This window comes from Phoxinus phoxinus, assembly GCF_949152265.1.
Source record: "Phoxinus phoxinus genome assembly, chromosome: 1".
Lineage (NCBI taxonomy): Eukaryota > Metazoa > Chordata > Actinopteri > Cypriniformes > Leuciscidae > Phoxinus > Phoxinus phoxinus.
Window position 1 is genome coordinate 33,723,448 of NC_136876.1, and position 115,290 is coordinate 33,838,737.

At 38.1% G+C, this 115,290-nt stretch overlaps 4 protein-coding genes across 5 annotated transcripts; 1 reads left to right on the forward strand and 3 right to left on the reverse strand.

Annotated features, from left to right (window-relative positions):
• The first annotated feature begins 13,562 nt into the window (after positions 1-13,562).
• On the forward strand, positions 13,563-20,822 carry fscn1a (fascin actin-bundling protein 1a). Its single transcript, XM_079618705.1, has 5 exons — positions 13,563-14,516; positions 17,216-17,372; positions 18,452-18,573; positions 18,756-18,923; positions 19,012-20,822. The coding sequence occupies exons 1-5, from the start codon at positions 13,694-13,696 to the stop codon at positions 19,215-19,217; spliced, it is 1,476 nt and encodes a 491-aa protein (XP_079474831.1). The 5' UTR covers positions 13,563-13,693; the 3' UTR covers positions 19,218-20,822.
• A 4,162-nt stretch (positions 20,823-24,984) lies between these two features.
• rnf216 (ring finger protein 216) lies at positions 24,985-57,452 on the reverse strand. Its single transcript, XM_079625759.1, has 17 exons — positions 57,179-57,452; positions 55,896-56,036; positions 55,672-55,808; positions 52,095-52,685; positions 51,928-52,004; positions 51,732-51,834; positions 51,442-51,603; positions 49,964-50,078; positions 49,753-49,889; positions 49,561-49,611; positions 44,791-44,928; positions 43,829-43,977; positions 43,476-43,554; positions 33,508-33,605; positions 31,541-31,763; positions 26,537-26,612; positions 24,985-26,453 (listed from the first exon to the last, which is right to left on the reverse strand). The coding sequence occupies exons 2-17, from the start codon at positions 55,960-55,962 to the stop codon at positions 26,158-26,160; spliced, it is 2,499 nt and encodes an 832-aa protein (XP_079481885.1). The 5' UTR covers positions 55,963-56,036; positions 57,179-57,452; the 3' UTR covers positions 24,985-26,157.
• Positions 57,453-62,086: 4,634 nt separating this feature from the next.
• uts2r5 (urotensin-2 receptor 5) lies at positions 62,087-63,503 on the reverse strand. The gene has a single exon (XM_079613988.1). The coding sequence runs from the start codon at positions 63,220-63,222 to the stop codon at positions 62,110-62,112; it is 1,113 nt and encodes a 370-aa protein (XP_079470114.1). The 5' UTR covers positions 63,223-63,503; the 3' UTR covers positions 62,087-62,109.
• A 7,133-nt stretch (positions 63,504-70,636) lies between these two features.
• On the reverse strand, positions 70,637-110,530 carry smurf1 (SMAD specific E3 ubiquitin protein ligase 1). 2 transcript variants are annotated; one of them, XM_079613048.1, is made up of 18 exons: positions 110,185-110,530; positions 85,869-85,907; positions 83,802-83,910; positions 83,506-83,639; positions 83,290-83,355; positions 82,806-82,881; positions 82,265-82,503; positions 81,859-81,943; positions 80,287-80,433; positions 79,769-79,970; positions 78,091-78,194; positions 77,688-77,802; positions 77,323-77,501; positions 76,614-76,751; positions 76,140-76,260; positions 73,739-73,940; positions 73,275-73,350; positions 70,637-72,959 (listed from the first exon to the last, which is right to left on the reverse strand). In XM_079613048.1, exons 1-18 carry the CDS (start codon positions 110,237-110,239, stop codon positions 72,860-72,862), a joined length of 2,187 nt encoding a protein of 728 aa, XP_079469174.1. In that variant the 5' UTR covers positions 110,240-110,530; the 3' UTR covers positions 70,637-72,859. The 2 variants fall into 2 exon arrangements, with proteins under 2 accessions (XP_079469174.1, XP_079469173.1); XM_079613047.1 differs by having other exon boundaries at positions 70,638-72,959; positions 73,275-73,359; positions 110,185-110,521.
• Positions 110,531-115,290: the final 4,760 nt, after the last annotated feature.

Sequence of the window (115,290 nt, forward strand, 5' to 3'; positions counted from 1 at the left end):
ACATTCAAATTTGACAAATATTTCATAAACCATCAGTGTATGCAAGGAGACTGGCCGTGCTCTTCTTCTTTCCCCCCCCCAAGTACTCGGATCTTCCCTTTGACCAATAGTGTTTCTCTGATGGGATATGATGATAATACATATGGACTGGAGCCAGGTAGATGTGTGCCACGGAAAGCAGATTGCGGTTTGACTAATGAATGAGCGAATGTGTGTTTTTGGGAGCTGGACAGATGGGCATTGGTTAGCCAGGATCTCAGATCACAAAGACTTGGCTCAGCGTGAGATGAGAGGGTGGTGCCTGCAGGCCACTTTCCTTCACCAGCTTCAACCTACAGGCCTACAGCTGGCCGCTGGTCACCCCCACTACTCTCTCATACATGCGGAAAGCATGGGTGGGTGCATGAGGGCATGGTGGGCTGGTTAATAGCTTTAGGACATCGTATAGGCTTCTATTTTAACGTTTTGTTCATGTTTTCATGCATGTTTTTTATCATTTAAAAATAAATATATATATATTTTTGAATTTTAGAGAACTTTTCGAAGACAACCCTAATATAGAGAAAGGGATTTTGGCACAGTTTCACAGTAAACAATCAGCATCCAAAAGAGTGTCTGCCAAAAAGAGACAATGGACATGAACCTTGCAGATTGTTGTCTGATATCAGTATGTGTTTGGCCATCTGTGCCAGATGTTAATGAAACATCACTCTGAACAGATGGTTTATGTCCCCACATATAAAGGATATGACACTTGATAAGAGACTCTGACTGGCATCAGTGTCAATGATAATATAATTTTTATTCATGATAGAGAATTAAAACATTATATGTTGAGAAGACAGCTTCAATAATTGAGGCAGTTTTAAACACCATCTTCTTGGCATCTTTAGAGCTGCTATAATCTGGTCCTTAAATATTTAGTTTAATTTCATTTCTAACAACTGGCCCAATATGTGTGGAGAAAGAGAGCAAACAGCTGGTTGTGAATGATCTAAAGAATCAGCCCCCACGTGAGAGCAGAAGCTCTTTGTTGGACCAGAGCATATCATTAGCATATAAAATACCTTATTTACCCCGTGGAGACAGAGATCTGAGTGAGGACAGAGGGGGAGGGAAGCCAGCGGGAATCTTCAGACAAGCACATGATATGAAGGCTTTGGTTACACCTCAAAAAGTAGATATGTCATTCATTATATCCTCATTCACAGCATGAATGGCAGGTAATGTTATAGGGCTCGCTTGATATTATCAAATTAAGATGCAGCGAAACTGACTGGATGCATGCATACACTGTATATTTAGATGTTATGCACAATATTTTATTAAAATTATATAACAAAATAGTTTTTAAACAATTTACATACAACTACCTCAATCAGCACCACAGTTTAAACGTATAAATGGTGTTGCATTAGATAATAATGCATCAAATCAAATGGCATCTGGCACAAATGGCTTTCCTTTGTACTATTTTTACTTTTCTATACAAAGTAACGTAATCAACTTGTCTCGATGGGATTTTAGTAAATGTATGAAGTTATTTCCCATCGGGTTTACACAGATGTCCTATAGCAGAGTAATAACATTGTTGCATTTTTGTGTGTGTGTGTGACTTAAGTGTCCAAATACTTCTTGGGTCCTTCAGACATGTGCCCTAGCAGTAATTATAAGGGATGCAGTTGCACTAAAGGGTCGGTAGAGGGCACAGCAGAGCCCCAGTCAGCCACAAAATCCACATGACGCTGCACCCAAATGGAAACCATGTCAGTGTGACAACTGGTTCAGTCAGACATTGTGTAGTTTATCGTCAATAATGGAGCTTAGCCTAATGGTTATTTATAATTTCTTCTTAATAATAAGACATCACGCATCAACAACTTAAAGGTTATTGTCTGTGCTTTACTGCCACCCTGACCTTGAGCTCTATCATCTCTATATCAGCAGCTTCGAGGACATGCATTCCAGCTCCTCGGATCCTGTTCTTCATCCCTCTGACACACTCTGCACATGAAGATCAATGGAGCCAAGGGCAGCGTGTAAGGGGATAGGAGAGCAAGAGTTGTGTTTTATTTGTTCTGTGGTGCAGCCCCAGTTTGATTTGACCCTCTCCGGTTTCATTCATCCGGAAAATCTGCTGTGCGTGAGTGAAAACTGAGGGAGTGGGTCTCACTTGATACTCGGATGTAATAATAAGGAACTGCCAGTCATGTTAAGGGGATAATCCACCCTGAATTTAAAATTCTGCCATCACTCACCCTCATGTTGTTCCAGACGTTCTTTCTTCTGTTGAACATAAAAGAAGATATTTTGAGAAAAGTTTTAGTATTTTGCCCATACAATGGAAGTCAGTAATTATTTGATAGTCACCATAGTTACTTGCATTCTTCAACATAGCTTTATTTTATTCTCTGCAGAAGAAATAAATTCTTAAATGATATGATGGTGAGTAAATGATGAACCAATTTCATTTTGGGTTGAACTTTATCCATAAAAAAAAGCAGTTTTAGAAATGTATAGTTGAATTTTTTTTAAATAGGCAACGATATATAAAAATATAAAAATTATATCCTGCAGTGATAGAAAAGTGTCATTTTACAGTTAATTTTTTTTTATATTGGTATCTTTTTAAAGGTGATGTGTATCAATTTTCTGATCTCAATTTCACATGCATACACTTGAACATAGTTTCGCAGAAATTGCGCTGACATCTCACACTATAGACAACAGAAAACATAGGATGCAACAAGAAAAATAGTTTGGATTGGGGTCGCTGAGTGCATTGTAGTGCATTGCTTGTGTTTAGACATGACAGAGATATGACTTTAATCCAGTCTTTTGTAATTAACCTCCGGGCTTTCCTGTGTGCTCCTAATTACTCCGCATAAACAATGTGGGATCAGTGCTAATCTGAAAGAGCCCATTCAGAGGCTTTCATGTGGGGCATCTCACGGGCTCTGCAGGCGGGGGAGTGCAGGCTGATCTGGAGGAGGGGGTTCACAGGAGGGAACCATTGACATATCACCCACACTGGATACCAGGGCTGAGGACATGAACTCAACCTGGTTTCCACTCAGAAGCCATAACCACTAAACCCACACCACAAATGCAGCTTCTGCCAGTCTTGATGCACGCTTACCGCTTAAGTAAACTGATCGTGTGACTCTCTGTACTGACGGTCAGATGTTCTTCATTGAAAGATTGAAGCTCTTCCAATTTATCCCAAATCATGCTGGAGAACATCATCTTCAGATTTCACACAAACTCACAGAGTTCATGCAGAGCAAGTACTGCTGTCATCGAGAGGGAAGACAAAGAGGGACATTCCAAATAATGAGACATTCATTTGTTCGTATATTTTGTAATAGAAAAAAAAAGTAATTAAATGATAACGATGCAAAATGGAAGCATGGAATGGAATGTAAATGGAAGTGGTCCCAGACGTTTGGATCCCGCATCTTTGAATTGTGTGATTAATACTGTAGACATGTCATTGTTATCCTATTCTCTTTTGATAATGATTCACTGCCAACAGTTTTCTCAGTATGTTTATTTGGACACAGAATGATCACCTTATCTCTCACAGCATGGTATCTACTTTATCTTTCTATTAGGAGTATGCAATCAGCAAGTTTCAAAGACAGCTGTGATGATAAGAAAACCATTCATTAAACCATAAGTGGATTTATTTGTTTACTAAATCCACATAGTCACAACAACCTGGATTAGGAATGTAATTTGGCAAACGATATCCTTCCTGAATGAACTTAAGAACGGTTATAGTATAATATGTGAGAATGTACTAAAAAATTGTTTAAACAAACTTCCTTTTTAAGAAATTGTCATATAAACCGCAGAAAAACAATAAATGTACTTCAGTTTAATAATGTCTGATATTTTCCATCTGCCGAATCAGACATCACAGTCTCAGGCTCCTTGTATAGCTTTATTTGATCTGGTGATGTCAACGCTGTAATCCAACGGCCCTTTTTGTGTGTCATGAAATTCAATTTACTGAAGTGGAGCAGGGTCGGTAAAGGCGATTATGATGCCCGACATCATCATGAAATGCCTGTGTGCTGCTGACTGCTGAGTCTTGATATTGAGGAAGATTTGCATGTGCAGGCACAGAAGCCACCTTCCGACGGGCTCGCGCATTTACTAGTTCATGCGGTCAGTGGCGCACACTGCAGTCCCCCCTCCCCTCACTCTCTCCTCATCTCTGCAGCACGACGCCTCTCCTCGGGTCTGACTGACCTATATCTGCCTGCTCGGAGCGTAATCTCTAGCGCTGTCTGAGACTCGCTCACGCCACACTCAGGAGCCCCTGCTGCAGATGTAGGGCAGCCCCGTCAGTTATTCAGCACTTCGCAGTACTGCAGTCTGGGTGGAGGGGCTAACCAACCGCTGCTGGAGCGATGAATTAAACAGGACACTCACTCCCCGCCTCTCCCCTTGGAGAAGCTTTGCGTTTTTTTCTTCTTCTGCCGGCTTTGCTGCTTTTGGCTCAGGCAGAGCAACCGTTTTCCTGCCGGCATGACAATGGCAGGAGGGAAAGAGGAGGCAAGTGCTCTAGCAGACTTGGGGCCTCCACAAAAACAAGCCTGTGACCTTTCACCCCAGCCGCTGGAGGGGTGGAGAGCTCCCCAGTGGTTTCGGGTATGCCCTTTTGTTGAGCAGTGGAGGCCGTGATGAAGGAGCTGCAGTTGGGAAGCAGCGCTGGTCCTCAGAACTAAACAAAACGAACCATTCTTCACTTTTGAATACCATTCTGATTAGGTGCCATTGTTTTTGACTGGTATTGTAGATTGTTTGCGACTTGGCACGTTTAATTAGATAAAGCTGATACATTAGGGGTGTCATGCAGCTGTTTTTGTGGGTGCTCCAGTTGTAGCCATGACTCACTTGATTCCCTAGGCAAGAAGATAAAACATAATAAGCAATTATGTGTGTCAGATGTTATGTAGTCATACTGCTGATATTCAGTGTGCAAGGACATCCAGACAGGAAGTCAAATCCCAACCAAACATACACTACTGTTCAATAGATTAAAGCCAGTAACATTTTTAATGCTTTTGAAAAAGTATCTTATATGCTCACCAATGCTGCATGGGTTTGATCAGAAAAACAATAGAAACACTAATATTGTTAAATATTGTTACAGTATAAAACAATGTTTTCCATTTATATATTTTCAAAGTGTAATTTCTTCCTGTGATGTCAAAGCTGAATTTTCAGCATCATTACTCCAGTCTTCAGTGTCACATGATGCTTTAAAATCTATATGATAATTTGATGCTCAGACATTTCTTATAATCAATGTTTAAAACAGTTGAGCTACTTCATATTTTTGTGGAAACTATGACACTTTTTTTTTTAAATTCTTTAATGCATAGAAAGTTCAAAAGAAAAGCATTTATTTGAAATAGAAATATTTTTTTTACTGTCAACTTACTTTTACTTTTGATACATTTATTTCATCCTTGCTAAATAAGTTTATTTTATTTTATTTTTATTATATAACTGAACCCAAACTTTTGACTAGTAGTGTTATGTAAAACAAATACACTAATTCAAATTGCATCAAAAGACAAAGACGACTCTGACATTGTGTTAACTTGTTTATCTTCCAGGAGAATAATAATGTTTTATAATGAATTACAGTTTTTTACAATCGCTATGACAGTTTTTTCAATACATTTAACAAGTTTCCTAAACTCTTAACACGGTTAGCACAACATCCGTCTTTGTAGGCTATACAAGTAACACATTTATTGTTGCTTTGACACAAAATGCATATAGTTAACACAAATTTAAAATGCTTGAACTTCTTTTACACACAAGCTCAACCAATACCAAAACAATGTAATTTTACTGCCAAATTTACAAATGCTTTCACACTGTATGTCAGAACAGATAACATCATGTTCTAAACATAACTTATAGCCTAAAGTCAAAGTGAACAGCTGTTCATATTGTGAATTGAAACACAAATATATTCCCTGTATTTTATTCCATTGCTGAGGAACAGCTTATTGAAGTTATGCAAATATATAAATTACAGCTGATATCCAAGGAATTACACTCAGGTGTTGAGTTTATTTCAATCGCATGACCATATGTTATAATGTAAAAGCGGACTCTTTGGGCTGATCTTGTGTGGAAGAGGAACAATATCAACAGAAAAAAAGAAAGAAAGAAAGAAAGAAAGAAAGAAAGAAAGAAAGAAAGAAAGAAAGAAAGAAAGAAAGAAAGAAAGAAAGAAAGAAAGAAAGAAAGAAAGAAAGAAAGAAAAATGCCTACACGGGGGGAGAGGAAGACGAGTACCAGGACAAGGGAGAGGAGTGGGGCAAGGACCAGGACAAGGGAGAGGAATATCTTGCAGTAATGTTCTTTTGCAAATAAAGTCTTTACTGCAGCAATTCTGTCTCTGTCTTTTTTTTTCATAAACTGTACATAAAGCTACTCTGAGATGGTCATTATTTTTTTGTATTGAATTTCTGCAGAAAAGGAAAAGAAATGTATGCATTTACTAAACTCAACAAAACAAAAATGTAGAGAAAATGTTATATTCAATACAATAAACTGTCTATTGTATAAGGGCAGACCTGACACATAACATAATGCAGTTTCTGTAATTTCAGCTGATGTTAGTGTTCTGTTTGTCATTGTGTTATGATTGACTAAATATTCCTGTTGGAAGAGAACATGTGTTAGTGTTTTGAATAATTACAGTTTTTTACAATCGCTATGACAGTTTTTTCAATACATTTAACAAGTTTCCTAAACTCTTAACACAGTTAGCACAACATCTGTCTTTGTAAGCTATACAATTAACACATTTCTTGTTGCTTTGACACAAAATGCATATAGTTAACACAAATTTAAAATGCTTGAACTTCTTTTACACACAAGCTCAACCAAGACCAAAACTATGTAATTTTACAGTCAAATTTACAAATGCTTTCACACTGTATGTCAGAACAGATAACATCATGTTCTAAACATAACTTATAGGCTAAAGTCAAAGTGAAAAGCTGATCATATTGTGAATTGAAACACAAATATATGCCCTGTATTGTATTCCATTGCTACTGAGAAACAGCTTATTGAAGTTATGCAAATATATAAATTACAGCTGATTCCAAAGCACACTCAGGTGTTGAGGTTCTTTCAATCGCATGATCATATGTTATAAAAGAGGACTCTTTGGGCTGATCGTGTGTGGAAAAGGAACAATATAGAGCAACACAAAGAAAGAAAGAAAGAAAGAAAGAAAGAAAGAAAGAAAGAAAGAAAGAAAGAAAGAAAGAAAGAAAGAAAGAAAGAAAGAAAGAAAGAAAGAAAGAAAGAAAGAAAGAAAGAAAGAAATGCCTGCACGGGGGGAGAGGAAGACGAGTACCAGGACAAGGGAGAGGAGTGGGGCAAGTACCAGGACAAGGGAGAGGTCTTGCGGTAATGTCCTTTTGCAAATAAAGTCTTTACTGCAGGAATTCTGTCTCTGTGTCTTTTTCTTTTTTTCTTTTTTTTCATAAACTGTACATAAAGTTACTCTGAGATGGTCATTCATTTTTTTGTATTGAATTTCTGCAGCAAAGGAAACAAAATGCATGCATTTACTAAACTCAACAAAACAAAAATGTAGAGAGGCTTCAAAAGAAACTACAGTGCAAAACACAAATATATGATCAATACAATATACTGTCTATTATATAAGGGCAGACCTGACACACAGCATAATGCAGTTTCTGTAATGTCAGCTGATGTTAGTGTTTTTTTTGTCATTGTGTTATGATTGACTAAATGTTCCTGTTGGAAGAGAACATGTGTTAGTGTTTTGAATAATTATTTGATTTTGAAACATGTTTGCAGTGTTTTGTTAGACATAGTGTATTGTGTTAGTGTATTATTGTATTTTGAAAATTAGTTTTGGAGTTTAGTTTACAATGTGTGATTTTGAGCATGAAATTAACCGTTTTGCCAATTGTGTGTTTTAGGTGTGTTGGTGCGTTAAGAGTTTAGGAAAATTGTTAAATGTATTGAAAAAACTGTCATAGCGATCGTAAAAAACTGTATTTGATTTTGAAACATGTTTTCAGTGTTTTGTTAGACATAGTGTATTGTGTTAGTGTATTATTGTATTTTGAAAATTAGTTTTGGAGTTTAGTTTACAATGTGTGATTTTGAGCATGAAATTAACCGTTTTGCCAATTGTGTGTTTTAGGTGTGTTGGTGTGTTAAGAGTTTAGGAAAATTGTTAAATGTATTGAAAAAACTGTCATAGCGATTGTAAAAAACTGTAAAGTAGATTGAGTGGGGGGCAGTGAAGGTTACCCTTGTTCTCTCTTCCTGCTCCCCTCACCCCATCCCTGGACTCCCTCTGCTTCTTTTGGTGCCCAAATGCCATTCCACAGTCTCCAGCATGTGGAATAGTCATCAGAAAATCTGCCTCGTTGCCTCGTCTGGCAATGAGGTCTGCCTCGTTATTATTAATATTAATTTGAGCATAGTACAAATCTGGGCCTCTTATAAAACCCTTTCACACTTAATGGTGAGTAGAAACATGGGTTTAGTACAAATAGTAAAACCATAGCTCTAGCTTAATGTAATCTATTTGCCTTTGGCAGATCATCATGTTATATAGGTGTGAGCCAACTGCTTTCAATAACCCACAAAGAGCATCTCGCTGTGCTGTATGTATGTAGGTCAGTCAGTCAGTGCAAACTTTCCACAGCTCAGATCTGTGGGAAACCGGGCAGTCAGTGTTCAGTCAGCTGAGAGGAGGAGACCAGGAGTTGTGAGAGCTGAGAGGAAAAAGTGCTCTTAAGCACTGCATTTGGGTCAGTGACCTTCTGATGTGTTTCTGTCTGATTTGCCTTGCTAAGTCACCTAACCTGAGTTGAGAGGAAGTGTGGCAGAAACACACGCCCATGCAGGAAACATCTCTCAACATCCTCTTAGATTCTTCCACTGTGGTTTGGTGTCCAGAAATGAGGGCTATTGAGCCGGAGGCTGACGTGCAACAAAGATCCACAGTACACGTCGTGTTTCAGGATGCCTTTCAGTGTGTGTGCTAGTCTGATAAGTGACTGGCTATTCAATGAGCCCAGCCATATTTGGACAGATTTAGGAACCATTTCAAAATGTATGAATGGGATTGCATTACAAAATGTCAAAGCAAGTGGTATTTAAACCCTTGTGAAAAAGAAATACACTAAAAATTATGGAAATAATATAATATAAATGAGTATACGCAAGTGCAAACTTAATGTAATGTTTTCGGTAATTGCAATTAAATGGAAATGTATTATAATATAAATTTATATTAAATGCAAATAGCTGACCTTTGAGTGATGAGAGTGATTGTTCCCCAAAATTTAGGAAACTTTATATGTACTTTCTTAATTACTTAAGCATTTATGGTAAACTAAAATATACTTTGATGTTAATTTTTCCATAGAAACTTAAATATATTTGTAAGTACACGCTTGTAATGATAAGGTTGCAGTTTAGTACATTTAAAATATATTAACTTTAAATTTAATATAAAATAACACTACAATTAAAGTTAATCTAATATTTTACATGTGGGTTAGTATGTTAGTCAACACTTCAAAATAAATGTACTTCTTTAATCATGGCAAAAGACTATTATAATGATTTAAAATGTACAAGATTTAACTTTAAAAAGGTGTGCTTAAGTGTGTTAAGAAACAGTCATGAATACTCTCTTTTTAAGTACACTCAAGTGACCTTTATTTCATTAATAATACATTTTCTGCAATACATTTTTTTCATTTCATTCAATACAATTAAGTGCACTTCTTTTTCATAGGGAAAGAGAACGCAAACACACTTTCCAAGCAAGGTTTTAGATTATAAAATATTTTCTATATTGCAGATGTAATTTACTGTTCAAAATTAGGACAAAAATGTATGCAACTGTTTTTAATGGTCAAACTTTGTGGAATATGTCCTAATAGTTCACGTGTTGAACCACACCTTAATCCACGTGTCCAAATGTTTTTGGCGACCATTGTAAATCATCTTAAAATATTTGACTATTGTTTCATGTTTTGTTGTAAAGGAACATTTAAACAACATATGAGTTCATGTGCATATGTTGTGTTTATTGTTACACAATCACTATTGTTAGAGCACATGCAAAGACAGAAGTGCACAGTAACAACTGTTTTGCTTACTTTGTCAACTTGTGAAGGCTCTAGTGCCCGAAAGCTAAAAGTACTGCTGAAAATAGAAATCACTCATCATGGTGAACACAAAGAAGCTCTGTAATGCAGACTCTGATGCATGGTTTCACTTAGAGGGAGGGGCTACATGAGGCTGTGTCTGATTGGCTGGGCTCCAGAGGGGTGTGAGTGTCAAGGATGTGAGTCTGCATCTGCTCAGGTCGCATACTGATGCATACTGCAGCGTGGCATCAAAACGCCGGGCACTGCACCTCTTCCTAGTCTTCTTCAAGTGAGACAGAGGTAATGCCAAATGTTTCAAAAGATTTCCATGTGCACATCTGCTGTTTGGAGAGAGAGAGTGGGTTGAATGTGAGTTTGTGTGCTGTTGCCATGCCGCGTGGCTTCAGGCATCTGCAAAGTCAGCCTCACATCAGCAGTCATGCCCACCCCGCTCTGCCGCTCTCAGCACACAAAAGACTCTGTCTGGATCACACAGAACATTATGCACAGCTGGGCCACAGTCAGTGCTTAGTTGCTCCGCTTACTTAATATTGGCCTATTTGTTTTTCTCAGTGAGGCTCTATTGAGGCTTTCATTAAGGTTTAAAAATCCCTCCTTAAATGTTAATTGCAGGATGATATGAGGATGATGGGGTTTATGATATGAACCCCCATTTAAAACACATTGGCATGTCTTCACAGACAGGGCTTAGATTAAGCCTTAGTTCAATTAATTTAAGTAGCTTTTATAAAAGCATTTTAGTCTGGGACTAGCTTAAGCCTGACTCAAGGGTAAATGTTGGTACAAGAACCATTTCTGGTAAGATGTTTTGTATGCCATTGCATTCTACAGATTCAGTGTCTGAAAGTCCTGTTGTGTTGCTTTGCTGTGATCAGCTTTCAGTGTGCTAACGCTGCAGACCTTGGTTTATTTTAGCACAGCACATTGGAGCATTGTCTCCATGGCAACTGCTCTGGCTTCACACTGTTCACAAAGATAGCCTTCACTTAGAAATGCAGATAGATTCCCATTCATTCTGAATCCAACAGCTTTTGGAAGGATTCAGGTGAAATTCGTAGACGTGATGTGATTTGCACTTAATCTGTTTAGGTAAACATCACCCTAGACAAATGCCACAACTGTCCGCCATTATGCATGAGGATCTAAAAGGAGATGGCTTTGCTAAATGGGCACTTCCTTTGACATTTGTGTGAAGTTGACGGCTATTCTCAGCTCGTTAATCACACCAAGTAATGGAAATTGCAGTTGACTGGAAGTGGTAGATTTCATCTCTCTTTCTTGCTCCTTATGTCTTTATGGAAATAATTGTTTTTTTACACACAATATAACAATATTACCAAAGCACCATACAAAAAATGTGGAAAAAAGAAAATGCTACTTACATGAATACGAATAACAAAAAAATAACAAAACAGTATGGAATAAAACATGATTTTAAGAATATTATATTGTACGGAGATATGTGTACAACAGTGAATATGGTGATCAAAGCGGTCTTTGGTTGCTAAAGGGAGCACAATTTGATGTTTTGCCGCAACAAACTGGGCAGCATCCTTTTTATTTCCCCAGCTAAATCTGAAACTGTGTTCTTTCACTCACACAATTATAATTCAATGTTAGGCTGCATAGTTTAGAACAGCCGGGACCGGGAACACTTCCCGTAAATCCTGATGTACTTGGTACATCATAAGAAGGATGGCGTCTACGCTAATATTAGTCTCTCTGTCTATCCCGAGGTTTACCGCTGTGCACCGGAACCAGGCCGTATCCAGATCTGATGAAGGACCAGCGCCAGGACACGACGACACCGCTGACCTGAAGTGTCAACCAGTCTCTCTTCCTCTCCACTCCGACTTCAACCCGACCGGAACTGGACAAATACTCTGATTCATTCTGAACTTCATACACTGTTCACTCATTGGCCAGAGGAGAACTGGCCCCTGACTGAGCCTGGGTTCTCCCAAGGTTTTTTTCTCCATTCTGTCCCTGATGGAGTTTTGGTTCCTTGCCGCTGTTGCCTTACCTTCTGGCTTGCTTAGTTGGGGGCATTTAATATTCAACAATATTATAGATCTGCCTTAAAGGTGGACGATGATGAAATTGTTTTTTGTGTTATTTTCATGTAATCACTGTGAAGGTGCTTTGATGCAATCTGTATTGTATAAAGCGCTATATAAATAAAGGTGACTTGACTTGACTTGACATTCACACGTTTTTTTCCCCCTTATCTACCTCGTAATTATACACCAGAATCCCCTACTTTACTTTTCAGAGATATTTGAACTGCTCCAAAGCTGAATAAATACTGTTTTGGGAAGTCAACACCATTATTCACATTTTAACAGATGTCTGATAAATATCTAATCTGACATGCAAATAAAACAGGTGACTCATTGTCTGATCCAGTTTCATATGCTCTCCTTTGCATGTATTTCATTAAATAATCTTATAATAATAGTTTTTATAGAGATAGGGTGAATTCAGTTTGATTGGGACACTTTTTCCAAGTCATTTCAAAGGCAAAAGTGACCCAATCACCCTGAATTCACCCCTACCCTACATGTAGAGGATTTTTCAAACAAATAAATGTATGCCAGTAAAGCATTTCTTTAGGTATATGCCATTGATGATGAATCACATGAAAGAAGAAACTACAAAGACACTGTGGAATGTATGTCCTGCATCATTTTCTCATGCCTGTGTGCTGCTGTTGAAACTGTGCCAGTGGTATTTGGATGAAGTTGCTGTTTATTTGACTAGACCTTCCTGAACCCACTGACCAACATGTGCAGCCTATGAATATATCTTTGTGCAGAATAAACACTGCATTGTTTTTCCTCATCCTCTCACTGGCCAGTGAAGTGGCATTCCTCCTGCAGTAAAACAATATGCTGAGAGATATCATTGGAGCATGAGCATTATGTAAATCCACCAAGATCTGTTATGTGATTTGCCGTTTAAAACAAATGAAATTTGTACATGCTTAGCCTACTGCCCTGCATTATTTACTCAGCAGCATATCTGACTTCTGCGTATACCCCCCCCCCCCCCCCGATGTGGTTTGAAAAGGGTTTTTAAAGACATGATGGTGAAAACTTTTTGAGAATTTTCATTTTTAAGTGCACGCGATCAGAGTTCGATGTCTCCGAGGATGCTCGCGCGTCTGTTTTGCGCATTAGCACCACGCCTGTATTTCGAAAAGTAGTAGTAGCCTATATTGAACGGCTCCACTAGTGATCATATTATCCAAATCTGTGTTTCCCAACTTAATTTGGGATGTGTGAGTGTGCTGAATGGAGGCGGGACGGCGCGCGTGACATCACTCATGTGTATAAAAGCCACAGCTGTGTCTGTGCGCTCGCGCTGTGAGGCTGCAAAGACAGAGGCGCGCGCACGCTCGCTGCTTTAAAACAAAGAGACCCATCAACATCATCCTCAGTGCACCAGCAGAACCCATTCCAGCAAGGCCAACAGGAAACATGACTGAAAACGGAACCAGCGACATGCTTAAAATCCAATTCGGATTGATCAATTGTGGGAACAAGTATCTCACGGCTGAAACGTTCGGCTTCAAGATCAATGCATCAGCCACCAGCATGAAGAAGAAACAGATCTGGACCTTGGAGCAGGACGGCGATGACTCAAACATGTTCTACCTGAAGAGCCATCTGGGGAGGTACATCGCAGCTGACAAAGACGGCAACGTCACGGGTGAAAACGAGACCCCGAGCGAGGATTGTCGGTTCGTAATCACTGCACATGATGATGGGCGCTGGTCACTGCAGTCTGAGCCTCACAAGCGTTACCTGGGCGGCACCGAGGACAGAATTACCTGCTTCGCCCAGACCATCTCCATCGCAGAGAAATGGAGCGTGCACATTGCCATGCACCCGCAGGTCAACATCTTCAGCGTCACCAGGAAAAGATACGCGCACCTGAGCTCCGAGCAGAACGAGATCGCCATTGACCGAGATGTTCCCTGGGGCGTTGATTCGCTCATCACCTTGGTCTTCCAGGACCAGAGGTACCACCTACAGACCTCCGACAACCGCTTCCTGAAGAACGACGGAAGCCTGTCCCAGAAGCCCGACAAGACCACGGGATACACTCTGGAGTTCAGGTCCGGGAAGGTTGTCTTCAGAGATTGCACTGGGAAGTACCTGGCTCCCTCTGGCCCCAGTGGAACCATGAAGTCCGGCAAGAGTTTGAAGGTTGGCAAAGACGAGCTTTTTGTTCTGGAGCAGAGCCACCCTCAAGTGGTCCTCACCGCTGGCAACGACAGGAATGTGTCCACCAGGCAAGGTACATGATGCTGTTTTATTCATACTTAATGATGAGTTAATCTATGCAAGAGATATGCTATTCCATTTTATGTGGGCATCATCAGTCAGGGTTGGGTTCCTGTAAATCCTCCATAATTATCCACAGCTCATTCCTAATTATAGGTATGCAACTCTTTTCCCTCTCTTGTGGTTCCTGTGTGGATACAGGCAGAGCCCAGGGGTGGATCAGTGCAAATGCGGGAAAAAGTCTGAAAAAAAAAATCCATATGCTTCACTTTGCTGCAGTTTAGTCCACTCACAAATGTTTCCTTAACATTATTTTAATGGTTAATCTGGTTGTGCATTCAAGTGAGGTTCCATTTTGCTTCCATTTTTCTGTCTGATGGCTCCCAGTGGGTTACAGTACTCTGGTTATTGCCACAATAGAAATGTTAGCTGAGAATGAAATCCATACTCAAGCCCTTGTCTGCAGTTTTGCACAAGCATTCTTCCGTTAATTCTATAACGCTGTATTTTGGAGAGTCCAGCATACTGTAATTAAGTTGAGAGTGGAGGCAATCATTACTGTAAACACCCCGGAGGAATTGACCTGAGACTGCCAGACTGAAATAATGGATCAAATTATATAGTGCTGGACTGGTGAAATATTGCAATTTTCAGTGTCACCATAACAGCTCCACTACCATATTACTGCTGAAAATGAAATGAGATGTTCTGCTATGTTTTAATAGCTGCTCAATTGGAAAAAATGGCATCATTTAGAGGATGTGTTGGATTTATTTGGCAATCCCAGCTCTGGTTTATCAGTATTGCTGGATGGGGCAGGACAGTGCCAGTGTGTTGGGCCTGTGCCAGGAAGCACTTGGTCTCTGCAGGTCATGATAGACTCTTCTATATGTCCTTTGTTTCATAAATTTTGCCTCTGTTACGTGTGTGATTTTGTTTAGCCTTGTGGTAGTGCAAGATTTCTATCTTTATAGCGGTTCATGCCAATTGCACACAGCAATCTGGACTTAATTTTGATCTACAACATCCAAATCACATCTTTCTACACTGAGACCCCACCAGTCCTCTCTATTCACGCTGTCCTAAATCAAATATTTGCCTTCAGGGATACAATCCCAAGGTTCAATGTTTGTGGCATGTTCCTTTGAGCCCTTCCTCAGAAAATTTGCGAGGGGGTCGAGATTTCAGGCGTGTGCTGAGGGTAGAAGGAGAACAAAGACAGCGTGCTCTGGGCCCCAGCTCACCATGCAGCCCAGCTGCTGAGAGTCTTTTAGGCAGCCCAGCACGCAGAACAATAGAGCCTCGCTATGCACAAGTTTAGCCATTTCAGCATGCACAAAAAACACTCGTTTAAATGCATCGGTCTTAAAAGATTCGGAGTCTCCCTACTCGCTTGCCTGCTTTTCCTTCCTTTGTGGCAAGAACATCGGATGTCTGTCATTCCATAAATGCTTAAATGATTTCCCAACCGTGTCTTGCGTTATATTTTGTGTTCATTTGAGAATTGTTTGTCCTTGCTGCTATATGATGGCAGCTGCTTGACCGATGAGCTCATTTTAAGTGTTCGGCAATTACTGTAATTGTGAAATAAACCTAAACAATCCTAAATATGTCTATACAATATTTTGCTGCCAAGGTTAAAGGCTTTTCACTGGGGGAATAGACTCCCTCCAGTTGTCGTGTGGCTGAATCGCGCGATGGGGGTTGGGGGTGTGTCTGCTGGTGGCTTAAGATCCTCCCAAACCATTTAAATGCCGGTTGAGGATACGTACCTCCCTTAGAATGATTGAGGGAATTTTCTACCCCCTTGTCCTGCCCAAGACTGATTTAGAGCAAGTCTCCGGGTGTCTTAGTCATTCTCCTGTGCAGATCTTCCAGTTGCTGCCATGTGTTTCTCATCTTGGTCATTTATTTTCCTTGCTCATTCAGGCACGCATATTTCTGTGGAAACTCAATCCGCCTTCCTGAGGCCCGGCCACGGCGGTGGTAATGTGCAATTTCATGTAGATGTATTAGGAGCTTGGTGAAATGGGAACATGAAAGCAATCATGGTGAATCGCAGATTAGAAGTATGTGTATGACATGTATATTTGAAGAATAAAACAGTGTTTTTAAAAGTTTTTTTTGATTTATCCAACCAACATTTTTTGGAGGATCTATTCTTAGAGTAGAGATTAATAAAAAATGATGGCTCTTACATGTCCTTTCATATGTTTACCTTAATGTATCTAATATTTCCTTCCAAAAACGTTTTCCTCTTTAAAGAGGTTTAGACCATAAATGCAAGCTTTATCTGATGAACGTCTGTCTAAATGCATACAATGGAGTTTAATTACATTTCCTGCAAGAGGACTGGTGGTCTGGTCTTTCAACAAGCTTCATGAATCTAAAATACAAACCGGATGCATTGACCTATTGTTGTCCTGAAGCCTCCCACTAAGCATCCTGGCATATATGACAGTCCAAAATTCCTAAGGAGATTATCTCTGTATGTGAGAGAGTGTGTGTGTGGGGGCCAAAGCAATTGCCAGAGTGATAGTCCCTGACATTCAACACTCTTTAGTCAAGTAATCAAGTAAAGATCATCATCCCTAAACTGCCGTTAACTCTGTCTCTGCTCACTCAGCGTGCCTGATCCTGATCAAAGATGCGTGGTGAGTCAGGGGTTTGGTGGTTTTTATGAGTTTCACAGTATGATTTTGTGTTTCTCAGGCATGGACCTCTCTGCCAACCAGGATGAAGAAGGTGACCAGGAGACCTTCCAGATGGAAATCAGTAAGGACACGCAGAAGTGTGCCTTCAGGACCTGCACTGGCAAATACTGGACCCTCACAGCTAACGGTGGCCTCCAGTGCACTGCCTCGACTAAGTGAGTGTGAATCACAGAAACATACCACACTGCAGAGGATCATTTGAGTATCGTATTGTAAATGTTTTCATCTTGCATCCAGTGTGTTGTGGGTCAATCACTAACATATATCAGACAGAAAATCAGCTAAAATCTATAAGCGATGTTCTCATTTCCTCTCCAATTTTCTTCAACATCAGAAATAACCATAATTAAAATAATAAATTAGTATTTATAGACCCTTTAAAAAAAATGTAAGCGAGACCACATTCAGTTTAGGAGTTTGTGATTAGACATGTACACCGTTGAAAATTATGGGGTTGGCAAGATACTTTTTAGTGTTTTTGAGTGTCCCATGTTCACAGAGGCTGCATTAATTCAATCAAATATACAGTAACATTTAAAAAAATTGTGAAATATTGCAATTAGAATTTGCCTTCTGCTTTCTATTTTAATAATTACTTTAATGTCATTTATTCATGTGATGTCAAATCTGAATTTTCAGCATCATTACTCCAGTCTTCAGTGTCACGTGATCCTTCAGAAATCAGTCTAATATGATGATTTGCTGCTCAAGAAACATTTCTAATTATCAATGTTGAAGATTTCTGTGGAAACGTGATGCTTTTTTTCAGGATTGTTTGAATGGGAAGTTCAAAAGAACAGCATTTATTTGAAATATTAAAGCCATTAATAATGTTACAAATGTGTCACTTTTTATACATTAATTATTGCGTTATGAGCTTCTTTCTTTCTTTCACACTGAACCCAAACTTTTGAGCAGTATTTAGGTTTTAATTATATAGTAATGTTTTACCCTGCTCCCAGTTTGGAAGCTGGCATGCCATTAAGATTCCACAAAGAATCAAAATTATTTAATTCTGTTAATGTAATATAATAAGAGCACTTTAGAATATTATTCCTTCACAAACCCATTCTGTGTTGCAGTAACCCATCTACATGCAACAATTTTTCATAGGTCTTTTTTTTTTTTAAATAATTAGTTTTTCTGTTTTGATCATTATGATGACGATGTATGAATGTGGAGTATCATTTCCAGATTTATATTTCATAGTTTCATGCATAATCTCTTCACCCAGGTCTGCTAACTGCTATTTTGACATTGAGTGGCGTGGGAAGAAGATAACCCTGCGTGCCACCAATGGAAAATATGTGGCCGCCAAAAAGAATGGACAGCTGGCTGCCACTGTTGACTCAGCAGGTGGGGTGGAGTGTTGTACACCATTTTCAACCTTTTGTTTGGCAACACTGCAGTGATTTAGTAGACCGTATGTTGATGGATTGCCACTCAATCCGTGGCAATGTTAAATGCAGCACATCAATGGCACAAACACTTGCTGCTTGACTATTGTGAGCCTTGATTTTGAGAAATGTCTTTTACAGGTGAGAGCGAGGAGTTCCTGATGAAGCTCATCAATAGGCCGCTCATCGTGCTGAGAGGGGAGCATGGCTTCATTGGATGCAGGAAGGTGACTGGCACCCTGGACTCCAACCGTTCCTCGTATGATGTCTTTGGGTTGGAGTTTATAGATGGAGCCTACAGCTTACAAGGTTTGTTTGCACTTTAAAAATGTTTCAATTTTGAATTGTCTAGTTGAAGGTTTTAACACTTTCCTTGACCCCTTGAATCTCTTCTCAGACTCCACAGGGAAGTACTGGATGGTGGCCAGTGATTCGAGCGTGATCAGCAGTAGCGACACCCCGGTGGACTTCTTCCTCGAGTTTTGCGACTACAACAAAGTGGCCATCAAGACAACTGAGGGGAAATATCTCAAGGGCGATCACGCAGGTGTTCTGAAGGCCAACGCCGATGATCTGGACGGCTCCACTATGTGGGAGTACTAAAAGCACTTAAGTAACCACTGTGGCTTTTTCTTTCCAGTTTTTTTTCCTTTCTGTTATGCATTTTGAATATGTTTTTTGAATATGAGCGAGCACAGGGGCCAATAGCAGAGAAAAACCTAAAGGTGAAGGGGAATACTTTAGTCACGTATACTCGATTATGTCTAAATACTCCAGCGTTTGTGTGCCACAACATTACCACAATGTTGGGCGGTTTTCATTGACGACGAGTGGCCACAACTGGGACTTCTGGGACTTAACTGGCATCCAAATTTGTGTTGTGTGGTTAAAGCACACCTTGTGTCATCTCTTAATCTCTCTGTCCTAATATTTGACTGGCATTCAAATCGGTCCACTCTCTGGAAGATCGACTATGCGGGCGGGCGCCACACGTCGAGCCACAGGATTTTGATGTACCAGATTGTAGTGTGATCCCTCTCCCTTGTCTTTGCACAGTCCTGTATGTGCCTCACACTCTTAATATTAACACATAGCGAAATATGTCAAGAACCTTGTGACTGTGAGCTATTGATATGTAATGCCTCCCACTGTATTGCCAGTCATAAGTACCTACCCTCATGATCCAAGGACAAAGGCAATATTTACAGGTAAATGTATGAATGTTTCTGTTTTTCGCTCTCGTTCTATACACTTGACAGAGTTATGAAGGAAGCTCTTGGACCACTGAAATGGCCATGAGCTACACTGTTTTGTTTTTCGTATTTGGAGTACGGCAGTGATGGAACTGCCTCACTATCTGTGCCATTAGAAATAATTTTAATGTTTAAAAAGAGGAAAAACCAAGAGAACTGGATTGGTACCGTACAGTCCCTCATCTCATAAGGGATGTGCCTGGAATTGTAAATGGGCGGGGGGGAAATAATAGTTATTAAAATTTGAAATGTTTTCTGCAACTCAAAAGTGATGTCATCAGTAATTTGTGTGCCGTGCAGCTGTGGGTGTGTGATACCGATGTGAGGCATGTTGTTGCAGGTTCAACACAGTATTTATGGTAAATTTAAACCGCTTTTCCACTTGATCCTGACAAATCCCAAAGGTCTGTGTTGACTGGACTCGTGTAGTGGTCTGATCTGGAAAAGTCACTGGAAATGTCACCTTACACTTTGCTGCTGTTTTTGAAAAGGCACAGACATTATCATAAACCTTGTTCCATTATACACACACATTACAGTGCATTAAGACCTCAGTGAAAACGCCAAAAGGAAGACATTAACACCACACACAAGATTGACTCATTTAATATTTAAACTGGTGCTTAATTAGATTTTCAGGTGTACATCAAACTAACACATCCACTTTGAGCATAACTTCTCATAATTTAAGAATGGTTTATACTACAGCTTGAATATTGATCTTGCATTGCTAAGGGAATGATAATGACTGTGCTTTAGAAGGCTATTATGGGGGGAAAGACATTCCACATCTATACTTTGTAAAGTACAAGACTTTGTAAAGTCTTTACAAATGTCTTTTTATATTGTTTTGATATTATGGTTATGTTCCCTTATGTACCATGGGTACAAATGAAATCCGGAAATAAATATGGTTTGAATATGAAACCCTGTCAGTGAATTTGTTTTTAATTCTAAAAAATAAACATTCAAAAATATTGATTCTCTTTAAGTGGCCAAAATACCATAAAGATTGTGATATGGCTTTATCTAGCTAATTGTTTCAAGGGTTGACAGAAGAATTTGCTGAAATATGACTGCAGCTCCCAGAGTTTGTTTTGAAAACATACCTGGCTGCAGAAGAACTCAAAATGAGAGGAATTGGTTTTCTCTTGAGACAAACTTTTTTTTTTTTTTTTTTTGCTGGCGGCCACTTCATCAATGAGGCTTTTGTTTGTGTTATTGCTGGAGCAGCAGTTTGCAAAATGATTTTGATCCCATCTGCAGAGTTATTGAAGAAACAAAAATATAATTTATAGAAGATCAAGTAGTCTAAAATGGTGAGTGGAGGCTGTAGCCTACAGCCAGCACACAATGAAGATAGAAACACAAATTCAAAGCACGTGATCCAAAGCATGTTAACTGTAAGTAATTGCCACATTTCAGTAAGATAATAAAAGCAGCAAAGGAATATGAATGAGGAAAATGAGATGCCCAGATCACGTATATAGGCCTACCCAGCAATTGTTGGTTCCTAGTCCCAGAACATTTTTTTTAGGTTAGGTTTTGGCTAGCCAGATACGTTTTCTTAACTGAAAAATAATTGTATTCTAACGTTCCAATAATGTTATTCTTCTAACCCTCCACTGAGCCAGTATTCTTAACGGAAATAGAACGTTAATTTTTGTTTTGTAGAACGTTACGGTCCCATAACCTTATTCTAATGTTCACAATGTTCTTTTTTTTAAGGTTTGTTTTTTGGTTAACCAGGAAAGTTTTCTTGACGGAAATAGAACTGAAAATAGCCAGGTGTAATTGTAGGTGTTACTGCATGTAGGCCTATTTGAAAATCTAAGCCATTCTTGCCGTTCTCAAGTATTAGGACGTTGTTTGCTGCTCTTTTATGTGTTAATAAGGGGCATTTACAAGGCGGAGATCTGAAACCATTCAGCTGCGCTGCCGGGGTGCTGCCTGCGCACAATTTCAAGATCATTTGCGATTCATAAATATCACTTCTGGAAGAGAGGCGTAGGCCTATGCATTTTTTTCTTCTGAATCGCACGTACGCATAATTATGTGAGAAATAGCCTAATAGGTAGTTATTTATACGACAGTTTTTCAAATGTACGAGGTTCTACGCAACAATTCACAAATGACCAGTGTCTTTCAAATGTTTATTGTGGAATAGCATAGCCTAAGGTAGCTGCTCAGCCATTTGTGAGTTTAATAAATAAACATACACCAAATTGATTGGTATAGGCTACTAATTAATCTTCATGAATGTTACTAACATTTGGGTACCAAAATACGGGAGAAATCCAGGGGAAAACGGGAGTGTTGACAGTATCCGTGCTATGTAGGCCTAAAAAAAAAACCTTAAAGGGTTAAATGATCTAGTCTGGCTGACACGAGAACCAATGTTTCCATAGCAACTCAGACCATGAAAAATTAAGGGGGCTCTGTTGTGGGGGTTGATGGTGGGTCTGGAGCTGCAGTTTTTCAGATGGGCAAGCAGAGATTTTCTAGACATAATTTTCATCGACGTATGTGGCGGTCGAGATCAGAAGCTGAATTCAGAATCCAGACGTCACGGGTATTTGAATGAACGCATCAGAGCAGCACAACAGCTTTTGCACAGATGTAACGGTCTGTGTAAAGAGAGAACAATGTTTGCACTGTGCAAAATGTAATGACGTTTCTTTAATTATGCGTGTGGTTTCTGTTTCCATTCATTTGCATTTTTGGGGATATTTAAAGCTATTTTTATAAGAGCGGCCGGAGTGGAATGTAATTCTACTGCACCTACTCGTGTCACACTTGACACATCCTCCATTTCAAACTGTTACTGTACTTGTCACATGACCTCGACTGACTTGCAACATTTTACCTATTTAGCATTTTCAGGTTTTCAATATTTATTAGACATATTTAGTTTTGTGTAAAAATGTGAACATTGGGCTGCCAATTTTTCTTAATCAAAATTCTAGTGTCACATGATCCTCCAGAAATCATTCAAATATGCCAATGTGCTCCTCAAGAAACATTTCTTATCAATGTTAAAAACAGTTATGCTGCTTAATATTTTTTTTAGCTTACCACATTTTTTTTTGGTCTGAAGATTAAAAGAACAGCATTTATTTGATATAAATCTTTTGTAACAACATTGTCCAAAGGGGACAGTAAATACCTTTTAGCCTATTTAATGTGACCTTGCTGAATAGAAGTAAATCTTACAGACTAAAATACTGAATTCTGCAAATTATATCCAAACTAATTCAGCTTGCTACATTAGGTTCAGTTACTAAACAAGCTTTACTGATCGGCTGAATGCAAAAGAAACACACTCAATGCATACAGAAAATGATCACAGGCACACTCCAAAAATGGTGTACTGAATTACAAAGACGATGGCGTGTCTGTGAAGAAAAGAGCTGAAAAAACACAACGACTGTTTTCCAAATGCCTGACAGTTTTTTAAGAAGCTTAGTTATTGTATAAGAATAAGATTGCAACAAAAGGCAGATTACATTTTTGGGTGTACCAATAAAGGAATAAGAATAGTTTCCTTGTTCATGCTTCCTAACAAATAATCTAGTCTCTGGGAGTTTGATATCATAAGACATGGACAGCAGCTCCAGCAGTCACATGACCATTGCTGATCCCGGGAAATCGTGTTTGACCACCGCCTTTGGGCATCACAACGGGGGATGATGACACTCGTGACTGCGAATCCAGCCCGTCACGCCAGGGGTTGAGTAACACAAAAGAAGGAAAACTTAACATGAGCAGTTATAACATACACTGACCATCCCTTTGTAGATCATCTGAACATTATCATATGTTCATAATATCTTGAAGAAAGGACGAGGAGCATTAATCTATCTTCAGGCAGACTTACATTGACTTGACTTGTGACAGTGACTTCATGAAACATAAGGCAGAAGATTCAGGGGAACAGATCCAGTTTCAGGAAGCTCTTAAGCTGTGGGCGCGTTGAGCACAAGCTGCCAGGGTCGACCCCTTCACACCTGTAGGCCTACAGATCTCCCATCTGCTGGCCCATTAGGAGGTTACAATGTCAAACTGAGACACCTTAAGAAACAGTTCCTGAGTAATTTTGTCAGATGGTCAGTGTCTGATTAGCTGGTCTACATGGATTGTGCCTGTAAAAACAGAAAAATCTGAAGATTTCTGGAGAATTGGAATGGCTGTCAATTCATGTTGACTAATTTGATAGTGCTTTCAGCTACCAGTAAGACTGCAACAAGCTCTGTGTAAGGCTATGGTCACTTTTACCTTTGTATGGTGAAATTCAGCAGCCAAAATGCAGTCATCTGAATAGGAATATGCACAATTGGGTATTTTGCATGAGGAACGTGTTCACATCGTATTCAAGTTTGTTAAAATTTGAACGCAAGTTTGTCACATTGACCAATATAAAACTGCTTAGTCTGGAAGTGACCTCTGAGTAAAATGGCGCTTCATGCATCACTACACTATTGACAATGGACCTTCTTAGCTCGAGACATTTCTCATTTTGCCTGCACCGTGCCAGGTGTGCCTCAAATATGCCACCGACAACAGATGGGTGAAGATGGGCAGATTATCCTGATCTTTTCAGGATTGTGTTACACCTCAGGCTGCTGGTTATTTCTTCTAGTTTGATTGACACTCGATGGTCTCCACACCACCATCCCTTACATTTCACCATGAAAAGGCTTCTCTAAGTGCCTTGTGCTCTCTGTGAGGGTGAGTAATGTGCTTTAAGAGGCATGAGAGGTCTGAATAAGGCCTGGGGCAGAGGGGCTGGTGCCAGTGGGGAGGAGAGCTGGACCTCTGGATCCTGCGGGCTCCATTAATGGACAAGAGCTCTGTCTCTTTGTTAAAGCTCTGGGCAAGAGGACCGGACTCTCTGCAGGAGTCTCACTGCACTGCAGTCACGCCAATGGACGAGTCACGCAATACAACACAATAAACAACCCGCTCCACAGGCATTATGGGCCTTTGTGCTGAATTATTGAGCAGCTCCATTACATAAGCCAAAAGCAACAGTTCCTGAATAATTTTGTAAGATGATCAGTGTCTGATGAGCAGTTCCACATGGTGTCTGTAAAAACAGCAGACTTCTGCAACAAGTTGTGCAGATGCTTTTGCATGTTCATTTATTACATATATTGACTAATCTGACCAATATAAAAGTGCTTAGTTTGGAAGTGACCATGGATCGCTACACTACGGATGTTCTTTGCCCATTACTTTTTACCAAAGTTTTGCTAATGTGACCAACACCTAATTAGCACTTTGCTAATGTGATCATGCTTGCATCAGTTTAGCAGAATACTGAGAACATTTGTCTGAGAAATTTCATCTGGGCTTGCTGATGTTCAGCTTTAAATAGAACAACCTAACTCCTGAAACGTGGACATGAACATGGAAAGCAAGGAATTATAATCAAGTTTATAAAAATAACTCAACAGAAGAGAGCGTGTAAAGCTCACAGTTTGAACTAAGGACAAAGAAATGTCTACCATCTAATTAAATAAGAATATTCTCCACCATCACATTTACATCTAGTTTCTCCAACTTTGATGTGATACAAATCAGATAAGATCCTAATTTTTACATTTTCTTCAGGATTCTTTGATGAACAGAAAGTTAAGTATTCAAAATTTAAATATGTTTGTCGTCATGTTTGACCAATTTAATGGTGTCCTTGCTGTAAAAAAATGGACTGACCCCAAACTTTTGAACGGTAATGTAAACTTTAGCAGCAAACTGGCGCTACAAACTGGCGCTACAAATAGTATGTTTGATTTATAGATCGGAAATGGCATCAATAGTCATCAAAATGATAATTTATTCTAGGCATTTGTATTTCCAGGAGTTAAGATGTCAAAATAAGACAAACCCTGGATTAAAAAAATATACATATTAAACTGGTTTGTTGAATGCATTCAATTCTGCTGATGACCTCATGGTGGAAATCACAAATCAAATCAAACCCAAAATGTATTTGTAATTTCAGAAAGCGGCTCCAATTGAATGATTTTGCAAACAAACATTGTTTAAATTTCAATCAAGTACTTTGTTTTATTCAACTGAAACCTAACAGGTGTTCATATTATTCACTCAGTATGTTGTTCAAAAAAATGACTTTCAACAAAGAAGCCAACAGGCGTCCTTATAACTCTCCAGAAAAATCAAGTTTGGTTCTGGTTACAAAATACGTAGAAAAAAACAGCGAGGGCTAACGGTTAAGAAAGAATCTTGGATTTTTTTTTTAGTAGTTTGAATGTGGTACCATGGTGTCCTCAAAGAGGTCTTTGAAAGAAGCGATGCGGTGGTCCATAGTGCATAGGCATATTGAAGTCAAAGTTCAGGTTACGTGGGTTGTAATTTACTGGAGGGAGGTTGGGTAACGGGGGCACGTAGGGGGCTGGAATGGGCTGAAGGAAAAGATGCTGCTGCGGCCCGGGCAGCATGACCTGGGGGATGAGCAGAGGGGCGCGTACGGCCTGAGGAGCTGCGTTGGGGACCTGGAATGTGACCCGCGGGCGCTTCGCTGGGATGGGCTCGGGGGGAGGACCCACTCGCTTCCCTGTGGTTTCTGAGGGAGAGGTTACAGAATATCATTTGACAGGATTTGGGTTTAGGTGGCCGACTAAAGTTAACCAGTTTAGGAACACTGACCTGACTGATTGGTCTTCTTATTTAACTCCGCTTCACCTTCTTTTTGAATATCCTGAATGATTCGCTCATCATCTTGCTGTGGATTGAAAAAGACACAGAAAATGAGTGGGGGAGAAGAGATACAAAAGTAGAGAAAACAAAAAAGCCTTTAAAACAAACAAGAAAAAAGGCACAGTAATCAGGCTCTCTGGTTATTGTTCAATCATGCGAAAAGACCAGCAAACCCTGCCAGGAACAATCTCATGCCAACGTCCACGTCAGACCTTGGCAAAAACGGGAAATCAGAGGACCTCGGGAGGAGTCCACTTCATCGGTCAAACACAAAACAGCTCAAGTTCACCAGTTAGCCTGGTGTACGGTGCCAGGTGATTAGGCACGGCTCTGAATGGAGGGGTAATTGCAGCCCCCGGGCTGTCAGCAGGACGGCACCCTGACTGCGCTCTCTACACAAAAACACGATTCAAATGCCTTAATCGGATAATTAGTGAAACTCCTGGATCAACCGGAAAAGGATTTCTCAATTATTCTCACTGCTTAGCGATGACAGTAATACAATTGACAATTGACAAAAATTACAATTGCATTGCCATCTACTCATCCTTACGTCATTCTATTCCCTGACTTTACTGTTCCCATGGACAACTAGCAGAATTTGATGGTAACAACACACATCAAGTACAAAAACTAGCTCTCCAATCCAATTTAAGTTACCCTACATTCAAACTTATGTACATTATGCACAAAGTCTGAACTTATGAAGCTTCTCATCCTCCTTTTATGGTGTGGAGTAGATCTGAGCGATTGCTCGATTTTGAATTCCAATGATTATTTAAAAAAAGGGAATCGAGACAAAATGATCATTATTTCATATTCCAATGATAATCTCATTTTGTTGTGTTATAAATCCAGCGCACCCCTTTCCTTTACGGCGATCCACTTTTGTTCCTAACTTAAAGCCCAGATATATAATATACAATATATTATATTATATTATATCATATCATTGATTCTTGAGAGTCGGGACAAAATACGTTTTAAAAAACTTTTTTTTAAAAATACACACTATATCAATTAGAGTTATATGTTTCTGCAGAGAAAGGTCTTAGCTATTTAACCATGTAAAGGAACGGGTTCTAAATAAAAACAAATTTTTAACAAATAAACACGTTTCCCTTCAGAACTGGATTTGTGTCAACTCCGTCAGACACACTAAAAAGTATACAATTTTAATTCTTCCAATCCAACACGAATCTAAAGTTCTGAAGGATATTGTAATAGTGTTTAGTTACCTCTGATATGAAAAAAAACAATATATAAACAGATTTCACACTATTCTGAAAACTCAGATTTCTAAATATTTGCATTTTCAAACTTTGATTTTAATTTCAATATTGTAAAAACAAATTTCTTAAATAAATAAAACATAAGAGGATGTAGATCAGATGGTCCTTTATTACAAAAACAACAACAACTGAAGGAAGAATATTTTTTCCCCCAAAAAAATTAACAAAAACATACATCCAAACGTCGAAGATCTGATGGTGTTGACGAAAAACTGACGGTGTTGACAAAAAAATATGTGTGCATTGCTGATTATTGAACAGATGTGCTCTTTAAACACTACTACTAAAACTACTCCTTGTTATTATTAGAGTATTGAACTTACTGTAAAGCAAACTATAATATTGCACATACACCGTTTCCAACTATTATAAATGACACCTTTTCCAACTATAAAAAACAACAATAAGGGAAACCAGGGGCCCTCCTCCCCCCCTCTGTTTTCATCTACCTCCCCTATACCACTTCCTGCTCTCCTTTTTCTCATCCACCTCTTCTCCTCTTCCTTTCCTCCTTTGCAAGTAGCCATTTACTTTAAGGTGGTGTGTATGTGTGTGTGTGTGTATATGTGTGGGTGTGTGTGTGTGTGGGTGCATGTGTGTGTGTGTGGGTGGGGGTGTGTGTGTGGGTGCATGTGTGTGTGTTGGTGGGTGGGGGTGTGGGTGCGTGGGTGTTTGTGTGTGGGTGTTTGGGTGTGTTGGATGTGTGATTGCCCTGCACTGCCTGTCTCCCATCTCGTCTATTTGTATTACTTTTTTGTCTTTAACTCTCTTCTTCCACCTTTGTCTTTCCTTCTCTTGCATAGCATGCTTGCTCTCTTGGTCACCGTTTAATTTTTCTCTTCTCTTTCGTTGGTACTCTATTTCTTCTCCTATGCTCCTCAACTGACAATTTCTGTCCAGCCATGCTTTCCTACAATACAACTTGAAATAAAGAAAAATGTACTTGAATACGACTATAGAATCAGATTTTTATTTACTTGACATGATTGATTGACTGATGGATGAATGGATGGATGTAAAATCCTCAAGGTGCAGTATGTAGTTTTCATAACCAGATGTTGTGACATGCAATATTAATATTGCAGCCTGCACTGAAAACTGTGCTGAAGATACGTGCCATCAAAGTCAGGCAACACAAACCTGTTTCAAAACAATATCCCCCATTATGCAGAAACTAAGAAATACATTTTTCTATCAAGATTTTTATTTTGTTAAGAAAACCTCAGTTTTACCTCAGATTTGTGAAATGTTCACCTGTTTGTCATGATATGTTCTGACAATAAAGAGTAGTTTAAAACCACAATTAACGCTCTGTTTTCTACAACTTTGACTTAGGAGCAAAAATCTGCCTTTAAACTTGAAAGAAATAAAGATTTGACATTTATCGTGATAATTATCGATATCGACTGATATAAAAAAAAATTATCTTTATATTTTTTTGGCCATATCGCCCAGCCCTAGACTGGCTTCTCATTTCTCCATCTCTGTCTTTACATATATAAATATATATATATATTAAAGTGCTGGCAAAGTTACACGTTACACAATAATAAGCAGACCATTGCCAGCCCATTCTCTACAAGTCAGATGCGTACGGTTAAATAATGTAATGCATGCTGTGTATGTGCATTTATGTGTAAATAAAACCCTGAAATAACAGTTTAACCCTTCACTATATTCACAAATAATATTATATTCTCACATTAAGAGGTTATTGGTGGATTTGTCAACTCCGTCAGTGTGCATTCACCACAGGCAGGGAGATGAAAAGGGGTCCTCGGGATATAGCTGACCATGCTATTTCCTGATTTAAAGAGCTTTATGAAAAAATCTGACGGAAGTTGACAGAAACTGAGGACACAACTTTAATAGGCAGATTTTTATGGAAAATATTGTTTGATGTTCACTTCATGCATTGTTTTTTATATTTATACCCTTTAATTTTTATTTGATATATAATGTTTTCACAATTGTAGTAGAGCTTTTTTTTTTTTTTTTAGAGTTTTTTGGGATGGTTAATATTGTGACCTCTTGCTGAGGACAAGTGCAATAACATGGACCTTCTAACCACAGACCATACATTTAAACAAATTTTCCCCCAAAAGATAAAAAAGTTTATTCTAAAAATCAGATAGGTATATACACAATTCCTTTAGATTTAACGTTGTAAGTATGTCAATCATGATGAATTTCTAAATCTTTGCTATAAATTAGACTTTTCTATGTGGGACATGTTTTGTCCCGACTCTCAAGAATCAGTGATATATATATATATATATATATATATATATATATATATATATATTCTTATTTTAGTTTTTAGCTGAATTATATTTTAAGAGATAGTTCACCCAAAAATTAAAATATTGCCACCATTTACTCAACCTTAAGTTGTTCCAAACCTGTATGAGTTTCTTTCTTCTGTTGAATAATTTAAAGAATGTTTGTAACCACACAGTTGACGGCACAGACTGACTTCCATAGTAGGAAAAAAAAAATACTATAAATGTCAATGGGTGGCATAATTCAATCTGGTCTGGTTACCAACATTCTTTAAAATGTCTTTTGTGTTCAACAGAAGAAAGAAACTCATACAGGTTTGGAACAGCATGATGGTGAGTAAATGACAGAATTTTCATTTTTAGGTGAACTATCACTTTTAAATCCACAGTTAAAAAGTGAACAACTGATAAAAAGTTGTGTAAATGCATGATGTTTTTTTATGTCATTGATTAATCGGGTTAGATACTGTTAATGTGGTGTACACAAAGCAGGTATCATGTGCATTTACATGAGCAGAAACATTTTTGAAAGCTAGGGTGGAAAATGAGTCTGAACATTCTACTAGATAATTTTTTTTTTATTAATACATTTTAAAAATCATTTTGAGCAAAATGTAGGCGATAAAAGTAGGCGATAGGATGATGACAAACTATTGTATACCATTTGTGCCATTTCTCAATCTACTATAACTAAAGGTATAACAACTTTTTATGATTAATAAATGGGAAAATTCTCAGTGTGTTTTCAATAATGAATGAGCAATTTGTGCTTTAGTCATCATAGTACTGAGTGATAAAGCTGCAGAAACAATGAGGCAAATGCTTGATGGTGCTAATGCATGAATACCGCAGTTATCAATCCATCAACATACATAAGAACAAACATGTTTCACTGACGTACCTCTCATATGTTAATACTGTATACAAAGCCATTACACCATTTATCACCTGGTGTTTATCCTAAGACCAAATTACTCTTACAATGAATACACTATCAATGCATCACATTTAGGACATTATTTTAAAAATATATTAAAATTTTAAAGTATTGTAATGTCAATTTAAAGCTTTTGTCTATTCATTTCAAATCAAATAGAAGTCATAATTAAAAATGATGCAAATCATGTGATTTGAATTACAAAATGAACACCTACAATCCCATTCCAAAATAAGGCTCAAAAAGGAAGTAGGAAGTACTTTGTGTAACAGGAGTATTAACCAAATGCAAATACCCTCTGGGTTGTGAACAAAGGGCTTGAAGGTATTTTACAGGAGGATGTTAAACCTGTTGTAAACCGAGATGATGTATAGAAAGTAAAGGTGTTTGCTGTTTTACAAGGAAAAGAAGTGGATGCTGAAGTGTAAAGTGTGAGATTTACCGTGGGGTCCGTCCACAGCGAGCACTTCTTGCAGTGTCGGCAGGGGGCACCGGGCGAGCGAGCGTGCTGGCAGAAGTGGTTGTAGCCGTTAATAGGGTCTCGGCAGAGGTAGCACATGAAGGCGCCGCAGCGACACGACATTCGGTTGCAGCCCTCTGACTTCACCAGACCTGTGGTACACTTGTGGCACTTCCTGACACGGGCAGCGGTCATCTTTTCCTCGCTGGCCATAAAACAAATGACATTGGTGTTCAGAATAATCAATTCTAAATCAGAATGGAGTGCTATAAGCTCAGTGTAAAAAAATAAATAAAAGTATATATCAAAACACTTTACAACAAGCTCCCATTGGTAAAGTTAGTTAACGCATTAAATAACACTAACAATGAGCAATACATTTGTTGCAGTATTTGTGTATGTTTGTTAAGTACAACTGCTCATTGTTAGTTCATGTTACCTCAGGTTTATTAAATAATGTAATAAAATAACTTTTGATTTGAATAATGCACAAGTAAAATGTTAAAATGAACATTAACTAAGATTATTAATACTAATTACAGAGCCCTACACATAACATGTATGAAAAAAATATGTATATCGTGGCCACAAATTAAACTAATCGTTCTGAAGAATTACTAATTTACAATTTAGTAAATCTTGGCCATGGTTTACTAATTCGTTCCCTCGTTTTACTAAATCGTGCTTACAAAACAATAATTATTATATTGTGAGAATGATTTACTTAAAACGAGGGATTTATTATATTGTGCCAACGATTAACTTAAAATGAGGGAACGACTTATACTGTGCAAACAATTTACTTAAAATTAGAGAATTATTATATGGTGCGCATGATTTACATAAAACAAGGGAATTAATTATTATATTGTGCAAACCATTTACTGAAACTAGGGAACACATTTTTTGTTTGTGGCAATGACATATTTTTATGCAGGGCTCCATGAATAATGTTTTAAAAATTTTTTCATTGTTAGTACATGTTAACTAATGTAGTTTACTAATGTTAACGATTGGAACCTTATTATAAAGCATTGTTAAGAAAGGTAATATAAATGTACTAGTTTTTCCATATAATAAAATAAAAAGTGTTAAATTGAAAATGTACTCTTAATTCTTTCCCCATCAGATTAAAAAAATAATAATAATAGTGGGGAACGCGTGATCTCATAAATGATGGACAATTCATTTATTTGGTAAAGCATCATTAGCTTAGCAACATGCTAACATCAAACTATTTTGTGCTTCACATGAATAGCTGTTTGTATTGCTGCTTATGAGGAGCATTACAAATGGTAGCTTAATGCGTAATTTCATTTCAGTTAGGGATGCTGCCTAAGTAGAAAGCTGTTGTTCACTAGCTACATATAGACAGCAAGCATACTGGTATTGAAGCTTACAAATTAGAGATTATCTCAATGTATCATATTGACGTGAAAACAATCAGCCATTGTGACACCATATGTAATTCATTCTCTCAGTTAGTTTTTTATTTTATTATCTGCCTCTATAAATGTAGGCAAAAGAAAAGGGTCGGGGTAAACAGGATACACAGTCTTTGATCCATGTGTATGACCCATCCAATGACAGGAAGGAAAGCAGGCGATCACATCCTGTCCAGTTTAGAGACTGACCAACAGTGATAGGCTGCCTCAGTTTACACAGACACTCGCGCTCCAGTACACTTCCTCATGAATGCCTGCTGTGCACAGGGGCAGCTCTGGATGATGTGTATTTGCAAACATAACACTCAAGGGAATCCGTCAAACACAGCGAGTGTTTTAGTGTGCCATGAGAAAGGCCTGGGGAAACGACGGCTGACTCAGCATCAGGCTAATGCTAATGATCTCCCAGGTGGTTCACTACACTACCGAGTGCCCTCAACAGTGCATGGATGCATTATTAACAAGCTTTCTCTATATGCCAAAGGTTTTCAGTCGGACACTTACAAGGCCACCCGTAGCCGGATCTCGTCCCTCTCCATCACCTGCTCGCAGGTCTTTCCTGCATGCTCCTTCCACACCACATGGCACTTCCTGCAACTCTCCTGAGGAAGGGAACACAAACAAGCATCTGTGTTATTGATCACAATTGAAATGCAGAGTGGAACAGAAACACCTGGACTACACTTCATTCATCCAGTGGGGGAAAAAGGGCTAAGTTTCTGTTGCTCGGTCACATCTGTTTGTGCATACGGAAGGAACCAGTGTTCCCTGCATTGTTTCAGAGGTGCATATTGCTTCCTAGTCCTGCATAATCTGCTAGTATTGTGGGTATGACCCTTCTGACCAAAACACATCTTAATACCAGGTGTAAACTGGGCCTTTGACATTTGGGTCCCTTGATATGGCACACATTCCTTTTTAAATGCAAGCAAGTCTATGGGATTTTCAGCCATTTTGACTGCACACCAGCTAGAATGGTAGGTCTGATGGCTCAGAAACCCACATCTCAACAGAATAAACATTAAAAGATTAGTCACAGGTATAAGTAACACTTAAGGTTAGAGGTTTATAACACATCCCTAATCATAAGTATGTGCAATAGCTTGCTTTAGCAAACAATACAAATAAAGGAGTATCCTGGGCCTAGAATATGACTGTGTACATTTAAAAGCCATAGAACGGTTGATTAAAATAACTAAGTAATCTAAAAACTCTCAATCAGAGCCGTTTTCGTTGTTAACCTGACAGAAAGCAGCTACCGCAGACTGAGGGTGCACAGACCCCTGCCCTCCACTTTAGATGCGATTCAGTCGTCAACTGTCTGGTTGCCTAGGAACAACATTTTCATCTGTTCCACTTTAGCCATGCCTGCCCACAATGCTTTGCCTTTCAGCTGACTGGAAAGGACATCTGAGTGCAACATGCAGCGAAACATTCAGAGCGTGAAGACCATGTAAACGCCTACGCATTTCACAGGCACAGACATGGCTATTACAAAGCATTAGGAGGCAGTGGACACATCTGAAATTGCTATGGTCCATCACATTTGACAACCCAGTATGGAATACAAATATGGAATAAAAATTCCAAAATGTCATGCCTTATTAGAAAAATATTAGTTGTTTCTTGCAGCTGCTTTACTGGATCCAGCCCCTTCCTCCTCAGTCTGTAAACCAACCAGAGAAAGAGATCCACTGATGGACAGAGAGCCAACTCTAATCCCATAACCTAGTGTTGCCTGGTAACAAATACCATTAGCATAAATAATTAAAGATAAAGCTGAATATTAATGACAGTGACAGATGATAAATGACAACTTAGTGTGATGCAGAAAACCTTTGAAAGAAAACAATTGCTCCTGTCCCCCAGGCGTCATCTTAAGTGGGAAATATATCTATATGAGGAGCTACACTAGCAAAGTGGATAGCAAAGTCTTCCTCAGAAATATAGTAATGAAATCTAGCCTCAGGCTGCATGTTGTTAAAAAAAAAACACATAAATCATCATTCAACAGTATTGTTGTGAAAAAGCTGTATCAGAAACTACGGTGGAAATGGTGAACGATGCAGACATCAGGCCAGACAATAGCCATGACGTGTGACGCATGAAGACATGTGACCTATAGTACTACAGTATTGCACTGCCCCCTAGTGGAGCGCAACAGCACAGCATGGGAGGGTCAACACCATTCAACAGATTATTTTAGAAAACCCAGAGTTTGAGATATCATTCTCAAATTTGAAATAGAACATGTTTAGACTTGTGGCTTTAGCGGCATTGGGTTTCTAGACGGCAACAAGATTTGATTCAATTCCTGTGTGAAGCTTGGCGAATAAAGCTCAATCTGATTCAAAAAGCAGAAAAATGCTGGGAGATAAAGCTCAATCTGATTCTGATTATTTTCTAAAACCTTTACAACACATTGTAAGCCATGATTCTTTATCATTCTAATTCATTCTGACTTGATAACAAACGGCTGTGTGAGACCACAATTTTTAACTGTAACTGGCCCTTTATTTCCTTATTTAAAAAAAATCTGTAATTCTCAAAGTTTTACTTTTACAAAAGTTAAATGCATCATATTTTAAATCTCCTAAATTATCTTTAACTATCGATTCATGTGATTGTCACTGAATTGCATGTACACACACACAGAAAAGAAGTTAACAGGAAGTGACTGCAACTCTTCAGTTGAGGTGACTCTCGCAGTCAGAAGTGCGAACACACACCGGTACCTTCGTTTATATATGCGACTAAAAATACAGCGGTGACATCACACTGACATCACTTTAAACAGTGCTTCCTGGTACAAAGTATACCTTGCAAGGCCAGGCTGACACTTCCTGATCAGCAGGGTGGAGTCAGCTTCAGATTCACACAGTTATGCAACGGCTATTATCTCTGTTGGCAAATACTGCAGATTCCTTCAAAGCGATTGTGTAATTTATGGAGTTTATGAGCAGCCAAAGACATTTATAGCCTCATTAACATTATTCCTTCATGATTTGTTAGCTGTCATCCAACCCTTTTTATCAAAAATTTCAACAGAAATGAACCAAAAAAAAAAGTCCTTGCAGGAAAAGACATCGGGCAGGCTGGCTAGTGTGTGCCATGAATCAACAGTTCACAGGGTGATATATCTGAGCAGAAAAAAAATGTGACTTTGAAGATGGAATTTATCACTAAAGTACTGTTGCAGATGAACCACAGGAACCTTTTACCCACACAGGATGCATGTAGCTTTCGCCTGCGCCCGTATAAGGGTCTATTTTGTGTAATAAAGATAGACGGGTGACATCTAGCACAGCGATCAAAGTACCACAACAAACTGGAAAAACAGCATCTGCGACAAGAGGAAAACGGCTTTAACGGCAAGTCTTTATCTCAGAAAAACAAGCCTAGGGTGACAATTGTGGTCATGCCGCACATTCTTGTAACATAAATCTGATTCACCAAAACGCACAACCCTCCATTTCCTGTTAATCGTTGTGTGTATAGCTCTCATTTAAGCTGAAACCGTATAACCCGAAACCACAGCTCTAGGTAGTCACGCTAGTTTTATCTTGGCTAAACATGTTTTTGTGTAAACAGTCCATTCATCTGGTGGACTCAAATTTCATATCACACCCACATCCCCTCAGACGAGAAGCCACAAGCCCTTTTTATTTAGGTCTAGTTGACAAGGCATCAAAATAGTATTTGCTTTTCTTTGCTGTGGATGAGTATTGTAACCAATCACAAATATGCCAGTTATGCATATGAATGCATTGACCAATCAGAACCATCTAAATCAGACTATAGGCCTATCAGTAACAACATCTTGTTCTAATAAGCGACTGAGTAACACTTCCATTATACAGTAATCAACAAGGTATAAACATGGTGAAAATATGAGATTTATACTCCAGTCTAGACAATTTCATTGATTATAAGTCAAGCACAGAGTTCAACAGATCCCTTACTTTCTTCTGCAGAACACAAGAGATGGTATTTTGAAAATATCTTTTATCTTCCACAGAAGAAAGTGCATGCAGTTTTGGAAGAGCATGAAGGTGAGAAAAAGATGGCAGCATTTTAAATTGCGGTAACTATCCCTTTGAAATCCTTCTACAATTAAGAATATTTAGAGGGGGGTGTTCCAATACGATAAGCTGTATCAAATGTTTGGGTAACACTTTACAATAAGGTTTAGTTTGTAGTTAATGTATTAACTAAAATTAACAAAGAGCAATGCATTTGTGACATTATTTATTCATCTTTGTTAATGTTAGTTAATAAAAATACTGTTGTTCATTGTTTGTTCATGCAGTGCATCAACTAATATATTAACAAGTATAACTTTTTATTTGAATAATGTATTAGTAGATGTTAAAATTAACATTAAGATAATTAAATGCTGTAGAAGGATTGTTCATGAACAACTTTGTCCAATCATTGCATTTAGTTCAAATGCAATGATACTATAGAATGTCCTTCCTGCCAGTCCACATATGTATTTCTATACCTCCGCGCACCCTGCTTGCGCGGACATCACACGTCATCAGCGCGCTCCGTAATGCAGAGTTGTAGACAAATAGTCACTGAGCACCGCAAACAAATAGCAGTTTTTACAGTTTAGCAGCTTATGCTGCATTCACACCATGTCCGAGCCTAAGTCCAAGCTCTGTAAGTGGTTTACGTTCATTATTATTGTCATGTGCTTTGAGACATGAGGTAATATAACGCCATCTCTCATCTCGAGACGCTTTGCAGACTCTGCTGTGTGCATGCATGTTTTGAAGGAGGCATGGCTTTGGAGACGGTCTGAAGGGAGGGTGGGATCTAATGCTTTCAAAGCTAGCTTGCTATAGCTAGCCTCTCTGAAATCGCCTACCCTACCTTTAAAGGTGGTACTGTACATGTACGTTTGATTTCAGAAAAATAAAATGGTGTTCAAAAAATATCCCTTTAAAGGGCTTGTCGCAGCTGGCTGCAGGACATTGAGTTTGCGTCCAATTTTGGGACACAAATTGTCACATGAAATTATGTATTTAGTGTTTATGATGAGATGGGAACATCAATTATTACATGTAAAAAATTATTATATAGGATAAAAGCATTTTATTGTAAATTCTAATCATCTTAAATGGCTACATCAAAGCAAATAAATAACATTTCAATTGTCATAATCATGCAGCTAACAAGACCTATTCCAGTGCATGCGTGGCTAGTTCTCCAAAGTAAAACAGCATAAGCTAGTTACAGAGTGCGAACTGTTGCGACATCTGTTGAGGCACTCTGTGAATAAGCTCAGTGCTTCTCTCCTGAACAGGCGTGCAGCAACAGCAGGCCTTATAAGGCAGAAGAGGAGATTTGCTGAGCATCTGATTGGGGGGCTGCTTGTTCTGGAGAAGCACAGGCCTGGATGAGCCTCAGGGACACAGCGACACACCCACAGCGTGTGCTAACACACACACAACCATCCCTAAGCCACGGCTACATGTCATAAAACTAGAACACAAAAGTGTTTTTAATGAAACGCTCATAATTTGAGGGTTTGGCTCATGGTAAGTACAATGAGGCAGGGCTGAACAAACATAGCTTCCTATAAACTCAACTAGTATGCAGCATGTCTGAACTGGATCTGTCGGATGGAATGAAATCCAGAGTAGAATATTTACTGTATACACTACCGTTCAAAAGTTTGGGTCAGTAAGATTATAAAAAAGAAGAAGAAAAAAAGAAATGAATACTTGTGTTCAGCAAGTAAATTCATTAAATAGCTCAAAAGTGAGAGAGCCAAGACATCTAGATTGCTATTTCAGATAAATGCTGTTCTTTTAAATTTCCTATTCATCAAAAAATGTATCATGGTTTAAAAAATTTTATAAATCAACAACGGTTTATTTTTTTATCAATCAATTAATACTGTCTTGGTGAGCATAACAGACTTAAGATATTAACAAATTTGACCAATCTCAAACTTTTGAACATGTTGGATTGAAAGGTACAGTGAAAATATTTTATAATATTTACTAAAACTCTTGAACTCTTGCGCAAAATCATGAATTCTAGAAAACATGCTGCAGCTGCTACAATCTATCCAAGCAAAACTGAGAACATGGATACATGGAAAATAAAGTGCAAGCAAAAGTCATATTGAGCCAGAGAGAAGGGAATGTTGGCAGATCATTATGTGAAAGCCACAACTAACCAATCACAGTGAGAAAAATGCTTTTTTTGAAATGTGCAAACCTGAGAAAAAAAAAAAAAAAAGTAAAATCGGGGTCAAATATAAACTGTACCACATTTCAAATTTGAAGGATCTGGGTGTAGCCAATGAATGTCCTGGATTCACTACGAGGGGTGGAGCCACAGAGGTACCGGAGAGGGAAAAGTGTGTCAGTTATACAACGGAGTCATCTTCACAGACGGAAAAGAGACAAAAGAGAGGGGCAGAGGAGAGGACGTCTCCTCACAACGTCACAAACAAATGGAACATCAGAAGTGAAAGTGACAGGAGGGGAAAACTTGTGTGCTGAAACACGAGCAGTCGAGCACTGAAGTCATTAATGGGGCAGAGTTTTTCACATCCGACTGATCCAATACCATGGACATATGTGGGTTAGACAGCTGCAAAAACATCTCCATACACAATGATTAGAGCAGGCACATAACCTCAATATTCAGAGTACAGGTACATCAATAGGGCTTTTTAAAATGGAAAAAATATAACTCACCAGTGGCTGGTAATGTTATAAGGAACTGTAATATTAACAATTAAGTCGAAAAGGCCTGTGTGGTCACATTTACAATGCTCGCCATATTTTCACAGGTGAAATCCAGTCATTTCAATAGAAATCCATGTGTGAATTTCATGCAAGGGTGAAATATTTCCCCATGCAGATTTTGCGGGTTCAAGTTGGTCATGTGAATTCGCCGCATTGACCAACAGAAAGATGCTTGGTTTGAGAGTGATGCTCAGCTATGTGAGCTGAGCATCATATTTCACATGCCTTTACACATCGCTACACTACAAACAAGACCTTTTTGCCCTTAAATTTTCGCTAATGAAGCTGCACCTTAAGAATGAGAGTCTGAGCCTCAATGATGCAAGATGGTTTTTGTTTTTTTAGTTGACGGTTTCACATCAACTTTTACTTCGGTGGAAAATTTACCAACAGAAGTTTCTATTTCTTCAGAAATGTAATCTGCTGCCACATGGAATTCTGAAGAAAACACAATAGAAAAATTATAATGCCAAAAAAGTAATATTTAACATATACGATTTCTAATTATAGAACGCAAATTTGTAACACTATTTATATACATTTTACCTAGTGGTCTATGACATAGACCACTGTGCTCTATTAAGTGCAGTGTCTTATTAAGGTTTTTCTGACAGTTTGTGGCAGTTTTATCAAGAGACTAGCTTGCATTCAAAGGTGATGGTTCATAGATCAACCCTCTGAAACCTACATCATTTCAGGTACCAAAACCCAGATGTTTAACCACTAAGCCACAACACTGCCTATATGCTCACTAGAATACACAATTTATCAGGCAGGTGTCATTTTATAGAGACTATCTCTCCAACAAATTTGTTCCAGAGAAGCATGGCTTTGGAAAAGTTCTCATGATGCTGGCCAAGTCAAGGACTGCCGTGCAAGAGAGCCCAGTTCTCCATCTCGATAGGAATGCCACGCTGAGAGCCAGAAAGAGGAAGTGAAAGTGGGTCACAATCAGTATGAAATCATACCACACAACTGTTCTCGATTTCCCCCTCCAGTCCTGTGACTCCACCAGGAGGAAGATGTATAGGAGGTAGGAGGTCTTAGGCACACTTAATCTATCGGTGGTACCGAGAGGAAGGCCAAAGTCATGGGCGTTCGAGAGTGGCTTCCCCTGCCCCCCTCTCCCGTCCTGCTGTGAGCTGCTGCAGAAGTGAGGCAGGGTTAAGCGTGTAATCAGTGCAATGTGTGCAACAACAAAACTGCACTGCCATTATAGAACAAGAGCGCCACCAAGAGGACAGCTGGTATACTACAGGAAACAAAAGTACCATGTTGCATATACCTGATGGTGGGCTATTCAAGTCTTTTCAAGGGAAACGCCTACCATCATCATGCCTTTTACTAAGACGGTCAATGTTATAACATTGATCTCAATGCATGTTTAAGGTTATTGTGCCTAAAACCCCACTTTATCATACGTCTATCATTACGTCCAAGAGCATAGTAATATTTTGTTTATGTTGTTATTCATGTGAGGAGTGTTACTGGAATCTGTGTGCCTCTTTCTTTCCCGGTGCTTGCTTCCCTAATAGATTAACAGCGATTACCTGTTTTCAATCGCCTACGTGAGCGCTGTCCATGCACTGATTGGAGCGTGCTCGAGGATTTGGGGACAGAGAGAGTATTGGGGAAGGCGAGAGACAATGCAGCATTTGAGTTTTCCACCCTACAGTCCCAGACTAGTTAGGGCTCCTTGCTGTGGATTTACAGTGCGTCACAATGTGAACAAAAAAAACATGAAATTTGATTTTATGGTGACTAAGCATCCTGCCTAAAAAAGCTAAAGGGGTCATGACATGTCATGATCTTGTCATGATCTTGTCATGATCTTTTGACATGCAAGAGGTCTTTTTACCATTAAAACATCCAGCAAGCTTTATAGCTTACAATGTACTCATTAAAAACAAAGCATTTATTTAGCAGGATATTGCAGGATCTGTGACATCACACCGGGCAAATACATTTGCACATGCCTACCTCCAGATCAAAGACATCGACAAACAGTTACACATCATCGCACCATACTGGCCCACTGGCTGACATATGCCTACACTGGATGCGAGCGTCTCGTCGCATCAAAAGCAAATAGAACCCATTATAATCACTGATGCGGTCTACACTGGATTCAGATGTGTGTTCAGCTTCTGACATACTCCATGTGCTTGAGTCTGTCGACAACAGGACAAATGGAAGAGTGAATGAACGTTTGCTTTGTTTAAACAGCTTGTTTGCATCTCTATACAGACTTAAGAAGGATTCCAGTATTGGAAACAAGTGGATTATTTTAATGGCGTCCTGGATCACGTTGGAGGATTTTATGTTTGTTCGGAACATTTTGTTTTGTAAATGAGGCACAGTGTAATGGAGTGTTCGCAAAGAAATATTGGTTGGAAGATAAAGCAGCCAACTGTATTGAATCTGACAGCAGCTGCATCAAACTGTAAGTAAATTATTCCATAATGCGTTGTCCGTAAATGAGTTTCATATGGATAGTGTTTTAAAAACACGCTTAACCCCCAACTAATCTGTTTTTGATATTCATCTTAAAGCAACTGCACCATTCAAAAGCTTGTGGTCATTCAAATATGTTTTTGAAGGAAGTCTCTTATGCTCACCAAGGCTGCATTTATACATAAAAAATACAGTAATATGGTGAAATATTATTATAATTCTAAATTTCTGTTTTCCATTATAATATATATTTTTAAAAGTATTCCTGTAATGGCAGAGCTAAATTTTTAGCATCATTACTCCAGTCTTCAGTGTCACATGTGCTGCAGTGTAACTGTCACTTTTGATACATTTAGCTGAAAAGTCAATTAATTTATTAATAAAATTATCAGTACTTTACTGACCCCAAACTTTACAAATTTGCATGTATTTTCCATGATTTAAGTTTAGATTTCAGTCATTTTAATGACATTTCCAGGCCTGGAAAGAATCAATGATAAAAAAAAAAAAATGATATTCCCTGAGATTTTCCATGAAAAATCAGAACAATTTCATGGTGGACACTGGACATCTTTTATGTTCCATGAAAATTTTACAAAAGCACTAATTCTATAACCAAGCCAATAACATAGTGATAAACAGCATCATTTAGCATATACGTAGTTCACCAACATGAAGAAACATGAATCAGTGAATTATTTTTATAGAATCAGTTAATTTCCCATTAACCCAATTCGTTAGAATGAAAATACAAAGCTGAACTACTATTATACGGTTGAAAAATCTAGTTAAGTTAGTCCTTAACTGCTTGTAACAAACACGTGATAATATCTAGTTTGTTTTTTGAAATCTTGGTTATCAACGCTACGCACAACAGGCTGGTGTTTTGCGATTCATTTCCTGAAGGCATAATCCACTTTTTCAAGGTTATGTTTTCTGAAACGTCATGAGACAGTGATATACGGGAATACTGATTCATCTAGTTGTTCTGAACTTCTCAACCCTTGTTGAGTTCAGTTCTGTTTGGGGTTCAGAGTGCTGAACATTTATAGCAGACATGATGAATGCCTGTCTCTGTTCCTCCCCTGCCCTGACCTGACTAATTCCACCCTCCGGGGGCTCAGAAGTACAAGTGGAAAGAAGGGAGAGAGAATTGAACCAGCTCATGACCATATTTTTATAAAGAGATCACTGCAAAGAGAGATGCATAACACTCAAACACTTGTGTATCCAGGCACACAGACTAACCTTTCTGCAGCGAGGGTTTGGGCAACTGAATAGAGAAATGCCTTTATCCAAAAGTGCTGGGAAGTTACAAAACGGACACCTTAAAAACAAAAAGTGAGCAGAATAATGTTGTCAGGAATTAAAACAATGAATCATTTAAATCTGAAATTCTCAATCAAAGCTATCACACGGCCTGTCAAATTAGTTTTTCCGAAAACATATGACTACTTCTCTGTCCTTTTTGGAGCCTGACAGCTTTAATTACGATTCACTTTCCTTGTACGAAAATGAGCAGCCTGGACATTCTACAAAACATCTCCTTTTGTCTTTCACGTATACAGAAAAGATGAGAGTAAGTAAAGAGTTTAACTCACCTGACCAGTTCGTCAGCACAGGTGGCTGCTATGGCCTCCTCAGCCTGTCGCTCGTAATATTTGCACAGAATGTTTTCAGGTAAAACTTTCTCCAGCTCACTGGAAGGGAAGGAACAGGTGCAGTTCCCATCCATACAGCTCAACTCCGACTGCAAACAGACATGAAGAACCATTTTTACTTTATGCATAGCCAAAATACACTAACTGTAAACTGTTCAGTGAGTGCTTGTGGTGGCAACCTATATACACTGAACCTACATACTTTACCGTTCAAAAGTTAGGGGTCAGTAAGTGTTTTTTTCTAGCTTAATCGATGCATCATTGCTAAAAACAACACTGAATAATGCTTTAAGTCGTAAAGACAGTTGAAAGTAAAGACATTTATATTGTTACAAAAGATTTCTATTTCAAATAAATGCTGTTCTTCTGAACTTTCTATTCATCAAAAAGCCATTGATAATAATATGAAATGTTTCTTGACCTGCAAATCAGCTTATTATAATGATTTTCATTCCTTATTTGTATAGTATTTTGATCAAATAATAACTTCCTTGGTAAGCATAAAAGACTTGGTAAGAAAACTTACTAAAAACATTAAAGAAATCTTACTGACCCCAAACTTTTAAATGCTAGTGTGTCTAAAAACACTATGAATTGAATTCCATTATACATCAAATATAAAACTCTGCAAACAAATGAAGAAGTAGAACTTGTTTATGATTATTTAGAATGAAAATGAAAGATGGGAGAAAAACTGGGAAGAACCTAAAAATCACAAAGTGAAACCAAAACACGGGATTTTAAAAAAACATGAGAACAACACTGTGCACAATGCCTGAACATCATGACATCATAATGGTTGTGACCGCACATGCCTTTTCCAGTAATACAATTCAAAAGAAACAAAGGTAAGCTCAGAGACTGAATGTCTTTTCTCAACTCTCCAGCCACAGATGACTTACCCGTCCTGAGCCGAACACTGCCTCCTGGGCGTACTTTACCAGGCATTCCTTGCAGAATAGATGGCCATCCGTGCACTGGGTCATCTCCTCAAAGGCAAACTCCCCACAGCAGCAGCCACATTCAATCAACTGCCCGTCCTGAGAGCACAGGTCAAAAGTGTCACAAGCTCTCAAATCACAAACTTCAGGATTATAATCTAAAACACATGACCAGGCTGAACGAGGTCACTCTAATCTGATTTTAGAGCTGGAAACTATTTTATACATAGTCAGCTGCAAATATGGTTTGACCCCAAAAACATTCTAACAAAAGGTTTCTCAGTGGTTTACAGTAGTATCAGATGTACTTAGACTCATACTAAAAGTATACCAAAGTTTGACTCCAAGAAAGGCCCCATTTTCAAAATGGCGGCCGTCAGATCCTTAAAGGACAAGTTTGGTATTTTACATTTAAAGCCCTGTTTTCAGATTGTTTCTGATGAAATAGAACGGTTAAGATTAAAATTTGGACACATGCTGCTGTCCCGAGAATTTTCGGTTTCTTTCGCTTTGTCCAAATTTGAATCTTAACCGTTCTATTTCATCAGAAACGATCTGAAAACAGGGCTTTAAGTGTAAAATACCGAACTTGTCCTTTAAAATGACAATTACTCCTTTGTATTCCTGCTAGACCAGGAATACTGGTGCCTGGAACATGTTTGGGCCATGTAATATTCTAATTAGCATATTTGCATGATAGATAAGTGATTACAAGTACAATTATATATTAAAGCAATTGGTTACTTACAAGTAGGGATGCATAACGATTAATCGCAATTAATCGTTTGCAGAATAAAAGTTTTTGTTTACATCATATATGTGTGTGTACTGTGTAAAATAATTATGTATTTATAAATACACACACATGCATGTATATATTTTAAAAATATTTACATGTTTATATACATTTTTATATTTAAATATGATTTATATTATATATAATTATAAATACTTAATACATAAATATATTTTTTTCTTAAAATTATACATGCATGTTTGTATATTTATAAATACATAATTATTATACACAGTACACACACATATATGATGTAAACAAAAACTTTTATTCTGCAAACGATTAATTGCGATTAATCGTTATGCATCCCTATTTACAAGCATATTTAAGTGAACAATAACTACAATTTCCCTTAAGTAATTGCATATTTCTCCTTTCTCACATCATTTTGCCTAGTGTTGGTGGTTTCTGTGGTTCATAACCATTCCAAAAAAAAATAAATTCATTAGAACTGTGTCTGTAAAATTTGTCAAAACAGGGCTGCCACGTGAAGGCATGTGCTGATTGTCTGAACCCGTATCGAATCACGCCAATTAATTGGCTGATGGCCTCCTCAGCGGCGCTGCTTGAGAGCGGAATGACGTGGACAAAACTTTGGGGACATAACCAGGTGTAGGCCGTAGAAACATCTTCACAAGACCTGGGGCAAACTCCATACAAGGCTCACTCACAGAAAGAGCCTGCAGATCCTACACGCGCTTGAGAGAGGCCAACACTAACAAAAGTGCCACCTTGAGAGTCAGAATCCGGTCCGGAGCTGACTCCAAGGGTTCAAAGGAAGGCTCTAATAGCCCCTCCAGAACAACTGATAAATCCCAGGTGGGGACACTAATAGGACGTGCAGGCCTCAGGCGTCTAACTCCACGCTTAAACGAGGAGACCAGACGGTGTCTACCCAAGCGGACCTCGTCTGATTCCCGATAGGCAGCGATAGCCGCGACATAAACTCTCAAGGTGGTAGCAGATGATCCAGCCACAAATTTATCCTGCAGGAATTCCAGCACTGAACTGACCGGGCAGCTGACTGGGTCCACAGCATGATCCGAACACCAAGTCTCATAAACCTTCCACTTAGAGAAATACAGCGGTCTAGTAGAAGGCGCACAAGCATTACCAATGGTCTCCCGAACATCAGCGGGAAGACCAGATGCCACTGTCGCTAGCGATTGCCTCTTATCGGCCACACCCACAGCATCCATATCTTGGGTCGAGGATGCCAAATCCTGCCCTGGAGCTGAGACCGTAGATGATGGGAATCTGCCAAGGGGACCCCACCACCAGGGAAATCAGTTCTGAAAACCACGTCTGGGATGGCCAGAATGGGGCTACCAGAAGGAGGCGGATTCCACACTCCCTCACTCTGTGAAGGACTGCAGGGATTAGCTTGACCGGAGGGAATGCATACAGTTTCAACTCCAGCCACGGATGAGCGAGGGCATCTATCCACAGAGGCGTCGGATGAGACAGGGAAAACCACAGGGGGCACCGTGTCAAGCTCTGCGAAGCAAAGAGGTCCGCCTAACCGAACATACTTCAAATTTGAGCCACTGTTTAGACATCCATTCCCCCGACTTGCGCTTCTGTTTCGACAGAAAGTCCGCTGCAATGTTCAGGTCCCCTGGGACGTGAACTGTTCTCAGCAAAAGAAACATGTCTTGAGCCCAAAGGAGGAGGCGGTGCGTATGCCGAGGCAGACAAAACTTTCCACCTCCAAAGAGCGAAGGCAACTGCGCGACACTCTCAGCAGGCGGAAGGGAGACCAAGAAGGGCGGATGCCCCTGAGTTTCATCCACCACAGGAATGGTCTCATATGAAGGAGACCCAAGGGCAGCACAGGAGAGGCTGCTGCCATGAACCCCAGAAGCCTGCGACATATGCCCACCGCTACATGATGGCCGAGCCTGAAGCGGGCCAAGCACGCATGGAGACTGGAAACTCGAGCAGGGGCCAGATGGGCCTGAATCGAGAGAGAATCGAGTTGGACACCCAGGAAAGTGGTCTGCTGAGAAGTGGTTAAGACACTCTTCTGAGCATTCAACCTGAGACCAAGAGACCGGAGGTGGTGGAGAAGGACGTCCCTATGACGACACACCAACTCTCTGGAATGAGCAAGAATGAGCCAGGCGTCTAGATAATTTAGCACACGGATGCCCTGGAGCCTCAAGGGGGCCAGAGCTGCACCCATGGACATAATACATATGTAACGCGGCATTACATATGTATTACCTTATTCAAATTGAAATGAGTGACCATTTTAGAGGGTTCACACACCTCTGTTCGGGCTAATTCAGAGTTGTTTATGATCAAAGTTATACAACTCCAATTTAAGTTACTTTTGGGTGCAATAACTTTTACATTGAATGTCTTAGCAAAAAAAGGGTATGTGTCCAAAAACACGTAGTGAGTAGGAGTTACATGATATTGGCTTAATCGTTTACATCTCTGGTTCACCCCAAACAAAGATAAAACCTTACAGTAATCTCTCAAAATCATGTTTTCCATAAGTATGTAATCATGTCAGTGCAATTTAGACAAGTCCAATGGATTCATAGACCCAGAAAACATGGGGTTAGACTCGAACCCCAACACCAAGAATACTTGGCTAGGTCAAATAATGGAGTTAGGATATTTTAAGGGCTTCTTGCCCATCTTGGACTCCATCTTGAAAATTACACCTTTCTAGTTGTCAAACTTTGGTAAACTTTTAGTATGTTATTAAGGACACCTAATACCACAAAAAACAGCTGAGAAACCTTTTGTTAGAATTTTTTTTAGGGTTAGGTGTTTTTTTTCTATATCTGCAGCCGCCTAACAATATTTTCCAACAATCAGTAATGTTGCAGTTAGAGCATGAACAAGGTCTGCAGAGTAACAAAGCACAAAGTCACTCCAAAGTGATATGCTTGATGTGTGTGTGTGTCTTCCCGATCTGCTCTTAACTTTATAAGTTAAGCATTAAACATTTCTTATTAAACATTTTTTAAATTAAATATGAAATAAATGACGAAAATGTGTCTATATATTAAAAAAACTAAACTTGAATTATTCTGTTTATATGTTAATTGCAACTCTCCTGACATCTATACATTTAAAATAAATTGTGAGGATTCGCCACCCTGGGTCACATGACCGTAAACAATTAAATTACTTCCATGAAGTGATCTTCGCATGTTCCCAACACTAATGGAATTGTGGAAGGGCCCTTCATGAAGGGATTCAGTTGTTCACTTTCGTTTGGAAAGACCCTATAAATGGCAACCCTTTCCAGGAGGGCCCTTCAAGGGTGCAAAAGCAGTTTTGAATTCACCCTCATTCGCTCTTCTTCTTCTGCTCTTTTTCCTGTTGTGGCAGTTAGCAAACAGTGTTGCATCACCACGCACGTCCCCTTCTGGACTGGAGTGTGGGTTGCATGTAACTGACAGTATTCGTCGTCTAACTGTATGTAGTATGTACAATGTGCACAGAATATACAAGTCACAATATTCCTCATTTAACAATTCCCTAATAGGCCATATGCAAAAAAGGGGCAAGGCCTGGTTGAGTTGCGTTAGTAGTGCATTAGTAAGGGGTACGGTTATGGTAAGGGGCTTGACATTTCTGAAACATGCTCAAAGTGGTTGACCAATCCCAACACAGTGGTCCAGCCAACCAATCAAAACACATTGCACTTGTCTGAAAGAGGAGCTTCATAGAGACAGAAACTAAACAGATACTGACAGAATGAGAGGAGCTGCAACCACGTAAAATTTTTTTTTTTTTTTTTTTTTTACATTCAAGTATGAAAATCTATTCTAGTAGAGCCCAAAAACAAAATCAAGTATTTTGTAAAAGGGCATAATGTGGCCTCTTTCAGTTGTAATTTGTTTCTTATGATGTGGTTTGACGTCATTACAAGAGCATAAAAAGTGCGTAAACAACTGGTTCTTCAAACCCACCTTTTGATACTGCTCCTCGTTCACTTGCAAAGCCAAAAGAAAATCTTCATGCTAAAAGCAGAGGGAAAAAAGCCCTAGTAAGTATTTGAACAATTAACAGCCTGTCAGCTCAGTTCCACACAACCCTGCTTCTTGGGTTGTTTCAAGAGGAAACATCAGAAGTAAATTGAAGAAGTGTGCCGTGTGAAGTACCTCAGCCATTTCCTTGGCTTTCTGCTCATAGAACTGCAGCTCTTTCACAAGAGACGGCTCCAGTGTTGTCTCGTTACCGCGGCTCCATCTGCGATTCTTCTCCAAAAAGTACATCTTTCTTTCCAGTTTAAAAGAACCTGAAATGAATGAGACAAAATGAGCATTTCATGCATTTGAAAGGCATGCAAAGGAGAAAAATCTATGTAGTCACCCTGCTCAAACTTGAAGTCTATGAAGATGCGTTCATTTGGCTCTCTCCTTCTCTTCTTCTTCCCTGAGGGGTCAGTAGAGTTTTCTTGCCACTTCTTGAGGGCTTCGAATAAGGCCTTCAAGAGATACCACAGACATTAATACCATACAAATGACTAACAAAACGGTAAAACAATATGGCTGATGCAAATGGCGATATATTAAGGGGGCTTTCAAACTGGGCTCGTTTGCTTAGCGTTGGTTTGGTTTCACACTCAACTTGATTCTATCGAACCCTGTTGAGTTTGCGTGCATATTACGTCATCACAAACAAGCACGGCGCATGATAGAAACAGAATGCGGGTCAATAGATTGTGTTTTTTATTAATACAGTGCTATATTATGCGCAGCTGAGTGAACACCACGTTTACTGTGCGTGTGTCGCATAAGGTGGCCTTCTGCTGCTTGCAAACGGATTCTTTTGAGGAGACAGTGGATTTCCAAATTTGTTGCCCTGATTCTACGTGCTATGCGCGAATACACTGCAGTCTCACTCTCGCTCGTATCCAAGGTAAATCATCAACACTATCATCCCTTACATGTGTTTTATTTAACTAAATACATCATAATCAGCTAAAACGCATGAGCAGGTCACTTTACTTCCTGAACAAGTGCGCACCCGAGTCAGTGTTGCTCTCACATTCACGCGAACCGCGGCACGGTTCGGGAGCAACCGAACTCAGACCGCCTCCTCCATGTAGTCTCGGGGTTCGGGACCCCAGTGCGCACCCGGGTCCACATGACGGTGTTCACATTAGCGATTTTTCATGCGAACCGTGCCCCGTTCCGAACTAAACTGCCAGTGTGAAAGCCCCTTAAGACTCGAGTGTAGCCAACGACCAATACAATAGTGTTAAATAGTGTTAGCAAACGACATTTCGAGGTGAAAGAAAGCAGGACTTGAATGAACCAACCCAAAACAACTGCTTTTCAAACCGCCTCCTTTTTAATGGATAATTATATAGTGTTATTCAAAACTGGCTGAGTAGACAGTGCCAATATGAGTGCTTCCTCCATCAGTTTTGCTCTGTAGCTATTTTATGAACATACACCCAAACAGAGGTCACGGCCGAACCGAGAGACTTGCTATTATTTGGCACTGTGCATTTGTCAATTTCACTAAACTTAAATTGAATGCAAAATTCATGGGGAAATTTTCTTAGCAAAAAGTCCACCAGGCGAAATTCTTCACCATGCAGATTACCATGAAAATACTGGATTTCACTCACAAAATTTTGCCAAGTGTCAGTAAATGTGAGTGTGACCACAACTTTACACAAAATAGTTGAAATATATTCAATATAAACAATATTAAGTTAAGTATAATCACTACACCTGACATCAGCAAGCTTCATCAATACACTGACTGATGTTGAATGTCAACCTCCTGACATAAAGATTAGAGTTCGTAGAAGAATTCTAGTAGGTATGAATGATCACCTTTCGTGTGATTGCATAGTGTCCTTTGAGGCAATTCAGGGCCCATTTGATATCCTGACAGCTCAACATTCTGAAGTCACCCATCAGCATGTCTGCAGCTTGAATGACAACCTCTGGGCCAACAGTCTTTAGTTTGAAATAATCAAAATAATTTTCACTTTCCTGTATGACAGAGAAAAAATTATACCATATTAGTTACATTTTTTTAATGTAATACATTCAAAATAGCAGCACCCAATATATCTATGACTAAATAAATATGGATATCTGATAAAAAATAAAGTGCAAACCTGCGTCTCAGAATCATTCGTCTCGAGGAGAACACTGCTTTGTGTCAAAACTGAGTTTGCTTTCTTCGGATAATCAGGGTTTTCCAACAATATATTGCATATTCTGTGTTAAAGAAGCCAAACGATGTCTCACAAACATCACATGTGAACAAAGTACGTCTGAGCAAGAAATGAGAAGATAAAGGTATGCGCTTACACATTTAAATCTTTCAGGTCCCCTCTCTCTATCAGTTCTGCTACATATGCATCCTGCACATCAGGGAAAAGGTCCATCTGAAAATTTGAGTCAAAACAAACCACACCTTTAATGCAGGACATGAACAGTCGCATACTATAACGTGAGGTGCTAATCAGAAGACTCACCACCCCCTTCACCAGGATGTCGAGGGACGTCCGGTCAGGGGCCTGCTGTATGGGGGGTTCTCTGGGTGCTGACGGCCCGGGCCTCTCGTTGTCAGCCGGTGCGGGTAAACGTGCAGGGGAGAGAGGGGCTGCCGGCTGCTCATTTTGTCTGACCTCTACAAGCACAGTGTCCTGTGGCGTCTGAGGCCTTATTGTGGGCCTTTCAGTTCTCGGCCAAACAAGCACTTCAATATTGCGGGGCAAGTCTGACTGACCTGATACAGTGGTGGGTGGAGCTGAAAAAACAGAATTGGCCTGATTTGCTGAGTGTGCACTAGCTGAAGGGTCCTTATGAATGGGCAGTGAGTCCTTAACAGGCAATGAAGGTCTGTGCAAGGCATTTTCTCTAGACGTCGAGGGTACAGCATTCTGGTCCGTGGTTAAGACACCTATGGCTTGGTTTCCTAATGTAGGATGTGCGACGCCTACAGAAGGATGAGGAGCATGTGCGCTGGTAGGATGTCTTTTGGACCCAGATGCCTGGCCTGGGAAGGTGCTCGCACTCCATTTGGCTGCAGGTCGGATCAGCTCACGTTGAGGTGAGGGCTGTGACTGCCAGACGTCAAAAGAGAATGTATATGATTAATATTTGGAACAGGAACCGCTCATCACATTATATTGCAGTACTTGCACATCAATTTTCTAGAAATTTAAGCACTGAACAGAAAGATAATTTCTCATTCTCTTAGACTACTTTTAACTTTTCTTTTTTTTATGGCAAAAACAAAACAAAAACATGTTCGGTACAGTATGCATATTCACACCGGTTATACAGGTATTACTGCTGGTTTGACACTAGGGAGCACTATGCTTTTATTCGGTCTAATTACCTTCACATAATAGACAGTTTGATGCTACACATAGATTTTTTTTAATTAACCCCTTCAGACCTGAATTATGTTTAAAGTTTCTGAAAAATGTAAAAATTAATTTTCCCAGCTCATGAGCATTCTATAAATGAGATTTATAATTTTAACAATTTTACAATACAAATTTTGGCTTAAATTGTAAAAAAAATTTGTCCATTTCAATGGACGTCAGGTTAAAACAGGTGTACTTCACAAAAATTTACCAACATAAAATTAAATAATAAACATACATTTTTTTGGTATATACTTAAAGCTTTTTCTCAAGGTCAAAAACTTTTCAACAGTATAATATTTCAACTTTATTTTGAGGTTTTAGTTTTACAGATTGCACATTGTTTGTAATAAACTAAATATCTTAGAATCAATCAAAATGGTCATGTTAGTCATTTTCTTTGTGCATCTTTCTTTTTTTTAGATCAAAAACTTGAACATTACAACATTTCAACTTTAATTGTAAGGTTTTTGCTTTATAGATCGCACATTTGTTTATTCATAACAAAATAAACTTAACTTAGGAATCAATCAATGCATTCACGTTAGAGTAATTTCCTGTGTGCATCTTTGAAACAATTTCACTGTTAACGATTTTCTTGTATTAGAAAGCATGGTTGCCAGCAAGTTACTGTATTTCGATTTCCAGTAACTGTACTGTAATTCACTTTACTATGGAAGTCAATGGCTATTGTCAACTGTCTAGTTACCGACATTCTTTAAAATATCTTCTTTTGTGTTCAGCAGAATAAAAAAACTCATACAGGTTTGGAACAACAAGAGTAAGTGAAGGGTGAGTAAGTGATGACAAATATAATTTTTGGATGTACTATACCTATAAAGGGATAGTTCACCCAAAAATTAAAATTAGCCCATGATTTACTCACCCTGTAGCCTATGTTCGTTTGTCATTTTACTTTATAAAGTTTACAGATATTTTTCTTCCTCATCACTCCACATAGAGTCAACATCTGACATATTTCCATCAGCTATATGTTCAAGCACTTCAAGAACTGTATATTCTGCATATGAAAAAGTTAATGGTATCAGTACTGTGATATAGATTTTTTTATATAAGAAATTTCAATCAGCATTACTGGACTTCAGTTACTGGAATGTGATTTCAGTGACAGGCTTTTGAACCCACTGTACATTCTAATGGACTGACACATTTGAAAAAAATCCTGATTTAAAACTACAATCGTTTTTTTTAACTTTAATAAGTTCAATCTTTCTATTTTACATACAAACTATGGAAATACTGGCAAACATATACATTTTAAAAAAAAGTAAAACCATAGAAAATGTTGCTTTCTTCTGTGTTTGGAGTGAAGTGCTGCCATGCTTCTCTTCAATGTAGTGTTTTTTTTTTAAATAATTACTACATGCAGAGCTTTACTGCCATTTGATTGGATGATAAACCGTCGACTGCAGGCTTTAAACTAGGTGAAATGCTCCAGAAGTAAAAAAAAAAAAAAAAAAAAAAAAAAAAAAAGGGGGGGTTGACTTGATGTCCATAAATGGACGCAGGGTCTGAATGGGTTAACTAAACATTTATGAATCTTAAAATTAAATTATTAATTTGCACACTCAGAGGATCAGTTTTACCAAAAAAAATATGAAAATTGTAGTGGAGCATCAAAGTTCTTATGTGGATCAAGGAACTGCCCATAAGTCCTCAACTTGGGTCCTTCAGAGAAACAAAAGGGACTGTGCACGTATATTATAATATATATACAAATATAATTCACACTGTTGCTGTTTTTCCTTATTTTACTCTCAATATCAAGTGGTAGCTTCAGATGAAGAACATTTTCACTGATAAGCAGGCATTATATTGCTTCTTACCATGGCATGATGAATGTGCTTCTTGTGTATAAAAAGTACAGAAAAAACAATCATAATGTTTCCATCTTCAAATCTGTATAAATTGCATACCAGTATCGTCTATATACATGGCAAGCCTATTAGACAGCTCTTTGAATCACTTGACTGGTCGACTGTGACATTCTGCATTTTTATATAATGATATAGGCTAGCTTTACTAGTTTCATGTTGCTCAAAGCACTCTGTGGTCTCTGTATCCTCACATAACCAAATAATTCCAATTTAAATAAATACATTTATAGACACTTTTATCCAAAGCAGCATACAAATGAGAATCAATTTATAATTTGATAATTTATTTACTGATTTGGAATGTTACCAACCATGTAATACGCAGGATAACATCCAGTCATCCAGTCAATATTGCAAAATAACACCCTTTGGATTTGCCTCAGGGTTGTGATGATCACCTTAACATTTTACGTTACTATATTTTACATGAATATTTTTAGGAATAAAGAGACTGACCACCATTTAGAGCAAGTGCTGTAGAATCAGGCTGATGCACAAACCATTATTTCTATAGAAAAAATTATTTCTCTCTTTTTCTGAAAGAAAAAGATGCAATCTTTACTCATGTCTTTTTCAATAAATCACAGTTCTGAATGAATATCAATTTTTTCGTATGACCCATTTGATATAAAAATCATATCACCAGGTCCCTGCTGACTCCCACCACTAGTAGGCTATATTATCATACTCATGAATTCAACAGATATGCTGTGCTAAGTGTGTAGGGAGCAGTGAATACTACACAAGGAGCCTGTGAATTGGAACGCAGCTAGAGTTACCTCTAAGATTCTCAATTCCTCCTCTTCATCATCCTTGACCACAACAGGGGCATTTGGTACGAATCTGACAGGTTCATCATCAGAATCCGACGATGAGGATATGGTTATGTAGGACGTCTTCGTCCTAACTTTCTTAGCTGACAAAAAAATAAACATGACACAAAAAAGGAGTCAGGACATACAGAATGCCTCTATTACTTATAATAAAGCCTTAGTGTTAGTACCTCGACTGCGATGGGTGTTGAAACTAGCCAGGTGGATAACATCATCATCACTGGACCCGTCAGCCATGATAAGACACACAGACTCCCTGAGTCGTCCACCTTCTCTCTCTCACACAAACACCCATGCACACACACAGGAACCTGAAATGAGACACGCATAATCCCACATTAATTACTTCACATGGTGCATTCATCAGAGTTTTGATCTAAACACAGAAAGTAGCTTTAAGTCAGCATGAAACAGCAGTTGCGATAATCTTGTCTTCCCTATTATGACGTATATTTGAGTGAAATGGCTGCAAAAAACAAGAAAAAAATTGATGTTTTAATGAGTGACAGGTTGCCCAGCCCTAGCGCCTGTAAACATGTTATCAGAGGAATGATGTCGCTGTAAGGGGGAAGGGAAGTCATTTTAATTGAAGATTAGGGCGCATGAATAATAATAAAAAAATCGCACGGATAAATGCTTTTTAATAAATACTGAAATATTCCATAAAATCAAGAACTGTCCATTTTTATTTCATGCTGACTTTAATGATGCACTAGATTGGATAGATAGGCTACATCTGTGAGGCTGCGCGTGCACATAAGATCCCATGTAGTTTCCAAACATTTTTAAAGTAGTCTAGAATGACAGATTCACACATCAACATTATATTCATGACCATTACTTAGCTTGAGTTCACGTACAAGACAACCAGTTGAAAGTAAAAGAGTTAGAAGAGTTGATGTCCTTGAGAAATAATGTTTATATATTTTAAATGCGTGCTGTCACGGAGTATGTCTGTGTGCAGACATTTAAGTGTGTTTTTGTTTGGTTTATCTATGATGTTTCAGGTTAAACGCGACTGTGACACCCAAACGTGATGTCTAAGTAGTCAGCTTACAACAAGGTTTTAAAAAACAGCCTGTTAATTCCAATAGCTTGTCCAGAACAGACTAGCTGATCTCGCATAGCAGTGCTGAGAAACACTGTTGATGTTATAAATGTGATCGTTCGTTTTCCTTTCTCTTTAAAACACATTGACATTGTAAAATAAGTGATATATACAGCAGGACAAAAGAAACAAACAAATCTGTACTCGCTAAAGTCCCTAGCCAGGCTCAGCTAAGTTAACGTTAGCTGTTTGGCGTTAACCCTCCGCGCCAGCTGACATCACTTAGCTGCTAAACAAGACAGATTTTCATTATTAGCCGGGAATTTCATCCCAACTTAATGGCGAGGGTAAACAAGCTCTAATAAGACTACAACACACGAAGACTGTTTCATGAATTGCACGTACCTCTCAGTCACAATTTCCAGCACATCGAAAGCGTTTGATCGCCGGATATCGAAACAAACGGCCAAAACAAGCCAGAGTGTGACGTCAGACGCAGACGCGTCGTGCTGTAGGCGGAGGATCATGAGAGTTGTAGTTCTCCTTCGTTGTCTGTTGTTAGTTTCTGTATGTCCTCTAGATGTCTCTGTTTTCCTTAATACAAAGTGTTTGTACCTTGTACCATTCACTGTGGCGCTAATATCAAAACATTGATGTTGTTTTTCAAAACTCTTGACATAAACCTCCGACCAACCAACCGCTTATCACAGTGTAGCCAACATTTTTCCATCGGTAATTGGATACAATTTCAATTAAACCTTTAAAGACATGAACACACAATGCAAAGTTATGAATATTGGACCTTGAAGACCGTTTTGAGTTTTGCAAATGATTGACTGAACAAATGGACAGATCACCTCAATCTCTAGGGTCAGTGACATGACGTGCATGTTTTTGTGTCCGAGAGCATTATTTTATATAGCATATTCTGTGTATAACCTATTTCGTTTGAATTCCTTTTTAGTACATTTAAATAATAGCCTACATATTATTTTATGTTTTGTTATCATAAACCCCCACAATGTCAGGTGGTGCAACTGTCCGAACAAATGAACAGACTAAATAATTAAAAACGAAATACTATTTTAGACTTGAAACCTTTCATATAAACACATTTTATTAATATAAGTTTTAAAGCTGTTGAGATCATTGGAAACAGTATTTTGTATATTCTCACAGTGGCACAAGTTTGCAAACATCCTCTTTTATTATGAATTGACAAGGTAATAAGTAAGGGATAATTATATAGCAAGGCGGTTGTTATAGCGAATACAACCCCGACAGGCTGATCGGGACCCCGGCGCGAAGCAGAGGATAACAACCGCCTCGCTATACATTATCCAGCTTATTACATGGCTACCCACCAAATAAATCAATTATTTGACACAAAATATTTAATTAAAAAGGAGTTTATTGATTTAAAAACTATTGTATTACTTCCGTTAAAGAACACCGTGTCCATAACGCTCTGTTTTTCATGGCAACGGTGTGGTATACTTAGCAGCGGTCTGTTATCAAGAAATAACAGACCGCATTCTACATTAGAATTCAACCAAGCCATGTAATAACACTAAACAATGCATTGTCCAGGACCCCCAACTGATCATTGCAGAATGAACTGGTAACTGCTGATTTCAAGTATGTGTTGGTACCATATAAATGTTATATATAATCTCTATATAGATCAGTCAGTGTCCATGTCAAGTGGTACAACAGTATAAAACTTGTTGAACCGCCACATAAAAAGTCAAAAAATTAATTTAAACATTTTGAAATATTTAACAACTGAAACTTGTTTAAACATATATTGTTAACCACTCAAAAAACATAGATAGATAGATAGATAGATAGATAGATAGATAGATAGATAGATAGATAGATAGATAGATAGATAGATAGATAGAGAGAGAGAGAGAGATTTCATGGTGACTTTAAAGAGGCACATTTATGCACTTGGTCTCATATCTTAATGTAATGACCAAAAATGTAGCATTAACTGTGTCCAAAGAAAACAATTACCTATCCAACAAAGTAAGTCTTTATTCTGAGTGGCACAGATCCAAGTAAAACAAAGTGACCGTCCTTAGCTTCATTTTGTAAAAGTGGAAAATATGCTGGCCCTGAGAGAGATGAACAGGCCAATTATGCTCAGACTCCCTTAGGATGCAACAGGCTCTGCGGCAAAAGGTGATGATTGAAATGATGAAGACAGTTCAAAGTAGGTCATGTGTAAGCTGAAAAGCATGCATCCGATGGCCATGACTGGCGTCATATGGAAAAATTAACTTGCAATCTAAACATGGGATCTTACCAATATAAACTTCTACCACAGTCGTTGCTTCTGTTACTCAAATAGAGGAATGTAGCACCTGTGGGCTTCATCTGTGCCATACTCCAAAAGCTTTTGTATCCTCATTAAAAAACATATTTTTGTTCCAGAATGAATGGTTAATTTGCAAATGACTACACAAACATATCAGCTATTCATAAAAGTCAGAAGAAAATTATCATAAAAGGTGGTTTCACCCAGTCAGTCGTCAGTCAAATTCAGCTTCGTAGCAGGAGAATCTATTGAACTGTCAATCAATGAAACCAGAACCCTGCAATTATGACTGCCAAACCACTAAAACCCCTAGCCAACAGATCTATTCACTTGCAGATGGGCTCTCCTAAATCAGACTTTCATCCTGATTTAGGAGAGCAGTTCATAAATATGAATATTTAAATGTAATCGTTTTAGTATGTAAAAGTGTAATGTAATGTAACAACATTTTTTATTTAATTTGTAATTTTTTGTTTTGTCTAGAAAAGCCTTTCTAGGGACCTGAGATGCAAATTAGCTTTCTCTATGTGCAATACATATTTTCCAGCTTTGACTGGGATCATGTTTTTTGTACTGTCCCTATACAAATAAACTTATAAATAAATAAATAAATCCAAATAAGAAATAGAAAAGATGTGCTCGATTTGAGAGGTTTTCTCAGTTTTAAGAATCATAATGTTTTTGATTTCAGATTTCAGAGAAGTCGCACCAACTCAGATTGTTACAGAAAATTGCTGCCTTGCAATGATTCAAATGGTCAATCTGTTGGTTTGTTAAGAGGAGATTTTCAGGTCTGTGGCTCATCAAAGTGATAATGGTAAATATTGGATTGCATATTTAACATTTTAATTTTTGGAATGTAAAAAGTAGATTATTAAATAATAATGATTATTTATAGATTTTTTTTTTTTTTTTACTTTTGGTGTTAGTTTTACTTTTTGTGGCTGCTCCACATGTAAGCTAAAATATTTATGTGGGAAAAATATTGCTTGGAGATATAAGAATGTTTACTGAAGCACAGCTTCCCTAGCCATGTCATTGCACAACTGAAGGAGAGTCGAGAAGAAGTCCAAAAAGCATTGACTACCAGGATAACAGTAGCCAAATATATGGTTTCAATTCTTCAACATAAAATAGAACAGCCAGTACAATATCTAGACAGAATAAGCGTTTGGCTTCAATACCACTTGACCATTTAGAGAATTCAAAAATGATTTGGACCCCGAGTGTCCAAGAGACTAACAATGCACTAACCTGTTTATGGAAAACAGCCTGAAGTGACTCATTTGTTTATTGGTGGTGTAAACCTGTATGAGCGGCTGAAAGTGATTTCACAGCTCACTGCTCAGCAGTTTACTCAGGCCATGAATACAATACCTCATTCACTGCTATGGAAATTCTTGACCGTGTGGCTTTAAGTTTATTTCCACAAAACAGGAGAAGAATAAAATTAAGAGGAAACATACAACTAATAAAATCAAGCTAAAAAGTCTTCATGCATTATTTTTTACAATTTAGTAAAACACAAAATACAAAAAGCCTATATAAGGATGTGATGCATTGATTATATTCCAGGCATCAGTTCTTAAAAATAAATTGAGATAGTCACTTATGGTAAGACTATAGTCTGTACATTTTTCCAGGTCTGGTCACATACATCATGAGCATTTCAAGCACATCATCTGCTTTCTCTTTTATCAATAGCATGCAACTGAAAAAAAAACACACAAAAAAACACATCTGACAATAGTTTTTAAACTACAATATAAACTCAAGTACAAAATCTTGAATGTGTAAACTTGCCTTTTTATATAACAAAGCTCATACAAATACACATCATATTAAAGGTCATGTGTGATTTTAAATAAACAGAAACTGAATATCAAGCTTAACATAACTTACTATTGCACATAACCTCTTTCTTGATTGCACACATTTTCCACATAATAATCTAACAAAGAATCACAAGTCACCATTTTACTATCTACATATTTGGTCAGCGAAGAAATAGTGCAAAATGTTAACATTCATATTTATGATCAAATATTAATCTGTACAGAAATTATCAACTTAAAAAATATATATATTATTCTTTTTTTTCTTTTTACAATTTGAGACAAACTAAAAGTAACATGTTCCCAAATGGTTAATTTTAGGTTTTATTTTTACAACCATAAAATAACTCTTACAGAACGTTCCCTCATAATTATTTTAGGACATAAAGCCATTCTACATCAGTAAGTGACGCACCTCTAACTAAAAAGCTAAATATAAAAATGCAGGTTTAGGGATTTTGGGGGTGCTGGGTTTAAAATGGAGACCAAAAACTAACATTACCAGAACATTCTGGGAACCAACCAACTAATGTTATTTGGGACAGGGCTATAGCATGACGGTCTATTTCTCTGCGCACAGCACTGTCCTTTAAAAAAAAAAAAAAGAATAATTGATATTGATGCTATTTTTGTAAGTCAAAAATGCATTATAAAAAACTTTGTATTTTGCTGTAATCTGTGGTTGATGTTTGTCTGTTTAGTTGTGTAAATAAAACAAGGGGGAAATGGGTGACCCCTAAAACCCTTCTTTTCACCACACTATACAACACTTAAAAAAGATGAATAACCAACATGATGACATGATGTTTAAGAAATATTCTCACAATTTGCTATACAGGTAAAACTCGAAAAATTTGAATATCGTGCAAAAGTGAATTTATTTCAGTAATTCAACTTAAAAGGTGCATCTAATATATTATAAAGACTCATTACATGCAAAGTGAGATATTTCAAGCCTTTATTTGTTATAATTTTGATGATTATGGCAGCAATGAAAACCTTTTCACAATATTCTAATTTTGAATTTGGGGTTTTCATAAGCTGTAAGCCATAATCATCAAAATGATAACAAAATAAAGGCTTGAAATATCTCACTTTGCATGTAAAGTGTCACCTTTTAGGTTGAATTACTGAAATAAATGAACTTTTGCCCGATATTTTACTTTTTCGAGTTTTACCTAAGCATCCAGAATGCCATTGTGCGTAGGCCTATACGTATTAGAGAACTGTTGACTTCCAGAAGACACAGACTTTTGAGATGCCAGTCTGAACCTCTTCTTTAGCTCTCTGCTGTTTTTTTGTCTATCCCTCACATATTCCTGATAATTCCTCGTTAATAAAGTGTACAAGAAAGGGTTGATACAACTGTTACTGTACGCCAAACAGGTCACAACAAAGTTAATGTACACCACCGTGCTGCTCGAGAGCCTCCCGTGCGCGTAATAATAGATACTGAGCAACTGCCACAACCAGAAGGGCAAGAAACACGCCCAATAGGTCAGAACTATACCGAAGATCATGTATAACACCTTTTGCTTAGGACACTTCTTCATTCCTCTGGATGGGAATACAGAGGTTTGCGACAGCCAGTAGGTCCGGGCTAACTTCAGATAGAGATAACCGATGATTAATCCAGGAGCCAAGATGCAGGTGTTGAACAGAACGGTCAGATACACACTGTACGCGGTCATCTGCCAGGTCGGGTGGCACATGCGCTTCTCTACTCCGTTGTGCACGTCTCTCTTGAGGTCAATCATTATCATGGTCGGTAGAGCCAGGATGAAGGAAAAGAGCCACACGAGGCATGTGACCGCGCGCCTGTAGCGCCGTGACCGGCCGAAGGTGTCTAGCGGGTTCACGACGGCCAGATAGCGCTCCGTGCACATGGTGGTCAAGATGAAGATGCTCGCGTGCATGGTGACGAAATCCAGGCTGAACAGAACGCGGCACCCTATGTCGCCAAAGTACCAGTCCTTCGCAAAATACGTCCAAACAACGAACGGGATGGTGGAGAGGTACAGCAGATCCGCCAGAGCCAAGTTCACAATGTAGACATACATCGATCCAGTTACGCGCGCAGAGGTGTTCACAATGACCAGAGTGTAAACGTTTCCAACCACGCCAACCAAACACATTATGGTCAAAATTGTGCCGAGTATGGATGTAATAAGCATCTCGTAAGAGGACGCGGGCGCGTGCTCGTCGGGTCCTGCTATTGTTGGTGATATGTTGATAAAAGCAGCAGAGATGTTCTCCTGATTCCTCACACCAAGTGGATCATCTGATTCCATTTAAAAAAAGCTTCACTCCATTCCTCGGCGAATTAAGTTCATTTTCACTTTTTGAGGAGTATTGCAATGAAATAAAATGTGTCCCTAACTGAAATTTCCATTATACAAAATATATGAATCTCTATTAACTGTGTCCGCGTCCTCAGCATCTGCGCGCAAAACTTCTCAGGCTGCAGGTCCGTCCGGTGTAATATTGTCATTGCTGCACGTGAATGGGTGGGATTAATGAGAATCACTCGGGTCTGGTCCGTACGTAGTGCATCACCTACAGAACAATAAAGAGTTCTAGAATCTAGACTCAGTGCGCAACAGCTTTTGGATGCGCACTGCGCGCATTTCACGATTGCTTCAGTTCCTTCTGTTTGTTGTGCGGTATCAGCAACATGAAAGAAATTCGGCCTTTCGTAAAGAGAGTTACGAGAGAGTTTATGATTAAAATGACTAAAATGACTAATTATTACAATTATTCTTAATATTAGACATATTTAAGTGGTTTTGAATTTAAAACTTGAATTTGATTGAATTTAAAATATTATGTACTTTTTATTTTTTACACCACAGACAGTCTTTTCATTAACTACCACAACATCTTTGTTTCTATATATTTAACCATGTAACTCATTATGATTTCTGTTATGTTTTGGATTCTCAATGATTTAGTTTAAAGGGTCTGAAAGTGTGACAAACATTTACCACTTGTTTTCAATCATATTTGTCATATTTTTGTCGTATTTGTCAGAAATATGTAGCCTAAGTGAAAGTGATTTTAAAAGTAGAACTATAAATATTGAGATAAAATGTAAAATAGCCTATTATTTTTAGTGACTGTGCAGACAGTCATTAAAATACATGTATGGTGGGCTATGGATTTTGCAGCTCACCATATTTTAAACTTTCTCCAAATGTTGCCTATACTGTATATTTGACAGCTAATGTAAAGACAGCACTGAGATTTGTGTTTACTAATATAACATTTATTGTAATGTATATTTACATATTTAGAAAGTCTAAACGGGGAAATATCAATACAAACATGTAAATGCAGATAATTATGTTTTCATTGCAATAAAAAGGTTAGTAAATTGTTGCCAGAGAATATGCTTTGTGCTGGTCTAAACACTTCAATTAAATTCACATATATTTGTTATAGCACTTTTCACAATACATATCGTTTCGAAGCAGCTTCACAGAAAACGCATGTGTCTAAATGACACTTTAGAGTAATATGTTATCAGAGGTGACGGTGTCCAAGTAATGGATTTCAGACTATAAACACGACTAAGAAGAGCAGAGTGAAATGAGCCAGTGTCAGCAGAGAAAACTCATTGGCTTTGATTCTCACTGTCAATATAAGTGTATAAATAGCCTGGCACCATCTGTGTTGAGTGATTGCTGGATGAAGACCTGTCATTTCTGCACAATTATCAACTTTTCTAGAGCTCTGACCACACGGATTATAACAGCAGAGACCAGACAGCTCATTTGCTGAAAATAAACTCTGGTGCCCTTGACAAATGCATCCCATCAAGAAGTAGGAAACTTTATGTCTTTAAAAGATTCTTTTCTTGTGATTAATTTTCATACCTTGTTTTTCAGCTTATGCATTTTCAGTAAACGCTGTTTGGATGTTGAATGAAGAAACATCAGACATTTAATTGATAACACATCCACTGAAATAAATACTTCCGTGAGGGGTTCAAAGACGCCTCCACACATCATAAAAGCACTGGATCTTTTCAAAATATAGATATACACACAGCAAGCATTTCATTGGGAGACAATTATTTGCTCTCTGAGTCAAAACACTTTTTCTGGACTTGAAGGTATAGGCCTATCATTAGGGTTCAGATATACAGCATATTACATGAAATATAAAACATAAGCGTATTCAAGGATTTTTCTGGGTTGTGGAATATTATTAAAGCTAACCAACATTAAACAAACTCTTTCACTGCTTTCCTCTGGATGACTAAATCATAAATCCCATGTCATTGCATATACTGCATTTTGTCATAGACTGTATTGATTCCACTGCAGTGGTTGACATCTCTATTATTCAGCTTCTGTGTCCTTCTAGTGACAGCAGCACAAAGGCACATTTCTACTGCTCTCCAAATGCATCCGTACTAAACTTACTTCTACAGTACAGGAACCAATGTAGTAATTATTAGCAAAATTAGAGAAAAAATGACCTCACTTTTTTTAAAGATGGTCTTAGATCTGTCGGAAAAGGACATTTTTCATTTGCAAACGATGCAGAGAATCTGAGAGCGGGGCTCTGGGATTGATAACGTGAGACAGGAGAAGTTCTGTCTATTGTGTATTATACTGTATTATGCTGTGGGAGCGTTTGATCTGCGTGTGCTGACAGGAATCTGAGACTGGATGCCATGCACAAACACCATGTGATGCCCTCAGCCAAAACACTGCAACCTTTTCACTGAGAAAAACAGTTTGAAAGAGCAGCAGAAAGGAACATCCCAAAGCCCTGGTCTTTGACATTATCCAGACCCGTAGCAGCGGCACACAGCTTATCTGCCATAAATATGACAGCAGGTACACAAAGCAGAGAGAGATCCAGACATCCTTGACAATTCAGTGTAGGAATGCATCTCTGTCAGGTTACTTACAAAAGTCGCATTCATTTTCCTCATAGCCGGAGGAATTTATCATGATGAATCTCCAGGTGCACAAAGCAGAGAGAGAGAGAGAGAGATCCAGATGTACATCAGTGGCAATTCAGTGTCTGAGAAGGAATGTGATCTTACAGTAGATGAAAAGCACTAGAAAATACCAAAGAATTGAATATGAACTCGGTATTCAACACATATACAGTACTGTCAATTACAGTACAGAAAAAAAAAATCAAGATCCTCTGCAGGGCTACAGCAATGTATCACTTTCTTGGTATTCTGACAAAAAAAAAAAATCTACATTATGGGCAGTATTTTTCTCAGTTCTGCAAAAATAGAGTAGCTACATTAAAAAAAATGGCTCAACTTAGTATGGAAAAAAATACAATGAAAGTCAATTGTTTGGTTACCCACATTCTACAAAATGTCTTATTTATGTTCAGCAGAAGAAAGACATTCATACAGGTTTGGAACAACTTGATGGTGAGTAAATTATGACAACATTTTTATTTTCTGGGTGAACTATCCCTTTAATGTTTACTTGGTTAAATGTGTGCTATTTGAGTTCATACTGTGACACTTGAGTTAACTATAATATTTGCTTGTGTTTTATGAATGAGAACGTGGTTAAACCTGTGAAAAATATCTCATCCCAAGGCGTCATATAATGACGCTTTTGACATATCGTCTACATCCAACGCACATGGCACCCTTTAGCGTCAATATGAGGCGCAGATAGATATGGGCCAGAAGGCGCCTCCTAGCGGTCTAACCCTAACCCTACCCCAGACGTAAACCTAACCATAACCGAACAAAGCGCTGTGCCATGGGTGCTCTAAAGGGTGCCATGTACGTTGGATGTAGACGAAATGTCAAAAGTGTCAGTATATGACGCCCTATGAGAATGCGTTGGAAAAATTAGGGCATTTTTGTGCAGAGTTTTGCAGAAATCGTTACGAAAATTGGAATGTGTATGAAATCAGGTGAAATATTTTAAACATTTGGAGAAACGTTTCTTTGTTTTGAGAGCTGAATGAATGGTTAATTAAATAAAATAAAATGTAATTTAATTTAATTGTTGCACAAACAATTTTAATACCAATTAATTTTAAGTTCAGCATATGGTTGATTGTGGACACAGGACACAGAATTTGTGGAAAATGGACAGCATATTTTTATTATCAAGAGTTGTTTAATGTTTCCTGGTCATGATGATTTGATTCATGATTTGTCATTCATGATTATTAGATTTGTGGATCATCAAAGAACATTACTAAAATTCCCTGCCAGGATTGACAAATATTTTAATACCTTTTATTGAGCTTATCAGAGATCAACAATTAAAGATGAAAAACTTAAGAAATGAATAGTGCTCTTCTGTCAGCATTTCTGTCAGGACTATATCCCCAAGGATGATTAGCATTCAGTTTTGAAAACCCCCCTTATACGGTAAACAGAACAGAATCAATGTATTGCTGACAATTTTTTATACCTGACAACATCATTTAAGAAAAATTAGTCTGATGCAGAGAGGTAGTCAGAGGTCAAGTCCTGACTGGAGAGAGGAGGAGCTGGGGATGGAGGAGGGTAATTCGCTCCTGAGAAACGAGATAGCTGCTGATAATACTGAAGGAGCTTATATATATGGATGCTGTGATAGGTGTTGTATTCCTATAGGTGTGGATCAGCTGAGAGTCAGTTGACGTGAGCTTGACTAACGTGACCTGCCAGAACTTCAAGAACGCTTGATTTGTTCAAAATGCTTTTTATGTAAGGGGTGAATTAAATGATGGGGCATTTTATGTTTATTTGTAACATTTGTTGACTGTTCTCATATATTGTGTTTTCCAGTATTGCTTCATTAACAGGGGTATTTTCCCTAAAAACCGAGTGAAGCAAAGAAACGGGTGTAGGCTAGTAGCCTACACAATAAAATCAGTGTATTTTCAAGTCTTTAGATGAAATATAATTGAATAATTTTTGCTTTTAGTCTGAAGAGAGGGTATTCTCATTACCAAATAAATATGTTATTGTCCCGTAGCAAATCTTTCTTATAAGGAACATCTGGCTTTCTTAAATTTACGTCTTTCATGGCAGATGATGTGGTTGGCATGCAACTCGAAGAAAACGTGGCTGATTGTTTGTTGTAATTTTAGATTACACAACTCATTTTTATTGAGCAGTAGATATGATCCTGTAGACCGTTCTGCTCTATCTCCCTCTCTCTGGGAGTATAAGGATCAGATGCTTTTGGTGTTATATCTCATCTCACAAAAGGCGAATAAACGCACTTCTACGGGTTTGTGATGCACCGACGAATATGAAAACATTTTCAAAAGGTATGTTGGCGGGTGTTAAAGTCCCACTCCTGCTGTGAACATGTCCTACACGAGCAGTAAAAACAGAGTGATAAAATGTCTCTTAAAAATAACCCCTGAATGGAAACAAGTCTACATTTCACTACATTTTTTTTATGTTTGACATTTTTTAAAACAAACGGAACAGATAAAATAGAAGCTCTAAGTACAAAATGTCTCCCTTAACATCTACTCTGAGGACCCTACAATTACATAGCACACTATAAAGAACACAGTGAACCATATGAACCTGTGAAGAGACGACTCGACGCCTATGAAGAGACGACCCAACGCCGGCGATATGTTATACCCTAAATTAGTACATGTTAACTGATCTGTATTTTTCTATGTACATTTCTGAAATGTATTTTTTGTAAAGCTGCTTTGAAACAATATGTATTGTGAAAAGCGCTATACAAATAAATGTGAATTGAATTGAATTGAACCGTCTGGAGCAAGCTAGTCTGCCCTTTTTAGTGGTTTACTGCAATGGTTAGGCTATGTGAAATAACAGGTAAACATTTCAAGACCAATTCACAAAACAAAAGGGAAAAAAGGGATAGTTCAGACTGAAAGTAATAATTCACTAATAATTTTGCTTCACATCTCTCTTCACAATTCACATTCACTGTCTGAGAAGAGCTGCTCGGACGGACACCCTGTTAATACCTCCTTTTTGTGTTCCACAGAAGAAAGAAATCCATACAGGTTTGGAATGACATGTGGGTGAGATGAATATTTTCATTTTGGGGTAAAAATTCCTCCCAAAATCCCTCATGATGTTTGCTGCTAGTGTTCAGCAACTTGTGTAACACAAAAGGAATGATTTATAGGAAAGTATAACCAATATTTTTTGGTCTTATCTTACCTATCAAAACTCATTCCTAGTTCCTAAAAAGTAAAAAAGTTAGACTGTCTCGTGTCTTCTGTTGTCTGAGCCTGAGGACAGACTTCATGGTTCTTCTGCCAAACCAAAACTCTGGTTTTCATCGTCCTGACGGCTCCAACACCGATCTGCATTGATCTTATTACAGATAGAGGATACTTTTCTTAAAACTGCAGTAAATAATCTGGATGAACACCTACTTCTATGAGCATCAGAAATGTTTGCCTCGGTTAAGGTCACGACTTTATAATGTCCCTTCATAAAGTCTTATTGCTGTCTGTTGCAGGATTGTGGCACCACTGTCAGCCTGGCACCGCTCTCCAGCTTTTCTCCATGGATATCATTTTCAAAATGCTTTCAGGAAACTGGGCAGGGAAGACCTCCAAGGACATAGCATTTTTTCTTTTTGATTTGATTCACATCTACTCTCTTTATTTTCCAGACATTTTTAATGGTGGAAAAGTCACAGCAGACGTTAGCAGAGACAGTCCATTTAATGTGGCATTCCTAATGAACTTTTACTAGTGTTTGCTTATTTGCGATTTATTCAGAGTGTTGGGCAATTAAGAAAACATATCAAAAGGTATAAGCTGTTATTATGCCATGTTCACACCATGTTGAAATTACCGTAATTACGAGATGACAACCCGGCCGCGACGTTCTACACGGAGCTGTTCACGTCTTCAGAATTGTTTTTATGACAACACTAAGTAGCCTACACCATTACTGTACTACACCTAGCCTATTAATAAATAATTTGCCATGTAGAAATATAATTTCTACCAAAAACAGTGATTGATCTGGTTAGTGATGTTGGACTGCTATTTTGAACACAACTGTATAGCCTATTACATGTGTGTGTGTGTGTATATATATATATATATATATATATATATATATATATAGACTACACACACACACACACTATACAGCAGGTGCAGCCCTCGATTGACGTCATCACTTTACCACTAACCAATAAGAAGCATTGTGGGCGGTGCTCCCCCGCCCCGATCAACCAGGCACTCCAGTTGAGTGATCGGAGCTGTCAAAAAAACTCAAGTTTACAAGTTGTAATTACAAGTTCTACAATGACGTGAACGCTTTTTACAAGTCGGAATCTTGTAATTACGGTAAATCCGACATGGCATGAACGCACTTGATTATAATTATTACATTTATTACAATTATATTTGCTCGGACGTAAAAAAAAAAACACTATTCTATTTTCTTTTGGGGAAAAATGATCATAATGTTTCCCTTGCTTATGGAACGTCTACATATTCAGCATTCACATCACAATCTGAATGTAATTTCAGGCCAGCACTGTGAACGGCATGGACACAAGGCAGCGCTTGTGCTCTCAGCACTGATGCCAAAGTCGTCACCTGTTCCTTCATTATTATTTTTGCAGAGAAATAAAACTGAACCATGTATACTTATGAGGGGCAGCTTGCTTACTTTTCTTATCGTTCATTGCTATATAAAATTCATAGTATATGCAAACAAAGACCAAAAATAAAAAGCAATGAGAAGTGTTTTGCAATTTAGTTTCTTTAATATAATCTTATTTACACTGAATTTTTTTCAGAAATGTTTAGTACATAGTAAGTTACATTACTCTTGCATCGAATAAACAATGACACTCAGGACCTAATAATTGTACAATGTGATGATAATGGTCACATTACTTGGAAAAAGGGGTTTTCTTAGAGAAATATGAAAACAACTGTAACTTCAGGCAAAGTCCATACTCATCTTCAAGCTCATTAGCCATTCCCACAATTGCACAACATTAAACGTCACCTCTTTTGTGTTTTATGCAAGTTTAAAAACAGTTCACCACTCTAGGCATTCACGGTCTTTTGGGAAAACCAGCAAACTTCGTTTTTTGCACACGACCGTAACGATACACATTAAGTGAGTAAAGAGACATTTTAAGACAGAACCAAGAATATAAAGGTGATGGATTTTATTGCATATATCACAAATATGAACATGACCACCGGGGCCCAGCCTACATCACTCGCTAACTCCATCCAGGTCAAAGGTCGGGTGTCCACGTCCTCTTAACGTCCTGAAGAATCAGCAGCAGGTTTAAATACTTTGATTCATACATAAAATAAGAGATTAGTGTACAGCTTTCACAAGAACTCGGCCTTCTCTGAAAACTACGGAATAATGGTAATAGCAGCAATACTTAAAAGGACATTACATGGTAATAAATAATTGGTTAAAAAAAAAAAAAAAAAAAACAGAGCGAGAGAGAAACAGACAAAAGTGGTTGAAGAAACACTGAGGTTGGCTCATTCTTTACACTTACAAAGAATATTCTGGTGCCATGCACAACAAGCACTACATAATGAAATCCAAGACACTCCCCTGCTCTTCCACCACACCAAAACCTGGACCAAACACCTCTGTCAAAGTCGAGGAGCCGAAGGACATCAGTGTTCGTCCACAGGACAATAAACACTCCATGATGGGTGATTGTACACGTGCCAGCCAAAGTGCTGAATGTTACTCGGAGCAGTGGTTTCGATAAAAGAGCCGCGAATAACAGTCTGAAGGTGATTTTTGATAGTACGAGAAGTTAAAACAGTTAATGCTAAGTTACCATATGATTATGGCTAGATTCATTTGGAAAAGATTAACAGGGTCCATCAAAATTAAGGACAAAAAGAGCTCCTTTAAAACATTCGACATCCGTTTTCTTTGCGAAACTAAAGTAACGAGTCCAGTTTAGGTGTGTTAACGGACACAATGGAGCCGAATGTTGTTCAAGAAGGTGACATAGAAGTAGACTTGCTTCAAAATCGGCATATTAAAACACCATTCATTCAGCATTACCTTTAAAAAAAGTAGGTCTTTTGTTGACAACGCAGGAATGCTCATTGGATAAAAAAAAAAAGAAGTATGCTCTGGAAACCACTGACTTTGCAAGGGCTTTGAGTCCTTCTCTAGGCAGCACATGATCGTTGTGCTTCAGCTGAAGAACATAAACACATGGGCGCTGTTACATTCACAGTTCCCACAAGAGGACTAAGACTCGCCATTAAGCATGTTCTTGATCTTAGACGCACACACGAAAAAAACATTTCAATAATACATTTCAAGCAATCGAGTTAAAATTTCTACAATGAGAACTGATGAGTACAGGAAATGGATACCACTGAAATGCCATCCTATAGGACTGAACAGGATGCAAAGAAATCAAATAAGTACGGAAACAATTGCAGAAGTTACAAACATACAGAGCATGACAACGCAGACCACCCTTGTCCTTCGAGACACATTTGCTGTAGGTAAACTGGTTTAATGGTCACAGGCTCTGTGCATGTTAATATACTCCACCTAGACTAAAACACGGGCTCTACTTCATGTAGACCACAGGCTCAGCGAGGCTCTACGAACTGCAGCACAAACATACTCGCTTTACAGTCATACGCTATCAACCCACCGCTTCAGTGACAAAGACAATACAAACTGCATTTTTGAGAAACAAAATAAACCTTGATCCGATTTCTCCGTAACTTATGTGGTAATGTGAAAACAATTACCGAATCACACCGTGAGGAATCATTAGTCTTTGAGAGTTTTGCCCTTCGCTCCCCTCCGCTGCAGTCTCAGACTGGCGGGTGATGCTAAAGTCTGTCAGGAGACACCAGTCTGTCAGTCCTGGAGAAGGGCAGGGGGTGAGAGGGATGGCTGGGGCTGTTTGGTGGGTTTGCTGCCATTGCTGGCTGGCTGGACAGGGCACTCGCTCACTCCACTGCAAAGCCACACGTCTCCTCCACGGCCGTTAGGAGCTTCTCATAGAGCTTCTCGTAGGACTCGTAAGGCGGGATGTCGATTCGGTTAAAGCTGAAAGAATATGCGAGAAGCGAGATCAGAATTTCAGCAAGAGCCCTGACTTCATCCCATCTTAAATGAGTCCTATCATGCATTTCTATAGTTTAATATTTATAAAATGGACTTTTATATCAGTTAAGTGCCAAATAGTGTCATATGGCCACTTCCACTCTCTCTGGCCTTTGCATGGGACATTTGAATCACAAATAAAATGAAAATATGACATGCCCCCTTTAAAGACAATAGCAAGTGTGCATTTACATTTTTTGCAAACATAACAGATCTTCTGCATCTTTGATTAGTTTGAAGTTTTTAGCTAAATCTTACCATGTGTGGGCTTTGGGTAAGTTGTCTGTGTTGGCATCAATTAAATGAATAGTGAAGAGTCTTGGTCCTGCAGAACCTGTAGAACCTTACAAAGATACATTCTAGTTATCACTGTTCTCCAAATAATCACACTCAACAGAAGTGAGCATGAACACAAACTACTTTAACAAGACACATTCACAACTGCAGATTCCAGATTGTTAAAAGTGAATCAGATTATTCAGCAGGATGTAATGTAGGGGTCGGGCTTGAGATTTGTTTGGTAGGGAAACCTGTGAAACATGTTAGTCTGCATAATAACTAGGACAATTGATAAATTAGTTTTTTTTTTAAATGTTGCCTTCAGTCAGGGAATTTGTCATTAGGGTTAAGGCCAATACAAACTAAATAGAGGCAGAATAGGAAGTTGACAAGCACAATATGTCAGGTATATTAAAAGTGCACATGGCTTATCCATTAGCCACCTTGCAGTGCTTTGAAGCCTTGTAGAGGGACGCGTGTGGAGCCCGTGACGAACTGTAGCAGTCTGCCTCTCCTCTCCTCATCGAACGATTCAACCGCCTGCCAGAACCACTTCACTATGTTACTGTCAGCCACACAGTGCTTCAGCCGCGTGTTGGCCTTCCAGTCGCTCAGATCGATCTTCCCCAAACCACCAATGATCAGCTAAAACGCAGAGAGAAACATAAACATTATTTTTGAGAGAGGCAGGCCTATATGAGCAATTATTTATTCTATTATACCTATTTGCAATATGTTTGATGGAGATACACTACCGTATCTGGTTGAGGTCAGTAAGATCTTTTTTTAAAATATAAAAATAACCTACTTTATTTAGCAAGAATGCATTAAATTGATTAAAAAAATGATCACAACTGTTTTCACCAGAAATGTTTCTTGAGCAGAAAAGCATCATATTAGAATGATTTCTGAAGGATCATGTGACACTGAAGACTGGAGTAATGATGCTGAAAATTCAGCTTTGACATCACAGGAATTAACTACATTTTTAAATATTCAAATAGAAAAGTTGTTTTAAATAGCAATTATTTGATAAAAAATCGGTAAGAACAGTGAAATATTGCAGATTTCTTTAAAAAACATTTACACACACACACACACACACAGTGGTGTAGTCTACGTGATACGCAGGTATACGCCGTATACCCACTAGGAAATGGCAAGTATTTCCGTATACCCACTAAAAAAAGCGTGAGGATACGTAACAACTTCGTTTTGTGACAGAACTTTCACACATTCATTCATAAATTCACCGCGTCTGTGTTTGCAATGGACACAGATCAAATCGCGTGAATATTAAAAACTCAAAGAGACTGCAGTTGTTCAACGCGTCTCTGGGAATGAGCGCTCAATGTGTGCTCTACTACACACACACACACACTGAAGCAAGCGCGTGCTTGTGTCAGCGCTTCACTGTAGCTATGAGGACATGATGTAGGCTACATGACACATGACCTTCATCACAGAGCTTCTATGAGAGTCACTTCATGAGAATTTCACCATTTCATTTGATAAAACTATCGCCATTCATTCGTATCATACACACACAGAAACTGTAATGTCTTTACGCCAACCTGTCAAAATAAAAGTTCGGTATAAACTCAAAGAAATGATGAAAGAAATTGCACAGTAAAATGTACTGTAAAATAATAATAATGATGAAATCTATTAAAACTTATTTTAAAAAGGAATATCACACAAATTTCCATACATGTTTTAATTTAAACAGTAAACTTGCCAAAACAATAACACAATTTTCTTTCAAAAGCACCATTTCTAAAAGTAAATTTGTATTTGTGCCTATAATGTTTTTTTTATTATTATTATTATTGTCAGCTGATAAAACCTGTGCTTCAGGGACCATATTCATATAACATCTAAGGCTAAATGTAGAAAATCAGTCCAGTCTCCTCAGCTGTAAATGTCATTGGTTGTTAAAGTCTTGTGTTGCTTATAATAAATTGACATGTTGATAACACTTAGTCTCATAATGCTCTCAATTACATGTCGGGGGGGGGGGGGGGGCAGTCACAGTATACTCACTACAAAAAACTAGACTACACCACTACACACACACACACACACACACACACACACACACACCTCTGACAGTAACATTTTAAATTCACCGCGTCTGTGTATGCAATGGACACAGATCAAATCGCGTGAATATTAAAAACTCAAAGAGACTGCAGTTGTTCAACGCGTCTCTGGGAATGAGCGCTCAATGTGTGCTCTACTACACACACACACACTGAAGCAAGCGCGTGCTTGTGTCAGCGCTTCACTGTAGCTATGAGGACATGATGTAGGCTACACATGACACATGAACTTCATCACAGAGCTTCTATTCAGACGCGGGGGGCAGTCACAGTATACTCACTACAAAAAACTAGACTACACCACTACACACACACACACACACACACACACACACACACACACACACACACACACACACACACACACACACACACACACACACACACACACACACACACACACACACACACACACACACACACACACACACACACACACACACACACACACACACAGTAACATTTTAAATTCAGGATTCAGAAGTGTTTTGTTGCCATTTAATATCTTGCTTCTGTGTTTATTTAGTGTCGAAAGCATGCCTTATTCATTTTATTAAACTTATTATTATTACTGTATTGTGATTATTGCATTGTGATAATCGGTTTGAAGTTTGTTGGCTTTTATAGCTGTTTGGTTGAAATGTCATTATTAGTGTTACGATTCTTCTATTCTCCCCTTTTAAGGTCTCTGATATTATTCAGAACAGTCTCTTCATCAGCGTGTCTGAAATGTCTGAATTACCTCAAGTTCCTTGTTGTCAAAAGGCTTGAGCAGATGCTGTGGTATGAGTTCGTTGAAGCCCTTCTGCAGGGCGAGGAACTGGGCCTCAATGCCTCGCATGAACCTCCAGTTGACATATAGCCTAACAGAGACACAATCAGTCATTAGAGATCTGCAGAGGAACATGGAGAACACTAACAGGCAACTGTGCCCCACAGTTCTCCATTGACAACCTCCGATTCTTTTCTATGTGGCAATGACTCGCACACAACAAAGACTCATAAAAATTGACATCCCACTAACATTCTTGATCAGTAGCTTATATATCCAGGGTTCACTCAATCAAACTGACAGGGGAAAAAGCAGTGAGGCTCCTAAAACCTCTGCCAAGCCCCTTTAGCCAGGGTGAGTGCTGCCCTCTGCTGGCTGTCTGTCTCAGAGAGTGGTTATGAATCTGCTGTGCCTGGTAGTCCACAAGCTTGCTCCTCTTCATACCTCACATATTCTTTCTTGTTCTCCTCTGTGACTGGGATGTTCTTGCCGTTTGGTTTCAGCTCATGTTGGAGGAATTTGCCAAAAGCATTATGTTCTACGCAGAAGGTATGGTCCAAAACAGATGTGATGTCATTTTCTCTGAAAAACACAAGACAAATATTGCAGTTATTCATACTGTTGCTTAGATTCAACAGGCTACCCTTTAACAATCCATAAATATCAAGCTGTTTGTTTGGCCACACTGAACCCAAAATATGCCTGTGCATTTTACTTCCTTTTTCAGTTGCAATGGTGATTCTCATCATATTCTTCTTAAAAAAAGAAAAAAGAAAAGAAAAGCCTATAATACCAAGAGTTTTTACATTTAAATGAGAACACAATAAAAGCAGCACACACACATTTTCATACATAAACTGTACACAAGTATGAATTTCTCTACAAAACAAACGTCCTATTCTTGTGTCATTACATAGTTTTGGAGACTTTTAAGTCTTTTAATGTATTTATTTTAATGCTAAACAATAAGAATTAGAGGTTACTTTTTAATAATAATCATAATCTTGAATTTTATTTGTCACATTCTGGCTTGTCCACTTTAAGAGTCTTTCAAGTGTGACAGGAACAACAGTGGCGTAGAAAAGTCTGCGCGAGACAAGTCTGCACTCTCTCTTTAGTCTTACAGACTCGATTTCTTATGAAATTCACTCACAGGATCCAGACGAGGCTCTTGTGCAGCTCTGGGTCCACAGTCTCAAGGTCACAAAGCTGGATGGGCTTCCCCAGGAGCTGCTTGTAGAAGGGCAAGGTGAAGCCTCCATTAATGTAGTGCCCGTGGAAAACAGCCAGACCCATAATCCGCCCAACAAAGTGGAAGTAAGACAAGTGGTCCTGAAAAAACAGCAGAGGGCGTGACAGGAAAGTTAATGAGACCCTGCAACAGTCGATCCTTTAAAGCACAGATGATGACCACAAGGTCCAAGCAGCACTGCTTTTGCTAAACTTCTTCATAGCATACTGATTTACTGGGTCGTGTTTAAGAGAGAAATCCCAAGCATAGGTCACTGAATGACTTACAGGGTTGATGGATGAATCTGGGTTTATCTGTAGTGTGTAGATGTTATCAGTCGAGTACTGAAACAGGCCGTAGTATGGATTCAGCATCTCATGGCAGAGAAGATATAACCATTCCCTGGAATAAGACAGGAATTCAGACAGAGAAGTCAGATTGACTTCTTTAGAAGATGCTCATATTTGAGTCTTGCTGGCAGTAGTTCAATCTAAGCTCTGTGCTCAACAGGGGAACACCTGCAATATCGTGAACATGATACCCTGCATGCTGATAAGCCTGGCTGAGATTCAGCTAAACTGTTGAAATTATAAAGTCAAGTCCGGTGTATGAAAAGAGATGGGGGAATAATGAGGCACAGGGGAAATTAATTAATGAGAACCTTTCATATGGAACAGATTCATATGCTACCTAGCAACACCACCGTAATCCAGCCCCTCCTCTCCTCTAAACTTCACCATCAGCCGCTTCTTCAGGTCTTTGGGTCTCATCTTCATGATCTGTCTATAAGACTCCTATTGCACAGATAGAGCAGCACTTAGAGCAGTGACATAACAACATTGTATTTCCATAATAAGATGCAATTATGAGTGAAACATTCATTGACATAAATTATACATAATTAAAGGGATAGTTCACCCTAAAATTAAAAATTAATATTTTATTCACCCTAGGGCCAGTTGCATAAACATAGCCATTATGTTAGTTAAGACAGTGTCTCAATATCTAGTACGACACAGTTGGTCAAGGGGCATTCAGTCTTTAGAATCAAATTAGGTCAATTTATGTTTTTATGTAACGGATTTAAAAAAAGATATCAACAGTGCCAAAGAAAAAGTCAAGATCAACAAAAACGTGACATGAAATACAACCCATGTACCTTCTATGAGGTGAACATATCCGTTGTGTTTGTCGTAACAAGAAATGATCACGTTCACATCTGTCATCAGACAAATGGAGCTCCGGTCCGGAGATATTTAACTCAATGAAGTAAGCGCTCAAGGATACTTTTTGGGGATTTCTAGGCATTGTATTTCATGTCGTGTTTTTGTTGCTTTCGATTTCTTACAACTTGTGTGTTTTTCTGTGTTCCATAGACATACAGCATTACAACAGCAGGATGAGTAAATTATGACTTAATTTTCATTTTAGGGTGAACTATCCCTTTAAACAATTATAAATGAAACAAATGTTAAACGAGCCTAAAATTATGTTTACATTGCTATTTAGCTATTTTGTTAAGCCACAAACTAAATCAGATGCAAATTTTAAAAGGATGTTTTAAAAAGCAAGTAATTACATAACCGTTCAAAAGGATGGGGTCTTTTATTCAGCAAGGAGTCAAGGACATAAAAACATTTATAAAAAATGACAATACAGACATTTAAAATGTTATAAAAATGTATACATATAAATGCTGAGTGCTGATAAATCTTGTGTACATATACATACATACATATATATATATATATATATATATATATATATATATATATATATATATACATATATTACACAAAAATATCAAGCAGAACAACTGAAACAACTGATGACACTGAAGACTGGAGCAATGGCTGCTGAAAAATCAGCTTTATCACAGGACTAAACTCAATTTTAAAATATATTAAAATAGAATACTTATTTCAAATTATGACTGTTACTATATTTTTGAGCAAATAAATGCAGTCTTGGTGATCATAACAGCCTTCTATCAAAAACATCTTACTGACCCCAAACTATTGAATGTTAGTGTACACTGGGACGAAATTACAAACATGTTTTTTCTTTAGAATAATGTGCAGCGATGAATCTTATACAGTAAAACCAGCAATGTGTATTAAAGTAAAAATATACTCTCCTAAAATCATCTGTCTCATGTTGCTATGACCAAAAATTGCAGAGTAACTAAAGATACTGAAATTGTATCCTACTCTCCAAGTACATCCTACTCTCAGAGACCAAATAGAGAGCAAACCTAATCGTGGCGCATATATCATAGTCACTTCCAATGACAAAAACAGTTCCACAGAGCAACTAAATTACGCATGTTTACATGACTGCCACTATTCAGCTTTGTGACTGCGAGTACCTCAAAGATCTCCTCACGGGACACTTCTATGCGGCAGTGGCCGGCCTGAGGCTGCTGCAGGGAGAGCTCATGACGGAGAACTTTAAGTTTCTGGACCAGATCTCTCTCGTAGCGCACCGGTAACTCCCCGTCACCCTCCTCAATACCAACCTCCATCTGTACGGGCAGAGCCTGGCTCGACTCCTTCACCTGAGAGTGCTGGCTGCTCATCACGTGCAAAACACACACAAATGTCACATGTGAACCAATACCTCCGCACTTTCATAGCAGTTTATCAAACCACTGGACCATGTCATTTTCATGCATCATTTGGGTTACACTCCCACTAGGGACGATTAGGAATTAAATGTTGAGAATTAATTTAATAAACCCTTATACGAGCAAGCAACAATCATTACTAGCAAGTTTAATTACACAAGGATGATTTATTCATTGTGGTGAATAATTAACAGGATAATTTAAGAGCTGGGATGAGTAATCAGATGTTATGAGCAGAGCCGATGTGAAAGATGTATTACCTCATGATATGGTGTAACCTGGGGTCGGTGAATTGCGTGGTTCTATTATTGTGGTCGACAAAATAAATTCGTCCTGACACCGTGCTCCTGATCTCCCAGCCGGGCGGCAGAGGGCCCAGCTCCTCACAACTCACGCTGTTCAAATCCCTGAAGGAGCAAGCGCACCCATCACACCTGCTGCTCAACACATATAATGGCGACCTAAAACTCTGCCTCTTTACCCTCTTCCTAGGTGGGAAATTTTCTTATTTTTGTCCACCAGCCACAGTGGTGAAATAATATTACTATTTAAAAGTACTGTTTTCTATTTTAATATATTTTTTATTCAATAATTATTTCTTAATTGTTTAATTATTCAATTTATATTTTTTGATGAATAGACACAGCATTTATTTTAAATAGAAATATTTCGTAACATTATAATGGTCTAAACTGTGAATTTGTATCAGTTAAATGCATCCTTGCTGAATATAAGCTAGAACTTGTTACCCAAATTGAAAAAAGCGGCATTTTCAAAGGCATTACATGGCAAAGATACCCACCAATCAGACAGACTTGTCTTATTTACAGAGATGTTGGCACAACTAAAGATCCAAACAAACAGTTGACAGCGTTAAGCTAAATTTGAAATAAAAATAAAATGAGTAACAAGTCTAGACCAGAGATTAAAAAGAATGGAAACTATTGGTTGTGAGCACACAGTGCAACGAGGGAGAAGCAAAGAATCTGATTGGCCAGTGAACGTGCACGTCACACAGGAGCAGGTGTGTGTGAGTCCCAGCGTGCAGAGAGATCTTTGTTTGTGAAGCAGATGTGCTTTCCCTTCCCAAGTTGGTGATACTGGTTATAAAACCAAAGGAGAAATGCTAAAATCTGTATGCTAAGTTCGTTTAAGAACAGCTGGGAAAAGCCACAATGTATTCATCAACTTTATGATACACTACTGGTTCAGCTAAACATATGAATTAGCACTGAATTTAAGAAAATTAATTAAGATCAACTTGTCTGTAAGATCAATTTCATCAGTGATCAAGAATCAGATGTTTTGAGTTTTTCCTTGCACCCTCTACGACTGATTGAAGCCTTTTTCAAGTTTGGACAGACATTGAAGCTGATAATCCCTGTATAACTTGAAAGACCGTAAAAACTTTTTCAAAACATAACGCGTGCTTGTTGAATACAAGTATGTTGTTGGGCCAATCTAAAAAAAGAGCCATTTGAGGTCACACGCTACAGTGACTGATCAGGTAAAATAGCCTGCCACTGTGCAATAAGCACCTGAGGAGGACTAGTGGCTTGTGTTGATTTCCCACCCCGTGCTGATGCCATCACTAAAAGGCTGCTTCTCAAGTTTCTTTCCTGATGCTCCTGAAATCATTATTATGATGACGAGCACACTATTAAGCTTCGCAATGTCAACAGTAGTAGCTATTGCGTGAGATTGCAGATTATTAAGTTAGCTGATTGTGGACGTTAAAGAGCTATGATTAGAGCAATATCACAATAGCAGTGAGGAGAAATCAAACAGGGGCAATCGTTATTTCAGCAAAGGCGGGTGGGGATTAAACCTACCGGGGTATTCTGGGATCATGCCAGGTGCTCACGCCAGTCTGTGTGTGCAGAAAATAGACCTGGCCCTGCACAGTGGTCCTTTGCTCTGAATTAGAAAAGAAAAGAGACACATGTCAAGAGTGAATGAGCAACAGCTAACTCAGAGGTTTATCACTTAAAAAAAAACACAGTGACTTGTAGATTAAACATAATGACAGGAAATTTGCTCATACTAGGTGATTTGAAGTGTATTGAAGTAGGTGAAATTTGTTACAAAAGCAGTGCCTCGATATCAAGTGGTGTTTTAAAGCACCGGCACCTAAAATAAAGTAAATAATAATAATAAAAAAGTTACAAATAAAAATAAATGTAGGTATACTTCACTAACACGACCATGCTGACTCATTGCTAATATGCACACACTTACCGTAGCCCTCAGGGAGGTCGGGGGACTGGTGTCCATGTGGTCTGTTTTGAGGTGTGTGCGTGTGCCCTCGGGAATCTTGGTTTCTGATCCGTTGTGCTTGGAGTCGTTGCTCCTGATTGGGTGACTCAAGTGCACGGCAGTTTCCTCCGCCAGCGGCCCCTGTGGGATCTGTGTATGGCATGGGCTCCTCCATGAAGCAGCTGAGAGGCCGTCCGGGCCCCGAATCCTCAAAAACCGGCCTGAAACATATACAGATCAGATGTGAAAAAAGCTACATCAGCACACAGACACACAAACATTAAGGACAACATAAAACTCCCCTTAATATTTGAATAACTGTCTCAGGATCTATCCTACACAAATAAGTAATTTCATAATATTTTATGACATGTAATAACTTTCACGTAACATTCCCAAAATTACTTTTCAGATGATTTTACACAGGCCACATAGGTGTGGATAGGTAATATCATAATCATCAGGTAGCCAGTCAGTTTCAGTACTAAATAAATGTTCATCTTCAGGACAGAAGACGACTCACCCTTCATTCTCTACTAGTCCTCTACAGTCGACCACAGGCCCTCCACTGCCAATTCTGTCTCTGGTTTGCAGGCTCACTACAAAAGTGAAGAAAACGGTTAAGAAAAGTCTTCACATTGAGGCTCTTTGTTTAGAAAAAAATACTGATTTAGTGATGAACAATTGTTTTTCGTTTGAGAATTTATATTAAATTTTACACAGTGGTCAAAGTATTTGGAAATTTAAACCATATAAAAAAAGTATGACCTTCATTGTATTAAATACAAAATATCAAACTAAGTGGCATCTGCAAACAAATAATGCTAGTGTTTTTTTTTCAGAATTACACTTTTATGAGGTAAATGTCATCTTAAATGTTTTGATATTTTGTTATCCAGTGCAAATATTTAAAAGTACATCTATTTAAAAATGTTGCTAAATACATTTTGGGGCCACTGCACCTGAAAAGTTCTGTACAAGTTCTACCTGCACTGTTCAATACATACCAACGATTTGTCCACGGACGGCATCACTGTCAGACGGGTTCAACTTGCACAAGTCTAAACGCTGGTCTGATGGTGAGACAGATAATATGGTGTAATCAAAATTTTGATGTATGAGGTTATCAAACTTTTACTGACTGCAGAGAAACGATTAACAAATGTGATAAGGCACAATGAAGAGATTACGGCAGGCTTGGCTATAAAAAGTGTCACACTCACAGCCTGTGTCTTTTAGTCTGCTGATGGCATTGGACAGGAGCCGCACACAGCCTAAGAAACCCGCCCCCTGCTTCTTATGGATCTTCTTATGGTTCCATACACTAATGGTGATTGAGTCTGTCTTCCCAATATACCTGCGGGAAAACTCCATTTAGCAAGTTCCTCCAGTGAACTTCTGTTTCAAATCACTAGCTAACATTATTTTAAAGATTAACTAAATGACTGAAACTGCACAACATCATGAATACCACTAAGAACATACATTTTTTTAGCTGTTAGTAAGTAAATTTGCTCACAAGTCGTAATGCTGATTCCACTTGGGGTCCAATGTGCTTTTGACCGTGTCTGTAGAGTGGCATTGACCCGAGCCATCCACCACCACTTTGGCGAAAGGATCAGGCAACCCTGCAGCAGAACGACAGTGTGGCAGGAATACAAATAAACAACAGAGGACAAACTCGGCCGTCACACACTGTCCTCACTCTGCCCTCTGAAAGAATATGTACAATCTGGACAGCTAAGCAGCTTCCACAATGACAGCTGCAAGAATTTAGATAGACTGCAAATATTTGGATTTCTTTTTTTCCTCCTCCAGAGCCGTAGACCAAAAAGGTGACGTGACGTGTAGCCAAGTATGGTTTTGCATACTCAGAATTTATGCTCTGCATTTCACCCATCCAAGTGCACACACACACACACACACACACACACCAATGAGTATTGAACACACACACCCAGATGCAGTGGGCAGCCATTTTTGCTGGAGCACCCAGGGAGCGATTGGGGGCACAAGGGCACCTCAGTTGCAGGTAGGGTGGTAGAGAGCGCTATTCATTCACTCTCCACCTACATTTCCAGCCAGTTCAGAGACTCGAACCCACGACCTTTGGGTTACAGGTCCAACTCTCTAACCATTAGGCCGCAACTGCCATAGCGCATATCAGTACCAGTTTGTCGTCAACTGCAATTATATTTAAATGACTGATGTGATTGTTTATTTTCATGTCACATTTATAATAATAATAATTTTAATATTATTAATATTAGTCCTGTATTGTGTTGCTTAGTTATAGACTTGGCAATGCGTTTTGCTTAGTGTTTTTGAAAGTCACATGCTCTGAGAACAGTTCATTTGGTGGCGTGATAATATGATATATGATAATATTTTAACTAATTATTTGAGTGGGGAGAAAAAGCTTAGTGAAAAATACATGCTGCATCTGTTGTAAAACAAATTCGAATAATTCACTGTATAATTACCAGGGACATTTGGCCTTGTCTTCATCATACATTGTCATGTGGCCTTTTGCTATACGAGAAGCATAATGGCCATGGCACAGAAACAGGATCTGTGAATGACGCACACCAGACATTTGAATAATATGTGGGACACACACTGACGAGGCCAGTGGGGCAAACAAGCCCGTCAGTCAGAACAGCTGGGATCGAGAGCCCAGGCTCCAGAACAGTGAATTGTGCTCATGCTGTAGTGGGTGGAATCTGATGAGGAGCCACTGAATGAGGATGTGAATTCCCCCAGTGATAAAAGCAGCCAGTGGGCGGCTCTGAACAAGACAGAGGAGAGAAGCTCTAATGTTCCAGAGCTACAGAATCACAAACAGTTCCTATACAGTCATTTCTGCGAATGCAAAGGATTTAAAGTAGAGTAGAAGTTCACCAAAAATTGTGTCGTATACATGACATTCCAAACTCCTTTGACTTTATGTGAAACAAAAAAGGTAAATTTGAAGAATAACCTGGCTACTCTTTTCAATATAAATTTACATTGAAAGTGAAACAAAGTGAATAAGGGCAGGAGCTGTCAAAATAAAAGCAACTGAATGCATTACTGAAGTGGTTACAATACATGCTCAAGTCTTCTGAAATAATGCAATAACTTTGTTTGAGAGACAGACCAAATTTGAAGTTATTATTCACTGATGATCCATTCAAACTCTCCTTGGCCACATTTATGAAAGTTAAAGAGACAAGTAGTGATTTCCTATTTGCGAAATTGTTCTTCGAGATGGATATTTTCAATGAAATACTTGATATACAAGTCACAGCAGTATCTCTCTCTCACAAAGTTACCAGATTGCTTTACGAAACCTATGAATGTAGTGCTCAAACCTCATAGACTTATTCGGAGAAGGATTTCTGTCCATTTTTAAAGATTGAAAGCCCAATTTATTGTAATAACATGAAAAAAAGCACCCAGCATATTCAAAATATTTCCTTTTGTGTAGCCATGCAGGTCTGCAGTGAATGAGGGGCAGTAAAAGGAAACATTTTCATTTTGGTGTGAACACATTTTCAAGGTACACAAAGGATGAAAATAAGGAAAAAGGAGGTGAAATACTTACGGAAGAAGTCTTTCTTTGCCAGATTCTTGGCACATAATACTGAAAGAAAGAAAAAAACACCTCAAATTAGTTAGATATATCAATAGATGCACCACTTGCTCGGTTATGTATGAATTTTGAAAATAAATATTCTAAAATCTGATGCGTGTAAATTTGCTCTGAAAACAGCCTTTATCTGAAGAGACAGCTTTAGAGAGAAAGCTGGGCCTCATTCCACTAACTAACTGACATGATCAGGATCCCTTTCCTCTAGTACCCCAAGAGAGATTGCTGGGGCCGTCCCAGCACAACCTGCACAGAATAAATCAGAGACTTCCTCTCATCGCTGTTAGTCAGCACCCCAAATCCACAGCTTTCCCCTGGATATGTAAAGCTTAAGCGTCTGCCTGAACGTTTTCTTTTTCTTTGCTAGCTTTCACCTAATGTGAAAATATCAAAGGCGATTCTGCTTAAGGCTGAATGTGATTTTATGCTTTTCAATGGGATTTGGCACACTTGAGAGAAGCAGCATTTGTGAAGAAGTTTGGTGTCAGCTCATGTTTGACACGCCGTGGTGTGAGAGGGAGCAGGTGTGGTCAGCAATATTCATCTTATCAAAAATGCACTGTGTACACGAAGGACAAAGTAATAGGAAACCAATGACCTGCATCATTTTAGACAAGAAAAATGAGCATATCAGACAGTGCAAAGTGGTAGTAGCAGAGTGTAAAAGTTGATACTGCACTGCAGTCACAGCACAACAGGAAACAGTGAGGAATCATATGCAGTGCAGCTTGACAATGGTTGATTCTGAATTGTGTGGTTTGAGTGTTGCTGGACAAACAGAGTAAGACCGTGTTCTTCTACCTCTAAAGAGTTTTTTTTCCTCCCATGACTAATTCATGCGTGCTGTCAGAACAGGAACAGTACAAATGAAGGCCGCTCAGCACATGACATTGCAAACAACTTTGTCCAATTTATGAACGCTAAAACATTAGAATGGTTGCAAACTGTCCCTTTCATTGCTTTACACGATTACCTAAAATCATTTATCTGACAGCTGTGCTACAGTGCTGAAAAACCTTTTAAGTGTTATGGCTTATATTGCATTGTTCAATAATGTTGGTGTAACTATTACATAGGGGAACAGTTAAAAGGACAGTTCAGTCAAAAATGAGAATTGTCATTTTCTGCAGTACAAAAATAGGGATATTTTGGAAAATGCCCCATGTCCACACACAAAAAAAGTCAATGGGGTTTCAATGTTGTTTTGGACCCCATTGACTTTCATTATATGGACAAAACAGCTGAAATTATCTCCTTTTGAGTTCTGCAGAAGAATGCAAGTCATTCAGTTTTGAAATGACACAAGTGAATGATGAGTACTTTTTGGGTTTACTATCCCTTTAAGTACTATAAAGGCACAGTGAAAAAACACTGCATGTGAAGCACAAAAAATGTATGGCTGGATCCTGCCGATGACAACAGAAGTATCTTTCCTCAATCCCAGTTCGCACATCAAAGAAAAGCTTGCCAGTGTTTCTGTTAAAATCGGTATCCCAGAAAAAAGAAGCAAAGTAAAAACAGCAAAAAACACTTGATATGATTCCTTAATTTTTTATGTATTCTCGGTGTTATTGCAGATGTTTATTGAAATCCAACTGACAATACAGTGATGAAGAACCAGGAGGAAATGCAGCCAGTTCCTATAGAACAGGAGTCATGTAAGCTCAGCCACTAATTGGTCTACGCTGAGGTTTCATGCTGCCCTAATGCTTGGTATAGTTTATGCCCTAATAATGAGCCAAGAGGACAGGATCTTCAAAGGTCAGAGAGCTGGAAATTCATCGCTGTGGACAGAAGAGCCAAACGGCATACCACTGTTAGCACCCACACACAGCTCCATGACTTGGGGAGGGCACTGCCTCATTAGCTGTGAAATTCATCTCGGCATTCACAGGGAGAGATGGAGAGAATGGGGGAGGGTGGTTCCATAGTCCATCACGTCTTCAGCCTCCAGGCTGTCCATCACCTCCCAATAACGGTTACTGTGGCAACCAATAACCCAAGTGGAGGTGCCGCGCTGCATAAGAGGCTCAGATCAAAGTCCACAGGTATGACGGAGCAGAGGCAGATCCCTTAGGAGCGGCAGAGCTTCAGCTACAGCAGTCACAGAGTAATCAAATATACATGCAGCAGATATTTCAAAGCTTCACCACCCTAGCTTCCCTTTAGGAGCTTTCCACATCTGTAGCCATGGAAACAAAGGAGGAACAGAGGCAGAAACTTTGCTGTCAGACACAACTTTTATCACAGGCAGTCTGGGCTGTAATATCCCCTCCATTTAAAGCAGCAATTACAGGATTTTATAGGCTCAGCCCAGCAGATGGATATTTTTTCCATCAATTATTGAGTGCAAATGTCAAAATGTAACCAATGGCTTTTAGCCAACTTTTTTTACTGCTTTCAAAAAGAGAAAGTCCAAATCAATAGGTCTCTATTTATCCTATTTACTTACTGTTGTTCAGGCGTCAGCAAATGTTTGTAAAAGTCACTCGCCAAGCCTGCATTTATTTGATCAAAATACAGTAAAAATGTAATATTGTAAAATAGGACGATGTTTTATATATGTATGAATAAGATGTTTTAAAATGTATTCAGCCTTTTAACATTTCAGCAGCCTTTATAGGGCCCTGTGAAATCTGTTTGATTTTTTCCCAAATCCCATTTTATTTTCCTTAAATTTTGTCTTTTCCATTTTAGAAGATGTGTAGTAGATGAGTTCACGCAACACACTGGCTAGTCAATTTTGAAAGTACAGTTTTAAGTTGCACCTATTAAGCAGTTACTGATTTGAGAAAATAATGAGCGAGAACATTTAAACAAGAGATGCACTGATAGTAATTTTTTCCGTTGATACCGATAGCTGATTATTCAGAATGGTATATGCCATTATTGCAATAATTTTTTACAAAAAATGATAAAAAAAAACAATAATTACACTCAATGCTTGTCTTCATGACAAATTTATATTTATATTATTTAGTTATTATAGCTCACTAACAAACTTAAAGATTGGATAACTCCTGTGGTAAAAAAACTTCTGCGGTTGAATCACTGATTGAGTGATTACATGAGACGATACATTTCGGTAAGTTGTACTGTATCTTTCAACATTAACATTTAGATGTTAGTTAACATTTTTCATGATATAACATTAAAGTAGAAGAAAATCCTTGATGCTACAGCAATCTGTCATGTCACATTTAAAAGCGTCAAACCGCCATTTAAATTGTTTGAATTTCGTAATAAAATTAACTAAATTTGAAAGCTGAGACTTTGTTTCTTATCAGAACAGAAGTAACAAAGCTCCTTGCTATTATTGGATGGGAGGAGCGCTACGAATAATTTTAGGTGTAGGAAAACAACGCAGACCTGGCAACACTGGCTTGAACTACAGGCGATTCAAAGGGTCAAGTAGAACCAGCTTTAACATTGCTGTTTTTTTAACTGTTAATGCATTATGGTCAAGTTAACTTCAACAGCCCTAAATTCAATACAAGACATTTTCTTCACACAGTACGAGTTGCAGTCTGACAAGTTGTTCTGCCCCCTTTTGACTGACAGGATAAAATCAGCCCTGATCATTGGCCAATATTGAAAATAATTGCTTATAATTGATACATCGGTGCATCCCAAATAGATATTCCTGTAGATGATGATGTAAAAGCTCAGCCAGGGGAGCAATGAATGAAATTCTGACAACAATCCACCGTGCCAAAAACCTCAAAATGACACTGTATGACCGATCACATGACAATTACTAACAGGAAAACACATGAGTGCCATTCTCAAACACTGGCAGAGCTCCCGTAAAATGAAGCTCATGAACTGTACACACTGGAGTGGGTCCTTTAAAGAGGGTTTTTCCTGTTGCTTTAACTGCTGCCTAATCATAGGATGAGTGACTGGCAGCACAAACATGCACAACACTTCAGAATTACTGCAGCCCAGCTGCACAAACTGACAAACAACCCCGCCGCACAGGCGCACACGTAAAAGCGGTGAGTTCGGAGGCTGTTATTTGCCCAGTGCTGAGCGTGGAGAACTGCCCAGGGCTGTACAAACAGAACTGCCCGCGCACTTTCATTAAGCCCTTTGATAGGAGGCCAAACAGTCTGGTATGGTGTTATCAGAGATGGGAGATCATCCATCATCTTAACCATTTCATTACAGTGGATTAGCAGCTCAAAAAGAGTGTTTTGTAAAGTCCTATAGGTCAATTAGCGTTGTCAAAAGTATCGACTTTGGTACTAAGTCAGTACTGAAATTTAAAAAATGTGACGATACCAGATGTGATTTCCCTCTAGCATTTTGAGTGCTGTTGAACACCTGATTGGTTGATGTGTACACTAGCTCAACATTTATGTCTCTGATTGGCCATTGTGTTGACGCGCTCAACATAGAAGTCTATGATTGGCTACATTGATCAACACTTCAAAAACATGTCTTGAAAGATCGCTTACACAGATACACACGGGAGTATTTGAAAGCAGGCGTCTATCAGTGGATATATTAGGGATCCGCTGATATACACCTGGTAGCCAAATTAGGCAGAGGGCAGGCTGTGTGAAATGTATCCTCAAAAACTAAATAAGGAAAAAGAAAAATTAGCCAGACTACATTAAATACAGTTTGCTTGTAATAAGGACATGGTCAGAGGAGCTGACTGCAAGTTTCTAAAGAGAATGATTGACTAGCAAGAGCATGAAGCCATCAAAATCCAATTGTGCATGACAAACAAATCTGGTACTGAGTTGCCAATTTAAAACCCCAACTCAAAACCAGACAGTTCATCATCTCTGCTAGTCGTCAGTGCAGAGTATCCTCAGTACCTCGTATTATTAGGACAGCTGGTGCAGTGACTGATGAGGGTGGGTGCATGGGAGACAGAAGAGGCTCTATTCTTGGTTTCCCACCCACTTATTTCCTGACTTTAAAATAAAAGCACTGCTTTACCTGACGTAATGGCGGAGCTAGTTCACAAGCCATTAGACAGTTCACATAGTTAATTAGCAAAAGAACACGTGTGCAACCAAAGGAACATTACTCAGTAGATGGGAATGAGTCTCTGGCGGGTTCTGCAGCTGTTTGCAAGGCAAGTAGTTTGCTGACATATGAGGTTAAAGCTTGGGAATGGGGAGGGGGGCACCGTAAAGCTGACATGCAATGGTGTAACTCACCAGAATATGAACCAATGGTTATTTATCTCTGTATTTCTTCAATACGAGTAAAGCATCCAGTGAGCAGGGGTGGAGAATGTAAGGCAGGTGCACAGCGAGAGGAGAGGAAGTGTTATCTCCTCTATTTAACGTGGGTTTCAGTGGAGAAGCTCACTCGCTATTGACGCATTGGAGTCTGATGACAATTTTCTCAGCATTCTCTGAAAAAGGCTTGGAAAAGGTTCAGCTCAATCTCTGAACAAAAACGAATCCAAACTAGACTTTACATAAAACAACAGATTACTGAAGCACAATATTATGAACTTGATGTAAGGAGATAAAAAGATGCAATTTTTTCATTCTAATCATGCACGTTTTTTGTACTGACGAATTGATTTCTTTTCTGAAAAAAAATTGTGATTTAATAAAAAAAATTCACACACTCAAAATCCATCCGAATGTCACTCAAGTTTGTGTAAGTGACAGGTTGTCCTGCCCTCACGCCAATAAACACGGAGAGGAGAGGAGAGGAGAGGAGAGGAGAGGAGAGGAGAGGAGAGGAGAGGAGAGGAGAGGAAAGGAAGAGAGGAGAGGAGAGGAGAGGAGAGGAGAGGAAAGGAAGAGAGGAGAGGAGAGGAGAGGAGAGGAAGAGAGGAGAGGAGAGGAAGAGAGGAGAGGAGAGGAGAGGAGAGGAAGAGAGGAGAGGAGAGGAAAGGAAGAGAGGAGAGGAGAGGAGAGGAAGAGAGGAGAAGAGAGGAGAGGAGAGGAGAGGAGAGGAGAGGAAAGGAAGAGAGGAGAGGAGAGGAGAGGAGAGGAAGAGAGGAGAGGAGAGGAGAGGAAGAGAGGAGAGGAGAGGAGAGGAGAGGAGAGGAAGAGAGGAGAGGAAAGGAAGAGAGGAGAGGAGAGGAGAGGAGAGGAGAGGAGAGGAAGAGAGGAGAAGAGAGGAGAGGAGAGGAGAGGAGAGGAGAGGAGAGGAAGAGAGGAGAAGAGAGGAGAGGAGAGGAGAGGAGAGGAGAGGAGAGGAGAGGAGAGGAGAGGAGAGGAGAGGAGAGGAGAGGAGAGGAGAGGAGAGGAGAGAGGAGAGGAAAGGAAGAGAGGAGAGGAAAGGAAGAGAGGAGAGGAGAGGAAGAGAGGAAGAGAGGAGAAGAGAGGAGAGGAGAGGAGAGGAGAGGAGAGGGCATGAGTTATTTTGATTCAATATTACAAGAGCACATTTTTAAAAAAAAATGTGCATGGATAAATCATTTATAATAAAAAACCTGCAATATTCCATAAACATATATGACAATAAAAATTGTCATGGTGACTTTAGAGCAAACCAAGCTTTAGATAAAAACGCTTATCATGAGCTACACGTCTGCATATATGCACATGCCCCACTTCACTCTGCAACACACAGCAGATGAATGTAAATATATATTGCACTAAGCCACGTTACGATTACAATTTTACTATTAATCGCTCAGCCCTTGTACAGACAATACAAACGTGCCATACACAAGCCATCACTGTAATTGAGTTATGAACCAGACTAATTCTCAAATGATGAACCAGACAGGGGTTGAAGAATGTGGCCTACTCGACTAATTTCCTGCCAGAATCAGAGGTGACACTCCCATTCACAGCTTAGGTTTGAGTTACAGTGGCGTGAGGGCTGGAGGGATATGAGAAACACTGTGTTGCACACACTCATGCAAAGCCCTACCATATGCAGGGCTGAAACACAAGACGTTGGGCCCCCAGCACGAATAAAATATCCATGAGCTTTTCCGGAGATATCCTCCACCCTCCTTCCTGGTTCTTTGTTTCTCTTTCTCCCACTTTCCACTGCCAAATCCTCGCTCTGTGCTGAAGATTAAACTGTGGGAAGCCATTTTGTTAGGTCGATCAGAATGCCAGAGGCCTTTAAAAATATATCCCCATCCAACCTCATACAAATGAGTTGTCAGCCAAGAGGGTAAACTGGAATGCTTAACCTCCTCATGTGCATGAAGAGACGAGGCATTTCCTTGGGCAAAAATACAGTAGGTCAGCCACTCTGACTTCCACATTGGATCCGCCAAGCTCCCCTGGGAAGAAGCACAAAAATGGGGACAGGCGGACAGACTTCCCCATCACTGAGTCACACCGGGCACAGAAAGGAAGGGAAACCGGAGTCATACCTTGGGGGAATAAGTGGTTTAAAGCACAATACAGAGGAATGAGAGAAATGCACTCAGTCAGGAGTGACTGGAGGAGGAGGACATCCTGAATCTTGTGAGTGGTGCATTAATCACAGCAACACTGAGCCAACACCAAAGAGACTGCAACCTTATGGCAACAATGCTGACAGATATCCGCCTGTCTGCGCACTTGACAGCTTGTCTGACACCATCAGAAGTACTCGAATACAACACGCAATGATGATTATTGTGCTTTCAAACAATCTTCAGACTGGGTCTGGTCTGCAAATGAGTAAGCTAATTGGTTCCAGAGTGCACTCAACGCACACAGAGAGGATCGACAGGAATCATGGTTGAAAAGAAACAGGGTATTTATGTCGGCCCTTGGTCAATTGTCATCCAAGCATCTGCCCCGCACAGAGACAAGAGCTGAGAGGATTTCTCCTACCAAAGAAAAGAAAAAAAGCCTAATATCGCACTGGCCTACTTATTCGCCGCGTCAGAGCGTGAGAAACATTATACTGAAAAGTACAGTCTTAAAGACTGACAGGCTAAAGTAATCCCTGCATTTAGTGATTCTTGCTTACAACAGCTGAAAGAATGTGTCCTAGTGCAATATGTGTGTCCGGCAGTAACCTGGGGGAGGTGGCTGTGTGACCCCTGGGTGCTGTTCAGTAACCTAAATCCAGACGAGGCGCGTGGGAGCCGGCCAGGCTGCTGAGGGAGGCTAAAATCACCATATGAGCTCTTCATCCTGTCTGGAGGCCCCACAGACTTACTGCACTGTATTACACAGCACTGTCTGCAGCTGACCACAATGCAGTCTCACACACACATGGACGTACCATGTCACACATTTTTGGCAGGGCAACAGGCTTTATATTTGGAGGGATAAGGTTATTTTGTCAGGACATAAAATAGGAGTAAATAGGAGTAAATAAAAGAGGCAAATCTGACAGCTTAGTTAGAGGTTTGCATTTCTTACAAATCTTTCCACCATTACTAGGTAGCTGTGATAAAATATGTACAGCGATTTCTATTTCTTTGTCTATGTCTAGGAATGGGTCAGGAAAGGTTTGTGAATGAATGAGTTTGACTGGTTTATCTAGTTTTCTTTCTCATTTTTTTAGGGTCTGGGCTTTAAAGGGGATGAATTTAGAGACCCCATCATTAAAAGGGTGTATAGTGTAATATGGAATTAATTATCTGCAATTAGATTGCAATTTTAGTTTTAAACGTGGTGTTCATTTGACTGATAAAATCATATAGTGTCTTATTATTCGAATTAAATTTGATTAAATGTAAAAATGACAATGCGCAAAATTGCACTAGGTAAAATGCCCTGGAAATCGATTTAAGATGGCAAATATCTCCCCTTGAGAAAAAAATTGGCTCTATATATATATATTTGAGTCAGCTGTCAGGCCAATTCAGTCAAGGTACCAGCACAAAACACTCAGCATTGTCTGATTATCGTTATCAACCACATTTTTTGTTAATAATCGCACACCCCTACTGTCATGCTAAAATCTTCTCTGATACTTGGTGTCCCCAAATTAATCCTCTTTAAAACCTCATCTCCAAAGCCAAAGCCACACTTTGGAGTCATGACATTATTATTTGTATAACATATTCTTCAAATAACATTAGTGTCAGCATTACACAACATTATCAATGTAAGACATTGCATCAAGTTATCATTGTGTCTTGTGTATTTGACCATAAACCAATTAGTCGTTAAGATAAACCACTGACTACTATGAAGATTATGCACATCTCTAGTCTGAACTCACTCTTGTCTTGAAAGGGGTGAGCAAAGGGGTGCGCAACAAATAAACTTATCTTGAAATACTGCAGTCATTGCTTTAGTTAACAATTAACCCAACAATAAAGATCATATAATAGAGGTCAAAAGATTTGGTTGCCAGACCGAGTGACCATAATACAAAGACTCACACTAATTATTCTCACCTTCATGACTCTTCAGTTCAAGGTGTAGTGTTTTACATAAGGGCGAGACTATCGTAACACACAAGGTTAAACATGTGACTTCAAGTGCATAAACATCACATAACAAAAAACATTGATGTCAGAACAGTGCTTTAACAGTTCACCACATTTGACTCAAACCACTATAGCATTTATGTTGTTTGGTGTGGACAAAATGTCCATGAAACTGCACTTTAACATTGCCAAACATGATCAATTTAACAATGTAGAATACATAAAGTACATTAAAGGGGTGGTAAAGTATGATTTCACTTTTCTAACTTTAGTTAGTGTGTAATGTTGCTGTTTGAGAATAAACAACATCTGCAAAGTTACAACGCTCAAAGTTCAATGCAAAGGAAGATATTTGCTTTTAACTCCTTATCAAGCGCCCCCCTTTTTTTGAATATACATAAAAATGCACATTCCGAACTTAAATGGTTGTAATTCAAGAATGCTTTGGAGTATAGATGTAAGATTGGTCTTGTTTTTAAGAAGACATTTGGCAGATTTTTGTAGAAGAGAAATAAATTAAGAAAATTAAACAGAAAAAAAGTTATAGAAGTTTGAGTTTATGAAAATGTACAACGTTAAAAATTTAATTATTCATATTTTATATAAAATATATATTTTCAAAACCTGGAGGACTCTAAAAATGCAAAAAAATCAAAGGCAAAAATCTGAACAAGTTGTCTTTAAAATTTTAGGTTGATATCTCAAAAAATAAGCTTTCAGTGAGATTTTGTTTGGGCGCAGTACCAAACTTTTTCACTAGTTGACATTACTGCCCATATAAGGGCGCCTCCATTTCCATATGATGTTTGAGGGATCTGAACCATTATTTTTACAATTTTCATACAATTTATGAAGTAGAAATCCTATTCAGAAGTAGTGTTGGAAGTTTGGCAGATTTTTAAATGAATTCAACCTCTAAGAAACACAAAAAGAACACATATGTGCATTATAGCTCGCTGCCACGAATGGTGAATCACAAATGGTAAATCTATATTTTTTTTATTTATATTTATAACATTTTCAGACCTTTTTTTCTAAAACAATTGAATGGATGCTATCTTTTGAACTCTTGGCATGAAAACAAACTGAGGTTTCTACCATTTTTTCATGATTTTTCATGTTCATCACTATTTCAAAATAAAGGTCTGAACACGCCTTAGGAGTATGAAAATATTCTTGTTGCAAATTGATAAATTACGGCTCCTCTGTAATGTATTTTAAAAATCAGTCACCACAAATGAAAACTAGAGATTTTAAGCTTTCAAATGACATATAGTTTGTCAAGATTGGTTTAGGTTTAGTATAGGATATTACTGTTTAAAATATATAATGGCCGCGGGCCCGCCGGCGCCAATATAAAGGGTTAAAGAAAAGGACTACAACAAACGGCTGGTAGGGACTACACGACATTCCTCAGGGGTAGTGACATCGGCAAGCCTTAAATGTACATAAACCCCGCCCCCTGGAACACGCAGTCCATGTTGAGACGAGGGAGAGTTGTTGTATAAGAGTACATTTGTGAGTCAGCTCAAACTTTAGCATCCATCTTTTCCAGCCCGATCTCATCCCAAGGCGTCATATCGTCTACATCCAACGCACATGGCACCCTTTAACGTCAATATGAGACGCAGATAGATATGGGCCAGAAGGCGCCTCCTAGCGGTCTAACCCTAACCCAGACCTAAACCTAACCATAACCGAACAAAGCTCTGTGCGTGTCATATTGACGCTAAAGGGTGCCATGTGCGTTGGATGTAGACGAAATGTCAAAAGTGTCAGTATACTGTATGACGCCCTAGGATGAGAATGCGTTGGTCTTTTCACATGCAATAGAAAGTCAGTCTGTGTGCATCTCACAACAGTTCCTATACGAGCGATTTATAGATTACCATGACAGAATATCCTAATTGAAGATAGTTAACTCCACATCAGCAACATAAATTCATCAACTAACCATTCAGAGACCTTCCTTTTTTTTAAGGAAATTAATACTATCATGGTTTCCACAAAACTATTAAATTGTTTTCAACGTTGATATCAGCACTGAAGGCAGCACTGACAGCTGAAAATTCAGTCTTGCCATTACGGGAATAATTTACATTTTTAAATATATTAAAATATGTTGACAAACTTATTTCCCACAAAAGCCTAATTAGCCTATACAGCACTTGGAACATGTGGCCTATATTTGAGAGTAGGGTTGTAATGGAATGAGATTTTCACGGTATGATAACAGCCCAATATCACGGTTTTACGGTTTCACACAGTATTAAACAGTCAATTATGATCATCATCAGTTAAAATGACAGTCAAATAATTACTTTTTAACAGGTTTTTATTTGAACATATGCTTTATTATAACTTATAACCATTTGTTTGTTTTGTTTATTCAAAATTTAATAATCAAATTCAATAATAAAAACGACTTATTACATTTAATCATTGATTAGGGATTAGATTAACACCTTATTTGTATCGTTAATTTATTTTTTAAAAATTAAGAATAACAGAGTCCTATGAAATGTATTTTATTCAGATATATTATCAAAAACAGTGGTGGTAATCAAATGAATGTATACAACTAACAATTTATTGTATTAAAATGTAATCAAATGAAAATTGAACAGCTTTTATCCTTTTTTTTGGCAAAGTGTTGCACAATAGATATTTTCTAAATTAAAGGGGTCATGACATGAGAAACCAAATTTGCCTTGATCTTTTGGTATACAAGAGGTCTTTGTACCATTAAAACGTCCTGCAAGTTTCATAGCTTAAGACTTCCTCCCCATTATAAACGAATCATTTATTTAATCAAGCTCTAAATACAGCTCGTTCTGGATCCATAAGAAGTGACGTCACGGTAAGAAGTGACGTACCAGCGTTTGCATATAGACTGCCTCCAACGCAAGACAACTACGCTTTAAGCGCAAGACAACTACGCTCATTTCGTATCGTTGTCGCGCCTCACAAGTGTTCAGTCGACGGACAGCGAGTGGGTCTGTGTACAGGGAAATTGCGATGCCTTGCAGATGTGCTGTTCCTGGATGTGGACAAACAACATCTTTGAATACGCTGCGAAAGATCCAGACGTCAGGGAAAAATGGATGCACTTTATTTTTTGCGGACGTCTCAGTCACGGCAGTGTTAGTTTAAGCGTTTGTTCTATACATTTGAAGGATGACTGTTTTGAGAACAAATCCCAAAATGATGCTGGCTTTGCCAGATAACTGTTGCTCAAAGATAAGTCCGTGCCGACTATTCTGGGCTCAACAACGACGACGCAAACTGTAAGTAATGTATTTAAAACTTTAAACTACTTTTTAAATACGCTGAATCCGCAAATGTTCTGGCTGGGGGCGTTAATAATTGATGCATAGGCACTGACGTTAGCCAATCATAACAGTGGGCGTTAACACTGAACTCTTAAAGGGGAAACACCCCCAAAACAGACTGTTTGAATCAGAGGATGAGAAACAGGGTGGGAAAAGGTCATAAATCACTACATTTTAAAAGTTTTTTTGTAAAAAAAAGCTATAGTAATACTATAATTGCACCTAAGGGAACATAATAATAAAATAAAAAAAACCATGTCATGACCCCTTTAAAACACGGACAGAAAATGATATCCCATAAATAATGTTTAAACAAATTGTAGTTATTATTTTCATTCTATTAAATTCTATTGTTCAATAGTAGCCTAATATTTTTTTCTCCATAATTTCTTAAAATTAAACAGAACTCTTATTTTGACGGGTTGTAATTAAGACCTTTTAGTTTCAGATTGTATTTTGAGAATGTATTTTCTCAAATAAAATGAAGAAATGCTCATGTTCACGGCAAACGCTGAAAACACCATGAGCGTCACGCATACTTGAGTATGTAGTAGACGAAACGGCGTAGCTCGATCACAAAGAGACACACAGAACATATAGGCCTAGCAGTCTTTTTGCATTTTAATAAGTGCTGCACGATTAATCGAAATCGAACCGAAAACGTGATTGGCTTCGTGCAATTATGATTTTTTTCTCCCTATTTTTAAATAAATATAGGCACATCGAGTTAGTTCGTGTGGAACGGCTCTGTGATCAGTAGCAACGCTGCTCCATCTCTGAAAGCATTGTGAGTTTATAACGTGCATTTGAAAAAGCAGCATGTGTCAAACATCTTCCCAAACTTGTAATGCGAAGCTTTCATAAACCCATTGTCCATCAATACACGACATTTAAAATATCCTTTTATGAGCTGATGTGTGGCACACAATATATTATTTTACAGTATTCTATACAGTGATAAAGGCTATTAGCATTTCATTATAAATATACTTTATTGTTATGGAAATACCAAAGGCGGCTTGAAATATATTGTCTCAGTCATGTTTATTGTCTTCATGTTTAATCAGTCAAAGCGTTTCCATCTTATTTTTTATTCAGCTACAGCATTAGCTTCACATTATGTATTTCCTGAAAACGTCATTATGTCACTTCTGAGGCAAATGTGGAGTTTCTGCTTGAGGGCGCCCTCTGACTTCCAGTATGAATGAAACAGAAGTGTGTTTATCGCTCACTAATACTCACTCCATCCCATTTTGGGTAAAAAAATAGCCTAATACTTATCTCTACAGAAATGTATATGATAATCCATATGCTTTTCACAAGTGCAGGAGTTTTTTCCCCCCACACTGGATGCATAAGAGGCTCATATCACATTAGTTATTGACTCGGTTTTTGATTTTGCATACCTCCTGACAAAATAAAAAAATGATTGTGTCAGACTTTTATAGTATAATATTTTATAATAAATCCTTAGACCTTTCTAATTTAGTCATAGGCTGCCCACATGTTACCAGTTGCAGGTTAACACTGCCTGCAGTTTTTCGTAAAATATAAAAATTATCATGATTATATTATGTTTATTCTTAAATACAATATTTAAATTTTAATAATGAATGTTATTGTAATAGAAATATTTCTTATTTTGTTAAATATTTTTATTTAAGAATAAAAATAATCATCATCATAAATATTATTAGTCATATTCAAGCACAAAATGTTGGGCCGAAGTTTGTATACACATATATATCATTTGTTAAAAAAGATTTATAAATTTATATATAAATCACAAATTTAACCATAATTCGCAATTCGATTTTTTCCCAAATGGTGCAGCCCTAACTTTAATGTTCACAGACACAGACCATGTCGCGATTTGATTTACTGTGTGCAGCTCGATTTATTCATCCATCCATCAATTTGTGCGCTTTAACCAAAAATTATATTTTCATGACTGGATTCTGGGATTATCTTTGCATCATGGAAATCATACGGCTTTAAGTTATAAACGGGACTTACCTTTATCTGCACGGAGGGGTGGTGTACTGGAATATCGGCAAACATGTTTAATGCGTTTCCTCCTTTTGTAGCCACTTTGCATCCACATTTTTAGCAAGCTGGATAATATCTATCCTTGAGGACAACCACACATTCATTTTTTTTTAAATGCAAATTATTCCCATACTGCAAATTTTAACTTCTTTTTCAACAGGGGATAAAGATTACAGATAACAGCCTCTGTCTCTGACATTTACTCCGCTGTACGTGTGTGGTTGGAGCAAGTTGAGAGTCTAAGCAGTCAAGAGGAAAAAAGTTGTTTATGCGCAGGAGATTCTCCATCGGATTTGTTTTTATCAATACCGTAGATATAATTATCATACATGTTCATACCGTGATATAGGCTATCACCAAACCGTATACCGCTACAATCCCAGTGTTTCCCCTATATTGAGTTATTTGTGACGGCCCGCCACAATATCAATTGACCGCCAAATAGAGTTTCCTTTTGAATAAGTGTAACTATATTTTACATTTGATTACAGTTTTTACCTGAATACCTGAACATCTTAAAACACTGTTTATTTCAATCGTATATGTTCAGTTGTATTTATTTGTGCAATTAGGCTACTAAATTTTATTTTTAAACTTTATTTGTTCTTTTTTTATTACTGAGTGTTTACTTCTCTGTAATAATGCTTAGGCTATATTAGTTAGGCTACCGGTAAGCTAGTTGTTTTTGCTATATATGGTATTTTTAAAGCATAGTCAAAAGTTCTTTGTGTAATTGTTCTTTAGCCTGTTGATTTTTGTTCATGGTATTCAGCTACAATGAAATGTTTTGCAATAAGACTTAGATGTGAATGATATCTATGTTTTTTTCCCCTTATTGCAGGGGTTGGGTTCTCAACCTTTTGGAACTAAAGCTCCCCAAGCCTTCCCTATCATGTGTCATGATTTTTTTTGTTTCATACTGAGATCACGATTCTCCCATGATTCTGAACAGACAACATGTAATTTACTAGAGGTTCTGAATAGATGTTAATAGCTGCACTCTTTTAAAATGTTTAATTCATCTGAATTATTTAAAAAAACAAAAACATTTTGAATGAATTATTCAATGGCTCACTCATAAATACTTCACTCGTTTCATTACTGGATGAATCAGCATTTTTGAACGAATCTCTTGAATGATTCAATGACAAATCGTAAAATGTACAATGACATTATTTAACAGTCACTTGTCTTTAAGCACTGGTATAGGTGATCGATACAATCATCATTTGAAGCATTCATCTTTCAGAAGGTGATATGCTCTATATTGATTGCTTCCATAGAAATCAGTGTTTATATCTTCTGAACTATAAACTTCTATACCACCAGCACTGAAATACTGATACTGTGTGGTTAAAAAGATGTTTGTGAAACAGCGCCATTTACTGATTTTGTAAAGGTTTAATAGACAGACGAATCGTTGTCATTAAGGAATGAGATCTTGTGGATGATTGAATCAAGATCGCAATGTTTTTTTTAACAATTAATTGTGCCGCTTCTAGCTTTTTGCTAATAATTTTAATATTTAAAAAGTTATAAATAAAGTATATAATAATTAAAGTTGATAAATAAAGTAAAACAATTATACAAATGATATGGCATGGAAACACCCATTTCTTTTGCAGCTGGTTTCACTTACAGGTGAGGAATACTAGCAGATAATCTCTAAAAGCAAACAAACAAGCTCAAGCATTTCCTCTGTATAAAAAATATCCGTTGCTTTCATTCCCAATGCTTTCTTAGAGGCACTTATTTACACAGGACGGGTGACGGCCTGGCTCTGATCAATAGTGTCAGTTTACAGTGCTGCAAACGGTCCGAATAAACAGTATCCACTACAAACCCCCAGCTGGACTTCACATCAATATCATGCACAGGAATGTCTGAGGCCACATGCTCCACATACCTACACAACCATGAACATGAAACACTCACGTGCAAGTGTGCGGGAGGACAGGGAGAGAAAAAGATAAGGAACGGGGGAGAAGAGAGAGAGGAAACAGGCAAGCAGACACCATGTGACACAAAAACGATAACAGCAGAGCGCTGCTAGTGCTTCTTAATGAATAAGCAGGATTCCCCAGTGTCCAGCCCTCTGGTTCTAGCACCGGCACAAGGGGCAGTAAGACACTTTTCACACTGCTTCTTGTGTCTGGCCATCATGCCATGCAGCTACTTCGTACGCAGAGCAGAAAACAAACAAAGAAAAAAAAACACTATTGGACAAACGATTATGGAGAGGCCGGCACACATGGGATGTTTCATTAATCATTCATAGTGTCTACTCTAAAGTCAGCACATCAAGCCAACATAACAGGCAAACATGGCTGCATTTACACAGCAGGACTAAATGCACAGTTCCCATTTTTGTGCCATCTGTTTATATTCACTTAAAACATAAATGACTGTTACATTAATGACCTGCCACTGTTAGAAATATGTCAAAGAAATGACAAAACATCACAATAATGCAATTAGCCAGTTTTATGGTTTATGCCAATAAACTAAGACAGACTTGTTATTTTCCCACTATCCTCGCTTACCAATTTTCGATCGATCGTGGTGCGGTATGCCATATTACTATATAGTATTTGGTTTGCAAATCCAGCGACGACCTGGGTCTTGTTAATAAAACATTTAGGGCTGGGCGATATGACCAAAATCTCATATCACGATATAAGTCATCTCATATCCCGATAACGATATATATCACGATATAGTACCTTTTCTGTAAATTCAATCAATTAATAATTTATATATATAATTACTACATGGAAAATACTTTTAGCATATATCAAATAAAAGAAAAGTTGATATATATATTGAGTATATATTAAGTATATCCTCAAAAATGTTTTATATATATATATATATATATATATATATATATATTATATTCTAAAAAAAAAATGGGCAAATGTTTGATTAAGAATGTAGAAATATAAAATATGAACGAAATTTAAAACACTTTTCAAAAACAAATGATTACAGGCCCAACATAAAATATTGCTATATAAAATACCAAATGTAAAAATTCAATGGAAGATGTTTAAAATGTAGCAGAAATCAGGGCTCTGAACCTGTTCAATGAACGAAAACAAACAAACGAAATTTTGACAGGAGCATAACCAGAACCGGAAACCAAATTAAATGTAATCGTTCTGAACAGACCGTTTATATACTGTCTATGGAACAGACACGCTTATTTGAAATGGCCATTACCCGGTTAACAACGTTATTTTATCGTTCTGTTAACTATTTTAATTTGCCAGTCAACCAATCATGTATTCAAATAGTACAGACTGAGCAAATGTGATATTGACGCGCATAGCCTATCCAACGTGAGTGAAATGCCCATGCTCAGCTGTCAGTCATTATTGATAAGTCGCAATGGGAATGCGCTGGCGTTAGTTTTCCATACTGTATGTCACCAACTGTCAAAAAATTAGGCCTACATTTCAGTGAAAATTAATAGCAGGTAATATGCAACTTTTTGTTTTTTGAAACCAGCGAAAATTGCAGGATAGTGTAGAACATGGATCCACACAACGTCACATCATCACACACTTAAAGCGCTTCTGTGAACGGAGAAAACAGAATAAAGCTAAATATATAAAACTAATATATAGGCCTATATGCGAAATATAGGCTATTTGCCTTAAATAATTACAGATTAACAAAACGAAAGGAAGCATTTTGCTGAGCTTCGGATCATGCTACAGGGTCCAAAGTTCACAAAAAGGAAACCGAGATGTTAGAAAAGGGAATCGAGCTTGTTTTCTGTATTTTACGGCTTTACAGTTTTGAATCATTTTTTGCTTCTATCCGTATGACCATAAATTACGGAGTAACGGATTCCTGTTCCTGTGATCGCGCCGACGCTTCACGGCACGCGCACACGTTATTGCATTGCTAACTTGACATAGCAGCATGTTCATTATCAAAATATAATAGTCAACCAAACATAAAGGAATTTTACCAAATCATGTTCAGGCTACGGTAGCCCCTCATTTAGGAACGAGCTCCTCGGTTTGTCCTGGCTGGTCCTGCTCGGAAACACCCGGTTCTATCACCCTTCACTCGCCATGTTATTCACGTTTCTGCCTGCATTCTCATGGCGGCGTGTAAGATTGCAGTCCTCCAAATGATGAAAAAAGTTTTGCCGTAAACACTGTTTTTTGCGACACCACGATATGAACGATAGAGCATAATATGAATCGATAGACTTTTTATATCGTCCATCCGATATATATCGTCATATCGCACAGCCCTAAAAACATTCGTCACTGAAATGACCAGAACACAAAACCGCACTTGCCACACTCCTTTGCTGTCCCGGAAATACAAACTGCATCCACTGTTCCAGTAACACTGGGTTCTTTGGGAAGCTGAACAAGGTAAACTTTCCCTCACATCCCAAAACACACTTTTTTGGAGACATTCTTGACATCAACCATTCCTATTTAGCGCTGCTGATGATGATTTCCGGTAGTAGCGCGTCGATGCATAGATATTATATAGAGATATATGATGTCTATGCGTCGATGAGCGCGGTCTTTCTCTCCTCTGGTCGACGTGTGCGTGAACGCGCTTTTCCGAGAGCAATGCTCATATAAGGAGTTCCACTCTGGTCTACGTCATTAGATCTACGATAGAAAAAAACCAGCCGAAACGTGTTGCAATCCGGAAGTATGATTTTCAGCACAGAAATTCTCTGTTATTCGTTCAAAATAACTTTTCAAACTTTGGCCATTATTAGCATGAGAATCCATCTCTTTAACACTGTAAACAACTCTGAATACATGAAACACCATTGTACCCCCCCTTTAATTTCTTCTCACTGCAAAATGAACTGACATTTCAGAAATGTTTGACATCTTGTAGCATCAGAATTATAGCCTACTTTGTTTGGACAAATGATTGATGAAAAATTATTGACAAGAATCTGATAAACCGGAGTCTCTAGGCTTATTAGATACATATCAGATTTAAAACAGCTGAATTATATGAACAAAAAGGCCCAGAGTTGAAAACCACTAGTTTAAAACAAGACTTAAGATCTAGCATTTAATAATGAGTAATTCTTCAACTAGGCCTATGTATTTTGATCGGCTTGAACAACACACCTAGGGTCTGGATAAAGCAAGTCTAATTGTGCAAGCCCCAACACATCCTTTAATCTATAGAGGCTCTAAGGAACAGCTTTGCCAAATCACCTGGTAGCTTTACAGTTTTTGGAAGTATACAACAACAGAGTCTCACAAACACCACAAGTTAAACACAGCTGTGTTGCAGTAACAAGCAAACATTTTTTGAAGCCTGAATGCTCATGGCCTCAAAGTTTACTATCCCCGTGTGTGCGAGTGTGTTTAAAAGTAACAGCAGCAGTGAAAGAAGTTATAATAGAAGCAGAATACAAATCAAGGACCCTGTAATGTTTTGCATTTTTTACAGTTGCATTCAGACTGCCTTATTCATTAACACAACAATAAAAACCATACAGCCCAACTAATCCACAATCCCTTCAGGGTGAAACACAGTAGAAAACATGTGAAGTCAAGTACTTTCTCAGGGCATTATCAGCAAAGACCTTTCTAACTAATGAGGAAACAACAATGAGAAAATAAGAAACTTGCATTTCTCAATTCTCCCTGATTACTCTGTAACCATGATGAAGGCAATAACTTCTGAACGAGCCAAAAAAAAAAAAAAAGAAACAGCAAGAAGTGCATGCTTCAATGATGACACAAATATTTACAGATTTCTGCCCCTCTCTTTACCCCTCTAATAATATTTCTAAAGGGTATAATGAGGATACAAATGTCATTCAACTCAATCTGACACCAGGTTCTTTAATTCAGACTATTCACTGTGACAAAACAAGACATTAACAAAGTATGTTTTTATTGTTGTAGTCTAATAATTATTTGTGTCAAAAGCAGAAATGCGTAATTAAAATGTGGTTCTTCTGCATATCAATTACTGAACACATAACACAAAATATGTATTACTGTGCATACAAATCATCAACAAAAGCTCCACTATCAGTCGATCGCTAAAAGAAGATATATCAGAAGCCACATCTCACTTCCTGTTGGGTGAAACATGACATGAACCAAACTAAAGATGTACATACTGATATAGACTGAAAGAAGGAAAGTAACAAATAGAAACCGAGTGCAAAACGACAATTAGCAGATGCAGAAATTAACACACAATTTTTTTTTTTTATAGAACTTCAAAATAAAATAAACTTCACAGAATTTCCTATAGGCCATTAAACATAACGCGTTATATATTTCAATGTATTGAAAAATGTCTCAGCGAGGAGGATGTACATTTTTTTTAAAGGAACTTGATCTGATCACTGCATCGTTTTCCTCAGGCACAAATGACTTACTGTCTACGAGCCATTGCTGATAAAGTCACAAAAAGCATACTGACGTCAAAGCATTCTAGACTATAGTGTGAAAGTGTTGACTGTCAACACCTGTCAGATGGCATAGCGCTATTACACTGCAAAACTACCACGAATCTTTGTGTAAAAAAGGTGATGCAAGTTGACTAAAAAAAATAGTTTTAACCCATTATTGACGAAATATCACTTTTTAGGCTAGCACGTGGGGTGAGGTACAAGAACCAGTTCTTTTGTCTATACTGCAATAATCTGACTCATGCACCATATCGCACTGAACCTCGTGAACCAAAAACTGTCACTGTTATGTTGCACATAAGGCTCATGAGACTTCATTCAGTGTCGATACTGACTGGTCGGCATAAAGCCTTTATGAAGTTAAACATACATGAGTTGTGTGTTAATGTGTTACCACAATATTGTTTGTTTTTCTTTTCTTTTGTTTTTAGTATTCCAACAACATACCGGTAGACTGAAGTCAGGGCCAATTTGGAAGGAAAGAGTAAAGAGGCAGTGAATATTCATATAAAAAAAATAGCCCTAATTGCAAGAATAGCATGAAATGTATTCACCAATATCTGTTCTGCTGAAATCTGAAATTATCTCATTTGGCAACATACTGTTAAACGGACAGGGGTTAAATGGATCGTAGTTGATCTGTGATCCGTACGGACCAGGCCCCACGGTTCAGCACGAATGTGATTCATGGATTAATTGCAAAATTTAACTATTATAAAGTGAAAATGTATCATTTCCACATGTTTTTTCTAGCCAATTTACACATGCAAGCGGTTTTAAACCATTCCAGCACAAGAGGTGGTGAAAGAGAACTTCTCAAACAGCAAACTGATTTATCTTCTGCATGTTCTTGTGCTTGAACGGACATACACACCAAAAAAATATATATATACAAAAAGTACTAACGCAATTAATAAAGGGATAGTCCACCCAAAAACAATGGTGAGTAAATAGTGAAGAATTTTCATGTCGTTTCAACATTCCTACATGTATGACTTTCTAGAGTGGAAACCAAACTACACTGGAGCCCATTAACATTTCTCAAAATATCTTTTATGTTCCACAGATGAAAGTAAGTCAAGGGTTGGAACAACATGAATGCAAGTACATGAACTATCCCTTTAAAGAAATCGTTGAAGAACTAGAATCATTCAAAGGAATCAGAAGCAGAATCATTAAATTCATTACAATTCCCTGACTTCCTAAATGTTTGGTTGGCCTAGAAACAAGATTAGATGCAGTTCTTTCTCATTTACACTAACTAGTCTAAACGGTATCAGTTTATGTGAAACAAGTGAAAACATACCAGCAAACACAAGCATTATTTAGCTTGGAATAAATCTGAAAAATAATGTTCTCTCACCCAAACGCCTAAAGGGAGCACTGCTGAATCGACTGATACTATCATACAGATACAAATCTTGCAAGCTTTTTTTGGTTACCCAAATCCTCTGGACTTAAACGCCCTGCGAGACTAAACAGTGAAGCAGCCATTGAAGAGATTCAACACTCATTGTTTCATGAGACAGACATTCCTTGTCCAATTAGAATTCCTTTCATGGGCCCAGGGGGGAGAGCAGCACAGCTGGAGGCGCTGGGTTTGTCTGCAGCCCCAAAGCTCTCCACCTCTGCTGTGGACATCTCTTCCACAAACAAACTCTCAAGTGGTCACAGAGGAGATGTTGTGAGACATCTGCGTAAAATAAAGAGCAGCTCATTCAGAGCTATCTTGTTTGTGCGGGAACACTGTCTTTATATGGTGTCATCATCGCCTCCATCAAAGTAGTTCATTGTATGTTTGATGTCAAAATAGTTCTGTCAGATAAAAATGGGGTCATGTGCGATGAAAAAAAAAAACCCTAAACAAATTAAAACAACATTATGTCCAACTAAAAATCTAACTTTTTCACATTTAAATGACAACATGCAGATGTACTGGTAATCCACTTGTTCTAGTGGCATACATCAACGGTCAACAGGAAAGACAGGAAAAAGCAGTAACACTTCACAATTTCATTTAACATTAGTTAACTAACTACATTAATTAAAATGAACTACATTAAGAATACTTATAAAGCATGTATTAATCATAGTTAATGTTAATTTCAACATTTACTAATACACCATTACAATCTAAACTAAAGACATATCTGATGAGCAAAAGTATTGCTCATTGTTAGGTAGGCTAATGGTAGTTAGTAAATGCATAAACTAACATTAACTAATAGGACCTTATAGTAAAGTGTGTCCAAAGATATAAAAAAAGAAAAATATGAGTATCCTCTATCCTTGTCCCTGCTGAGTCTATAATGTGATAAAAGCACATAACCGTGTACTTTTGAAATCATACCAATCTTTCTATTCCACCGACACTTAAAAGGCACTGATATGTCAACAGTAGATTTGGTTTACAGAGGCAATTGTAAATCCAATCCTTCAGGGCACTGTCACCATGTATGTGGTGATATCATAGAGATCAGTATGCATCAATCATATCCTGTTAATTTCCAAGCAAGGGGGGATTTCAAAAGAGTAAGGAAAAAATCTTCCCCAAGAAAACCCCATCAGTGGATTGTGAAACGGTATGCAAGCATATAAAGAGCAAGCACTGTAACCCTTTAACTTTCTTCAGTGAGCAAATATGTATAGCAAGACACAACACAAAATATTAACGAACAGTCTGCCACACAGTCTTAATATCGTAATATATAACGGAGACACAGCCATCCAGATGAGGGAAACCGAGAAAACAGCTGCCGCTGCTTCCTTCATCCGGTTAATACTCAGCTGATTTATGACTAATCCAACCTAACAAACCATCCACGGGGAGCTGCTTTCGGCTGATAACGCTCACATAAGTGAAAATAAAGCATGTCCACGGACTATTGTGCTGTTTATAGAGATGTTGATGAAATACAGAACTGCTTATCGTCTTAGCATGCGTTTAGCATGAAGAGCCAGGCTGCTGCAACTCGCCCCAGCAGAAGCTAGCAGGATAGTCAGTCGCTTAGCCTTCCACACACACATGAGCGACAAACACACAGCGATAATAACCTAACCAGAAGTATGAAATGATAATTAACTCAGTAAAGAACAAATTACATCAATAAATTAGCTTATTTGTAGTCGTTTTACCTGTCAGTCGGATTTTGATGCTTGACCCGTTCCTTCGAGTCCCAGGATTCGACATCACTCCCACAAAATAACCAACGAACTTTCTCTCAGGATAAACCCAAGACGCTCGCTTCAAGCGGATATAAAAACGTATAAAAACGCGCTACGATAATATGTGGGTTGTGCATGTGTTTCTAGGCGATAAAACGGTATTATTTCCGTCTGGCAAATCCCCTGTAGCTTTCAGACTTAACAACACAGGCTAACATTTTTTTGAGCTCAACGGCGTTCTGACATCACGTTAGTACAGCGGAACGTGCACGTACTCGCGCTTGGGCGTGCGCGCGCTCTTCCGTCTGGCGCTGGCAGTACATTGTGGGATGTAAAAGGAAGTAAAGGATATTAGTCATGTGCGTTTTGATGTTGTCCAAAGCTGAATTACTTCATGAAAAACTGTACGTTGGCTGATGTCATTAAAAGTATTTTAATTATTTTTATATATATATATTTTTATGTTTTAATAGATAGATAGATAGATAGATAGATAGATAGATAGATAGATAGATAGATAGATAGATAGATAGATAGATAGATAGATAGATAGATAGATAGATAGATAGATAGATAGATAGATAGATAGATAGATAGATGCATGATTCCTATTGCTTGATAGTTGTCATGTGGTAGAAGCAAATAAGGTTGGTCTGAGCAGGGAAAGGACTGGATTCGAGGACTTTAGCAACTGGAGACAATAGAGCCATTTAATAGTGTTGTGCAGAAGAAAAGCCAATCCACACATAAACAGCAGGCTAATGAGGGAGGCAGGCCACACACTGGCCCTTTTCAATCCGTCACCACTTTAATGAGAAGAAAGGCATTGTGCTCTTGGCATTAGCATGAAATGTATTTGATCTTAAGACTCTTTAAAATGGAAACAAATACTAATGCAATTAATCAGTTCGTTGTGTGGGATGCAATGTGGTTTAATGACGCACAATTCAAAAATGAACATGTTAAATAAATGGAAACATTCCAATGTATTGATCATATAGGATGTCATGGAATTATGGCTTGCACTTGGAGCTCATCTGCTCATGCAGATATATTGATCATAATATTGCTCATTTGGAAAATCCAATGTGACTATGGGACAATTAAAACTAATATATTGAAACTAAATTAACGACTCTATTAGAAAAGTTGCAATTGGTTAATATAGAACCAAAAAATGTATGATTCAATTTTAAAGAACCCTTCATGCCTTAAAACTTAAATGATTGCATAATACTTACGTTTATGTTTCGGTTTATTTAAAATTTTACTCAGTGAAACATTGTGAGAAGTTATGACAACATATGTTTTACATTGCTTTAACTCATAAAAATAAGTTAAGCAATTTTCAACTTTTTTATGTCAGTTTGTCAGCGACTTTTTAAGAGTCAGCGACTTTCTTTACAGTTTAGTAAAGTATGTTTACAAGATGCTTAAGTAGTAATATTTTATTTTATTTACATACAATATTTTATAACATTACAACTAATTAATTAAACCAAAATCCATAAAATTATGATGGGAACCCCTAAAAGGTTCTATACCCGAAGAACCCTTTAAGCTTCAATAACTTTTCATCTAAGTGTTTATATATTGTTTTCCATTTTAATATATTTGTTGCATCAAAGGGTTTCTCAATAATAATGTTATCACAATTAGTTAATTTGAGTAAAAATTTATTTTAGTTTAAATTCAAATGACAAGTCTTAGTATTTGTGTGCTTTGTATTTTAGAGAGCGGCTGCTAGGGCTTATAATTAAATGCCAGACATGAGCTGAGAACAGCAACAGTCATCGAGGAAGTCACACCATTCACAACTAATTATCTGAGAATGTTTTAGAATGTGGTATATATGCTGGAAACTATCCAAATATGAAATATGAACAGATGGAGTAGACACCCTTTTGGCCTAATTTTCTCAATCAAATGAGATGTTGATGTAGCTCACTTCTGCCATCTCTTGGTCGTTACATGTGATAAATGCAGGATTTGATTGTTTGCCCACGGAAACAGCCAGAGCCTCTGAAACTAAAAGATCTGTTTCTGTACTAACTGACTGAACAATTGATGAAGTAGAGAAGGAATTGAATGAAAGTGTGTGAATGAATAAATTCACATGGTTCACCCTCGGTAGAGATTGCGAGTGGGGTCTTAAAGAATTCCTTTAAGAAATATGCTAATAAAAAGTATTATAATATTACATAATATGTGTTGAGGGAGAATGTGTTGGGGTGGAAATTGGAAAGCAAATCTGTTGTCATGGTTGTGACCAATAATCAGCATTCGAGAGTCAAACAATACCTTTACCTTAAGTATTTTCTGTCTATGTGAGTGGATAATGTTATGCAAATGAAAACTCAGAGACTCAAAAAATATATTATCATACAAAAATAGACAATAGTTAGATGAAAATTGGTCCACCTTTCATTAAATTACTCTTCAATGCATTTTGGATTTACAGCTTCAGTACTCCAAAATTGTTAAATTATGTTCAAATGGTTCTGCTAATTGGTGATTTTATTGGCCTATTTAGGTGAATTCATATTATTTATATACCTTAATATTAAAGCGGAATTATTGTAATGTAAAAATATGAGAAATATGAAAAACTGTTAACCAAGCATACTTTACATTACTTCCAAGTCTTGAATGCGGCACAAATGGAGTGATTGAAAGAGACTGTCAAAAACAGGATAGAAAATAGCTTATTACTTCTAAATTGGGATGTTTTTTAATGTATAAATCTTGCTGACATTATAAGTGGACTTCAATGAATATGATATTATTATTTTTTAAATGCAGTTCATGACCCCTTTAAGAAGGCAAATTTAGCTATCTCAGAATACACAGCTGAGTTTGGATACCTAATTAATGTATGTTGCTAGGAACAGCTTGTGTATCCAGGGAGCATGTGTGTTCACAGCTTTGTGTTAGCACTCTTGATGAACCCTTGCTTGCATATATACATGTATATAAGTGTTGTGAGCATATTGAAAATAATCATCTTACAAAATATATTTTTCAACTCTATGTGCCATCTGAAATTTTCTTCTAAAATGAGCATTTTTATCAAGCTTGCATATTTAAGTTCAGTAATTTCACTTTAATGACAATTAATAGGTAATTTTAACAGGTAATTTCATTGCCATTAAAGTGAAATAACTGAACATAAACATACAAGCTTGATAAAAATGATCATTCTAGAAGACAATTTCAGATGGCACTTAGAGGCTTTTGCATCTGAAGTCTTCATATATATATATATATATATATATATATATATATATATATATATATATATATATATATATATATATATATATATATATATATACAAATTATTGAATCATTGACAGATTTTTGTTGTTGTTGTTGTTTTACTAAAAATACAATTTGCAAATGAGGGTAAGAAAATAAACCTAGCACATTTTAAGGATGCTAAAATATTTGGATTAGAAAATAAGATTTTTTATTTTTTTTTAGGTGCTAAGAATGCTGTGTTTTCTTCATCCAACTATGCATGGTCTCAAAAATGAATGATATTAGATTAATATTAATTAATAATAAATACCAACTGTGTGCTAGAAATAATACCACTGTTCTGTGCGGAGAACAGTGATGAGCTTTAAAATATCACATATTCCTTGGAGAAATTGGTGCCGGCAAGACCGAGAACACCAAAAAGGTCATGCAGTTCTTGGCAGCAACTGGAGGAAAGCCAGCTTCAGATTTCAAGGCAAGCAAATGGTTTTGATGATGTCCTCTGGAACATCGTTCTATAGGCCAAGAGTTTAGACTGAATCATGTCCTCTATTCTCCCTGTCCTAAAACCCAATGCTAAAACCACCAGGAACAACAACTCTTTTCCATCATGTCCTGAACAACATGCAAAGATTGCAAGTGCATTAAAGCAGTTTCTACTTATGGCAGTTCTTCTGAATCACAATGTCATATGTATTCTAGGAGAAATGTATGTGAATCCACTGCTAAGCTTAGTGAAAACTTTGAGAGCTATGAGTTGACTGATTATTGCCATACACGCACCTCAAAGCTGCTCTGTATGACAATCACATGGGCAAATCATCAAAGCTCTCCTGTAGCTCAGTTTTAAGAGCATTGCATTAACAACGCAAGGTTGTGGGTTTGATCCCAGGGGATTGCACACACCTATGTGTAAATGTATAGGATAATGCAATGTAAGTCGCCTTGGATAAAAGCGTCTGCCAAATGCATAAATGTAAATCTGGCAACTTAAGCCAAAATGATGGAACAAATTTCCAGAGGCCCATTTTGAGCTGCCCCATTATCCTGGAACTGTAAGTTTACATTCAGATTTTTTTTTAAAATATATATGTTGTTGTGAGATTGTCAAAGAAAAAGAAGGTCCCTTCTTTTTGTATCCTGTTGATTACACATCCCAGGTGGGACACAGCATTGCAGGATGGCTATACAAAAACAAAGATCCACTGAATGAAACAGTGTTGGGCCTGTTGCAGTCATCCTTGCCTTTTTTGGCTCAGCCCTTCAAAGCAGAGGAAGCTGCATCAGGGGCAAAAAAAAGAAGAGATTTATTTATTCTCCCTTCTCCTAATTTTATCTTTTAAAATTGAGAGGTATATACTCAAATACGTTCACCAATGCACATCAATTAAGCAGCACAGATTGTTATTATTTCAGTATACACCCAGTTGTCCTTGTTAAACAGTAGCTATCGTTTAGTATACTTATTAACCATTCGTCTCTCCCTATTTCAGAAATGTCCTCATTTAGAAAATTCCTTCAGCTCACTGTGAAAACATAATAGAAGTCATTCGTTTCTATCCTTTTCTTAACTGCTGTGTTTTATTTTCAGGATAAACCTTTGCTCAAAGTGGCTAGAGAACAAGATGAAGGCCAAATAAGAAAAGCTGAATATTAAACTTGATTAAAAATTGATCATATTTCCAAAGAAAATAGTGATGCCAAGAAAAAGATGACTGTCTGAGTGGTTTTAATTTTTAATAAATTGCATTTTTACATCCTTAGGAACAAAATACACTTGCAGAACCAGAGGAGCGCTGATGAAGCGGAATATCA

What these genes read in the sequence shown, in the direction of transcription:
- fscn1a (XM_079618705.1), top strand. Translation starts at nt 13,694, where the DNA reads ATGACTGAAAACGGAACCAGCGACATGCTTAAAATCCAATTCGGATTG. An exon ending in GAATGTGTCCACCAGGCAAG is followed by an intron (nt 14,517 to 17,215) that starts GTACATGATGCT and finishes TGTGTTTCTCAG; the next exon opens with GCATGGACCTCTCTGCCAAC. An exon ending in TGGAGCCTACAGCTTACAAG is followed by an intron (nt 18,924 to 19,011) that starts GTTTGTTTGCAC and finishes ATCTCTTCTCAG; the next exon opens with ACTCCACAGGGAAGTACTGG.
- rnf216 (XM_079625759.1), bottom strand. Translation starts at nt 55,962, where the DNA reads ATGGCTGACGGGTCCAGTGATGATGATGTTATCCACCTGGCTAGTTTC. An exon ending in GACCTGAAAGATTTAAATGT is followed by an intron (nt 51,835 to 51,927) that starts GTAAGCGCATAC and finishes TCTTTAACACAG; the next exon opens with AATATGCAATATATTGTTGG. An exon ending in TGTGCTGACGAACTGGTCAG is followed by an intron (nt 43,555 to 43,828) that starts GTGAGTTAAACT and finishes TTTGTTTTTAAG; the next exon opens with GTGTCCGTTTTGTAACTTCC.
- uts2r5 (XM_079613988.1), bottom strand. Translation starts at nt 63,222, where the DNA reads ATGGAATCAGATGATCCACTTGGTGTGAGGAATCAGGAGAACATCTCT.
- smurf1 (XM_079613047.1), bottom strand. Translation starts at nt 110,239, where the DNA reads ATGTCGAATCCTGGGACTCGAAGGAACGGGTCAAGCATCAAAATCCGA. An exon ending in CCCGTGAGGAGATCTTTGAG is followed by an intron (nt 78,195 to 79,768) that starts GTACTCGCAGTC and finishes TCTGTGCAATAG; the next exon opens with GAGTCTTATAGACAGATCAT. An exon ending in AACAAGAAAGAATATGTGAG is followed by an intron (nt 76,261 to 76,613) that starts GTATGAAGAGGA and finishes TGTCTCTGTTAG; the next exon opens with GCTATATGTCAACTGGAGGT.